The sequence below is a fragment of the Hypanus sabinus genome, chromosome 9, assembly GCF_030144855.1.
Source record: "Hypanus sabinus isolate sHypSab1 chromosome 9, sHypSab1.hap1, whole genome shotgun sequence".
In the NCBI taxonomy this organism is placed as follows: domain Eukaryota; kingdom Metazoa; phylum Chordata; class Chondrichthyes; order Myliobatiformes; family Dasyatidae; genus Hypanus; species Hypanus sabinus.
This window is the reverse complement of record NC_082714.1, coordinates 6,532,155-6,663,097: the sequence shown is the minus strand read 5'-3', so window position 1 is coordinate 6,663,097 and position 130,943 is coordinate 6,532,155. Positions and strand designations below refer to the sequence as shown.

General features: G+C 48.1%; 5 protein-coding genes across 17 annotated transcripts in view; 2 read left to right on the top strand and 3 right to left on the bottom strand.

Moving 5' to 3' along the window:
* The first annotated feature begins 22,832 nt into the window (after window positions 1-22,832).
* LOC132399052 (immunoglobulin superfamily member 6-like) lies at window positions 22,833-51,941 on the top strand. 3 transcript variants are annotated; one of them, XR_009513862.1, is made up of 8 exons: window positions 22,833-23,994; window positions 25,789-25,922; window positions 37,439-37,798; window positions 40,663-40,748; window positions 43,586-43,642; window positions 44,391-44,480; window positions 45,682-45,922; window positions 51,309-51,941. XR_009513862.1 is itself a non-coding variant. In XM_059978978.1 (8 exons), exons 3-8 carry the CDS (start codon window positions 25,829-25,831, stop codon window positions 45,739-45,741), a joined length of 747 nt encoding a protein of 248 aa, XP_059834961.1. In that variant the 5' UTR covers window positions 22,833-23,327; window positions 23,784-23,994; window positions 25,789-25,828; the 3' UTR covers window positions 45,742-46,682. The 3 variants fall into 3 exon arrangements, 2 of the variants coding, with proteins under 2 accessions (XP_059834961.1, XP_059834962.1); XM_059978978.1 differs by lacking the exon at window positions 51,309-51,941 and having other exon boundaries at window positions 22,833-23,327; window positions 23,784-23,994; window positions 45,682-46,682; XM_059978979.1 differs by lacking the exons at window positions 22,833-23,994; window positions 25,789-25,922; window positions 51,309-51,941 and adding an exon at window positions 31,423-32,644 and having other exon boundaries at window positions 45,682-46,681.
* Window positions 27,468-59,144, bottom strand: mettl9 (methyltransferase 9, His-X-His N1-histidine). Its single transcript, XM_059978977.1, has 5 exons — window positions 58,861-59,144; window positions 53,608-53,798; window positions 49,250-49,459; window positions 47,713-47,897; window positions 27,468-28,146 (listed from the first exon to the last, which is right to left on the bottom strand). Exons 1-5 carry the CDS (start codon window positions 58,951-58,953, stop codon window positions 27,941-27,943), a joined length of 885 nt encoding a protein of 294 aa, XP_059834960.1. The 5' UTR covers window positions 58,954-59,144; the 3' UTR covers window positions 27,468-27,940.
* A 4,112-nt stretch (window positions 59,145-63,256) lies between these two features.
* On the bottom strand, window positions 63,257-81,539 carry mfsd13al (major facilitator superfamily domain containing 13a-like). Of its 4 annotated transcripts, XM_059978974.1 has the most exons (8): window positions 81,413-81,539; window positions 74,935-75,186; window positions 71,768-72,496; window positions 69,529-69,683; window positions 67,660-67,743; window positions 66,867-67,010; window positions 64,838-64,886; window positions 63,374-63,512 (listed from the first exon to the last, which is right to left on the bottom strand). In XM_059978974.1, the coding sequence occupies exons 1-8, from the start codon at window positions 81,518-81,520 to the stop codon at window positions 63,510-63,512; spliced, it is 1,524 nt and encodes a 507-aa protein (XP_059834957.1). In that variant the 5' UTR covers window positions 81,521-81,539; the 3' UTR covers window positions 63,374-63,509. The 4 variants fall into 4 exon arrangements, with proteins under 4 accessions (XP_059834956.1, XP_059834959.1, XP_059834957.1 ...); XM_059978973.1 differs by lacking the exon at window positions 64,838-64,886 and having other exon boundaries at window positions 63,257-63,512; XM_059978976.1 differs by lacking the exon at window positions 64,838-64,886 and having other exon boundaries at window positions 63,257-63,512; window positions 74,935-75,182; window positions 81,413-81,517.
* Window positions 81,540-105,513: 23,974 nt separating this feature from the next.
* On the top strand, window positions 105,514-125,978 carry cdr2b (cerebellar degeneration-related protein 2b). 4 transcript variants are annotated; one of them, XM_059978968.1, is made up of 6 exons: window positions 108,067-108,287; window positions 109,604-109,678; window positions 116,798-116,910; window positions 118,540-118,688; window positions 120,863-121,012; window positions 121,789-125,978. In XM_059978968.1, the coding sequence occupies exons 1-6, from the start codon at window positions 108,209-108,211 to the stop codon at window positions 122,531-122,533; spliced, it is 1,311 nt and encodes a 436-aa protein (XP_059834951.1). In that variant the 5' UTR covers window positions 108,067-108,208; the 3' UTR covers window positions 122,534-125,978. The 4 variants fall into 4 exon arrangements, with proteins under 4 accessions (XP_059834955.1, XP_059834951.1, XP_059834952.1 ...); XM_059978970.1 differs by having other exon boundaries at window positions 108,152-108,287; window positions 109,604-109,728; XM_059978972.1 differs by lacking the exons at window positions 108,067-108,287; window positions 109,604-109,678 and adding an exon at window positions 105,514-105,633.
* Window positions 125,979-127,510: 1,532 nt separating this feature from the next.
* The window catches only part of polr3e (polymerase (RNA) III (DNA directed) polypeptide E), a 65,615-nt gene continuing 62,182 nt past the window's right edge, over window positions 127,511-130,943 (bottom strand). For all 5 annotated transcript variants that reach the window (XM_059978964.1, XM_059978963.1, XM_059978966.1 and 2 more), the window contains one exon: window positions 127,511-128,352. In XM_059978964.1, the coding sequence (XP_059834947.1) occupies window positions 128,296-128,352 (57 nt within the window). In that variant the 3' untranslated portion in view covers window positions 127,511-128,295. The remainder of the gene's footprint in view (window positions 128,353-130,943) is intronic.

Below are 130,943 nucleotides of genomic sequence, written 5' to 3'. Positions count from 1 at the left end.
TCACCACCGCCACCATCCCTCCACTGCTCCTTGGGTCCAGCCCTACAGCAAAGAATTCTCCACCTCAGATTCTCGCTGGTCCTTCCAGGGAGGTCAGCCCATGTGACCTAGTGGCAATGGATGGACCTCCCAACTGTGTATCCAGACCCCTCCGACTGCCATCCCCAGCCAGACCCGCACACTTCCAGCACCCCCTCCCCCATGACCCATCTCACCGCCCACAGGGAGGCTGTTCCTCTCCCACCTGGAGGGTCTGCAGACTGACATGCTTGGAATGGAGATACCTCAGCATCTCTCTGTAGTGGTCATCAAAGGACTGATTCCTGTAACAGATAGAGCACACGCTGTTGTCTGGGGGGTGGGGGGGGGGCAACTTAAACTCTTTGTTTTCGGGTGGGTTAATGGCCAATGCGACAGGGCTTGGACACTTGTGCTCAGTTCCGGTTGCCTCATTAAGGGAAGGATGTGGAAGGTTTAGAGTGGGTGCAGAGGAGAGTTACCAGGATGCTGCCTCAGTGTGCTGGGGCTTTTTTCTTTGGAGTGAAGGAGGATGAGGGGTGACTTGATAGAGGGGTATAAGATAATAAGAGGCTAAGGCAGAGTGGACAGCCAGAGATATCTTCTTAGAGCAGAAATGGCTATTACAAGGGGCCATAATTTTAAGGTGATTGGAGGAAGATACGGTGTGGGGGGAAGTTAGAGGTAGGTTTTTTACACGCAGAGTGGTGGGTGCGTGGAACCTCCTACCAGGGGTGGTGGTAGAGTCAGATACATTAGGTACATTTGGATGAAAGAAAAATGGGCTATGTGGGAGGGAAGGTTAGATTGAATTTAGAGTATAGAAACATAGAAAACCCACAGCACAATACGGGCCCTTCAGCCCACAAAGTTGTGCCGAACATGTCCTTACCTTAGAAATTACTAGGCTTACCCATAGCCCTCTATTTTTCTAAGCTCCATGTACCTGTCCAAAAGTCTCTTAAAAGACCCCGTCGTATTCGCCTTCACCACCATTGCCGGCAGACCATTCCACGCACTCACCACTCTCTGCGTCAAAAATTACCCCTGACATCTCTTCTGCACCAACTCCCCAACACCTTAAACCTCTGTCCTCTTGTGGCAACCATCGCAGCCCTGGGAAAAAGCCTCTGACTATCCACACGATCAATGCCTCTCATCATCTTATACACCTCTATCAGGTCACTTCTCATTCTCCGTCACTCCAAGGAGAAAAGGACGAGATTTCTCAACATATTCTCATAAGGCATGCTCCCCAATCCAGGCAACATCCTTGTGAATCTCCTCTGCACTTCTGTGTGTTCAGAGATCAGTACAACATCAACTTTGTACAGGGGCAGCCCCTAAGTGTCACCACACTTCTGATGGAAGCATATCACTCACTAATCCTGACTCGTATGTCTTTGGATTTGGAGGAAACTGGAGCACCCAGAGGAAACTCATGTCATCATGGGGAGAATGTACAAACTCCTTACAGACAGCGGTGGAAGTGAACCTGGTACTTGATGCTGTAAAGTGTGACACCACCCGCTACGCTTCCACGTCACCCTTAAGATATTGGGAGTAAGTTCATAGGAGATGTATGGGCCAACTGTTTTTGCATGGAGAGTGGTGAGTGCCTGGAATGCATAGTCAGGGGTGACATTGGAGGCAAGAACAATCATCATCATAATATGTTGTGTATGACATCATCATTATCTGCTGTGCTGACATCATCATTATGTGCTGTGCTGACATCATCATCATGTGGTCTTACTAGGACCATGATTGTCCTTGGCAATTTTTTCTACAGAAGTGGTTTGCCATTGCCTTCTTCTGGGCACAAGACGGGTGACCCCAGCCACGATCAATACTGTTCAGAGATTGTCTGCCTGGTATCAGGACTGGGGATCTGCACCGGCTGCTCATACGACCACCCACCACCTGCTCCCATGGCTTCACATGACCCTGATCGAGGGGCTAAGCAGGTGCCACACCTTGCCCAATGGTGACCTACAGGCTAGCGGAGGGAAGGAGTGCCTTACACCTCTTTTGGTAGAGACGTATCTCCACCCCACCAACGAATCTATTATCTTAGGATTGCAGTTGATTATGGTCATCCCACGATGGGAAGGGTGTTCTGTATTATTATAATGGGGGGGAGGGTTGTCTCCAGAGATATTGCCCCCACTTATCCCTCAGTCTGTTCAGTAAGAAGCAGTTTCATGCTGATTGTGGGAGCTTTATGTACAGTTTTATGGAAAGGTGCAATTTCACCCACAGGATGTCAACGTCATCTGGAGAGGATTCTGAGATGTCAAGAGGCAGAGAAAGGCACTAAGTCAACGCAGGTTGGCATCGGGTGAAGAACCTACCTGAGATATTCAATAGCTTCAACGGTTCCTGAGGGAAAGAGAGAGAGAGAGATTCATTAAGATGGAGGCAGGCAGTCTGGCAGGGGCTCAGGTCACATAAACACACATGGCAGACTCTTACCTTCGATGTATTTCTCCTCCAACAATTTGTCCTGAAGTGTAAGAGACAGGATTAAAATGCTGACCATGACAAATGGGGGAGGAAGTTGTGAGTTAAACAAAATTCTGTCACTAACCAGAATTTCACGCACTTTGGCTGGAAGGTCTGTAAGAGGAACAGAGAGTTACAACAGGAACCGGTACTGGACATTTCTCAGTAAGTTCACAGTGAGAGGGAGTTTAGGATGAGATGTCCCACTCTGATGGGCTATGAGTCTACTTTGAATTAGACTGTATAATTGTAAGTATCTTTGCAGTTTAACAAATAATTGCCTGCTTATATTTTATATGTATGTAACTGTTTAGTACAGGGGTGGGCAAATTTTTTGACTTGTGGGTCACAAAGGGTTCTAAAATTTGACAGGGGGGCCGGACCAGGAGCAGATGGACGGAGTGTTTTGGTAATACACCTCATAAGAGAAAATAAAATATCATGGGATATGTAGAAAACATGTGCTTTAATTTCAATTGAAAATGAACAAATGCATTACAACAAAATATCTGTCTTTGAAGTCCCATGGTATTTAGCTATTTATTGAAATGACTTTTAAAACACTGAAAATTAAATGAATAAAATACAGCTTTTTTTAATAGTAACAGTTATTATTTTAAAGCACTGAAAATTCTGTTATCCTTCAAGATATTATCATCATCACTCACCTCCTGACTGTCTTTATTTCAAAAACGGTAGGAGATGCAGGTCTACTTGTCCTGCTCCTTCTTATTCAATTGTCCCCTGTGCCAAAACTCAACAACGACCAGCACAAAGACAGAACAGTGACAGCGCGCCAGTATGCGGAGCGCGTTATTTGATCTGGAGTGCATTTTTAATTTTGAGAATGTACGTGCACCTGCGCACTACTCATGTCTATCACTTAACAGAAATGACATGTAACATGTAAGGCTTATTGAAAAAAATATTTTCAAATGCATTTTTTACATAACACAACGAAGAAACTTATTTTTAATTTCAGTGGGAACAGTGTTGTTTGTCTCCCTTTTTAGCCAGCGCATCAAAGTCTGGATTTAGTTTTGTTGTGGCGATTCTCAGGATGGATCTGAGGTGTTGGTCAGTTAACTTGGATCTGTGGCTGGCTTTGTTGATGTTCATGACGCTGAACGTCTGTTCACACAAATAGGTCGAGCCGAACAAAGAGTAAAGCGCAAATGTGGAGTAATACGCTGCATCTCAACAAAGGTCAATGTATATAGAGTGCGTCATCTATTGGGAAAATGCCAGAATTGTGGGGAAAAAACTTTAACAAGGTTTATTATTATAATTTCATCAAGTTCTGCGGGCCGGATTAAAAAGCTTAACGGGCCGCATATGGCCCCCGGGCCGTAGTTTGCCCGTGCCTGGTTTAGTATGTTGCCTAGTGGTCACAATATGTATGTTCCTTTCTCTCCAGCCCTTTATCTTTCCAATCCATTTGGCTTGGCTTCACCTATCACCTTCTAGCTATCCTCCTTCCATTTCCCCCAGTTTTATTCTGGCATCTTCCCTCTCCTTTCCATTCCTGATTAAGAGTCTCAGCCCAAAATGCCGACTGTTTATTCCTCTCCATAGATGCTGCCTGACCTGCTGAGTTCCTCCACCATTTTGTGTGTGTTACTCTGGATTTCCAGCATCAGCAGACTTTCTTGTATTTATGCATATGCAATTGTTCAGCGTGTTCCCTCGTGGTTGTGGTTCTTTGCATGATTCTGGAATCTTCTCATGGTATTTCACTATTTGAATAGGAGCTATCTGATTGGTGAACCCTTATCTACATATTTGAATGGAATGTCTCTTACCCAAGGGTTATGGAAGGATTGACAATATTCCCTCAACACCTTTATTCATTCTCTTTCTTTCCTCTTTGTCTTGGACCCTCACTATTCCCCTTTTCTGACTCCCGTTGGTCTATTAGCCCTGAATAAAACAATCACAAAGCAACAAGCTTTAAGCCTCTTTCCTGACCTCTGGAAGTATTTTGGATCAAACATATCAGAATCCAGCAGTACACAGAATTCCCCAGGGAGGTGTGCTGGGTTTGGAGGCTCGGCTTGCGTCCCCACTTGCCAAAAAACCTTAACATCTTCAAATAATCTGCCCTCCTCAACCCGCTGGAGTAGAAAATTCCAAGAAGTCACCACACCCTCTGGGAAGAGATTCCCACACATGTCAAATTAAGTAGCTGCCCCAAAAGATGTGATTGTCCATCTCCTGGCTTCACCTGTCACTTTCTAGCCTGTCCTCCATCCCCTCCCCTCCACTTTATTCTGGAGTCTTCCCCCTTCCTGAAACAGTCCTGATGAAGGGTCTGGACCCAAAACCGCAACTGTTTTTTCCCTTTCCGTTGATGCTGCCTGTCCTGCTGCGTTCCTCCAGCATTTTGTGCGTGAGAGACATTACATAGTGCTTATGGTAAACAGTATTTAAATAGCATCAGCTGCGTTTCTTTCTGATTTGTGTCACTGATGGCTGGTGAGAAGTAAGCAGGAAGACAATTCAGAACTGTTTTACTCTGTGGCTTCAAGTATTCAGACTTGGAGATGCCAGAAATGGCCAGGAATGAAAATGAAGCAATTTCACTACTTCAACAAGTTAGGCACTATGAAGAATTTGAAGGTCTCAACAACGATCTTGATTAATACAAATGGAAATGAAGGTTTGGAGGATGTAATTGTGAATAGCATTGCATTAAATCACAGTTGCTTGCTCCAATAGTTTGCTTGATTTGAGTTTATTTTTCCTCTTTTTCTTGAGCAATGGGTGTTGGTCTTTTTTTTAAATTGGATTGTTTCAGGTTTCTTGCTTTGTGGCTACCTACCAGTAAGCAAACAAATCTCAAGGTTGTATGATTTATACATTCCTTGATAATAAATGTACTTCGAAACTTTGAAGGCAGTCTGTAACTTCCCTTTGGACTTGAAGGCGATCTGACGAGGCAGAGCTGAGGCGAGGTGAGGCACCTGATGCTCCTGTCCCTCCTTCCTGAGGGCAGTGGGTTTGAGGGATTGTGAGACAGGTGGTGGGGATCCTCAACAATGCTTTGGGCCATTCCTATAAAACACTCGTTGTTAATGTCACAAATAGTGTAGGAAGATCCCAGTGATCCTCTCGGTGGTTTTTCTATCCTCTCTAGGGTCTTGCAACTTCCTATCACACAATGATGCCGCCAAGCAGGACACACTCAATGGTGCTCCTGTAGAAAGTTGTTAGAAATGGGGGCCTTGCACATCTCAGAAATGCTGCTGTGCCTTCTTGATGAATGTGGTGATCCAGATTAAATGATCCAAGGAACTTGGTGCTCTTCATTCTCCACACGGTAGATTCATTGATGTGCAATGGAGGGTGGTCAACCTGTGTTTTCCCGAACCTGGGCCCTCTAGTTTCACCTGCTCTGAGGAAGGCTTTCCGACTATCTCCCAATATGAGAAAAGATCACACACTGCTTGGAATTGTTAATTAAATTAAATCCCCTTTCTCCACCTGAATCCCTCTCTCCCTCCCTGCTCCCACAGCTCCTTATCTGGCCTCTCAGCCCCCGGCAGAAAGAATTGTGAAAACATTTTACTTACCTTCTCCTGGGTCTTCACCCAAGGGAAAGTCCACGTGCCAGACACACAGGGTAATCAACCAGCTTCGCAGGCTTGGCCACATCCTCTCTCCAGATCCAAGTCACTGAGAACACAGCAATGAACACAGGACATAGCACATTGCAACACAGTACAGGCCCTTTGGCCCACAATGTTGTGTCGACCCTATAACCCACTCTAAGATCAAACTAACCCTTCCCTCTTACATCATCATCATTATGTGCCATGTTGCATGACATCATCATGTGTCATTCGTATGACAGTAGGTTGAGTGAACTCGGCCTTTTCTCCTTGGAGTGACAGATAGAGGTGTACATGTTAATGAGAGACATTGATTGTGTAGATGGTCAGAGGCTTTTTCTCAGGGTTGAAATGGCTAGCATGCCAGGACATGGCTTTAAGGTGCTTGGAAGCAAGTACAGAGGAGATGTCAAGGATAAGTTTTTTACTCAGAGAGTTGTGAGTGTGTGGAATGGGCTGCCGGCAATGGTGGTGGAGGCGGAAACGATAGGGTCTTTTAAAAGAGTCCTGGATGGCTACATGGAGCTTAGAGAAATAGAGGGCTATGGGTTACCCTGGGTAGTTCTAAGGTAAGGACATGTTCGGCACAACTTGGTGGGCCGAAGGCCTTGTATTGTGCTGTAGGTTTTCCATGTCTCTATCATTATGTGCTGTGTCGTATGACATGGATGATCACGCTCTTTTTATGACCTCAAGAGTTCTTGGCAAATTTTTCTACAGAAGTGGTTTGCCATTGCCTTCTTCTGAGCAGTGTCTTTACCAGATGGGTGACTGAGTCATTATCAATACTCTTCAAAGATTGCCTGGCATCAGTACTTGTGATCTGCACCACCTGCTCCCATGGCTCATGTGACCCTGATCGGGGGCTAAGCAGGGGCTACACCTTGCCCAAGGGTGACCTGCAGGCTAGCAGGGGGAAGGACACCTTACACCCCCTTTGGCGAAGATGTTCCTCCACCCTGCCACCTACATAATTTTCCATTTTTCTTTCATCCATGTGCCTATCTTAGAGTCACTTAAACATCCCTAATGTGTCTGTCTCTACCACCAACCACCACTCACTGTGTAAATACATACTCCCCACCATACTTTACTCTAATCACCCTAAAATCGCCCCCTCACATTAGCTGTTTCCACCCTGGGAAAACGTCTCCGGCTGTCCACACGATCTATTTCTCTTTCCATCTTGTACAGTCTATCAAGTCGCCTCTCATCCTCTTTCACTCCAAAGAGCCCCAGCTCGCTCAGCCTCTCCTCCCAAGACATGTACTTGTGCATATGGCAGTAATCTCAACTCTGACTTTGACAGCCTTTGGTTTTACCATCACGAGGACAAGCAGACATTCTCATTCGGCTGTTGCAGGGGCCAACCAAAACTGTACACAGTTAAAACCCCATGAATTTACTTTAAATCTATAAATGGATTTTAAATAATGAAGTGCTAATATTAAGTAACAGAGCAACAGTACTTGCTATGAAAGATGCCAGATTCCCTAAAGGTTAATTTGCAGGTTAAGTCTGTGGTGAGGAAGGCAAATGCAATGTTAGCATTCATCTCGAGAGGACTAGAATATAAAATCAAGGATGCATTGAGTACACACTTTGAGTACCATGAGCAGTTTTGGGCCCCTTATCTAAGAAAAGATGTGCTGACATCGGAGGGGATCCAGCAGAGGTTCACGAGAATGATTCCAGGAATGAAAGGGTTAATCAATGAGGAGCATTTGATGGCTCTAGGCCTGTACTTGCTGGAGTTTAGGAGAATGAGGGGGGGTGGAATTTGAAACATACTGAGTATTGAAAGGCCTGAATAAAGCGGGTGTGGAGAGGATGTTTCCTATAGTAGGGGAGTCTAGGACCAGAGGACACAACCTCAGAATAGAGGGACATCCAGTTTGAATGGAGATGAGGAGGAATTTCTTTAGTCAGAGGGTGGGGAGTCTGTTGAATTCATTGCCACAGATGGCCATGGAGACCAAGTCATTTGGTATATTTAAAATAGAGTAGATAGTTTCTTGATTATTCAGGGCATCAAAGGTTATGGGGAGAAGGCAGGAGAATGGGGTGGAGAGGGAAAATAAATCAGCCATGATGAAATGGGAGAGCAGACTCAATGGGCCGAATGGCCCAATTCTGCTCCTATGCCTTATGGTCTTATGATATGGATACTGGAGAGGCTGGACTTGGCACCACAGAGTCTTAAAACACTAAAGCACAGAAATGGGCACCCTGTGTATCCAGTCTGTCTGAACCATTTAAAGTGGCTAGTCCTAGCCATCGACCTGCACCCCAGACTGTACCCAGCCACAGAACATAAAACAGCACAATACAGTACAGACCCCTCAGCCCACAACGTTGTTCCAACCATGTACTCAACCTTGTCTAGTGAAGGCCAGCACTCCACCAACGTTGAGAGATCTATGGACGTGGACCCCCAGATACCGCCATTGCTCCATATGCGAAGAATCTGCCATTAACCCTGTATCCTGCCTTCAAGTTTGACCTTCTGAAGTGAATCACTTCACATTTTTGCAGGCAGAGGCTCCATCTGCCACTTCTCAGCCCAGCTCTACGCCCTGTCAATGTCCTGTTGTAAGGTATGGCAATCTTCCACACTATCCACACCTTCACCAACCTTCACGCCACCTGCAAACTTATTAACCCACTGTTCCACTCCCTCATCCAGGACATTTATAAAACCCACAAGGAGGAGGGGTCCCAGAACCGGAACACCACTGGTCACCGACCTCCAGGCAGAATACATTCCATCTACCATCACCCTCTCTTCAGTGGGCAAGCCAGTGTTTGATTTTGGTCCCCCTTCTGTAAGAGAGGTGCCATTCAGCTGGAAGGAGTACATGCATGGGGATGTTGAGAAGCCGAGTTATGTAGAGGGGTTGAGCAGTGTGGGACTGTGCTCATTGGAGCAATGCAGACTGAGAGGTGATCTTATAAAATCATGAGGGATATAATGGGGTTAAGATCAGGGAATTGAGAAATGGAGGCATCAGTTGAAGGTGAAAGGGTTAATTGGAACCTGAGGAGCCACTTTATCAGCCAGAGTGTGTGGCCCATGTATGGAATGAGCTGCCAGACGAAGTGGTTAAGGCAGGTACAGTAACAACATTGAAAACAGCATCACAGATAGGAAAGGATTAGAGGGTACAGGTTAACCAAGGGCAAATGGGGTTGCCTTAGATGGGAATTCTGCTTGACATGGTCTTTTCTCAGAGCTGCGGAATCAAAAACCAGACGGAATGATTTAATGGAGCAACCGAGGGTCAGCATAGGGAGTGAACTGCCAGACGGAAGTACATTAGTAGTCGAGTCACTGGAGTCAAGTGAGATGGTCTCCTCAGGGGTTGTCTATCTATTGGTGGGTCCTCAGGAAGGTTCCCTTCATGGTGAGTGCCTGTGCAAGACTTTGTGCAATGTGGGGAGGCTGATACTCAGGCAGCCACTACACGGTCCTTGGCAGATCGGGGTCAGGGTCCAGTGGCACGGAGTGGGGAACTTTCACTGCTGCAGCCCTCCTCGTTCTTCCCTGCCCTTGTGCCATCATGTTCCACCGCTGGGTCGCTCTGTTCCCATGTCGCATGGCTCTATGACTAAGATATTAACATCAATGTTTACATTCTTGGGAGTTTTTTAATGAATAAATCACATTTTATAATTTAAAAAGCCATTTCTGCCAATCCCAGTTGTTCTTGTGAGTGTGGTGGATGGGTGTTTTTCGGAAGGGAGTTCTGAGTATAAACCTAGAGACGGTAAAGACACCCTGCCAAAAATTGTAGACTCCACATTCAAGGATAAACTTCCTACCAGTTAGACTAAAACACCTTCTGTTATACTTGTGAAACCAAAGACACATAGAGATCAGAATCTTGATCTTGGAACAGCGTTGCCTCAGAAACTGGGGTGGAGAGAAAGGTCTAATTTCTTCTCTCCTCTCAGTGATCCTTTGCCAAATAGTTAAGAACAGAAGTAATCCAAAAACTGTCCAAACAAAATAAAACAATAATCGGTTTTAAAATACATTTCTTTCAGCTATTAGAAGTTTAGGCAATGTTCTCAAACTGGTCAAACAATTGTGAAGCTAACAACTTTTTTCCCGAGTTTTAGTGTTTTCAGAGAATCTGAGCTACGAGGATTGAGAATCAAGTACAGCAGGTCAGGAGGTGTTTGACAGGATGAGCACATCAATCCAATATACCTGTTCAGGTGAGGAGAGCTCTGTCCGTAAGTTCCAGCTGTGGATTTCACTGATGCACCTGTTCAGGGAATGAGCGAAAACAGGAGAGGATTGATGACTTTGTCCTGGATTTTCCAGCCTCTTCCTTTAACCTGAGGGAAACGTAGCAGGTGAATTGTTCCTCAAGTGGAGAGTGCAAGGACCAGTTACCCCCTTCAGATGCTGTTGGGATGCTCCCCTCATCGGAGGTGAGGGAGCAGCTCAGGCAAAGCCTCGGGACCTGTCTCGTCTGGGGGACCCGATTCACACGCAGGCGAAGGGACAAGGAACTTCTGTCTCAATTCCCTCCTGCGGACGTCAGCAGGTGTAAGATTAAACCTGCTCTTTTGGCGATTTGCATTTGTATGGCACCGTTACCTTGGAAAGACAGATCCCGAGGTTTTTCACAAAAGCAGTCATTGAATAAAGAGGAGATGGCGGTGGGAGGGGAAGATCAGAGAGGGGCGGGGGGGGGGGGGTTAATTCTGTTTTTAATGCAATGAGGGATGGGAAACCTACAGCAATAGGCCCGTCGGCCACTTGGGTTCATCAGGTATTGGAGATGGTTTATTATTGACACATCCTGAGATACAGGGAAAAGCCTGGCTTACAAATTCTTCATACAGGTCAGATCATTTCACAGTGCATTGAGGTGCAACAAGCCACAACAATAAGTTCAAAAAGTGATGCCTCAGAAAGGGGCATCAATCATTCAGGCCCCTCACCACCCAGGCCATGCCCCCTTCTCATTACCACCATCAGGGAGGAGGGACAGGAGCCTAAAGACCCACACTCAACGTTTCAGGAACAGATTCTTCCCCTCCATCAGGTTTCTGAATGGACAATGAACCTATGAACACTACCTCAGTATTTTTGTTCTCTTTTTGTGTTGCTTATTTAATTTTATATATATATTTCTTATTGTAATTTTATCATCTCATACATACTGTCCTGCTGCCACAAAACAAATTTCACTGTGTATTAAACCTGGTTCTGATCCTGATGCTGAGTTCCTCCAACAGTGTGTGTGCATTGTGCTGGATTTCCAGCATCTGCAGAATCTCCTGAGTGGACAAGAGTCAGGAGTTTTCTATTTAAAATCTGGCTGGCAGATGCCTGTGTGGTGTAGAGCTGACAATGAGGGCTGTGTCATCGGGCAGAGGAAAGTAGAACAGAGATATTTTATGTAGAGATCAGAATTGGGTTTATTTATTATCACTGACTCTGATTCCGGTACCCCCGCACCTAATAAAGTGGCCACTGAGTGTATGTTCATGGTCTTCTACTGCTATAGTCCATCCTCTTCAAAGTTCAACATGTTGTGCATTCAGAGATGCTCTTCTGCACACCACTGTTGTAATGAGTGATTATTTGAGTTACTGTTGACCTCCTGAAAGCTTGAACCAGTCTGGCCATTCTCTTCTGACCTCTCATTAACAAGGCATTTTCGCCCTCGGACCTGCCGTTCACTGGATGTTTTTTGTTTTTCACACCATTCTCTGTGAACTCTGGAGACTGTTGTGTGTGAAATTCCCCACAGATCAGCAGTTTCTGAGATGTACAAACCACATCGTCTGGCACCAACAATCATTCCACAGTCAAAGTCACTTTGATCACATTTCTTCCCCTTTCTGATGTTTGGTCTGAACAACAATTGGAATCAGGTTTATTATCACCAGCATGTGACATGAAATTTGTTAAATTAGCAGCAGCAGTTCAATCAATGCGATACATAATCTAGCACAGAGAGAGAAAAAAATAATAAATAAAATAAAACCTAATAATAAACAAACAAGTAAATGAATTACATATATTGAATAGATTTTTTAAAATGTGCAAAAACAGAAATACTGTATATTTTAAAAATGTAAGGTAGTGTCCAAAGCTGCAAAGTCCATTTAGGAATCGGATGGCAGATGGAAAGAAGCTATTCCTGAATCGCTGAGCGTGTGCCTTCAGGCTTCTGTACCTCCTACCTGATGGTAACAGTGAGAAACGGGCATGTCCTGGGTGCTGGAGGTCCTTAATAAAGGACACTGCCTTTCTGAGACACCGCTCCCTAAAGATATTCTGTGTACTTTGTAGGCTAGTGCCCATGATGGAGCTGACTAGATTTACAACCTTCTGCTGCTTCTTTCGCTCCTGTGCAGTAGCCCCCCCACACATACACACACACACACCAGACAGTGATGCAGCCTGTCAGAATGCTCTCCACAGTACAACTTTAGAAGTTTTTGAGTGTATTTGTTGACATGCCAAATCTCTTCAAACTCCTAATAAAGTATTGCCACTGTCTTGCCTTCTTTATGACTGCATTGATAACCAGGTTTAGATCCTCAGAGATCTTAACACCGAGAAACTTGAAGCTGCTCATTCTCTTCATTTCTGATCCCTCTATGAGGATTGGTATGTGTTCCTTCGTCTTACCCTTCCTGAAGTCCACAATCAGCTCTTTCTTCTTATTGGCGTTGAGTACCAGGTTGTTGCTGTGGCATCATTCCACTCGTTGGCATATCTCACTCCTGTACGCCCTCTCGTCACCACCTGAAATTCTACCAACAATGATTGTATCGTCAGCAAATTTATAGATGGTAGTTGAGCTATGCCTAGCCACACAGTCATGTGTATGTACAGAGTAGAGCAGTGGGCTAAGCACACACCCCTGAGGTGCACCTGGTTGATTGTCAGTGAGGAGGATATGTTATCACCAATCTGAACAGATTGTAGTCTTCCAGTTGGGAAGTCAAGGATCCAATTGCAGAGGGAAGTACAGAGGCCCAGGTTCTCCAACTTCTCAATCAGGATTGTGGGAATGATGGTATTAAATGCTGAGCTATAGTCGATGAACAGCATCCTGACCTAGGTGTTGGTGTTGTCCAGGTGGTCTAAAGCTGTGTGAAGAGCCATTGAGATTGTGTTGGCTGTTGGCCTATTGTGGCGACAAGCAAGTTGCAATGGGTCCAGGTCCTTGATGAGGCAGTTCAGTTTAGCCAGAACCAACCTCTCAAAGCATTTCATCACTGTCGATGTGAGTGCTACCGGGCGATAGTCATTAAGGCAGCTCACATTATTCTTCTTAGGCACTGGTATAATTGTTGCCTTTTTGAAGCAAGTAGGAACTTCCGCCACAGAGGTGAGAGGTTGAAAATGCCCTTGAATACTCCCGCTAGAGCCTTACCATGTACTCCACCAGGACCTTCTGCCTTGCAAGGGTTCACTCTCTTTAAAGACAGTCTAACAATCAGCCTCTGAGACAGAGATCACAGGGTCATCAGGTGCAGCAGGGATCTTCACAGCTGGAGTTGTATTCTCCCTTTCAAAGCGTGCATAGAAGGTGTTGAATACATCCGGTAGTGAGGCATTGCTCCCATTCATACTATTCGGCTTCGCTTTGTAGGAAGTAATGTCTTCCAGACCCTGCCAGAGTCGCTGTGCATCTGAAATCACCTCAGCCTCATTCAAAATTGTCTCTTCACTCTTGAAGTAGCCCTCCGCAAATCATACCTGGTTTTCTGGTACAGGCCTGGGTTGCCCGCCTTGAATACCACAGATCTAGCCTTCAGAAGATGACATACCTCCTGGTTCATCCACGGCTTTTGGTTTGGGAATGTACAGTAAGTATTTGTAAGCAAACACTCATCCACACAGGTTTTAATGAAGTCGGCAAGAACTGCAGCATACTCATCCAGATTCAAAGATGAATCCCTGAATACAGTCCAGTCCACCGACTCTGTGCTTCCCTTGTCCAAACCTTCTTGGCCCTCACTGCTGGTGCTGCAGTCTTCAGTCTCTGCCTATACTCAGGGAGTAGAAGTACAGCCAGGTGATCAGACTTCCCGAAGTGAGGATGTGGAATAGCGTGGTAAGCATTCTTGATGGTGGTGTCGCAATAGTGCAGTGTATTGTTTCCTCTGGTATTGTAAGTGATCTGTTGATGGTAATTGCTTAGCGATTTTTTCAGACTGGCCTTGTTAAAATCTCCCAAAACGATGGTGAAGGCGTTAGGGTGTGCTGTTTCATGTATGTTGATCCCATTGCTCAGATCATCTAAAGCCTACTTGACATTGGCCTCTTGACCATGTCTGCATGCTTTTATACATTGAGTTTCTGCCCCATGGTTGGCTGATGAGATATTTGCATTAACAAGCTGGTGTACTTAATAAACTGGCCACTGAGTACATGTTGATATTTTGTTGTTTGAAAACAGTAGCACAGTGGAATACAGTAAGTGATTATGTTACCATAAATAGTGTAAACGACATGACACACAATTCAACCCAATAATGTGAAGAGAATGAAGGGATATGGAGAATACATAGCGTACAGATGAGGAAATTTAGTATAAATTGGTCCTTTCCCATCCTTCGCCTATTCCTCACTCTGGCCTCTAACCTCTTCTCCTCACCTGCCTGTCATCTACTCTGAGGTGTCTCCTCCTTCCCTTTCTCCCACAGTCCACTCTCCTTCCCAATCAGATTCCACCAATCACCTCCTAGCTTCTCACTTCATACCCCTCCCTCACCCACCTGGCTTCACCTACAGTATCAGCAGAACCTCTTGTATTGAATCTGTGGAATTTACTAGTTCACTTGCTGTATCCCTCGGCATCTCAGAGCTCTGTAATCTCTCAGCGTTTAAATATTATTGCTCCCCCTCCCATCTTCTTTTTCTGGCTTCTGCCCCCTTCCAGTCCTGATAAAGGGTCTCGGCTTAAAACATTGATGGTTTCATGAGTGAATCTGCAGATGCTGGAAATAAATAAAAACTCAAAATGCTGGCAGAACTCAGCAGGCCAGACAGCATCTATGGGGGGAGGTAGTGACAACGCTTTGGGCCGAAACCCTTCATCAGGAACGAAAAGTCGTCACTACCTCTCCCCATAGATGCTGTCTGGACTGCTGAGTTCTACCAGCATTTTGTGTTTTTAACATTGATGGTTTATTCATTTCCACTAATTTCCTGCTTGATCTGCTGAGTTCCTCCAACATTTTGATAGGATGCAAAACTGGGTTGAGAAGTGGCAGATGGAGGTCAACCCAGAAACTGTGAGGTGGTTTATTTTGGTACGTCAAATGTGATGGCAGAATATAGTATTAATGGTAAGACTCTTGCAAGTGTGGAGGATCAGAGGGATCTTGGAATCTGAGTCCATAGGACACTCAAAGCTGCTACACGGTTTGACTCTGGGGTTCAGAAGGCATACGGTGCATCGGCCTTCATCAATCGTGGGATTGAGTTTAGGAGCCGAGAGGTAATGTTGCAGCTATATAGGACCCTGGTCAGACCCCACTTGGAGTACTGTGCTCAATTCTGGTCGCCTCACTACAGAAAGGATGTGGAAGCCATAGAAAGGGTGCAGAGCAGATTTATAAGGATGTTGCCTGGATTGGGGAGCATAGCTTATGAGAATAAGTTGAGTGAACTTGGCCTTTTCTCCTTGGAGCGACAGAGGATGAGAGGTGACCTGATAGAAGTGTATGAGATCTTGAGAGGCATTGATTGTGTGGATAGTCAGAGGCTTTTTCCCAAAGCTAAAATGGCTAGCATGAGAGGGCACAGTTTTAAGGTGCTTGCAAGTAGGTACAGAGGAGACGTCAGAGGTAAGTTTTTTACTCAGAGCGTGGTGAGTGCATGGAATGGGCCGCTGGCGACGGTGGTGGAGGCTGATACAATAGGGTCTTTTAAGAGATTCCTGGACAGGTACATGGAGCTTAGAAAAATAGATGGCTATGGGTAAAGCCTAAGGAGTTCTAAGGTAAGGACATGTTTAGCACAGCTTTGTGGGCCTAAAGGCCTGTACTGTGCTGTATGTTTTCTATGTTTCTATGTGTCATTTTAGATTTCCGTGAGTGGTGGGATGGAGATATGTCTCCATCAAAGGAGGTGTTAGGTGCTCTTTACCTCCACTAGCCTGCAGGTCACCATTGGACAAGGTGTCGCACCTGCTTAACCGCCCGATCAAAGTCATGTGAAGCTAATGGAGCAGTGATCGTCCATGTCATATGACACAGCAAATTAATGATGATGTCATATGACACAGCGCATGATGATGTCATACGACATGGTACACGATGATGATAGATGCTGCCTGATCTGCTGAGTTCCTCCAGCATTTTGTGCACATTGTTTTAAGTTGAATTGGCTGTTGATGTGAACAATTCTGTATGTTGCAATGTACAGAGCATATGATAAATAATGACTAAGATATAGGAACAGAATTAGGTCATTTGGCCCATTAAGCCTGCTCTGTCACTTCATCACGGCTGATCCAATTTTCCACTCAGCCCCAATCTCCTGTCTTCCCCCCATATCCCTTCATGCCCTGACCAGTCAATAATCGATCAACCTCTGCCTTAAATATACATAAAGACTTGGCTTCCACAGCTACCTGTGGCAAAGAATTCTGCAGATTCACCACTCTCTGGCTAAATAAATTCCTCCTCATCTCTGTTCTAAAATGGTGATCCTCTATTCTGAGGCTGTCCTCAGTTCTGAGACTCTCCCACCATAGGAAACATCTTCTCCACATCCACTCTATCAACGCCTTTCACCATTCGATATGTTTCAATCAGGTCACTCCTCATTCTTCTGAAGTCTAGTGAATGAATACAGGCCCAGAGCCATCAAACGCTCTTCATGTGACAAGGCATTCAATCCTGGAATCACTTTCATCAATCTCCTTTGAACCCTCTCCAGTTTCAGCACATCATTTCTATAAGGGGCCCAAAACTGCACACAATACTCCAAGTGAGGCCTGAACAGTGCTTTATAAAGTCTCAACATTACATCCTTGCTTTTATATTCTAGTCCTCTTGAAATGAATGCCAACATTGTAGTTGCCTTCCTCACCACAGACTCAACCTGCAAATCAACTTTTAGGGGATCCTTCACAAGGACTCCCAAATCCCTTTGCATCTCAGTTTTTTTGCATTTTCTCTCCATTTAGAAAACAGTCAACCCTTTCATTTCTTCTACCAAGGTGCATGACCATACACTTCACAACAGTGTTCCATCTGCCATTTCTTTGCCCATTCTCCTAATCTGTCTGAGTCCTTCTGTGGCCTCTCAACTTCCTCAGAACTACCTGCCCCTCCATCTACCTTTGTATTGTCTGCAAAGTTTGCAACAAAGACATCAATTCCATTCTCCAAATCACTGACATATCAACGTAAAAAGAATCAGTCCCAGCAGAGACCCTCGGTGGAACACCTCTAGTCACTGGCAGCCAGTTATTTGCCTCCTGCCAATCAGCCACTGCTTTATCCGTGCTAAAATCTTCCCTGTAATAACATTGGGCTCGTAGCTTGTTAAGCAGCCTCAATTGTGGCTCCTTGTCAAAGGTCTTCTGAAAAAACAAAGCATCAACCGATTCTCCTTTGTCTATCCTGCTTGTTATTTCTTCTAAGAATTCCAACAGATTTGTCAGGCAAGATTTTCCCTTGAGGAAACCATGCTGACTGCAGCCTATTTTATCATGTGCCTCCAAGTACCCTGAGACCTCATCCTTAATAATCAGCTCCAACATCTTCCCAACCACTGAGGTCAGACTAACTGGCCAGTTTCCCCCCCTTCTGCCTCTCTCCCTTCTTGAAGAGTGGAGTGACATTTGCTACTTTCCAGTCTTCTCAGTTCAGGACCTAGTGATGTTTGAAAGGTCATTACCAATGCCTCCATGATCTCTTCAGCCACCTCTTTTAGAACTCTGGAGTGTACACCGTCTGGTTCAGTGACTTATCTACTTTCAGACCTTTCAGTTTCCCAAGAATGGTAACTTCACACACTTCATGCCTCCTGACACCTGGAACTTCCATCATACTGCTAGTGTCTTCCACAGTGAAGACTGTAGCAAAATATTTATTCAGTCTGTCTGCTATTTCATGGTCTCCCATTACTACCTCTCCAGCAGTCTGCTATCCACTCTCACCTCTCTTTTATACTTTATGTATCTGAAGAAACTTTTATATAACCATATAACAATCACAGCACGGAAACAGGCCATCTCGGCCCTCCTAGTCCGTGCCGAACTCTTAATCTCACCTGGACCCACCTACCCGCACTCAGCCCATAACCCTCCACTCCTTTCCTGTCCATATACCTATCCAATTTTACCTTAAATGACACAACTGAACTGGCCTCTACTACTTCTACAGGAAGCTCATTCCACACAGCTATCACTCTCTGAGTAAAGAAATACCCCCTCGTGTTTCCCTTAAATTTCTGACCCCTAACTCTCAAATCATGTCCTCTCATTTGAATCTCCCCTACTCTCAATGGAAACAGCCTATTCACGTCAACTCTATCTATCCCTCTCAAAATTTTAAATACCTCGATCAAATCCCCCCTCAACCTTCTACGCTCCAATGAATAGAGACCTAACTTGTTCAACCTTTCTCTGTAACTTAAGTGCTGAAACCCAGGTAACATCCTAGTAAATCGTCTCTGCACTCTCTCTAATTTATTGATATCTTTCCTATAATTCGGTGACCAGAACTGCACACAATATTCTAAATTTGGCCTTACCAATGCCTTGTACAATTTTAACATTACATCCCAACTTCTGTACTCAATGCTTTGATTTATAAAGGCCAGCGTTCCAAAAGCCTTTTTCACCACCCTATCTACATGAGACTCCACCTTCAGAGAACTATGCACTGTTATTCCTAGATCTCTCTGTTCCTCTGCATTCCTCAATGCCCTACCATTTACCCTGTATGTTCTATTTGGATTATTCCTGCCAAAATGTAGAACCTCACACTTCTCAGCATTAAACTCCATCTGCCAACATTCAGCCCATTCTTCTAACCGGCATAAATCTCCCTACAAGCTTTGAAAACCCACCTCATTATCCACAACTCCTCCTACCTTAGTATCATCTGCATACTTACTAATCCAATTTACCACCCCATCATCCAGATCATTTATGTATATTACAAACAACATTGGGCCCAAAACAGATCCCTGAGGCACCCTGCTAGTCACCGGCCTCCATCCCGATAAACAATTATCCACCACTACTCTCTGGCATCTCCCATCTAGCCACTGTTGAATCCATTTGGTATCCTCTTTATTAGTATTGGCTAGCTTACTTTTGTATTCCATCTTTACCTTCTTAATGACTTTTTTAGTTACCTTCTGTTGGTTTTTAAAAGCTTCCCAATCCTCTAACTTCCCACAAATTTGTTCTCTTTTCCACATTGCTTTGTTTGCCAGCCTTTGCTGTGTATAGTATTCTCATAAATTCTGCTGTATTTCTTTATTTTCCTGTAAATACCTGCAAGAAAATTAATCTCAGGGTTGTATATGGTGATATATATTTACTTTGATAAAAACTTGACTTGAGCGTAGCCAAGGCCAGCTACCAGACAGAAAGACAGTGACAACAGTCTGCAGGGAGAGCAAGCCTGTTCTGGGCTAGGATTTACACAATGAAGAGAGGGAGAGAAAGAGTGGGTGATTTCCAATATCTAGAGAGCAACTAAAACCGTGCCAAAAAAAAAAACACTGCTGGAGGAACTCAGCAAACTGGGCAGCATCTGTGGAGGCAGAGAGGTGGTTGACATTGAGGGTTAAGGTGCTGTGTCATGGCTGAAAGAATGAAGGGGAGAGGACTGATTTAAAGAGGTGGGGGGGGGGGTGATAGGTGGAACCCAGTGAGGAGGGAGATGATATGCAGATGGACTAAGATGTGGGAGTGTGGAAATGTGCAGGCAAGGTTAAATTTATGATAATATGCAGTAGACAAAAGGAACCGAAGCCACCTAACATCCAGGGACAAGGTAAGGATGCATACAATCGAAGAAAGTAAAACACGCATTAACTAGGGAATACTTTCCCACAGCCTTTCCCAACCCTTTTGCCCTGGAGGAGCCCTTGAAATAATGTTTGGGACTCAGGGAATCCCTGTGTAAAAAATATCACGTCTACAGCTCACAGTACCTTAGTATGATCAGTAAATTGTAGATATAATCCAAAAGTAATTGCCAATGCTCTTTTGAGTAGAGAATAAATTCTTTCTTGAAAATAAAAGGTAATTAAGCTTAGCTCTCTTGAAATTAATCTCCTTCTTCCCCTTTCATAAATTTTAAAAACTCACAAGGCAAACATAATATATTTCTGTTAAATAACCAGCTGAAGCCAAAATCAGATTTAATTTTTCCAAATGTAGGCTCAGTAGATTTAAGGCTATAAATTGATTTTAATTAATCCTACTTACAGCATGAAAATTTATTGAGAACGTTGAATAGTAAAGTTACTAAAAACCATAAGCTAAAGCAATATGAATAAAAATATAGCATAGATACATTTTTATACAAGAATTTGAAAAAAACATTTTCTTACTAAGTGACATGAACAGGGTCAAATATAGACCCAGCATGTGAGACCTGGGCTTGTTATTTTGCTGCACAAATACTCAATTCTGGGTCGAATTCGAGATAAGCGCACAGATTTCGGCTTCAGCTGAAATGAGGTTTTTTCATCCTTGCTCTTGATGCTTGTCAAACAAGAAGAAACTTGCTCACACATGTAAGAAGTTGAAAACTGCAGCAAAATGTTCATTGTTTTCCTATGAATGGCAGGATACTCTTCTTTCACAGAAATCTAGAATTTATCCAGGGACAGGTCGGTAAATCTCATCCTGAGTGCACGATCAGACTGCAGCTCACCAAGTTCTTCCTTTTCTCTCAAAGTCAAGTTCTCAGGCTGAGCAGAAGATTCAGAGAAAGGTTCCCTCACCCAGACTTACACTTGTGTTGAAAGGGAGGAAAAATACTGTTCAATTTTGTTTTGCAGTTCTTTCGGGTGGTTTTCAATAAGACTCGAGACTTTCCGAATCCTTCCTCATTCTCAAGCCCAACAAGCAGTGGAAACATTTCAAGATTTCCTTTTGCAATGTGATTTTTTCCAAAGATTCAGTTTCCTTTTAAATCCAAGAATCTTGTCACTTCAAGTCAAAGCATTTTCTCCAAGACCTTGCGGAGACTTGTACAACTGGTTCATGTGACGAAAAATATTTCTGCAGCCATTCTTCATCGTCAAAGCGCTCAGCAAAATCTGGCTTACTATTTTCTTGAAAGTATTCTTCCTTTAGAATGAAAATTACCCTCCAATTTTCTGCTACACCTGCACAGTTTGTTCACTCCCGTAAGTCAGTAAGGGGAAGTCTGGGGAAGTAATTCAGGAGGGAGAGGACGAAGTCACAACCCAAGTGGGGCGAGTCCATTCAATGCTTGGAAGATGCACTTCACCCTCCTCATCAGCTGACTGTCCTCCCCTCCGTGCAATACAGCACTCAATATCAGCCGACTGTCCTCCCCTCCGTGCAATACAGCACTCAATATCAGCCGACTGTCCTCCCCTCCGTGCAATACAGCACTCAATATCAGCTGACTGTCCTCCCCTCCGTGCAATACAGCACTCAATATCAGCCGACTGTCCTCCCCTCCGTGCAATACAGCACTCAATATCAGCCGACTGTCCTCCCCTCCGTGCAATACAGCACTCAATATCAGCCGACTGTCCTCCCCTCCATGCAATACAGTGCTTACCAGTTATCAAAAGAATCCCTGGTGATCTCTCACAGAACACTGGTTGAGAAACTGACTTCAAAGCAGCATCAGAATCAGGTTTAATATCACCAGCAATGTCGTGAAATTTGTCTTTGCGGCAGAAGTACAATGTAATATATAATAAGAAAAGCCTTGAATTACAGTAAATACGTACATATATATTAATTTAATTAAATAACCAGCACAAAAACAGAAATTAAAAGTCGTGAGGTAGTGTTCATGGGGTCAATATCCATTCAGAAATTGGATACAGAGGGGATGAAGGTGTTTCTGAATCATTGAGTGTGTGCCCTCGGACTTCTGTACCTCCTCCCTGAAGTGGGCAATGAGAATCAGTTGTTAGCTTGTAATTTCTATTGATTTTTAACACCTGTATTGTGAATGGTGATTGATTGTGCCAACAAGGTATTTGAACACAGTTTAGCAAATGGTCAATATCTGTAATTGCTGGTCAATTCTGGCTCTGTAAGGTTGTATGCACTCCCTGTGACCATGTTGGTCTCCTCCCACAGTCCAAAGACTTCTGTGTTAATAGGTTAGTTGGTCACACAGGTGTAAATAGACACATAGGCTCATTGGGCCAGAAGAACCTGTTAGTGTGCTGTGTAGCACTGTGTAACTAAGGCACATAGCAACCAGGGTCAATTACTTCACTAACATTGAAGTATTATTGGCTGTTAGCTTGTAGTTTTTATTGGTTATGAACACCGGTATTATTGTTGTGCAATTGGCAATTGATCATGCAGATAAGATTAGGGCAACATGGTAGCGTAGTGGTTAGCACAATGCTTTACAGTACCAGCGACCAGGGTTCAACTCCTACCATTGCCTGCAAGGAGTTTGTATGTTCTCCCTATGACCGTGTGGGTTTCCGCTGGGTGCTCTGGTTTCCTCCCACAGTACAAGGACCTGCTGGTTGATGGGTTAGTCATTTTAAATTGTCCCATGATTAGGGTACTACCAAATCGGGGGATTGCTGGGCTGAAATGGCCTATTGTGTGCTGTATCTCAATAATTCAAAATGTATTTGTCACATGTATATCAAAGACAGTGAAATGTGTTGTTTGCATTCAAATAGCCACGAGATTGGTCTATATCTGTGGTGTCTGTATGAAAATAGCACTTCTATTCAGATTCAGAGCGAAGTAATGATGGTGCTGAACGACGACTCCTTTGCTTGCATCTTCGAAAACAGCTCTATTTCCATCTTTAATATCTTTATTTTTACTTTTTCAAGGTTCTTTTGAAGACCCTTACCTGGAGTTACACGCTGACTTCGGTTCTTTGCGGGAATGGGACCCTTTCTCGGGGCCGTTGTTCGACGCGCCAAGGGCTCGGCCTAAGAGTCCGGCTCGGATTTGGAAGCCTAGGATCTCGGGGCACTGGCGATCGAAGGTCGGTGTCACAGCAGAAGAGCCGTGTGCCCGGAGATCCCAGATCTTTGATATCTTCTGGCACAGAGCTTGAACAAAGCGAAGTAACGGACTATTAGCATCGTAAACCAGCGAGTTGTTTGTTATGTCTCCCCGCTCGCTGTGAAAATGGAGTCACCGCCTTCTCCCTTGTCAGAGAGAGAGAGAGCCTGCGGTGTGCCATATAGCGGGTTAAATGTTAAGTCTTTGCTCACGTTTGAGGGCTTGGTGGGGGCTGCCGATGCTTTTATTGCCGGTGTGGGGGGGTTGTTGCTTGCTGCCACTTATTCGCGGGAGGGAGGGGCACTTCGGGGTTCCGAAATCTAACTGTCGTTCATTTTTGGGGCACTCCTCTGTTTTCATGGATGTTTGCGAAGAGAAAGCTTTTCAGGGTGTATATTGTATACATTTCTCCGACATTAATTCGGACCTTTGACAGGAGCCACGTTCTTTTCCTGGTGCACGAGTGCATAAGGCGTGATTGAGGAAAATGTGGGTGTGTTTAGAGTCCGGTTAACTAGCAATACTTGACACCAACGCTGGCAGCTGATCAATGGGAACAGAAAGTTGCAGATCCTGGAATCTGATAAGGTCCAGTCAGCGAATGGACATTAGGCAGGATGATCGGCCGATGGAACCAGAAAGTAGAGGTAAATAAAATCAAAGGTGTGGGTGTGACTGTGGGGTTTTAAAACTTACTGCTCATTACACCACTGGCTTTGAGGGCAGCAATGAAGGTCCTTCACCTGTCAGTAGCCTCCTCTCGGTTTTCACTACTGGGCGTCACACAAGTCCCGGTTGGAGACTCAGGAATACTGCCACACTCAGAAGTAGGATTCTTCATTGCTGTTTCCGTAACGATTTTGCATTACTTGTTTCATTCTTCCATTGAGTTGCAGATCATTCATAGCCATTCATTGATGGAATTTTTTTTTTAATCCTTTTTTCAGCTGTCTTTTCTCTTGTTTGAGAAGTATTCTGCATATGAATCGTCCATGCATTTTCCTCCCAACTGGAAACAAATTCCATTTTTTCCTGTGTTGGCTACAGCCAATGAACTTGTGTTATTGCAGGAATTTGTCAATGTGGACTGGAGAGTGGGTTTGTAAATCCAGTGGGAGAAAACCATGTTGGGAATGGCAAGAGTGGAGTGCAACAGGAGGGGCCTAGGCCAGGTGGCAAAGGCTGGCACAGGTACAAACACATCCAGCCTGAGACACCTGACAAGGTCATTAGATTCCAAACATCTGGTTTATTGAGCATTAAAGAATGTTTCTCTGGTGCTTCCTGCTCCCTCCCCTCTCTCCCACTCTGTCCACCATAGAGATCTATATCAGAGGAGGTTGACCATTACCCATGTTTCTGTGGCAGCAGGACAATGCAATACATAAAATTATTACAGTACTGCGCATATCTTTGGCACCCTAGATATTTTTCCTCAAGATTTTTGTCAAGTACTGTAGTGGAATGGTATGTTTTGATTATAACTCAGTTGCCCTGCAGATTTGTCTGAATGGTCTTAAGAGGCCCTTAGGTAGGTACAGAGAGCTTGGAAAAATAGAGGGCTACGTGGTAGGGAAATTCTAGGCAGCTTCTAGAATAGGTTACATGGTCAACACACACTCTTCAGACTTGTAAAAACACAAAATGCTGGCAGAACTCAGCAGGCCAGCATTTTGTTTTTGTTTATTTCCAGCATCTGCAGATTCTCATGTTGCTCTTCAGACTTGTGTTTTATTTTGTTCTTTCTTGGAAAAAGATGTGTATAATTGATGTATTTTTTGTGAACACTGCTTGCCAAACACTCCAAAGTAGTTGTGGGCATACTATGTTGGCACCAGAAGCATGGTGACACTTGAGCGCCAACATAGAAGTGTGCCCCAGCACATCCTTGGACCATGTTGGTTATTGATGCAAAAGGCACATTTCACTGTATGTTTTGTTGTACATGTGAGAAATAAAGCTGATCTGTAATCTCTTTAAAACTAGTTAACACCGTGGGTCACATTGCCCAATTCATCACGGCACATCCCTCTCCATCGGTCATACCTGCAGGAGACACTGCCTGTAGAGGCAATGTCCGCCATCAAGGCCATGCCATCTTCTCGCAGTTATCATTGGTCAGGAGGTTCAGAAGCCTCAAGCCCCACATTACCACATTCAGGAACTGCTACTTCCCTTCAAACATTCCAACCTCGAACTAACAAAATCCTAACCACTATAGTTGAGCAACCCCATGATCGCTGTCTACTTAAGTAGACTTATGTTTTATTTTGTTCTTTCTTGTTAAAAAATGTGTATAATTGATTTTTTTTTGTGAACACTGCTTGTCTGTGAAGCTGTTACAAGCAAGTTTTCCATTCTATCTGTGAGTACTTGGACTTTCACACAGGACAATAAACTTGACTTTGAATTTGAACATTCTCTAATTTCTTCTTCCACAGATGCTGCTTTTGCCTGGTTGAGTTCTTCCAGCATTTGACAATGGATCGAGGATTTAGGCAGCTGAAACTGCCCAGAGCTTGGAGATCAAATCTGGGGAAGAACAAATGGACCAGAACCTCAGGAAGGGGAGAAGGTCTGGGAAGTTTTAAGTATGGAGACAAGAGCACAGGCAGGAAATCTGAAATAAGGTCATATTTTTAAATTGACAAGAGATTAACACAGGTCAATGTTGACTTCAAAAAAAAGTAATGCTTATCAGTAACTAAGGCCCGTAATCATTTAACCCTTTCTCATCTTAAAACGAATGCCTCCAAATTTAACACCTTTCATGTCAGGAATGTAAGTTACTAAACATTTAATGTATCAGTATTAATGATACAATACTTGTGTAGATTCTGCATGTCATCTGAAACCTTGACAAATTTCTCTGGATGTGTAGAGTATCCTGACTAGTTGCATCACGGCCTGATATAGAAACACCGATTCCCAAGAATGGAGAAGCTTACAAAAATGGTCGATACAGCCCAGTCCATCACAGGAAAATCCCTCCCCACCAACAGGCTCCTGAACCAGTGTGGATAACCACACTCACCTGAACTGATTCCACAACCTATGGACTCACTTTCAGGGACTCTACAACTCATGTTCAAAGTATTATTTAGTTACCTCATTAATTATTTGTATGAATTTTCTTCTTTTGCACATGTCTTTCTTTATGTATGGTTTTTCATAAATTCTATTGTCTGGATTTTCCTGTAAACACCTGCAAGTCAGGAACAGCTTCTTCTCCTCTGCCATCTGATTTCTGGATGAACTTTGAACCCATGAACACTTCCCTATTTTTCCCTCTCTTTTTGCACTATTTGCTTGATTTAACTTTTAATATGTTACATTTTTTCTCGCCCCTTATGGGTGGCGTGTATGTGTATTTTTCCCATCAGAGGCCCGGGAGCTTGAGGGTTTGGCACAGTATCCTTGCTGGTCCCAGTGGTGTGATCTTCTGGAGCAAGATCTCAGATGTTGGTCCCGGGATTTGTTGGAGCCTCTCTCCCAGTCCACCACCATTGATATATATACACTTACTGTAAATTAGTTTCTGTTCTTCTATACTGCGGCTGCAAAGCAACAAATTCCACAGCATATCCCAGTGATATTAAACCCGATTCTGATTCTGAAAATGAATCTCAGAGAGACACAGACCACGTTGATAATACGTGTCCAGGAATCGTCACCTTGTTCTGGCGGAGAGGCTCGTGAGTTGCAGAGATCCGAAGCGGAATGATCTCAGGAGTTTGGCGTCTAGGGTCACCCATGGCAGTGAGGTCGAGGGGGAGATTCTGGACAAAGATTGATCCAACCAGGAATTCAACTGCGGAGATGCTGGGAGGAAGGCAGCATGCCACCGAACCCTGACCCTGATCTGTCAAGGGCCATGTGGTGGCTGCCCATGGAGCAGGTTAAACAAAGTCACACACAGGCACTCCCCATTGAGGGAATCCACCCTGTCATCCCGGGAGCCACAGCAACCTAAGGACAATGCCTCAGGAGAACATCATACTCGACAAGTGATCTCACTCTGACTGTGGTAATAAATACAGCTCGACTTTAACCTCCCATCTTGTGGTTAAATTCGATGTTGAGTTGCGCAGTTTGCAGTGACACAGTTTCAAGAACGACATACAGGTCAACACGAAACATTTTTATAGTCGAAACAGTTTGTAAAAACTCTCCAAACAGCACAATGTGGGCGAGTCTGAAAGATACCCACTGACAGTGCCAGATTAAGGCAGAGGTTTGTGACTGTACTGAGACATGGGGTTCGAGCCCACCCCAACCCCCAAGGCTCCTCCTTGTCAGCTGATTGTCCGTCCCCACTGTGGCTCCATTCGCGACCTCCCTGGGGCAGGGTAATATCGTCTCCGCTGCACATACGCCAGCAACGAGAGGGCGTAGGGGTCAGTGTGTACCCAATACGCGTGCTTTTGGGAGGGCCTGGTGACACACCGTCTATGACGGGGGGTGGGGGGCAGTGCAAAGGGGGCAAAGTGGGGGTGGAGAGCAAGGACAGGTGAGGTGTAGGTGGGGAAGGAAGAGGATGGGAAAGGGGTGAGTTGGACATGAGGGAGGAGGTGGAGAGAGGAGAAGAGCACCCTACACAGGGGTCAGCACGAAGACCGCATCATCCAGCACATAGTGCTCGTTGTAGAGATCACCCTCGCAGAGGTAGGGCAGGCGGGTGAAAGTCTCGATGGCAAAGCCCGCCTGGTCCAGCACGTCACGACTGAAGCTGGACACCTGCTCCTCCCACGTGTCCCCCGACACCTCCAGTCGCTCTGAGGGTCTCTCCCACTTCCCACCTGTGGGGGGAGGGGTAGGGGAGTGGTAGAGGGAAAATACCATTAGCAAACAGACTGTCACCTGCTCTTACCCCACCGGCCTCTCCTTACTGCTACTGTCTGGCCAGAAGTACAGAAGACTGGGATCCCACGAGTTACAGCTACTTCCCTTCCAACATTCGGATCTTGACCCTACTCACTGCCTCAGCAAAGGAACTTTCCGGACCAGCAGTTGGACTGCCTTGTCCCTGCCTGCAGTTTCCTTTGCACTGAAACCTGGTTTTGCACGGGATTTTATTTCTCCTCTTCACAGACTGACTTGTAAAGTTTGTGTGCGTGTTTGGTTTCCATTCGGAAATGGCGTTCCCGTCTGGAACCATAGCGCAGCGGTTAGCACGACTCTCTTACAGCTCGGGGCGTACCGGAGTTCGGAGTTCAATTCCGGCACTGTCGGTACATTCTGTCCAGTGAACGCCTGGGTTTCCTCCGGGTGCTCCGGTTTCCACCCACATTCCAAAGACAAACCGGTCAGTAGGTCACAGTAAATTGTCCTGTAATTAGGCTGGGGTTACGTCAGGGTCGTTGGGCCCGTCTCCGTGACCACAAGAGACTGCAGAGAGTTGTGGACACAGCTCACCACATCACAGGGACCAGGATCCTCTTCATAGGATCTATCCAAGCGTCCCACAGCCAGCAGAATCAGACACCCCTCCCAAAGATACAGAGCACCAAAAGCACGTACCACCAGGCTCAAGGACAACTTCTTCCCCATTGTTCTAAGACAGTGGTTGCCTAGTACGATAAAACTGACCCTTGACCTCACAATCTAAATCATTATGATTTTGGCCATTCCATCATGGCTCATTTACTATTCCTTAACCCCATTCTCCTGCCTTCTCTCCGTAACCTTTGACGCCCTGACTAACCATGAATGTATCAACTTCCGCTTTAAATATACCCAATGACTCAGCCTCCACAGCCAGCAGTGGTAATGATTTCCACACATTCACCACTCTCTGGCTAAAGAAATTCTCCATCATTTCTGTTCTAAACGGACATCCATCTGTTCTGAGGTTGTGCCTTCTGGTCATAGACTCCCCAGCCATAGGAAACATCCTCTCTACACCCACTCTATCTGTGTCCTCTGGTCCTAGACTCCCCCACTATAGGAAACATCCTCTCCACATCCACTCTATCTGTGTCCTCTGGTCCTAGACTCCCCCACTATAGGAAACATCCTCTCCACATCCACTCTATCTGTGTCCTCTGGTCCTAGACTCCCCCACTATAGGAAACATCCTCTCCACATCCACTCTATCTGTGTCCTCTGGTCCTAGACTCCCCCACTATAGGAAACATCCTCTCCACATCCACTCTATCTGTGTCCTCTGGTCCTAGACTCCCCCACTATAGGAAACATCCTCTCCACATCCACTCTATCTGTGTCCTCTGGTCCTAGACTCCCCCACCATAGGAAACATCCTCTCCACATCCACTCTATCTGTGTCCTCTGGTCCTAGACTCCCCCACTATAGGAAACATCCTCTCCACATCCACTCTATCTGTGTCCTCTGGTCCTAGACTCCCCAGCCATAGGAAACATCCTCTCCACATCCACTCTATCTGTGTCCTCTGGTCATAGACTCCCCAGCCATAGGAAACATCCTCTCCACACCCACTCTATCTGTGTCCTCTGGTCCTAGACTCCCCCACTATAGGAAACATCCTCTCCACATCCACTCTATCTGTGTCCTCTGGTCCTAGACTCCCCCACCATAGGAAACATCCTCTCCACATCCACTCTATCTGTGTCCTCTAGTCCTAGACTCCCCCACTATAGGAAACATCCTCTCCACATCCACTCTATCTGTGTCCTCTGGTCATAGACTCCCCAGCCATAGGAAACATCCTCTCCACATCCACTCATTTCAATGGATGCTGCCCGACCTGCTGAGTTCATCCAGCTGGTTTGTACGTCTTGAACTGACCACAGCATCTACAGCAGATACCCTCCAAACCCAACGTGACTCACTCACTGTGCTCACTGTACACACAAGCAGTGAGACGTACACCTCCTCTGTATGTCTGTAATGACATCCTACAGAGAGGTCATTACACAGAGGGTACCAGAAGAGAGAAGGGGGCAACGATGAGGAAGGAAAGGATGCTTGAAGTACAGGAGACCCCAGGGGATGTACCTCTCGTAAATAGGTTCACCCTCTTGGAAGCTGTCAGGACAGAAGATACTGCCAGTCTGAGAGGCAGACAGATCTGCGAGCCGAAAATTGGTGCAGAAGCAGAGCCGAGGAGTCAGACATCAGGAAAAGCCGTGGTAGTGGGGGACTCCATAGTAAGAGGTATGGAAAGGGGTTTTTGCGGCAACAGCGAGATTTAAGGATGGTGTGTTGCCTCCCTGGTGCTAGGATCCAGGGCATCACGGACCGATTGCAGGAAATCCTCAAGGGTGGTGAACGGCCGGAAGTGGTAGTGCACGACGGCACAAATGACATCGGGAAGAAGAGGAAGGACATTCTGCAGCGAGACTTCAGAGAACTTGGAAGAAGGCTGAAAAGTAGGACTTCCAGGGTGGTTATCTCCGGTTTGCTTCCAGTTCCTCTTGCTGGAGAGGGCAGGAACAGGGAGATAATGGATCTGAATGTGTGGCTGAGGAACTGGTGCAGGAAGCAAGGATTTACATTCTTGGACCACTGGGATCTGTTTTGGGGTAGGGATGAATTGTACAAAAGGGACGGGTTGCACCTTAATAGGCGAGGGACCAGCATTCTGGCAGACAGGTTTGCCACTGCAACACGGATGTGTTTAAACTAAGTAGTGGGGGGAGGGGATGAACTGGAAATATAAGGATGGAGTTAAAGGGAAAGTGAAAATAAGAAAAGTTAAAAAGGACAACAGAATCAATGGAGTAGAAAGCTCAAGAAGAAATCATACAGCATGACCAAGTGAAATAGGAATTAATATGAAAGGAGAGGGGAGTACTGAATTAAAAGTATTATATATGAATGCACGAAGTATAAGGAATAAAGTAGATGAGCTTGAGGCTCAGTTGGAAATTGGCAAGTACGATGTTGTGGGAATAACAGACATTTCTTCAGTCAATGAAAGCAAGCATGCAGGTACAGCAGGCAGTGAAGAAAGCTAATGGCATGCTGGCCTTTATAACAAGAGGAGTTGAGTATAGGAGTAAAGAGGTCCTTCTACAGCTGTACAGGGCCCTGGTGAGACCCCACCTGGAGTATTGTGTGCAGTTTTAGTCTCCAAATTTGAGGAAGGACATTCTTGCTATTGAGGGAGTGCAGCGTAGGTTCACAAGGTTAATTCCCGGAATGGCGGGACTGTCATATGTTGAAAGATTGGAGTGACTGGGCTTGTATACACTGGAATTTAGGATGAGAGGGGATCTGATTGAAACATATAAGATTATTAAGGGATTGGACACGCTGGAGGCAGGAAGCATGTTCCTGCTGATGGGTGAGTCCAGAACTAGAGGCCACAGTTTAAGAATAAGGGGTAGGCCATTTAGAACAGAGATGCTGAAAAACTTTTTCACCCAGAGAGTGGTGGATATGTGGAATGCTCTGCCCCAGAAGGCAGTGGAGGCCAAGTCTCTGGATGCATTCAAGAGCGAGTTAGATAGAGCTCTTATAGATAGCGGGGTCAAGGGATATGGGGAGAGGGCAGGAACGGGGTACTGATTGTGTATGATCAGCCATGATCACAGTGAATGGTGGTGCTGACTAGAAAGGCCGAATGGCCTACTCCTGCACCTATTGTCTGTATACACACACACACACACACACGGAGGGACGTTGCTGGCACTTGAGGACCTGAGTCATAGGGAAGGGTTGAATAGGTTAGGACTTTATTCCTGGAGTGTATGAGAATGAGGGGAGATCTGATACACAATTATGAGGGGTATAGATAGGGTAAATACAAGCAGACTTTTTCCACTGAGGTTGGGTGAGACTAGAACCAGAAGTCATGGGTTAAGGGTGAAAGGTGAACTATTAAGGGGAATTCCTTCACTCAGAGGGTGGTGAGAGTGTGGAACGAGCTGCCAGTGGATGTGGGTTCGATTGCAACTTTGAGAAGTTTGGGTAAGTATGTGGATGGGAGGAGTACAGTCCGGATATAGGCCGATGGGACAGGACAGAATGAGGTTGACATGGACTAGATGGGCTGAAGGGCCAGTGCCCATGCTGCGGTCTCTGTGACTCAGTACAGGATCGGGGTGTGTGCTGCTACAGTTCCATCTACTGATCCACATTGAAAGAGGAACCACACACTGACTCAAGACATTGTGGGTAAGTGACACAACACTTGTGCACCAAATCTCCGCAGTTTCAACAACTTCGGCACCCTGCAGTTCTCACAGAGAAGGAAGTCATTTCATAACCAGGAACTGTTGTGCAGATCTACACTGCTGGAACCATGGTGCCCAGAGAGCGGCTCCCTCGTCTGCTCGTCTTGTTACTGCAGGCAATGCAACTCCACACAGCAGGTGAGGACACCCCTCGTTCACTCCACACCAACCCCACTCCCTACTCCCTCGTGGTAGGTCAGAAGAGTCTGTCCCTCCTGGACACAAGCCCAAGCTGGAGATGCAAATGACGTCAGCTTGGGGAGGACAGAGCCAAGAGCAGCAAAACGTCAGTGTGTGAGACCTATAACGGGATGCTGGTAACCTGCAGAGTGACCAACCGTAGCATCAACATGGATTCACTTTGTGCCTTATCTCTGATTCCAGTGTGTGTGTGATGGGACAGTGTGGAGGGAGTTTCATCTATGTCTGACCACGGGAGTGTGTGATGGGACAGTGTGGAGGGAGTTTCACTCTGTGTCTGACCCCGGGAGTGTGTGGTGGGACGGTGTGGAGGGAGTTTCACTCTGTGTCTGACCCCGGGAGTGTGTGATGGGACAGTGTGGAGGGAGCTTCACTCTGTGTCTGACCCCGGGAGTGTGTGATGGGACAGTGTGGAGGGAGCTTCACTCTGTGTCTGACCCCGGGAGTGTGTGATGGGACAGTGTGGAGGGAGCTTCACTCTGTGTCTGACCCCGGGAGTGTGTGATGGGACAGTGTGGAGGGAGTTTCACTCTGTGTCTGACCCCGGGGGTGTGTGATGGGACGGTGTGGAGGGAGTTTCATCTATGTCTGACCACAGGAGTGTGTGATGGGACGGTGTGGAGGGAGTTTCACTCTGTGTCTGACCCCGGGAGTGTGTGATGGGACAGTGTGGAGGGAGCTTCACTCTGTGTCTGACCCCGGGAGTGTGTGATGGGACAGTGTGGAGGGAGCTTCACTCTGTGTCTGACCCTGGGAGTGTGTGGTGGGACGGTGTGGAGGGAGTTTCACTCTGTGTCTGACCCCGGGAGTGTGTGATGGGACGGTGTGGAGGGAGTTTCACTCTGTCTGACCCCGGGAGTGTGTGGTGGGACGGTGTGGAGGGAGTTTCACTCTGTCTGACCCTGGGAGTGTGTGGTGGGACGGTGTGGAGGGAGTTTCACTCTGTGTCTGACCCCGGGAGTGTGTGGTGGGACGGTGTGGAGGGAGTTTCTGTGTCTGACCCCGGGAGTGTGTGATGGGACGGTGTGGAGGGAGATTCACTCTGTGTCTGACCCCGGGAGTGTGTGGTGGGACGGTGTGGAGGGAGCTTCACTCTGTGTCTGACCCCGGGAGTGTGTGATGGGATGGTGTGGAGGGAGCTTCACTCTGTCTGACCCTGGGAGTGTGTGGTGGGATGGTGTGGAGTGAGTTTCATCTGCATCTGACCCCAGGAGTGTGTGGTGGGACGGTGTGGAGGGAGTTTCTGTGTCTGACCCCGGGAGTGTGTGATGGGATGATGTGGAGGGAGCTTCACTCTGTCTGACCCTGGGAGTGTGTGGTGGGACAGTGTGGAGGGAGTTTCATCTGCATCTGACCCCAGGAGTGAGTGATGGGACGGTGTGGAGGGAGCGTCACTCTGTCTGACCCTGGGAGTGTGTGGTGGGACAGTGTGGAGGGAGTTTCATCTGCATCTGACCCCAGGAGTGTGTGATGGGACGGTGTGGAGGGAGCTTCACTCTGTATCTGACGTGGCGGATGGGGGAAGTCGGGGACGTGTCAGACGGGGAAGTCAAGGACAGCATAAAGGCAAAAGAGAAGGCGCATAATATGGCAAAAATTTGTGAGAAGGTAGAGGACTAGGCAGCTTTTTAAAAAGTAACAGAAGGCATTTTACATCAGTCTTCACTGTGGAAGACACTTACAAAATGCCAGACATGCGAGAGTGCCGGGGGCAGGAGTGAGTGTCGTTGCTATTACTCTGGAGAAGGTGCTTGGGCAACTGAAAGGTCTGAAGGTAGATAAGTCACCCTGGACCAGATGGTCTACACCCTGGGGTTCTGAAAGAGGTGGCCGAAGAGATTGTGGAGGCATTAGTAATGATATTTCAAGAATCTGTAGATTCTGGCATGGGTTTGACAACCGGAAAAGGAAGAAAGGAATTAAAGGCCAGTTAGCCTGATTTCAGTGGTTGGAAAGATGTTGAAATCTATTACTAAGGATGAGGTCTCAGGGTACTTGGAGGCCCATGATAAAATAGGCCAGTCAACATGGTTTCCTCAAGGGTCAATTTTGCCTGAAAATCTGTTAGTATTCTTTGAGGAAATAACAGGCAAGATAGACAAAGGAGAGTTAGTTTTTTGGATTTTCAGAAGGCCTTTGACAGGGTGCCACACATGAGGCTGCTTAATGAGGTAAGAACTCACGGTATTACAAGAAAAATAGATAGAAGATTGGCTGACTGGCAGGAGGCAAAGAGCAGGAATAAAGGGGATGTTTTCTGGCAGGCTGCCAGTGACGGGTCGGTATTGGGACAGCATCTTTTCCTGTTGTATGTCCAAAGATTTGGATGAAGGAATTAATGGCTTTGTGACCAAGTTTGTAAGACAATATGAAGATGGGTGGAGGGGCAGGTAGTGTTGAGGAAACAGGGTGCCTGCAGAAGGGCTCAGACAGATTGGGAGAAATGGGCAAAAAAGTGGCAGATGGAATACAGTGTAGGAAAATGTATGGTCATCCTCTTAGTAGAAGGAATAAAGGCATGGACTATTTTTTCAAAAGGGAGAAAATTCAAAATTAGAGGAGCAAGGGGACTTGGGAGTCCTGGTACAGGATTCCACAAAGGTTAACTTGCAGTTCGAGTCAGTGCTGAGGAAGGCGATGCAGTACTAGCGTTCATTTCACGAGGACAAGTAGACAAGAACGTGATGTAATGCCGAGGCTTCATAAGGTGTTGGTCAGACAGCACTTTGAATCCTGTGAGCACTTTTGGGCCCCTTATTCAAGAAAAGATATGCTGTTATTGAAGAGGTCCAGAGGAGAGCGGGAATCTCATTGAAAGCTACTGAATATTGAATGGAGTGGGAGAGGCTCATAGAGGGATGTCCCTTTAAAATGGAGACGAGGAAACATGCCTTTAGCCAGAGGGTGGTGACTCTGTGCAGACCAAGTCATTGGGTATACTTAAGGAGGAGGTTGAGAGGTTTTTGATTGGGTGGCGGGGCTGGGCCAGAAAGTGGGGTTGGGAGGGATAATGAGTTGGCCAAGATGGAACGGCAGAGCAGACCATTCTGCTCCCATGTCACACAGTCTTGCAGAACTGGCCTCTGATTGGATGAGGATAAAATAGGTAGTTTGCTGGGCAGAATGGCTCCTTGGCTAATAGGGCTTGTTCTGCACTGTATTTTGATATACAAGGGGTGTTTGATAAGTTCGAGGCCTAGGGTAGAAGGAGATGAGTTATACAGCTCTCATTACATGCACATGCAGTTCAACTCTTTGAGTGATTATGCAGAAAGTTTAAAGTTAATAACTCATCTCCTTCTACCTTAGCCCACAAACTTATCAATCACCTCGATGAGTTATTCAAACTTTTTGCATAATCACTCAGAGTTGACCTGCATGTGTATGCAACAAAAGCTGTATAACTCATCCCCTTCCACCTTAGCCCACAAACTTATCAACCACCCCTCATAAATATATCTGCAGAATCTTTTATGATTAAGTAAAATCCTTAGTTCTGCAGATAAATCGTTCTTCCTCAATTACCCAAACCAGTATTGCTCACTGCCAGGAACCATGCAGAGAATTTCAGAAATCTCCTCCTCACATAAAGCTGCTGGCTTCCTGAAAATATAAAGCATTGTTAAGCAAACAAAATTGCTGGGAGCCATGTGATACGGTCTGGTCACAAACTACAACATCTGTCACAGAAACTCATCCAAAGTGCTGTCTTGACATTGCCAGTGATCCCTCCCATCCATCCAACAACACAACGCAGAGCAGGACAGGACCAGGCCCTTTGGCCCACAATGTTGTGCTGACCCACTTAAATCAGTCATCAAATGGACAACCTAAGTAATCCCTACTGCCTACACAATCTCCATAGCCTTCCACTTTCCTCACATGCATTTGCCCTTCTAAACGTCTCCTAAAAGTCCCTGAAGTTTCTGCCCCTACCAGCACCCCAGGCAGCGTATTCCGGAAACCCACCACTCTGAGTAAAAAAAAACTTGCCCCGCACATCTCCTTTGGAATTACCCTCTCACCTTAAATGCATACCCTGTGGTATCAGGCATTTCAACCCTGGGGGAAAAGATACTGTCTGTCTATTCTATCCAAGCCTCTCGTAATCTTATAAATCTCTGTCGGGACCCCCTCAGTCTCCATGGTTCCGGAGAAGACAACCCGTCTGTCTCACCTCTTGTGCCCTCTATTCAGGCAGTGTCCTGGTAAACGTCATCGGAGATACCGTAGGAGTACAAGGACTGTTAGGATGGGAAACAGCTTCCTCCCCCAGGCAGTGAGACTGCTGAACTCCCTGCCACCACCCAGGTCTCATCACATCTGAAGCCCCAGTAGCATTAAACTATTTACATTTAATCTTGTGTGGCAAATGTGCCTAAGTAGTTGTTAATTTATTTGTGGTACTATTACTTTGTTGACTCTCCCAGTATCCTCTCCACGTCCAGTCTAGGCTGTGTTGTGTGCGTTATGTGTGCACCCTGGTCCAGAGGAACGTTGTTTCCTTTGGTGGTTTACATGTGAATGGTTGAATAACAATGAACTGAACTTGCACTCATGAGCTCAGACTATGAGGGTCACCAGCTGTTCTGGAGGCCCTTTTATTCCTCATTCCCTCAATGGAGGGGAACCAATGAAGACCAATACCCTTAATCTCTTTTAGCCATGGACATGGAGGTCTATCAGTGATGTGTTTAAGGAAGTATTGAGGACAATATTTCTTCCCAACAGGTGTGGCCGCAGAGGTATGCACTGTAACAGTTGACCAGGCTCCTCACATTGTTCATCAGCTGGACAACAACCTGACCATCTCCTGTAATTTCACCACCCATCACTGCATTGGGTCTCCCGTGGTCACCTGGTTCAGTATCCACGGCAGCAAGTCCACAAACCAGTGCTTGGATCACTGCACGTTTGAGGAGGAAAAAGACAAGCCCCACTCGGACAGCTCAACCCAGAGCTGGGTCGCAAACCTGAGTATCTCGAGGGTCAGCTGGAAGGACAGCGGTGTTTACTACTGTGGTATGGCATACCCCAACATCTCTGGGCAGCCCAGGCTGATGGGAAATGGTACAACACTGAGGATTGGAGGTGAGATGCAGACACTGCATTCACATGGGCATTTGGAACCCCTGAACACAATACCAGCACAACGGTTTACAGTACCGGGGCCCCAGGTTCAATTCCCATCACTGCCTGTAAGGAGTTTGTACCTTCTTCCCGTGACCTCGTGGGTTTCCTCCGGGTGATCTGGCTTCCTCCCACAGTCCAAAGACGTACTGGTTAGTAAGTTAATAGGCCATTGTAAACTGTCCTGCAATTAGGCTAGGGTTAAACTGTGATTAGACTGTGATGTCCTGTGATTGGACCGCTGGGAGCTAAGGACCTACTCCACACTGTAAATAAATATGACAGTGGAACACTTTACAGCACCAGCAACCTGGGTTCAACCGTTGCCACTGTCTGTATGGAGTTTGAACATTCTTCCCGTGACCGCGTGGGTTTCCTCCGGGTGCTCAGGTTTCCTCCCACAGTCCAAACATGTACCGGTTAGTAAACACAAAGTACACTGCAGATGCTGTCGCCAAATCAACACGAACAAACAAGCTCCAGCTATTGTACGTACTGGTTAGTAAGTTGTGGGCATGCAATGTTGCATGACACCAGAAGATGGCGACATTTGCAGACTGTCGCCAGTACATCCTTGGTCTGTGGTAATTAATGCAAATATATTTCACTGTGTATTTTGAGGTGCATGTGACAAATACAGCTAATCTTAAACATGAGATAGCGGAGGAACTCAGCAGGTCAGGCAACAGATAAACCGTCGATGAAGTTTTGGCTGAGACCCTTCAACAGTACTGATCCCATCTTTATTTCACCTTTCGAGAGGTCCAGGGTTTGGGAGTAGGAGGAGGGACAGGGATCCCAGGAACAAAACCAGCCATCCTACAACTATCGGATGGATTGAGACTGGTCTGACAATTCCTGCAAGAAGGCACCTGAGATTCGGACTTTCATAAAGCAATTCACATTCAAAGTTCAAAGTAAATTTTATTATCGAACTACAAACGTGTCACCACATGCAACCCTGAAATTAATTTTCCTGCGGGCACACTCAGCAAATCTATAAAATAGTAACTATACAGGATCAATGAAAGATCAACCAGAGCGCAGAAGACAACAAACTGCAAATGCAAATAAAGGGTATTAAATAGGACATGAGACATTGAGATAAATAATCCTTAAAGTGAGACCATTGGTTGTGGGAACACCCTGACGTTAGGGTGCGAATCCTGAGACACATGTACCTTCTACTTGAGAGAAAGAGCATGGTCTGGGTGGAGGGGATTTCTTTATCGCGTGTACACTGAAACATGCAGTGAAATGCATCGTTCGTGTTAACAACCAACATAACCAAGGACTGTGCTGGGGACAGCCCACAAGCCCGACGTGGCATGCCCACTATGTTCAATACAACACAGAACCCAACGCAACAGAACACACCAGGCAGAACAACGCACCCATCGGTGCACACACACAGCCCTCTCACTCCACACAGACTGGCTGCACATGTATCAGAGGTGCTGGAGCAGACACAGGATCCACGGTGATCTCACAACAGAAAAGAGCAGTACGAGAGGGATTTTACTTTTGTCTGCAGTTGATGGAAGGCACTGCGTTCAGGAGTGTGGTTTGAATAGGACAGAGGACTTGTGGTTGAACTAAGATCATAAAGACATACAGTACTGTGCAAAAATCTTAGACACATGCATATATAGTCAGGGTGCCAAAGACTTTTGCACAGTACTGTAGTAATTTTATGTATTGCACTGTACTGCTGACACAAAAAAATTCATGACATATGTGAGTGATGAAACCTGATTCTGATTCGGGTCTCTGTTGTGGTCTGAGAGTGGGAAGGGGGCAGGGAGAAGGGAATCATGGTTGGGAAAAGGGGAAGGGAGAGGTAAGAGAGTGGGAAGCACCAGAGAGACCTTCTGTAATGATCAATAAACTAATTGTTCAGGATCCAATGATCTTGGCTGGTGTCTCAGGTTTGTACCCATGCCCCCCCCACCCCTGGCACTCCCCTTTCTGCCACCTGTCACAACCCCCCCCCCCCCCAGGGCACTCCACCCTTGCCATTCTCAACATCCTTTGCTCTCCACTCCATATTGACAAATACAGTACTGTGTAAATATCTTAGGCACCATAGATAGATATGCCTAAGGCTTTTGCAGAGTACTGTAGGAGTAGAATGAGGCCATTCAGCCCATCCAGTCTGCTCTACCATTCCACCATGGCTGATTTATTCTCCCTCTCAACCCGATCCTCCTGCTTCTCCCTATAACCCTTGACACCTGACTAATCAATCTCCACTTTAAATACACCAAATGCCTTGGCCTCCACAGCCACCCATGGCAATGAATTCCACAGATTCAACATTCTCTGGCTGAAGAAATTCCTCCTCTATCTCCATTCTAATGGGACGCCCCTCTATTCCGAGGCTGTACCTTCTGGTCCTAGACCTCTTGCCATAAGAGGCGTCCTCTCCAGGTCCACTCTATCTACGCCTCTCAATATTCAGTAGGTTTCAATGAGATCCCCCCCCCCACCTCATTCTTCTAAACTCCAGAGCCATCAAACACTCCTAATACATTAACCCTTTCACTCCCAGAATAATTCTTCTGCATCTAATCCGGACCCTCTCCATCATCTCATCATCAGTCAGGGATGAAAGGCTCCAGAGCGGGCTGGAGGCCGTGGAAGAGTATGGAAGGTTGGAGACGGGACAAGGGGTCATTGCTGGGGGGTGGGAGATGCTGTTGAAGATTTTTCGGGCCGAAACATTCACTATTTATTCCCCTCCGTAGATGCTACCTGGCCTGCTGAGTTCCTGCAGCATTTTGTGTGCGTGTGTTGTTCAGCAGTGGGGTATCTTTTCATTACAGGTCAGGAGAGATCGATTCTGTGGCTCCAGTCACTAATGGTCGGCATCCTGTCCCTCTACGCCATCTGTATCACCGTTTACCTCGTGGTGAGTAGCTCCCAGCTCGAGTGAGGGGTGTTCACAATGAGGGAGCTTGGGAAGTTCCTGTTCGGGGTTCCAGGATGACTCCGACCCATTTCCAAATGCCAGCCTGTTTCTTGTGCCCCCTTAATTTACCGATTCAGCATCATCATTATGCGCCGAGTCATATGACATCATCATTGTGTCATATCATGTGGGCGATCATGATCTTTGACCCTGATTGTTCTTGGCAAATTTCTCTACAGAGCTGGTTTGCCATTGCCTTCTGGGCAGTGTCTTTACAAGATGGGTGACCCCAGCCATTATCAATACTCCTCAGAGATTGTCTGCCTGGTGTCAGTAGTCACATAACCAGGACTTGTGATATGAACCAGCTGCTCATTTGACCATCCACTACCTGCTCCCATGGTTTCACGTGACCCTGATTGGGGGCTAAGCAGCTCGACCTTGCCCATGCGTGAGCTGCAGGCTAGTGGAAAGAAGGAGCTCCTTACACCTCCTTTGACACATCTCCATCCCACCACCCAAGATTAAAGATACTGGAAACATAACGCATTTTCCTTGGGACGTGACCATCATATCCATGGTAGAGGGTTTGCACTTTTGGGAGGATAAATCAGGATAGGACAGAGTATGTAGTCTGGTTGCATCACAGCCTGGTATGGAAACACCAATGCCCTTAAACAGAAAATCCTACAGAAGGTAGTGGATACAGCCCAGTCCATCTCGAGTAAAGCCCTCCCCACCTTTGAGCACACCTACACAGAATGGAGTGTTATTTCAGGAAAGCAGGTAGTCTACTCTGACATTTCATCATGGCCCACTCATCTCCCTCAACCCCATTCTCCTTCCCATACCTTTCACGCCCTGACTAGGTCACCCACCTACAGGAATGTTGTCAGTATGATTGAAAGAGCAGAGAAAATTTACAAGGATGTTGCTGGGACTTGAGGACCTGAGTTATAGGGAAAGGTTGAATAGGTTAATTAGGACTTTATTCCCTGGAGCGTAGGAGAACGAGGAGGGATTTGACAGTAAATAAATTTGACAATACTAAATTGAGGTAAATTGGGGTAAATGCAAGCAGCCTTATTCCACTCAGGTTAAGTCAAATGAGAACTAGTGATGATGGGTTAAGGGTGAAAGGTGAAATATTTAAGGAGAACCTTAAGGGGGACTTTTCATTGAGGGCTGAGAGTGCAGAAGTGGAAGGGGTGGGGATTGAGCCAAAGGGCCACAAGGTAACGCCGCAGAACTACAAAACCCTGTTTGGACCACAGAGTGTTCAGTTTTGGTCACTTCATTACAGGAAAGATGGAAACTTGAGAGAGCGTGCAGAGGAGATTTACCAGGATAACAAGAGCATTAGAGAATATATCTTACAAGAATGGGCTGAGCAAACTATGATTTCCTCTTTGGGAGTGACAGAGGACAAGGTGTACAAGATGATAAAAGGCAAAGATTGAATGGACAGCCAGAGACTTCTCCAACAGGGGAGGAATAATAAATATGAGGGGGCAACATTAGAGGGTGCTGGGATGAAAATATAGTGAGGGATATCAGAGGCAGGTTTTTAAAAACACAGACTGCCAAGGAGTGGTGGTCGAGGCAGACACATGAGGGACATTTAAGAAACTTGGATAAACACATGGATGACAGAAAAATTGTGGGCAATGTATGAGAGAAGGGTCAGATTGGTCTTGAAGTGGGTTAAAAGGTCAGCACAAGATCAGGGGCTGAAGGGCCTGTACTGGGCTGTGATGTTCAGTTTTGTATTCCCATTCTCCTCACCTCTGCAAGTCTTTCTGCCGACTCCCTGCTCCTTGAGCAAAGCCTGCCTCGCTCTCTGCACTGTTCGCAAACTATTCTCACCACTCAACAGAAACCTGCTGCCCCACAGGTTATTGGGAATAAACTTCACAGCACATCCTGTACTGTTGCCTTGGTGAGAGGCCAGATCTACACTGGGTGTAGAGTCAGTAGGCATCTGTAGGCAGAGTGAGACGTCTCTCCTTTTGGACTTGGGCTCTCCTACGTTAGAGGGCAATGTACCAACAGCTACACTTTAACTTGTAGCGACTCATGTACAAGAACATGCAGTCTCTCCCAACTCCACCCACTGCGCTGTCATTACAATGGTACAAGAAAAAGAAAGTTCATCGTGTCATCTGAAGTCTTGACAAACTAATATAGACGTGCAGTGGAGAGTGTACTGACTGGCTGTACCACAGCCTGGTATGGAAACACCAATGTCTGTCAACAGACAAACGTAGTGGATACAGCCCAGCCCATCGTGGTAAAGCCCTCCCCACCACTGAGTACACCTACAAGGAGCATTACTGCTGGAAAGCAGCATCCATCATCAGGGACACCCACCCTTCACGTCATGCTCTCTACTGCTGCCATCGGGAAAGAGGCAGAGGACCCACACCACCAGGTTCAGGAACAGTTATTTCCCCTCAACCATCAGGCTCCTGAACCAGAGGGATAACTTCACTCACCCCATCACTGAACTGATTCCAGAACTTATGGATTCATTTTCAAGGCCTCTAAAATTCTCGTTCTCAATATTTATTGTTCATATTGTTGTTATTTTGCTTTATTTTTCTTTTGCATTTGTTGTTTGCCTGTCTTGTATTGTGCGGTCTTTCAGTTATTCTAGGGTGTTTCTTTGTATTCACCTTGAATGCCCACAAGGAAATGAATCACAGGATTGTATATGGTGACGTATATGTACTTTGACAATGAACTTACTTGAACTTTGAGCACAGGAGTTGAGTTCAAGGACGCGGAGGGTGAATTTTACAGCCACCACATCATCCTGGTTTTTTATTTCTCTGCAGCAAACCCTCCAGTTGCTGAAGAGTGTCGATCTCGTGCGTAGAAACCCCAGCGAAGTTGTAAGTGAGACCGCCATGCCAGCTCTATACACTGGTCCTCCTGTTAACCTCCTCAATCGCCACTCACTGTGTCCGCTCCCGCTCTTCTCCTCTCCCTCTGCCCCGACCTGGCAGTTCCACCCCCGCCCCGGACACCATGCAGTGTGGGAGACGAGACAGTTTGTTAATTGTCCTCCCACCTCCCAGGCAGGAGGATGGAAGACGCAGCTTTCCGAGAACACAACAGCCCTGGGAAGACACTAATGCTGCAGCAAGGGTTAGTTTGACACCCTGTCAGTGGCCTTGCTGTTTGTGGGATCTTGTTGTGCTGGAGTCAGGTGGGGGGGGGGGGGTCAACAGTGACCACTGACTCAGGGGGTCAGTACTCACTGAGATGTGCTGAGTTTCTATAGAAACACAACTCCCCTTGTCCCAAAGTCTCCTCCCTTCTAGATGTTTCTTCACCCTTCTCCTATTGACTGTCTTCCCTCTGCACAGCCATTGACACTCTCCCTCCTCCTCCTCCCAACTTTTCTCTCTCCCTGCCTGTTCCCCTCTCCCCCCACCTGTATCCTTCTCTGCTCCCCCTTGTGTCTAAAAACCCTTTTCCTCCCCCACCCTGCTCTTTCTTCCCAACCTTTCCCCCACCCCATCACTCCGACTCTCTGTCCCCTGCTCCTCTGACTCTCTCCTCATCCCCACCCCTGCTGACTATCTCCAACCCGCACCCCCCCCCATTGACCAATTCTCTCTCCGCCCCCACCCACAGCTGGACAAGGCACACACGAGTCGTGCGGTAAAAGCCCTCACCAATGAGCTCAACTACAAGTTCCGCAAGGGGAGTGATGAACCCCCTTCTGTAAGTACGCCACAAATGTGAAACAGCCCATCCCAGCGCAGGGCCAGCTGCTGGATGGTGGGTGGGGGGGGGGGGGTCGATACTTCTTCACAGAGTGGTGAGAGTGTGGAAATGAGCCAGCAGTGGAAGGGTTTCAACATTTAAATGAAGATAGGTAGATGGATGGGAGGGGTAGGGAGGGCTATGGTCTGGGTCAATGAGAATAAGCAGTTTAAATGGATCAGCACGGACTAGATGGCCAAAGGGCCTTTTCCTGCTCTGTAGTACTCTATGACAAGTTGGCACCCATTAGATGGGCTGAATGGCATCTTCCAGTGGCGTTCTACGTTCTGACAAGCAGCTTTGATTATCATAGTCCAGGTTCTGCCCGGCCTCGACAGCCCCACTGACCCTCGTGAGTGGAGGGACTCTCGGGACACGGACCTGAAAAGGGTGCAGTTCCAAGATGGGATGGACTGTGATGCAGAGGGGGAACCTACTTGTGGTGGTGCTCCTGCCAGTCTCAAGCCAGCGTCCTCCCTACCGTGGTGATCTCGGGGTTGGGAGGGAGCAGGTTTGAGCCCCTTTTCTAAGAAAGGTGCTGCTGTCATTGGAGAGGGTCCAGTGAAAGGGTTAATGATGAGGAGCATTTGACAGCTCTGGGCCTGTACTCCAGATCTGGAGAATGGGGGGGGGGGGGGGGGGGGGGTGGAATATCACTGAAGCCTATCGAATATTGAAAGGTTGAGATAGAGTGGACGTGGGGAGGATGTTTCCTAAAGTGGGAGCCTGGGATCAGAAGGTGAGGCACATCCATTTAGAACAGAGGTGAGGAGAAATGTCTCCAGCCAGAGGGTGCTGAATCTGTGGAATTCATTGGCACAGCTGGGATCGAGTATATCTAAAGCAAAGTGTGATAGTTTCTTGACTAGGGTTATGGGGAGAAGGCAGGAGAATGGGGTCGACAAGGATAATAAATCAGCCATGCTGGAATGGCGGGGCAGACTCAATGGGCTGAATGGCCTGGTTCAGCTCCTGTGTCTTACAGAATGTCACGGGAGCCTGGCAAGGGACTGCGGCACGTTTAGTGGATGGTGCTGTGGTGGTGGGGGGGGGGGGGGGGCGCTGTGGCAAAGGAAGGGGGTGCCTGGGCAGTGGTGAGCCAAAGGGGTTCTTCGTGTCCTGTTTAATGTTCTGACATCTCTTGTGCTTCCCCCATTAGCAGCCACAGCTGCAGAGCCACAGTGCTGCCCCTGACGATTCCATCTATCAGAACATGTGACACCCAGAAGACAGAGCATCCAGCCAAGAATCGGTTAAAGTTTAACTGGCTCCAGGCCAAGCAAGCTTCCCCTCGTCCCCTCTGCCGAGGTGCCAGGGAAGGTCACGGCTTTGCCTCGGACAATCCCATCTGGACGCAGCGGCTGAACCTGGACCAGGACCTGACAGCTCCCTCCCCTGAGGTACAGGCACCCTGATGCCCTGCTCCTGTGAATACCAACCCCACTTCTTTGCCCACTCTCCGAATCGTTCCCCAGATACACTGCCTGCACCTCCACCCATCATCTGCAAAATTGGCCACAAAGACATCTACATCAGCTCCCACCCAAAGCCTCATCGACCCAACGACCACAAGAGCCCACCCACGCACTCCCTCCCCCTACAAAATGCACCGCTGTCCCTCAGCCAGGCTACTGCAACAAACCCTCACAGGCCCAGGAATACCGCCTCCGGCACAGACACTGGCTCCCTGTCACACACAGTCCCCACTTGGAACTGCTCCCTCTCCAAGTTCAGATCAAGGGCCCCCCCCCCCCCATCAGAGGGGAACTGCACCCAGGCAGACTCCAGAGGACAGTAATCCATGCTCTGGAATACACCTCCTGCCCTCACCACAGGCAGAGGGCTTTGCACCCACCTCCCCATTATCAGATAACTGGGACCGGTCTTCGCTCGGACACTAATCCACAGGCCAGGCTCGATTCCCGCACCAACAGCACTCGGAATACCAACACGTTGGAACCAGCCTTCTGGATTGTGTTTTCAATACAGCTCCATCAACTGGCGAGACCTCATCCGAGTCTCATCAGCTGCCAAAGTGTAACGCTCAATAAATGTCTGTCAGTCTTAGACAATATAAAAACTGTTGTACAAAAGCTCATTAAAATATTTAAGATTAGAACTTTTGAACTGACTGAATCAAATCAAGCAGGTTCATGCAACTTGCTCCCCGGTGTCTTTGTGGCCAAGTTTGGAGATAGAAGACTGGCTGGTTGGCTGGAGGCCAAGAGCGGGAATAAAGGGGCCTTTTCTGATTGGCTGCCGGTGACTAGTGGTGTCCTGGGGGTGGGGGGGGTCAGTGTTGGGACCATGGGACCACTACTCTTTATGTTATATGTCAATGATTTAGATGATGGAATTGATGGCTTTGTGGCCAAGTTTGGAGATGATGTCAGGTGGAGGGGCAGGTAGTGTTGAGGAAGCAGAGACCTGCTGGAAGTACTCAGATAGATTAGGAGAATGGGCAAAGAAGCAGCAGATGAGATAGTGTGTCGGGAAGTGTACAGTCATGCACTTTAGCAAAAGGAGTAAAGGCACAAACTATTTTCTAAATGGAGAGCAAAGTCAGAAATCAGAGTTGCAAGGGGACTTGGGAGTCACTGGGCAGGATTCCCTAAAGGTCAACTTGTAGGTTGAGTTGGTGCTGAGGAAGGCAAATTCAATGTTAGCATTCATTTCAAAAGGACTGGAATATAAAAGCATGGGTGTAATGCTGAAAATTTATAAGGCATTGGTCAGACCACACAGAGTACTGTGAGCACTTGGGCCCCCTTCTAAGAACAGATCAGCTGACTTTGGAGAGGGCCCAGGAGATTCACGAGAATGACCCCAGGAATGAAAGGGTTAATGTACGAGGAGCATTTGATGTCTCTGGGCCCGTACTCGCTGGAGTTTAGAAGAATGTGGGGGATCGCATTGAAACCTACCAAATATTGAAAGGCCTGGATAGAGAGCCGTGGGGAGGGGGGAGTCCAGAACCAGAGGGCCCAACCTTAGAACATATCAACGTCCCTGAGGAGGAATCTTTGAGGGCAGGTTAGTCTAGCCAATGAGGAGGAAGCTGACTGTCTAACCCGGACAAACGAGGGACGCGCTCATGCCTTGCTCTGGCCTCAGTCAGTGAGTGGCTCCATTGCCTTCCGTTCCACAACCCCCTCCCCGCCTCCCCGGTCACAGACCACACATTACTCACCATTCTCAACGTAGGGTTGGAAGGGCAAGACCACGGCCAGCAGCAAGCGGCCCTTGCGGGGTTCCAGCACCCTCCGGATATCCCGCAGCAAGGTGAGGGGCCTGTCGCACCGGTCCAGCAGGTTCAGGCAGCTGACCACGTCGTACTGAAAGCCGGTATTTTGCCACTCATCGATCTCCAGCACTCTACAGTTCCGAGGGGAACAAGAGCTCAGATTAAAAAAGCTGAATGCCCTCAAGACCGTGGAGATGTTTTTCAACCTCAGGAGAGATGTGACTCCCCTCCACCCACAAGTCTACAGTCTCTCTGCGAAGGTTCCTGGGTATCATGTCAGAGAGCCATGTCAGCGGAGGCTGTATTTTCTGTGACTGTTGGTAAAATTCCTCCTTCTTCAGATCATATTTATTTAGAGATATGCCACAGGAACAGTCCTTCCTGTCCTTCCGTCTTTGGAATGTAGGCGGAAACCATACGGTTACAAGGAGGACAGAAACTCCTTACGGGCAGCAGCCCGGAGGCTGCGGGCGCTGTAACGGTGTTGTGCTCACCACTATGTTATCGTGCCGCCCCGTTCCATACTGTTTCAATTCTTCACAGAGAGCACCTTCACATCGGCCATTCCTGTCTGGCTTGGTGCAGTGTCCTCTCCCCATGTACCAAAACCATAGTGAACTGTCCAGTCAGCAGGAAAGGCCATTGACTCCAGTCTACCATCACTTCAGGACTTACATGTGTCCAGGACAAAGAAGTGGACAGGAAAATCATGGTGAACACTACCCACCGGAAAACTGCCTTTTCCAAAAACCCCTCTGGAAAGCATTTCACTCCATCTTAAAAGTTTCTTCCCCAATTAACCTGATCAATCATTCTAGTTAGTACCCGCCTCCACCCCCACCCCTCCCCCTCTATCACTTCAGTCACTGCACTGTGAACACTTTAAACCGCTGTTTATAATGCTGTTTACATTGTAAATACATGCTGGTGTTTATGCATTTATTCACATTTTATTCATATTCTCAATTCAATCTCCAACTTTATTTTTATGTCATTCTTTATAATTGCCTAATTCATGTAAATGTACAGGAATTCTCTTCCCATATTACACAGTTAAGATACAGCCCCTTGCCTGTGATCCTCCCACCTGTTATTGCCACACGGACTGAGATACAGTGAGAAGCTTCTGTTTAAAGATCAGCTTTGCTTGTCGCATGTACATCGTAACGTCGTCACATTTGCTTAAATGAGGATGTACTGGGGTCAGCAAACAAATGTCAGCACTCTTCCGGCACCAGCACAGCCTGTCCACTACCTACTAACCCTTACATATACTGTGGGAGGAAACCGGAGCACCCCGAGGAAACCCATGAGGTCACAGGGAAAACGTACAAACTCCTTACAGACAGCAATAGTAAGTGAACCCCAAGCTTATTGCTAGCGCTGTAAAGTGTTACACTGACCACTAACGTCTGACATCCGTACCACCACCCCGGCCATTCCCGTCGTCCACAGTCCTGGGTGACACGCCCGTGCTCGTTACCTGAACTGTTTCTTCTTCAGCTGCCACTTCATGATAGGGGACACCTCTGTGACGTAGACCTCCTCCACATGAGGGCGCATAATGCTGGTGACCTTGCCATCGCCGGCTCCGAGATCCAGCATCCTGCCGGTCCTCCAGTCAGGACCCTCCTGCAGCAGACGGAGTAACTGTGCCTCTGAGAACACGAACATCGAGCCTCTTCCCAGTAGACTGCGCAGAAAGAGGGGCGAGTCAGACTGGAGGAATCCACCCTTCCCGAAGATCAAATCTTTTCCCCTGCGTGTAACCGAAGGGTTAACGTGCAGCTCGAGTCGGTGGTGAGGAAGGCAAATGCGAGGTTTGCATTCATTTTGAGGGGACTAGAATATAAAAGCAGGGATGTAATGCCGAGGCTTCATAAGGCACTGGTCAGACAGCAGTTGGAGCATTGGTGATAGGGGACTGTTGGGGCAACGGACAGGAGGTTCTGTGGGTGAGAACGAGATTCCCGGGTGGTACGTTGCCTCGAGGCTGCCAGGGTCCAAGTTAATTCAGATGGAGTCGTCAGCATTCTGAAGTGAGGGTGGGGGCAGTGAACACCCAAACTCGTGGTCCACGTAGGTACCAATGACATGGGTAGGACAAGTGGTGAGGTTCTGGGTTCTGCACAGGGAGTTAGGCACTACATTAAAAGGCAGATCTCTGGGGTTGTGACCTCAGGATTGCTACCCATGTTATGGGCTAGAGAGGCCAGAAGACTTCTGGATCATTAGGCTCTCTTGCAGGGAAGGTGGGATCTGCACCTGAACTGGAGAGGACTAAGGAAATGCAAGGGTAAAAGGACCCTGATGGGAGTTGTAAATGTAAGGATGTGGCCTACAAATTACAATGGGAGATAGAAACGCATGCCAAAAGGGCAATGTTACAATAGTCATTGGGTACTTCAATATGCAGGTAGATTGGGAAAATCAGGTTGGTGCTGGATTCCAGGAGAGGGAATTTCTAGAGTGCCTATGAGATGCTTTTTAGAGCAGCTTGGGGTTGAGCCCACTGGGGGATCAGCCATTCTGGCCTGGGCGTTGTGCAATGAACTGAATCGATTAGGGAGCTTACGGTAAAAGAACCCTAAGAGAAAGTGATAATAACACGATCAAACTCACACTGAAAGTTGAGGAGAAGCTAAAGTCAGATGTATCGGTGGGGTAAATGGAATTACAGAGGCATGAGAGAGGAGTTGGCCAGAATTGATTGGGAGAGAGCTCTGCAGGGATGATGGCAGAGCAGCAATGGCTGGAATTTCTGGAAGCAATTCGGAAGACACAATGATATTTACATCCCAAAGAGAAAGAAGTATTCTAAAGCAAAGATGACACAACCGTGGCTAACAAGAGAAGTCAAAGCCAACATAAAAGCCAAAAAGAGTGGGATAAAGGGAGCCTTTTCTGGTTGGCTGCCCATGACTAGCAGTGTTCCACCGGGGTGTGTTGGGACCAATTCTTTTAACATTACATGTGAACGTTGTCGATGATGGAATTGATGGCACTGTTGCAAAGTTTGAGGATCATATGAAGGTAGGTGGAGGACAGATAGTTTTGAAGAAGTAGAGATGCTACAGGAAGACAGACAGATTAAGAGAATGGGCAAAGAAATGGCAGATGGAATACGGTGTTGGGACTTGCACTTTAGTAGAAGAACTGAAAGGGTCGGCTATTTTCTACACGGAGAGAAAATACACAAAACTGAGGTGCAAAGGGACTTTGGAGTCCCGGTGCAGAATTCCCCAAGGGTTGATTTGCAGTTTGAGTTTCTGGTGAGGAAGGCAAATGCATTGTTAGCATTAATTTCAAGAGGACTAGATTACAAAAGCAAGGATATAACGTTGAGACTTTATAAAGCACTGGTGAGGCCTCACTTGGAGTACTCTGAGCAGGTTTGCCCCCCCCCCCCCCCCACATCTTAGAAAGGATGTGCTGAAACTGGAGAGGGTTTAAAGGAGGTTCACGAAAATGATTCCAGGATTGAATGGCTTGTCAAATGAAGAGTGTTTGATGGTCCTGGGCCTGTATTTGCTTGATTTCAGAAGAACGAGGGGTGACCTCAGTGAAACCTATCAAATGGTGAAAGGCCTCGATAGAGTGGATGTGGAGAGGATGTATCATATGGTGGGACAGTCTACGACCAGTGGACATCGCTTCAGAATAGAGGGGCGTCCTTTTAGAATGAAGATGAGGAGAAATTTCTATAGCCAGAGGGTGGTGCCACAGGTATTTGCAACTTCAGGTAAAAGATTCCTGCTTCCATATCAGCTGTCCATCTATGATAGGTTTCGGCCCAAAACTTTGTCATTACCTCCTCCCATAGATGCTGTCTGGCCTGCTGAGTTCTGCCAGCATTTTGTCTTTTTATCATATCGGTCCAGCTTGTTTTTTTACCTCACATTCCCAGAGGAGGAAAGAATTGTAAGACAACTCCTGACCTGCTGGGTGCGGCTTTCAGCTCGGTACTTCGCAACTCCAACATTCCTCCATCCATATTCTCACTCCCCAACATTCACTCAGCGGCTAGGTAACCTTGGTGCCACCTCATCCCCACTTTTAGCCGGTTTCACCCAATCAGAGGTGCCCTGTGCTTACAGATGGTTTCCAACCTGAGGTTGTGTGTTCCTCTGGATTTCCAGCATCTGTAGAATCAGTTGTGTTGACCCTATTTCTCTCCATACAGGTACTGTCCGAACTACTGAGTATTTCCAACATTTGCTGCTTCTCTCACACAAAACCGGAGGTGCCAGAATTCCAAGACAAAAGCCAAGTGTGCTAGAAACTCGGGAGGTCAGGCAGCTTCAATGGATGCAAGAACGGAGTTAATATTAGGTTTACTCAGCTCCCCATCCCACGCAGGCTTGGAGTATCAGGTACCCAGTCTGCTCGAGGATGGTGATAGATTTTCCGAAGGAAGGAGTTGGGGTTTGGAATGGTAGAGCAGGCACAAAAGCTGCTTCACGATTCCCCTCCTTCGAATGATCAGAATGGAGATCTCAGACTGCGAGCTCAGGCCTTGGGGTGGGAGGTAAACATATCCTCACAACTGGTCACCCAACGGGTGCAGGACAATTGTCAACAAGTGCTGAAGTGGTACAAGATGTTGCTAAGGCCTGGTCACTGACCTCCAGAAAAGATGTGAATAAGATTGGAAGAGCGTAGAAGAATGAGGGGAGATTTGATAGAGGTATACAAAATTACGAGGGGTATAGATAGGGTAAATAGAAACAGGCTTTTTCCACTGAGGTTGGGTGAGATCACAACTGGAGGTCAGGGGTTAAGGGTGAAAGGTGAACTGTAGAAGGGGAACATCTTTACTCAGAGGGTGATGAGAGTGTGAAATGAGCTGCCTGCGGAAGCGGTGGATTCAAGTTCATTCTCAACGTTTAGAGAAGTTTGGACAGGTCAGTGAATGGGAGGGGTACGGAGGGTTATGGTCACTGTGCAGCTCAGTGGGAGTCAGCGGTTTAACGGTTCAGCACAGCCTAGATGGGCCAAATTACCTGTTTCTGTGTTGCAGTGTTCTACATCTATGTTTAAAGGCTAGCATGGACTCAATGGGCTGAACGGCCTGTTTCTGTGCTGCAGTATGAAATGGCCTCCATGTCGTCATGGGGATAGTTTATTAGCAGCACCCTTGGTGTGTTGCCATGGCTCGAGGAATTTGAGATCCTCACACACCTCTACATTTCCTTCACTTAGTGAAATTAGGGTGAGATCAGGACAGACAACACAAGAAGGATTTTCCATATTGCCTCCATTTGCAATGGAAGCCGACCAGGCATTCGTGTGATACAGAAGCTGCAAAGCGTCAAACCGCCAGACCCTACAGAGGATAATAAAAATCACCGAGAGGATCACCGGGGTCTCCCCCCAACTCCCCCATTTGTGACACTTACCAGGAGAGTTGTAGACGAAGGGCTCGAAGCATCGTTGAGGATCCCTACCACCCATCCCACAATCTCTTTGACCCACTACCATCAGGAAGGAGGGACAGGAGTATTAGGACTAGGACTGTCAGACTGGGTGACAGCTTCTTCCCTCAGGCTGTGAGATTAATGAATACCCTGCCATCACCGAGGTCTCGTCACTAGGACAGCGAGCTGTTTGCTGTACTGTGCTGTGCACTAAATTCACTTCGAATTATATTTTATTAACTTATTTCTGGTGAAGTTTGGTTTGATGTGCCTTGTGTGATTTATGTTTTGTGGGTCTGGAGGAACGTTGTTTCATTTGGTTGTATACATCTACAGTCAGATGACAATAAACTTGAACCTGAGCTAACCAGTACAATAGTTTGCATGTTCATCAGAAACACAGACATCATTTACCCCTCCTTACCCGTTAATGGAGGTTTTGGACATGAAGAAGCCAAAGACCGAGGTGACGAGGGAGTAGTAAATCTGGACGAAGAGCCAGCTGGACTTTTCCGAGCACTGCCTCAGGAACGCCTGGGTCCCAGCATCCAGGTGACTCTGAATGAACAGCGGCCGCAGGTGCGCAGGGAGAGACTCCGTGTCACACATATACCACTGGAAGAGGAGCAAAAGTCCACCATGTCATTCCCCGGCACTTCAACTCTCTGCTGTACTTCCATCCTCTCCAGTCAGTCACTGAGCCCGAGTCTGACCAAATGCCCCAACAGCCAGTCCCATTTGCCCACATCCCTATGAACCAGGAGTTTCCGAAGGGGTCTGTGGACCCCTGCTCTAAACCCTTCCTATCCATGTACCTGTCTGAATGTCAATATCATAATGACTTCTAATGCAGCATGCAATTCTGAGGCTTTATCAGGTATTGGTCAGATCGCAATTGGAGTTTCTTAGGCTCCTTATCCAAGAAAGGGTGTGCTGGCATTGGAGAGGGTCCAGAGGAGATTTGCAAGAATGATCCTGGGAACGAAAGGGTTAACGTAAGAGGCGTGTTTGATGGCTCTAGAAGCACGAGGAGGGGAATCTCATTGAAGCCTTCCAGTTACTGAAAAGCCTGGAAAGAGTGGATGTGGATAAGATAGATGTTTCCTACAGTGGAGGAGCCCAGGACTAGAGAGCACAACCTCACAATAGAGAGATGTCCCTTTAGAACTGGGATGGGGAGGAATTTCTTTAGCCAATCTGTGGAATTCATTGTCACAGATGGCTGTGGAGGCAGCCATTGGGTATATTTAAAGTGGAGTTGACAGGTTCTTGATTAGTCGGGGTGTTGAGGGTTACGAGGAGAAGACAGGAGAATGGGTTTGGGAGGGAAAATAAATCAGCCGTGATGGAATGGCAGAGCAGACTCAATGGGCCACTTCCATATACCCCCACAGATGGTTCCATATACCCCCACACCTTCGGTCACTGACCTCCCCCTTCCCATTGGGCCAAAGATGCAAAAGCCTGAAAGCATGTACCGTCAGGCCCAAGGACAGCTTCTACCCCATGATAAGATGGATTCTTGACCTCACAATCTACCTTGTTATGATCTTGCACTTTATTGGCTGTAGTGGACTTTCTCTGTAAATATAAAACTAAATCCTGTAGTTTTTTTTCTGCACTACCTTGATGTGCTTAAAATTTGAAATGATCTATCTGGATGACTTGCAAACAAACGCTGTTCACTGTTTCTCCATACATGACATCGTAAACTTTCCTCACTGCCTTGTCCGGTATCATCTCCAATTAATCCATGCCTTACACATCATCTCTTCCATCCACCAACCCTCTCCCTTCTGCTTTTAAGAATCTTAACCCAAATCTATAAAACCCTGGTTAGACCACACTTGAGTTCTGGTCGCCTCATTATAGGAAGGATGTGGAAGCTTTAGGGAGGCTGCAGAGGAGGCTCACCAGGATGCTGTCTGGATTTCTTAAGAGGACACTGGACAACAGGATTTTGCTTCCTGAATGCTGATCATGAAAATCACCATGAAATTTCCCTATCACACCCCATTCTTTTGAAATTGCCTACATTTGTTACTTCAATTCATAATTCAATTCAGAATAACTGACGCCAAGATTAAATAAGGCAATTTTGTTGGTCCACAAATCAAACAGATCATCATTACAGGCAATTCGAAGAACTTCTAGAGGGACCAGAGAAAATCGCATAGAAAGCATTCAAAGCTGCTGTTGAAAATTTTATTGGCAAGTACAGAGTACCGAACTACATGCAGCTAGGAGACAACATGCAAATCTTGGTGCTGTCAGAGACGAGCACGGTGAAAGGTTTCACCAGGAAATTGCAATCATGGAGAAACGGTATCAGGGCAACTGGAATCCATCAATGCTGCCTGATTATTGTTGTGAGAAGCCTCAGACACAAAACAAGACAGAGCACAAACAAAGATCAACAAAACATTTTTAGCTCAGTTGAACTATTGCAAAGCGTCAGTACCATTATGCAATTAAACACATCATACGACATAACAGCAAAATTAGACTATTTGGCTCATCGAGTCTGCTCGTCATTTTATCATGATTGATCCAATTTTCCTCTCAGCACCAATCTCCTGCCTTCTCCCTGAATCCCTTCATGCCCTGACCAATAAAGAATCTAACAACCTCTGCCTTAAATACACATAAAGACTTGGACTCCACTGCTGTTTGTGGCAAAGAATTCCACAGATTCACCACTCTCTGGATAAAGAAACTCCTCCTCATCTCTGTTCTAAAAGGACACCCCTCTATTCTGAGGCTGTGTCCTATGGTCTCACCTTCCAACCTTAGGAAACATCCTCTCCACATCCACTCTATCAAGGTCTTTCACCATTCGATAGGTTTCAATGAGGTCACCCCTCGTTCTTCTGAATTCCAGTGAGTACTGAGCCATCAAGCACTTTTCACATGACAGGGCAGTCAACCCTAAAACCATTTCTGTGAACTTCCTTTGAACCCTCTCCAGTGTCAGTGTATTCTTTCTAAGGGGCCCCAAAACTGCTCACAGTACTCCAAGTGAGACCTCACCAGTGCTTTCTAGAGTCTCAACTTTACAACCTTGCTTTTATATTCTAGTCCTCTTGAAATTAAAGTTAACATTCCATTTGCCTTCCTCACCACAGACTCAACCTGTAAATTAACCCTCAAGGATTCCTGCACATGGATTCCCAAGTCCCTTTATGCCTCAAGTTTTTCATATTTTCTCTCCATTTAGGAAATAGTCAAACCTTCCATTTCTTCTACCAAAATACACGATCATACTTTCTGACGCTGTATTCCATCTGCCATTTCTTTGCCCATTCTCCTAATCTGTCTGAGTCCTTCTGTAGCCTCTCTAGTTCCTCAAAACTACCTGCCACTCCACCTATTTTCATCTCACCTGCAAACTTTGCAACAAAGCCATCAATTCCATCATCCAAATCACTGATGGATAACATAAAAAGAATCGGTCCCAACACAGACACCTATAGAACACCACTAGCCACTGGCAGCCAGCCAAAAAAAAGGCTCCCTTTATTCCTACTCTTTGCCTTCTGCCAATCAGCCACTGCTTTATCCATGCTAGAATCTTTCCTGTAATACACTGGGCTCGTAGCTTGTTAAGTAGCCCCAGTGTGGCACCTTGTCAAAGGCCCGTCTGAAAATCCAAGTACACAAACTCAACCAATTCTCCTTTGTCTATCCTGCTTGTTATTTCTTTAAAGAATTCCAACAGATTTGTCAGCTAAGATTTTCCCTTGAAGAAACCATGCTGACTGCAGCCTAGTTTATCATGCATCTCCAAGTACCCTGAGACCTCAATCTTTATAATTGACATCTTCCCAACCACTGAGGTCAGACTAACTGGCCTATGGTTTCCTTTCTTCTGCCTCTCTCCCTTCTTGAAGAGTGGAGTGACATTTGCAATTGTCCAGTCTTCCAGAACCAGACAGAATCCAGTGATTTTTGAAAGATCGTTACTAATGCCTCCACCAACTCTTCAGCTACCTCTTTCAGAACCCTGGGTGGTAGAGAATCTGGTCCAGGTGACTGATCTATCTTCTGACCTTCCAGTTTCCCAAGAAACTTCTTTCTAGTTATGACTTCACACACTTCATGCACCCAGACATCTGGAAGTTCCATCATACTGCTAATGTCTTCCACAATGAAGACTGATACAAAATAATAATTCAATTTGTCCACCATTGTCCCCCATTACTACCTCTCCAGCAGTCCGATATCTACTCTCACCTCTCCTTTACACTTCATGTAGCTGCAGAAACTTTAGGTGTGCTCTTCAATATTATTGGCTAGCTTACTTTTTTTTATTCCATATTTACCTTCTTAATGATTGTTTCAGTTGCATTCTGTTGGTTTTTAAAAGCTTCCCAATCTTCTCTCTAATTTTTGCTCTATCTTATACCCTCTCTTTGATTTTTATGTTGGCTTTGATTTCTCTTGTTACCATGGTTGTGTCATCTTGCTTTAGAATACCTCTTCCTCTTTGGGATGTATATACCCTTGTGCCGTCCAATTTGCTTCCAGAAATTCCAGCCATTGCTGCTCTGCCATCATCCCTACCAGGGTTCTTTCCCAATCAATCCTGGCCTACTCCTCTCTCATGCCTCTGTAATTCTCTTTACTCCACTGATACATCTGACTTCAGCTTCTCCTCAAATTGCAGGGTGAATTCGATCACATTATAATCATTTTCCCCTTACAGGCTCTTTTACCTTAAGCTCTAATCAATTCGAGTTCATTGCACAACACCCAATTCCAAATAGCTGATCCTCTTGTGTACTCAACCATGAGCTGCTCTAAAAAAGCCATTTCATAGGCATTCCAGAAATCCTCCCTCTTGGAATGCAGCACCAACCTGATTGTCCCTGAATACTGAAGTCCCCCATGACTATCATAACATTGCCTTTTGGCATGCGTTTTCTATCCCCCATTATAATTTGTAGGCCACATCCTTACTGCCGTTTGGGGGTTCTGTATACAACTCCCACCAGGGTCTTTTTACCCTTGCAGATCCTGAGCTCGATCCATGATTCAACATCTTCTAATGTCACCTCTTTCTAATTCTATGCAATGAAAGTTGATTTCTTGTTTCTCCTAATCCCTACACGATAGAAGTCTGAAATTATATTTGTGTTCTTCAAGCAATCTATCATAAACCAAAATAAAAAATTCTGAGGAAGCAACATTTCTGAAAAATGTGTTGTCCAGTGGGATAGGTTGAGGGAGCCAGGGCTTTTCTCTTTGGAGCAAAGGTTGATGAGGTAACCTGATAGAGGTGTACAAGATGATAAGAGGCTTACAGCGAGTAGACAACCAGAGACTTTCTCCCAGGATTGAAATGGCTAATACAAAATTATAAGGTGATTGGAGTGATGTATGGGGGGGGGGGGGGGAGAGAGTCAGAGGTAGTGTTAAATACCCTGCCAGGATGGTGATAGAGGCAGATACATTAATAGACTCTTAGGGACATAGATGATAGAAAAAAAGAGGGCTTGCAGGAGATGTAGTAGGACAAACAGTCGACACATCGTGGGCCGAAGGGCCTGTACTGCGTTGTACTGGTCTATGTTCTAACCCATTCTCCTCTCCCCCTCAACTCCCGAGCAAGATTCTCCGTCCACAGACGCCGACCGACTAGACCCAGGTCTTGCAACGCTGCCGCCCCCCGGCGTACCTGCATCCTGTCGGGGTCGTCGTTGTGCCGGCTCCGCGCGTTGAGGAGCAGGGCGCGGGTCAGGGGGCTCCTCAGGTACTTGCTGCTCCACATCCTCCGCAGCTGCAAGAGGGCCGCGAAGTAACAGAGCAGCAGCGCCGCGCACCTCAGCGCCGTGCTGGGAACCCCGGGGGAAGCCCCCCGCGCGGGACGGGGATTCCGGGGGAAGCCCTCGCCCCGAGTTCACGCACTGACCGGGGAGGGATTCTCTCGCCACCTCGACAACCCCTCCCCCCCCACACCCACCCCGTCTCAGCCGAGGGTATCCGTGCACGCACGTAAAAACCGCACAGAAATACAATCAACTCCACAGCACACGCTGCAAACCCAAGCCGGACTTCCGTTCCCCGGCCGGCTCCCCCGGCTTAAATGCAACTTCCTTTTCCTCCCGTTCCTGATAGGTGCCGGCGCGCCTCCCACCGGCAGAAGGAAATCTCTAACCACCTCTCCGGGTAACGTGGCCGCTCACTTCCCTTCGATATGTTTGCACCTCGGCGGCCTCCAGCTGGCCGATGTTGCAGACTCTGACCATGTATATCATACCGACGCGGATTACCGCCAGCCAGGACAGTACGAGGTTGGAAATCCGAGCAACACACACAAAATGTTAGGTGAACTCCGCAGGCCAGGCGGCAGCTGTGTTTTGGGCCGAAACATCGACTGTCCACTCTTTTCCAAAGATGCTGTTGTGTGTGTTGTCCATGTAGCCCACTCCCCCTCTCCGCACATCAGGTGAGCCCAGAGGAACGGCAGAGACCGAGACAGTTCGACACCAGCAATGTTACGGGAGTTGCCAGTAGCGCTGAACTCTTCTCCCATTCCCCACTCATACCTTCCCCCCCCCCCGTGTTCCCCCTTCCCTCTCTCCTCTTAACTTCCTTTCTCCAGCGCCTTAACCTTTTCAATCCACCTGACTCTTTCCCCTCCCCTCCTTTTTATGTTGCCATCTTCCCCTTTCCTTCAATCGGGAAGGAGGGTCTTGGCCCCAAACCTTGACTTTGGTGCCTGAGGTTTTGTGCATTTCCAGCACCTGCAGAATCTCCTGTTGTTGGTAGAGGCCATCACTGGGTTAACTCCCCTCCCCACACCACCCTGGCTACAGCAACCTTAAGGAACCGTGTGTCTTACACAGATTCACATTCATTTTCCCTCACTCACAGGAACAAACAGAATTCATGAAAACCCTTCCCTGTCAGAGTAGTATAGGGACACCTGCCTGGGCCATTAATGAACCTTTGAACAAAGGCAGGGTGCCTGAAAAACAGGCTACAAGCTGTGTATTTTTTTTCTCATTTTCCCGTCCTGAGGAAGGGTCTTGACCCAAAATGTCGACTGTGCTCTTCTCCATAGATGCTGCCTGGTCTGCTGAGTTCCTCCAGCGTTTTGTGTGTGTTGCTTGGATTTCCCCAAGGTGAGTGAAGTTGTCCGTGTCAATTCAGCAGCCTGCTGGTTGTAGGGTAACAACTGTTCCTGAACCTGGTGGCCTGTTGGGAGCCAAGACTCTACACCTTCTGCCCAATGGTAGTTGTGGGAAGAGAGGGAGACACTTCAAATGCAGACAGGCAGGGCGGGCAAGGAGTATTAGACCTGCTGTTATCCCAATGTCTACAGTCTCTGTGCGTACAATTTCAATTGGCTTTTTATTTACAGGTTTCTGTCTACAGATTAGCTTTATCCATCACAAGTACATAGAAACGTACAGTGAAATCATCATTTGCGTCAATAACCAACAGTCTGAGGACGTGCTGGGGGCAGCCCGCAAGTGTGGCCACACTGCCAGTGCCAATGTAGTAGTGTGTACTGCGGTCACTCGAGTACGATGTTCTCTTCAGCAGGGGCTGTCTAGTGATGCTGTACAGACACCAGCACGGCACCCTAGCCCTAACCCTACCTCTGAGTGTGGCAGGAAACCCAAGTGGTCATGGGGAGAATGAAGTTTTAGCAAATAAAGTCATCCAGATACCAATAATGTAACCTAAAAATCTTTTATTTTTAAAGACACGGGTGTGCTTAATCCCAGACATTCTGTCTGAAATACCGGAGAAGGCATTATTCCAGAGTTGGGTGTCTGCCCCAAAGGCACCAACCAAAAGCACTGTCATCGGGATGGCGAACACTTGCTGTGCGGAGGCTGGCGTATCCTTGCTGTGCAGAGGCTGGCGTATCTGATGGTGGCAGGAAACCTGTTCGGGAGTTTTGTTGTCAGATGGAAAACCCACTGCACTGGGGCAGTTCGGAAGCCCAGCTCCAGTGGTGCAGGTAGTCATCACAAACTGGGCTTCTCCTCAGTGACATCTCCTGTGCCTCGTTGGGCCATTCGCTCTCCATGAACCGACTCCCTGGCCGTTTGGTCTCATCCGCCCAGTCCGCTGGATCTGACTCACACCAGTGTACGAGGCCCGCTGGCTCCCCCCACCTGCCCGGGCTGTGGCCACTGTCGCAAGCAAACGGTTGCTCAGAGTCACAGGCAAGAGCTGAGTGTGGAACCAAAGTTGAGTGAGCTGCCCCAGGATGGTCACAACCAGCCCCTTCACCAAAGGTGCTACCCCTCCCTGGACCTCTCATACATGGAAAAGTTACTGATCTTTCTAAATTAAGGTTGCTGCAGAAAGGATTTCATTGTGAGAAACTTCATAAAAGTTATGTCCCTATGTTGGAAGGTTAAAACTTTTATAACATTGAAGATACCCAATTTCAATATTTGTTGTGGATGTTGTATTAGGACCCGCAGTCCGTTTAGTTCAGTTTAGAGCTAGATCGCATCCTGGAGCTCAGAATGGAAGTCTACAAATGAAATTAAAAGCAGACCTGACCCAAAGAAAAGCAACCCATTCGGATCCATAGATTGTCAGGAGGGCAGGTGCTCCCCCCAGAACTGACAATTCGTAAGACAGGGGAGCAGAATTAGGCCATTCAACCCATCGAGTCTGCTCTGCCATTCAGTAATGGCTGATTTATTATCCCTCTCAACCCCATTCTCCTGCCTTCTCCCTGTACCCTTTGACATCCTGACTGATCAAGAATTTATCAATCTTCACTTTAAATATACCCAATCACTTGGCCCACACAGCCCTCTGTGGCAATGAATTCCCCAGATTCACCTCTCTCCAGCTAAAGAAATTCCTTCTTGGATGTCCCTTGATTCTGAGGTTTTGCCCTCTGTCCTAGACCCCCCCCCCCCCAATTATAGAAAACACCCCTCCATGTCCACTCTGTCTAGGCCTTTCAATATTCGGTAGGTTTCAATGAGATCCCCCTCATTCTAATAAACTCCAGTGAGCACAGGCCCAGATCCAGGAAACTCTTCTCATATGTTAACCCTTTCATTCCTGGGATCATTCTTGTGAAACTCATCCGGTCCCTCAAAAACTCAAACAGTCTGTTTCCACTACTGCCCTGGTAGCCCTTTTCACACACACATTTCTACCCTGGTGAACACATTCTGCCTCCCTCCATCAGACACCACCCCCCCCCCCCCCCATCAGTCTCTGACACTCCAGAGAGTACATCCACCCTCTCATTCCCCGTACATTTCTAGAAGAGTCTTGGTATCTTCCCTCCCTTTTATTCCCTTAGGAATCCAGCTCCACAACTTACTGAGGCAGAAAATTCGCCAGACTCACCACCCTCCGCAAAGTAGTTCCTACGCACTTCAGTTACAAATGACCAGCCTCCTGCTTTGTAACTCTATCTGCTCAATCAAGATCCATCCATCTGCCGTCTTAGGGTTTTACCTGGCCTCCATGGCATGAGTACCAGCTCTTAAGTAAGGTCAGGGACAGGTTGAGGAGCTTGGGGCAGTGGGATGAAGGTTACTGGGCCCTGCAGCCCTGGTCTTTAGACTCGTTGGGAAGGGTTGGGCCCATGGGGTAGCTGTGGATAGCATGACGACATGTTGTTCAGCTTGTGGCTTGTGCAGGAGCAGACCCCACACCTCACAGTTCCGTTCCCTTCTACTGGACTGCACTCTTTCGGAGCTGGTCAGAATGGATGGAAGGGAAATGAACTTCCCGTACACAGAGTCCTCCCCAGGGAAAAGCAGCCCGCATTGAATCTACGCATCTCCAACCCCCACCATTCTTCATTGATCGGCCTAGTCAGAATCAACATCTCCCAAACCTGCTCTAAAGGACAAGGCAGCAGAGCCCCAGTCACCTCCTGACTTTACTCCACCCCAACTGGGCCATTTATCACTCCTCCATCATTACCACTGGGTCCCATCCCCGGACCTTCCCACCAAACATGTGAAGTGATTTCAAACCATCAAAGGCGATGGTTCACAAAGGTAACAGGTGGCATTAATGAGATCCCCAACAGTGATGCCCAAGTCTGAAGAACGAGCAAAGAGACAACCAGATTAAAATTAACACCACCTCATCTGTTCTAGCACAACTACAATTACGGTCCCCAACGGCAAAGCTCAGTCCAGAGATGCAAGATCTTCCTTCCTCATATTAAGCGTTGCCAGCCTTTAGGATTCGATGTACTTTGAAATGTCGGTGTGGCTGTTCCGGATGGAAAAGGGGGTCCACGCCAGGATCTGCAGAAACGCAATGCACATGGGAACCAGGCAGATGAGCCAAAACATGGCTCCATGAAGGTCCTTCAAATCACTGCAGGGAAAAAACAGGACAGAAGTGGCTTCTCATCGTTAAACACAGAACACTACAGGCCCTTCGGCCATGATACCCTTTCACCTACTCCACGATCAATCTAAACCTTCCCTCCCACATTGCCCTCCATCTTTCTATCATCCTTGTGCCTATCCAAGAGTTTCTTAAATACCCCTGATGTATGTGTCTTTACCACCATCTCTGCAGTGTTTTCCACGCAGCCACTACTCTCTGTGGAAAATATCTATCTCTGACATCCCCCCCCCCATACTTTCCTCCAATCACTTGTAAATTATGCCCATCATATTGGCTATTTCTGCCCTGGGAAAAGGTTTCTGGCTATGCCTCTTATCATTTTATCCACCTCTGTTAAGTCACTTCTCATCCTCCTTCGCTCCAAAGAGGAAAGCTCTAGCTCACTCAACCTATCCTCATAAGACACGTTCTCTAATCCAGGCAGCATCCTAGTAAACCTCCTCTTCACCCTCTCTAAAGCTTCCACATCGTTCCTGTAATGAGGCAACCAGAACTGAACACAACACCACAAGTGTGGTCTGATCCTTAACTTCTGGTTATATAGCAATTCTGACAGAGTAACATATTCCAGGGAGCAAAGTACCAGAAGACTGTTAAGAAAGAGGTAAATTTGATTCCTCTTTGGTATAACGTGCAACCCAAAATGGAAGTCTGTATGACAAAATGGAGCCAGTTGGAAAGTGGTGATAATGCATATGGACACACATCCTTGAGATTAGATATTGGTGAAGAGTGTTTAAACGGCCCAAGCCCGGCTGCGGAAGGAGGAGGGTTGGGCGTGGGGCTAGCAACCCCTTCCTGTAAAAACCCAGAGCCACTGAAACTCCAACAGAAGCTCATCCTGGGAGAGCAAGGATCTTCACCCAGAGGAGAAATGAAGTCGTGTGGTGGGAGCCGCTGAACCAATCAGCCTTTTGTCATCCAGGAGACAGAGGACGGTAGGGTGTAAGTGATGGGCTTAAGTAGGAAGAATGTTTATCTCCTTACAGGCCCACAGTTTCTACGCTAAAGGCAACGAGAGATAAAAAGCTACAGACTGGTACCATTAGGCGTGGGAAAGTTTTAGAAGAGAGGGTATAAAAAAAGGGTAAAGGGTAATCTCTTTGCTTGAGGGGGGAACATTCTCTTATTCTGGTTCGTGATTAAGAGCTGGAGATAAAGACAAGGAGAGCTAGATGTGGTTAGGGGTTGAGGAGGGGTAGAAGATCTATCATAATCTTCCCACCATCAAGGACATCTTCAAAAGGTGATACGGCGAGAAGGTGGCAGCCGACATGAAAGGGACTCACCGTCTGGACATGCCCCTTCTCATTGCTACCATCAAGGAGGTACAGGAGCCTGAAAAAGCACAACGTTTCAGTAACAGCTTCTTCCCTCCACCAACAGATTCCTGAATGGACAATGAATCAGTGAACACTACCTCACTGTTTTTGCACTACTTATTTAATTTTTATATATGTATATTTTATGACACAAAACAACAAATTTTATGACATACATCAATAATAATAAACATGATTCTGAATCTCTGCAAATAAAATCAAGCCCATTCTAACAACTTCCTACAGAAGCGAGGAAGTTCAACTTCCACCGCGAGTGTCCTGTCTGGCAGCATCATCGTGGGGTATGGAAGCGCCAAGGCATCGCATCACAAGACCTACAGATGACAGTAAAAGCTGCTGAGAGGATCACCTGTACAGGTGTAGCACAACCTCCCTGCTCTTAAATTCAATCCCTCCAGCAATGAAGGCCAGTATTCCTGATAGCCTGCTGCACCTGCAAACCAACCTTTAGCGATTTTTGTACAAGCACTCCCAGTCCTTCTGAAAAGCAGCAAGCTGCAATGTTTTTATCATCCATTTTTCCTTCCAAAGTGGATGACCTCACATTTACCAACATCGTACTCTACTGCCAGTCCCTTGCCCACTCACCTTACCTATCTATATCTCTCTGCAGACTCTCCGTACCCTATGCACAATTTACTTTTCCACTCAATTTAGTGTCATCAGCAAACTTAGATACACAAAACTCGGTCCCCTCTTCCAGATCGTCAGTGTAAAAAGTGAACAGTCGCAGGCCCAGCACCGACCCCTGTGGCACACCGTTCACCAATCGCCAAGCAGAGAAACAACCAACTGTATACGTCCATATCTTAAAGACAAGTCTTTTATGTGGCACCTTAATCGAACATCTGCTGGAAATTTACCAGGAACATTGTTTACGAAGGGCCCAAAGCATTGTTGAGAGTTCTTACCACAATCTCTTTGACCCACTGTCATCAGGAAGGAGGTACAAGAGCACCAGGTCTAGGATCACCAAACTGGGCATCAGTTCTTCCCCTCGGGCTGTGAGACTAATGAATACCCTGCCACCACCGAGGTCTCGTCACTGGGACAGTGAGCTGTTTACTGTTCACTACATGTTCTTTGAATCACATTTTATTAATTTATTTATAATAATAAGTTTTTTTTGCGTGACTTTTTTTTTGCTTGCTATTTTGTTTTGCACCTTGACCCCAGAGGAAAGCTGTTTCACTTGGCTGTGTTCGTGTGTGGTTGAATGTTAATTAAACTGGAATTGATTGATTTAATATTCTGTTTGATGTGCTGTGTGAGATTTGTGCATTTTGGTCCAGAGAAACGTTGTTTCATTTGGTTGTTTATATTACCGTCAGATGACAATAAACATTCATTTTTCAAGTCTCTGAAAAATTTAGAAAAAATCATTCTCAATTTTTTAAAGTTCTGTGAATGGAGGTCTGATAACCCGAAACGTTAACTGTTCCTTCTCCGCACATGCTGATAGTTTCTGTTCAGTGTTTGCGGAAGGAGAACAGCAGCAGGGTAGTACTTTACTGATGCTACTTGCTGGGGAACTTTACAGTGCGGGAACGACGAGCCGGTCCCACTGAGATGCACACTCAAAAGCCCCACAAAGAGAGAGCCACCTTCTGCACATAGGAGGATCAATCATTCCGTCACCCGCACGGGCACCCAGAGATTCTCACAACCGATCTGATACAGTTCAGTTTACAGTATTCTCTGGTTTTGGTAATAATAGTCGATCCATATTGTATCGATTCTGAGAACTACCAAGTGCACTTGTGGCTGATTGTGCAGTAACTCGATCGGGTCTGCTACTCGCAGGAAACGCTCTCTTTTGCTGCGAGGTTTCGAGTGAGTACATTTTGGTCTCGGTGGGCCTGGTTCGTCGCTCCGGTGCTCTAAATTACACAGTGTGTCTCATTACTAACATAACTCATAAACACATTTAATCCCGCTGCTCCGTGCAGTATTGGCAAACGGTTCTGGCTTTTACCTTTGGTCTGATCGCGTAAACTCATCCTTCAGCTTCTCGTAGTCAAACTGGTTAAGTAGAGCCACAACCAGCATTGGGGCTAGAGACTGAGATGGCTTCGTAAACAGGGCATTGGTCCCAAACACCATGGACGACAGGGGGAAGCTGAAAGAGGGGGAACTCTTAAACTGCACAAAGTGTATTTACACAGAAACAAGCCAAGTCCCACTGATCTGCACCCAGACCAAAACCCCCCACACCACTCCCATAAAAATACTTATCCAAACCTCCCTTAAACAAACCCACATCCACCACTTCCTCCGACAGCTCTTTCCACACTCACACCACCCTCCAAGTGAAGTTCTCCTTCTTGTTCCCCTTAAAATTTCACCTTTGACATTTAACCTATGGCCTCTCGTTCTAGTCTCACCCAACTATCAAGTTTCCCGATTCTTCTATGTGGAATTTGTGGAAAATGGAGTTTAATAGGTTAATTGATTAGCCAGGGTGTTAAAGGTTATGAGGAGAAGGCAGAAGAATAGGATTGAGAGGGATAATAAATCAGCCATGATGAAATGACAGAGCAGTCTTGATGGGCTGAATGGCCTTATTCTGCTCCTATGTCTTATGGGCTGACTGTTTCTCCCAAGTCCCAACAAGATGTGGTGAAGTCTGAAATCCCAGCTCTCCAGGACATTACAGCGTGACAACGGAGTCACTGGCGTTACTCAGAAACATCGGTGTACACCCCCGTCAGCGAAGCACTGGACACTCGCGAACGTCTGCAAAGCCAGTGAGCCGAGACTAGCCTCACCTGCGCTTGTGCTTCTGAAGGTCGGCATCGATAAGGTCAGCCAGAGGCAAGTTAAAGAGACTGAACATTGCTGATACCATCACCCTGGCAGAGACATGTGGAGATGGAGATCTGATTAGAATTTTCACATCGAGAGAAAACATTCAGGACTGTTTAGCATCATTTCCAAAACACAAGTGTAAAGAAGAATTAAATCATCATTACTCTGGGTCGGATGCAGCACCAAAAAACGTTAATTAAAAAAAAAACAATAAATACAAATGTGGAAGATAGCTGATATACAACGACTGGTTGTATGTTCATAACCTGATAAAGTAGAGGTGCTGGGGGTAGAGTAAACAGCCAGAGTAAATATGACGGCACAGACTAGATGGGCCAAAGGGCCTGATTCTGCACTCTAATAGGCAGACTCTCAGAGGATGCAGATGACAAATATCAGTTCTCCGAGCAATGTGGCTCCTAAAAGACGAGAAGCCCTGTACTCAGACCCCAAATGACATTGATAATCCCTTCAGCCCAGTACAGAACACCCCACTCCAGCCATAACTGGATGGAAATTCTTTCAGGAGAATTGTTTCTTCCGTAGAAGCAGGTATGCTCAGGGGAGAGGACACTGACGTAACCAGAGATCATCAACATGGTCACGTCGGGGCAGCAAGGAAGATTTTCATTCATCTCTGGCTATCTAGTTATCCATCTATTTAGCAAAGGGGACACTTCCAGCTGCAATGGACCACCAGCAGCACCCAATTCAACACTAGCCAGTTACAATGACCAATTAACCTACTGACCAGTACTTCTTTAGACTGCGGGAGGAAACCAGAACACTCGGAGGAAACCCCTGCATTGCACAGGGAGAAACCAAACAGAGGACTAACTCTGAACTCTGATACTCAGCTGTAATACTGTCGTGCTAACCGCCAAGCTACCCTGGTGTATCTGTACTAGCCACAGGTGAGGTGCTAGAAAGATGGAAGATGTCTTATGTTGAGCTTGGAGGAATAGGAATAAGCCAGGGAGCTACAGGCTGGTATGGGTTACTGTGATGGTGGGAAAGGGATTAGGACAGACATGATTTGGAAAATGCAATAAAAGATCAGGGATAGTCAGCATGGCTGTGTGCACAGAAAATCATGGGGATTCTACAGAGGACCCTCGTCAGAGGGTGGAACAAGCTGCCAACGGCAGATGCAAAGTTTGGCTAACTACATGGATGGGAGGGGTATGGTCCAGGCTATGATGTAGATCGATGGGACTAAACAGAATGATGGTTCAGCACAGAATAGTTAGGCCAAAAGGCTCATACTGCAGTACTCGATGACTCTATAAATCTGATCGAGTCTTTTTGACAAGATGACCACGAGGACTGATGAGGGCAGGCATGAAGACATCGTCCAGACTCTGTATGGACCTTAGCAAGGTCCCCTATCACGGTCTGGTCTGGAAGGCTGGGCGGTGTCATGGCGGGCAGCGTGACACCATTACAACTCGGGGCATTCCAGAGTTCATTCTGACACTCTATGAAGAGTCACTGTACGTCCTCTCTGTGGGATGTGTGGGTTTCCCCGGGTCTCCAGTCTCCTCCCACAGTCTAAATAAACCAGGTAGGTTAAACAACAATTGCGAATTGTCCCATGATTAAGTGAGGGTTAAATTGGGGATGTTGATGCTGGGGCAGCATGGCTTGAAGGGCCAAAAGAGCCTATTCTGTGGATGGAGGGAGGGTGGGAAAGAGAGAGAGAGAGAGGGGGAAGAGAATAAATGAATGAACGAGAATTAATGAATAAATACTCAGGATCCAGGCTGACATTTGTACTGCCCTGCTGTGACAGAACGTGGCAAAAGGAGATCATGAGGCTTGTCACTTACATGTTTCCCACAAGGAAGACTGACAACAGATAGTGATGACTTGGGCCCAGAAGCAGCATGATACCAGCACTCAGCAGCTCCAGGTAGAAGGTAGTGAGGATGATTTTGTAGTAACCAACCCTCTTCAGCAGTGACTGGCTACTGAGAATCAGGAGCTGAGGAGAGAAAAGAGATGATATTTGATGCTGGGCACCAGTCAGAAACCCCTCAAGTCCTAGCTTTTGAAAGATATATTGCCAGATGGTGCACAAGCTCGAGGATTCAAAATCTGTTGCAACACAAACCACTGTACGTACCCAGCAGGTCAGTGAGGGAAATGGACAGTCAGCATTTCGGCTGGAGACCGTTCTCTCGGACTGCATTATCAATCCATTTACAAAAGTAGTTTCCTGTCTGCACTTCTCGCTGCCTCAATAAACCAGCAGGCACAATCAAAGACCAGGGGCATTCTCTCTACCCCCCTTTCCATCGAGCTGAAGATACAAAATCCTGAAAGCACGTACCACCAGGCTCAAGGGCAGCTTCTACCCCCACTGTTGTCAGACTACTAAATGGTTTTCTCGTACAGTAAGATGGACTCCTGACCTCACAATCTACTTTATAATATCGTATCATTTACCTGTGCTGCACTTTCTCGGTAACTGTGACACTTTATTCTGCAGTGCTCTTGTTTTACCTTGTTCTACCCCAATGAACTGTGTAATCATCTGATTATTAATGATAGCCATAGAACACCACAGCACAGAAACAGGCCCTTCAGCCCATCTAGTCCGTGCTGAGCTGTTACTCAACCTGAATCCGAGCCACAACCCTCCCATCCAAGTACCTATCTAAACTTCACTTAAATGTTGAAATGGAAATCACATTCACCGCTGGCAGGCACTTGCAGCTCATTCCACTCTCACCACCCTTTGTGTGAAGAAATTCCCCCTCATGTTCCCCTTAAACATCTCACCTTTCACCCTTAACCCATGACCTCTACTTCCAGTCTCACTCAACCTCGGTGGAAAAAGCATCACACACATGCACAAAATGCGGGAGGAACTCAGCAGGCCAGACAGCATCTATTGAGAAAAAGTACAGTCGACGTTTTGGGCTAAGACCCTTTGGCAGGACTGGAGATAAAAAAGATGAGTAGATTTAAAAGGTGGGGGGAGGGGAGAGAGAAACACAGTGGATAAAGCCTGCTTGCTTTTACCCCATCTATACCCCTCATAAATTTTGTATACCTCTATCAAAAGGAACACCTGATTTGTGTGAACAGTATGTGAGTCGAGCTTTTCACTCTATCTCAGTACGTGACAATAATAAACCAATTCCAATGTGCACCTTAATCATACACTGTCTTGTCATAGACAACCTCCACATTGAAATAAAAATTCTTGCTACCTGCTCTCTCTATCTCCCACGTCACAATGACCAAATTCTCTCGATGTGTACTGACAGGCTGCATCACAGCCGGGAGCAGTCACACCAGCGTCCCTGAATGGTAAACCCTACAAAGAGTAGAGTGGGTACGGCCTCGTCGGTCATAGGCATAGACCTCACAACCACTGAGCACATCTTCATGAAACACTGTCGCAGGAAAGCAGCCTCCATCACACAGGTCATGCTCTCTTCTCACTGCTGCCATCAGGAAGAAGGTACAGGAGCCTCAGGACTCACACCACCAGGTTCAGGAACAGTTATTACCCCTCAGCTATCAGGCTCTTGAACCAGAGGGGATAACTTCACTCGCCCCATCACTGAACTGTTCCCACAAAACCTATGAACTCACTTTCAAGGACTCTTCATCTCACGTTCTCAATATTTAATGTTTGTTTGTTTATTTATTTATTATTTCTTTTTTATCTGTAGCTTGCTGCTGTCTGCACCCTGGTTGAACGTCCAAGTTATGCAGCCTTTCACTGATTCTGTTATAGTTACTAGTCCACAGATTTGCTGAGTATGGTCAAAGGAAAATGAATCGCAGGCTTGTATATGGCGGCATAAATGTACTCTTATAATAACTTTACTTTGAGCTTTGATAAATCAACTCCAATTCTCACCTCGCTCTCTTGTCATTGACAGCTCCACCATGGATAAAGATGCTTGTTCTCTACCATTTCTATCTCGATGTCTAAGCTATCTTAGGTATACTTATTGTGGGGCTTTTGTGTTGCATTAAATCTGGAGGAACAATTATTTGTGTAGTGGAAAGGACATCAAACAAACAGTTGGCAGCATTAGGGTGGGTTACCTGCGGACAGATAAATCCAGCTCCGTACATGATGCTCTTTGCAAAGCCCGAGAGCACTTGCTGAGGGATGAGGTGGTCGGCGAAGATCAGCATGAAGTTGTTCATGAAGGCCAGGTGGAAGACCTGGAAGAAGTTCATGATAATGAAGAACAGGAAATCCTTCTCCGTGATGATCTGCTTGGTCAGGTGGAAGACGGAGGTCCAGGAGAGGTCATCCACATTGTCCGCTCTGCACTTTCCCAATCTTTCGCCTTGCTCGTACTGGCTGACGCTGTGCTGGCCGGTATAGTACATGCAAGCGAAGGCCAGCCCCGCGATGCACAGCATGAAGAGCTGGAAGTTAAAGATGTTCTCCATGTTGCTGGAGACAAGGCCGCAGAACAGGACACCGGAGGAGCCAACCAGCGAAGCCACTTGGTTGTATTTGATGAGCATCAAACGGCTCTCGTGCTTGGTCGAGATCTCGGCAAAGAGCGCGCACTGCGCCAGCAGGACAAAGGTCAGCATCCCATCAAAGGCGCACAGGGCGATGACCAGGTGGACCCCGCAGAGCCAGTCGCCCTCTGAGTAGTCCCGCCAGGGGAACCAGGGCAGCAGGAAGGCAATGGCGTAGAACGGAGCACCGAACAGGATGGAGAGCCTACGCTGGGTGCAGCACCGGAGACTGGAGTTGTCCTGCAAGTAGCCAAACAGGGGGTCGTTGAAGGCATTCCACACCATGAAGACCACCTGAAGGGAAAAGCACAATACATTCACCAAAATGAGTCATACAGGCCCTTCGGCCCAACCAATCCATACTGACCACATTGGTCAATTTGAAATTGATTAATAATGTAGATTATCATTAATCATTATTATGTTGATCAATATATTAATATGATCAATAATCCCAATTTCCTGCTTTCTGCCCACATCCCTCTCAGTCCTGCCCCTATGTGTACTGGTACCCCCCCCCCTTTACAAAGGTAGAGTGTTCCTATGAAACCTTTCTTAAGCTGAAATGGCGTAAAGCGAAGAACTGTTAATTTATATGGGAAAAATGTTTGTAAAAGCGAAAATCCTCTTTGTAATGTGAAAGCAGGTTACTAATGTCAGGCTTTTGTAAAAGCGAAGTGGCGTAAAGCGAACATTCGTAAAGTGGGGGACGCCTACCTAACCATGTGATTCTCAACTGTACCTGCATCCAGCCACTGTCTCCAGTTGGCAAGACGTCCCATACACTCACCACCCTCTGCGTGATACAGACGCCCCCTCATCTCCGTTTCAAATCTTTCCCCTCTCATTCTAACTCTATGCCCCTAGTTTTGGATTCCCCTACCCTGGAGAAAAGATCGTTACTATCCACATTAAACATTTCTCAGGTCACCTCCTCATTCTCCTTCTTTCCAAGAAATGAACGCCTGGGCTATCCAAACTCTCCCTGTAACTTGGGCCCTTGGATCCCAGCAGCTCCCTTGTTGGGTTGTCACCACCTGCGGAAAGATTTCCTGATAAGAAATTTGGATTTAAGAAGGCCATTTTCGGAAGAAAGGAGAAAGTGGTGGAAACACATCTCAAAGAGCTAACACAGGCACAGTAGCTGAATGGAGACTATGTTCTAAGATTCTTCATAGAACCGTAGAACACTACAGCACAGAAACAGGTCCATTGGCCCACCTAGTCCACCCCAAACCCGTCTGCTCCCTCCATACCCCTCCCATCCATGTACTATCCAAATTCTTAAGTGCCGAAATCAATCCCACATCCACCACTTCTGCTCTGAAGTGAAGACGTCCCCTTAAACATTTCCCCTTTCACCCTTAACCCATGACCTCTAGCTCTAGTAATCAATGGGACTCATCAGCAAATTTGAAGGCCCTTTACATTCCCTTTAAAAACAAACACCTGCTGTTATGAGGCTCCTGAATGGACCTCTTGTATGCTGTCCTGTAGATTTCCAAACCTACCCGAGGGTAGTAACCCTTGCACTTTATGTCTCCCCGCCCTTTCTCTATAACGCCTTATTCTGTGTTCTGTTATGTATAATGTATCGCCCCCAAAGGAAATTACAGTCACAGTAGCATTCCAAGAGCACAGATACACAAATATTAGAAGAGAAGTAAGAAGGATAAAAAATAAGTTACCTTATAAAAATAAGATTTACGGGATTTCCAAGTCAAAGATGGCAGGATTTACAAGATTTCCAGGTTCACACTGATAAGATGGTAGTAATATTATACAGTATGAGGTGCACATTCACAAACTCGAAGAAAGGATTTTTCTGGATGAAGGTAAAGCAAAGCACTTCGCTGTACCTTGGAACATATACCAATGATAAACCTCTCTACGCAGCAACAAAGCAAAACCCCCACCCGTCGCTGACATTCTCTCGTCCCATAAGACAAGGGAACAGAATCAGGCCATTAGACCCATCGAGCCTGCTCCACCATTTCATCATGGCCGATCCATTTTCCTCTCTGGGTCTCCTGCCTTCTCCCCGTATCTCATCACGTCCTGACCATCAATCCCTGCCTTGACTACTCCCAATGACTTGCTGGGCTGTCTGGCTCACTGGGGCAGAAGGGTGTGGTCCGGCTGAATCTCGATATAAACAAACATGACATTCCAACATCCTGTCATCTCCTTTATAGGGAATTTGGGAGTCATGTTAAAATCACAGATTAACAAGGCACAAGTATTCAATGCTATCTTTCGATCTCTTCCCGTCTCAACCTCCCTCCCCCGGGAGCCACATTCTGAGCTAGGGATGGGCTACAACAGTGGGAGAACACACTGGGTTCCACTCCTCTAGCTAATAAAGTGGCCACTGAGCGCACGTGGTATGAAATGTGTTGTTTTGTGGAGCAGTACAACGAAAATCAGTACAAATTCCAAACACAAGTAGTGAAAAAGATTGTGAGGTAACTCACACAAAATGCTGGAGAAACTCAGCAGGTCAGGCAGCATCTATGGAGAGGAATAAAGGGGTGGTGCTTGTGAATGATTCAGACATCTGACGGCAGAGATGAACCAACTGTTCCTGAATTGTTGACTGTGAAGACTGTGTCTTCAGGCTCTCATCTCTCCTCTCAGTCCTGATGCAGGGTTTTGGCCCCAAACATCCCCCCAGCAGATGCTCCCTGACCCGCTGAGTTCTTCCAGCAGACTGTTTAATGGTTCAAACTCACCTGTGCTTGCTGAAAGTCCCTTTCAGATATTCTGTACCGATTTAAAAAGAGGTTCACGTAGTAGAAGCTATAGAGGTTGTTCATTAGTGCAGCCCCCAGTGTTGTGAAGGAGTAGGCGAGCGCATTTTGATGAATCCCCAGCAAGCTCAACTTCATCTTCATTAACGAAGGACGTCCCAGCTGGAGGTGAAAATATTTCCTGCCCTTATATCCACATCCACCACGTGAACGGCAACAAAATCCTAAATCTACCTTGGGGGAGAGAAGAAGGAGAGTTTCAAATGATCCTCAAAAATAAAACCCATCTTCAAACATACTGAACAACTCCCAAACTAGAAAACCCCACAACACTCTATCGAGCTCCTTCGCTCCATCCACAACCGTGAGGGTTTCCCTGTGCCCAACCCATTCTGACATGTTGGTTCACGGCCTCCTCTACGAAAAGGAATGAGGTTTTCCTTCCCAGAACATCGAAGATGTCCTCCTCCTTCGAAGAACAGTGTTTCCCTTCCTCACCTGTTCGTGCTGCCCTCAGCTGCATCTCCCCCATTGTCTGGGCATCTGCTGCCACCCCATCTTTCCATTACCATGTAGGGATAAAGTTCCTCATCTCCTTACCTACCACCCCATGAGCTTCTGTGTCTAGCACATCACTCTCCACGACTTCCGCCATCTTCAACGGGATCCTGCTGCCAAACATATCGGTCCCTCACCTGCTTTCTGCAGTGATTGCGCTCTCCACTAATCTCCCTCCAAGTGGGACGAGTGTTACATCTGCCTATTCAACTCCTCCCTCACCTCCATTCAGGGCCTTCCAGGTGAGGCATTTACTGTGTCTAGTGCTCCTACCTTAGCCTCCTCTACCTTAGTGAGACCTGGCGTAGACTGGGGAACCATTTTGTCGAGCACCTCCACTCCATCTGCCACAACAGACAGGATTCCCCGGTTAATTCCGACACGCCAGTCCACAGCCTCCTCTACTGCCATGACGGATAGACGAGGGAGGTAGTGAGGGAGGAGGTGGAGGGGCAGGATAACTGCCAGCAGGGAGATCAGTCAGGAGGGATGATACCCCAGTTGGAGATGGTGGAAGTTACAGTGAACTATGTGCTGGACGTGGAGGCTGGTGGGGTGCCAGGTGAGGACAAGAGGAATCCTCTCCCACACCTGGTGGGTGGCAGGAGGATGAGGTGAGGGCAAACGTGCGTGAAATTTACAAGCAGAAATACCCTTGAAAGTGCTACACTTCCTCCCTCGCTACCATCCAGGTCCCCAAACAGTCCTTCCAGGTGAGGTGACACTCCACTTGTGAGTCTGTTGGGGTCATGTGCTGTATCTGGTGCTCCCGGAGTGTGAGACGCAACATGGATTGGGAGACTGCTTCGCGGAGACCCTACACTCTGTCTGCCAAAAAAAGGAGAATCTCCCAGTGGCCATCCATTTTAATTCCACTTCCCATTCCGATATATCAATCCATGGCCTCCTCTACCGTCGTGATGAGGCCACACCCAGGTTGGAGGAACAACATGGACCCTCCCGCATGAAGGCACGAACATCGATTTCTTGAACTTCTGGTAACGTGCTCCCCCCCTCACCATTCCCTTCTCTCAATTTGTCACCTCCCCCTTTTCCTTCTCACTTCCATGGCCTCTGTCCTCTCCTACCAGGTTCCCCCTTCTCCAGCCCTGTATCTCTTTCACCAATCAGCTTCCCAGCTCTTTACTCACCCCGTACCCCCCATTTCACCCCTCGCCTGGTGTTTCTTCACCCCCTCCCCCCTCTGACTCCCCACCTTCGTCCTCCACTCCTGCTGACGGTTTCCACCCGGAACCCCGAATGTTTAATCTTTCCCATAGATGCTGCCAGGCCTGCTCAGTCCTCCAGCATTTTCTCTGTGCTTGGAGTTCCAGTGCCTGCGGATTTTCTCGTCTGTAGATCTGGACTTGTAATTAAAACCAGGATGAAGGCGCATACAACTCCTGTCCCAGCTCTCTGCATTGCCTTCCTGTGCCTTTTTAGAATTGATTCTCCTACCTGTTTTTAAAGCTCTCGGGACCAGAGCACATCACAGAACGTTTTTTGTTTTACAATCCTGCACGAGCTCTCAGGTCTTCTGCCGGTCTCTTCAATTTAAACAATCTGCCTCAAAAAAGATCTGGCAGGTCAGCTATTCTGCACTCCGCCCCTAAACTGTGGAATTCAATACCTAAAACTATAAGGGATGCAGATTCAGTTGACACTTTTAAACATCAGCTCTAAACCTGTTTATTTAAGCTTGCTGCTAACTAACAATTTTTTATCTTCACCGTAGCAGTGAGAGGTTGAAAATGTCGTTGAAAACTTCGGCCAGTTGGTTGGCACAGGTTTCCAGGCACTCGATCGGGGCCATAAACGTGATGGCACTTACAGACTGCCCTCACCTCAGTCCTCGCAGGCCTGACCTGACACATTTCACTGCATATATGAAGATACAGAAATAAAGCTACAAGCCTATCTTTAAAAGCTGAGGATATTATGCCTCTATCAAATCACCTCTCATCCTCCTTCACTCCGAAGAGAAATGCCCTCACTCACTTTTCCTTCTAAGACAAGCAGCATCCTGGTAAATATCCACTGCACCCTCTCTAAAGCTTCCTCATCCTCCCTAAAACAAGTGACCAGACCTAAACACAATACTCCATGTGGTCTAACCAGAGTTTTATTGAGCTGCAACATTACCTCATGGCTCTTGAACTCAATCCCTGACTAGTCAAGACAAGCACTCCAGTCATCTTATTAACCACCCTATCAAGATGTGTGGCAATTTTGAGGGATCTATGGGTGACACCTCTGTTCCTCCACATTGCTGAGAATCCCGTCATTAACCCTGTCCTCCGCCTTCACATTCCACCTTCCAAAGTGAATCACTTCACACTTTCCCGGATTAAACTCCATCTTCCATTTCTCAGCCCTATTCTGCATCCTGTCAATGTCTAATTGTAGCCTACGACAACCTCTATTCACAATTCCACTTCCATGTCATCTACAAACTTACTAACAACTCTTCCACTTCCTCATTTATAAAAATCACAAAGATCAGAGGTCCCAGAACAAATTCCCATGGAACACTCACTGGCAGAATGTGTCCCATCTGCAACCACCATCTGCCAATTCTGAATCCACACCGGGCACTCTTACCTGGATCCTCCACCTCCCGTCTTTCTGAATGAGCCTATCATGGGGAACCTCAACAAACCCCTTACTGAAATCCATATCCACCTCATCCACTGCTCTACATTCTCAAAGAATTCATCGTGGCTCATGAGGCATAACCTGCCCCTCACAGAGCCGTGTGTTACGGTGTAATTAGTGGGTGTGTGTCTGTTGCAGTGTAACTGGAGTACGTGTGTGTTACAGTGTAAATGGCGTATGTGTATTACGGCGTAACTGGTGCACATGTGTAATGGTGTAATTGGTGCACGTGTTAGAATGTAACAGGCATGTTTGTTACGCTGTAATGAGTGTATGTGTGTGTTATGGAGTAACTGGTGTACATGTTTTACGGTGTAACTGGCTCGTGCGTGTGTGTGTTACGGTGTAACTGGCTCGTGCGTGTGTGTGTTACGGTGTAACTGGCTCATGCGTGTGAGGGACAGGAGTCAACAGTATGGAAGAGCACTTAATGGGGGGTGGGGAATCTCGGCAGCATCAGCGGGGAACAGATGGACTTACGGGAATGCACACGAGGAATATGGAGATTGCTCGGGGAGCACTTGCTGGGTGGTTTGCCCCCATTGAGGCAAGGTCGTGTGATGGAACTGTGTTCGACAGGAGATGTGGAGCATCTCGTCAAGAGGAAGAAAGAAGGTTCAGGAAGCAAGGATCAGACTGGGCTCTTGAGAGACAAGGCAGCAAGAAGGAATGGAATTCGGAGAGCAAGAAGGGACATGAACGGGCCTTGGCGAGTAAAATTGAAAAAACTCCAGATGTGTGAAGAACAGGAGAATGACTAAGAGTGAAAGTAGGAATGATCAGGAACAGACGAGGAAACATGCCTGATGTCAGAGGTCATTAATAAATACCTTGCCCCCAGCATTCCCTCTGTGGCATGCATACACATCTTTTCCAAGGGAATCTAAACTGCGCACAAGAGGTTGTTGCCCTCTACCTCGCTGGCATGTTGAGTATATTTCATGATGCATTTCCTTTTCCAGTTTCTGATGTGGATGTTGTTGGCAGCGTGGAGTTCGCCATGATTTGTCTGCAGATTTTAGATCTGGTTTACTATACGGTTTTTATTGAAGAAGTTGTTAATTCACCATGTCAAATTCCAAAGAGCAAAGGCTGTGAAGCGTGAAAGAACTGCTCGTTCATTTAAAACAGAATCGCTTCATGACCATTTCAAACACCTTTAATAACGTGAAAAGATTGATATTATTCCATGCTGTCGTATAGTCTATGAAAAATAAAACTCAATGATGTGTTTTGTTTTATGTCTTTTACACAATGAATAACAAACTGGACTGGGTAGTTTATCATCTTCAGAAATGCTTCAGGTTTACTTCCACAAACTCAGTGCAGACATTGTTGTCACTGGGCAAAAAAACTGCACAGCACAAGATTTTTTTGCACAAAGTGCGAGGGAATGTTGCTTGTATCACTGAAAGGGACCCTGATGTCGGTGAGGACAGTGTACAACAGGCTGATATGCTGGAACATGTCAATGGAACTTCTGAAATACATTAGGATGTACAAGTCACCAGGGTAGACCCAGGTTACTAAGGGAACGAGGGAAGTGATTACTGTGCCTTTGTCTATGACCTTAGCATCCCCACTGGCCACTGGAGTGGTACCAGGTGATTGAAGGGAGGCAAATACTATTCTTCTGTTCAGGAAGGAGAGTAGGGATAAACTTGGGAATTATACACCAGTGAGTCTTACTTCAGTGGGGGGCAAATTATTGGAGAGGATTCTTACACTGTAACACACCAGTTACACTGTCCCCCACCACACTGTAACACGTGCACTAGTTGCACTGTAATTCACACACCGCAGTTACATTGTAACAGACACCATCACCAGTTACGCTCCCCCACCACACTGTAACACGTGCGCACATGCAGGTTACACCATAACACACTCCGTGCCAGTTACACTGTAACATACACATCCCACCAGTTACATTGTTAACCCCCCTCCTGTTACACTGTGACACGCACACTGCTGCCAGTTGCACTGTACCCCCCCCCACCCGCACACACAGGTTACACTGTATCCCCCCACCGGGGCAGGTTACACTGTAACCCCCCCCCCCCACACACACACACCAGTTACTCTATACCCCTCCCCCGGGGCCGGTTATACTGTACCCCCCACCCACACACACACCAGTTACTCTATACCCCTCCCCCGGGGCCGGTTACACTGTACACCCCCACACACACATACAGTGTTTACCCTGTACCCCCCCACGCACACATACAGAGTTTACCCTGTACCCCCCCCACACACATTCAGAGTTTACCCTGTACCCCCCCCACACACATTCAGAGTTTACCCTGTAACTCCCCCACACATACAGAGTTTACCCTGTACCCCCCCCACACACATACAGAGTTTACCCTGTACCCCCCCACACATAGAGTTTACCCTGTACCCCCCCCACACATACAGAGTTTACCCTGTACCTCCCCCACACATACAGAGTTTACCCTGTACCCCCCCCACACATACAGAGTTTACCCTGTACCCCCCCCACACACACAGAGTTTACCCTGTACCCCCCACACACACATACAGAGTTTACCCTGTACCCCCCCCACACATTCAGAGTTTACCCTGTACCTCCCCACACATACAGAGTTTACCCTGTACCCCCCCACACATACAGAGTTTACCCTATACCCCCCCCACACAAATACAGAGTTTACCCTGTAACCCCCCCCCCCGGGGCCGGTTACCCTGTACCCCCCCACACATACAGAGTTTACCCTGTACCCCCCCACACAAATACAGAGTTTACCCTGTACCCCCCCACACATACAGAGTTTACCCTGTACCCCCCACGCACACATACAGAGTTTACCCTGTACCCCCCCCACACACATTCAGAGTTTACCCTGTACCCCCCCACACACATTCAGAGTTTACCCTGTACCTCCCCCACACATACAGAGTTTACCCTGTACCCCCCCCACACACATACAGAGTTTACCCTGTACCCCCCCCACACAAATACAGAGTTTACCCTGTAACCCCCCCGGGGCCGGTTACCCTGCACCCCCCCACACATACAGAGTTTACCCTGTACCCCACCACACATAGAGTTTACCCTGTACCCCCCCACACATACAGAGTTTACCCTGTACCTCCCCCACACATACAGAGTTTACCCTGTACCCCCCCACACACATACAGAGTTTACCCTGTACCCCCCCCCCACACACATTCAGAGTTTACCCTGTACCCCCCCGGGGCCGGTTACCCCGCCTCCACTGACCGGTTGCACCGTGTCTATGATCTCCAGCCCAGTGGCGCCTCCACCTCGGGTGTTAGTCGCTGGCCCCGCCCCCTTCCGCTTCGTAGCAGCTGTCGCCCGGGAGATCATCACGTGTCCCGATCTCGGAGCGCGGATTGGCGGAGGGAGATGGGCGGGGCCGGACGCGTCCGGGAGCTCGCGCCGCGCCCTCTCTGCGAACACTACCTACCCCCATCAAACCCCCCACAATCTCACCGTCTGCCCTCACTTCACTGTGAGTCACTCAGTCTCTCCTGTGTGTTATACTCTACCCCCATCAAACCCCTCACAATCTCACCGTCTGCCCGCACTTCACTGTGAGTCACTGAGAGTCTCTCCTGTGTGTTATACTCTACCCCTATCAAACCCCCCACAATCTCACCGTCTGCCCGCACTTCACTGTGAGTCACTCAGAGTCTCTCCTGTGTGTTATACTCTACCCCATCAAACCCCCCACAATCTCACCGTCTGCCCTCACTTCACTGTGAGTCACTCAGTCTCTCCTGTGTGTTATACTCTACCCCCATCAAACCCCTCACAATCTCACCGTCTGCCCGCACTTCACTGTGAGTCACTGAGAGTCTCTCCTGTGTGTTATACTCTACCCCTATCAAACCCCCCACAATCTCACCGTCTGCCCGCACTTCACTGAGAGTCTCTCCTGTGTGTTATACTCTACCCCCATCAAACCCCCCACAATCTCACCGTCTGCCCTCACTTCACTGTGAGTCACTCAGTCTCTCCTGTGTGTTATACTCTACCCCCATCAAACCCCTCACAATCTCACCGTCTGCCCTCACTTCACTGTGAGTCACTCAGAGTCTCTCCTGTGTGTTATACTCTACCCCTATCAAACCCCCCACAATCTCACCGTCTGCCCTCACTTCACTGTGAGTCACTCAGAGTCTCTCCTGTGTGTTATACTCTACCCCTATCAAACCCCCCACAATCTCACCGTCTGCCCTCACTTCACTGTGAGTCACTCAGAGTCTCTCCTGTGTGTTATACTCTACCCCATCAAACCCCTCACAATCTCACCGTCTGCCCGCACTTCACTGTGAGTCACTCAGTCTCTCCTGTGTGTTATACTCTACCCCCATCAAACCCCCCACAATCTCACCGTCTGCCCTCACTTCACTGTGAGTCACTCAGAGTCTCTCCTGTGTGTTATACTCTACCCCCATCAAACCCCCCACAATCTCACCGTCTGCCCTCACTTCACTGTGAGTCACTCAGTCTCTCCTGTGTGTTATACTCTACCCCCATCAAACCCCCCACAATCTCACCGTCTGCCCGCACTTCACTGTGAGTCACTCAGTCTCTCCTGTGTGTTATACTCTACCCCCATCAAACCCCTCACAATCTCACCGTCTGCCCTCACTTCACTGTGAGTCACTCAGAGTCTCTCCTGTGTTATACTCTACCCCCATCAAACCCCCCACAATCTCACCGTCTGCCCGCACTTCACTGTGAGTCACTCAGTCTCTCCTGTGTGTTATACTCTACCCCATCAAACCCCTCACAATCTCACCGTCTGCCCGCACTTCACTGTGAGTCACTCAGAGTCTCTCCTGTGTGTTATACTCTACCCCTATCAAACCCCCCACAATCTCACCGTCTGCCCTCACTTCACTGTGAGTCACTCAGTCTCTCCTGTGTGTTATACTCTACCCCCATCAAACCCCCCACAATCTCACCGTCTGCCCGCACTTCACTGTGAGTCACTCAGTCTCTCCTGTGTGTTATACTCTACCCCCATCAAACCCCCCACAATCTCACCGTCTGCCCTCACTTCACTGTGAGTCACTCAGTCTCTCCTGTGTGTTATACTCTACCCCCATCAAACCCCCCACAATCTCACCGTCTGCCCTCACTTCACTGTGAGTCACTCAGTCTCTCCTGTGTGTTATACTCTACCCCCATCAAACCCCCCACAATCTCACCGTCTGCCCTCACTTCACTGTGAGTCACTCAGTCTCTCCTGTGTGTTATACTCTACCCCTATCAAACCCCCCACAATCTCACCGTCTGCCCTCACTTCACTGTGAGTCACTCAGAGTCTCTCCTGTGTGTTATACTCTACCCCTATCAAACCCCTCACAATCTCACCGTCTGCCCTCACTTCACTGTGAGTCACTCAGAGTCTCTCCTGTGTGTTATACTCTACCCCTATCAAACCCCTCACAATCTCACCATCTGCCCTCACTTCACTGTGAGTCACTCAGTCTCTCCTGTGTGTTATACTCTACCCCTATCAAACCCCTCACAATCTCACCGTCTGCCCTCACTTCACTGAGAGTCACTCAGAGTCTCTCCTGTGTGTTATACTCTACCCCTATCAAACCCCTCACAATCTCACCGTCTGCCCGCACTTCACTGTGAGTCACTCAGAGTCTCTCCTGTGTGTTATACTCTACCCCTATCAAACCCCTCACAATCTCACCGTCTGCCACTCTATCCTGTGAGTCACTCAGAGTCTCTCCTGTGTGTTATACTTGATGCACCATCAATAACTCACACTGAGACGTAGGCGAGATATCGGCTTTTATTGACTGGAAGAAGGAACCAGGAGTGAGTGTCTATCATACAAGGTCCTGGAGACTGAGGCCGATCTTCAGGCCGCAGGTCTCCTTTATACAGGGGCCTGTGGGAGGAGCCACAGGAGCAGTCAGCAGGGGCGTGTCCCGACAGGCACATAGTTCACCACAATACTCTACCCCTATCAAACCCCTCACAATCTCACCGTCTGCCCGCACTTCACTGTGAGTCACTCAGTCTCTCCTGTGTGTTATACTCTACCCCCATCAAACCCCTCACAATCTCACCGTCTGCCACTCTATCCTGTGAGTCACTCAGAGTCTCTCCTGTGTGTTATACTCTATCCCTATCAAACCCCCCACAATCTCACCGTCTGCCCTCACTTCACAGTGAGTCACTCAGAGTCTCTCCTGTGTGTTATACTCTACCCCCATCAAACCCCCCACAATCTCACCGTCTGCCCGCACTTCACTGTGAGTCACTCAGAGTCTCTCCTGTGTGTTATACTCTACCCCTATCAAACCCCTCACAATCTCACCGTCTGCCCTCACTTCACTGTGAGTCACTCAGAGTCTCTCCTGTGTGTTATACTCTACCCCTATCAAACCCCCCACAATCTCACCGTCTGCCCGCACTTCACTGTGAGTCACTCAGAGTCTCTCCTGTGTGTTATACTCTACCCCATCAAACCCCTCACAATCTCACCGTCTGCCACTCTATCCTGTGAGTCACTCAGTCTCTCCTGTGTGTTATACTCTACCCCATCAAACCCCTCACAATCTCACCGTCTGCCCGCACTTCACTGTGTCACTCAGAGTCTCTCCTGTGTGTTATACTCTACCCCATCAAACCCCCACAATCTCACCGTCTGCCACTCTATCCTGTGAGTCACTCAGAGTCTCTCCTGTGTGTTATACTCTACCCCTATCAAACCCCTCACAATCTCACCGTCTGCCCTCACTTCACTGAGAGTCTCTCCTGTGTGTTATACTCTACCCCTATCAAACCCCTCACAATCTCACCGTCTGCCCACACTTCACTGTGAGTCACTCAGTCTCTCCTGTGTGTTATACTCTACCCCCATCAAACCCCTCACAATCTCACCGTCTGCCCTCACTTCACTGTGAGTCACTCAGAGTCTCTCCTGTGTGTTATACTCTACCCCCATCAAACCCCCCACAATCTCACCGTCTGCCCACACTTCACTGTGAGTCACTCAGTCTCTCCTGTGTGTTATACTCTACCCCCATCAAACCCCTCACAATCTCACCGTCTGCCACTCTATCCTGTGAGTCACTCAGAGTCTCTCCTGTGTGTTATACTCTACCCCATCAAACCCCCCACAATCTCACCGTCTGCCCGCACTTCACTGTGAGTCACTCAGAGTCTCTCCTGTGTGTTATACTCTACCCCCATCAAACCCCCCACAATCTCACCGTCTGCCCGCACTTCACTGTGAGTCACTCAGAGTCTCTCCTGTGTGTTATACTCTACCCCATCAAACCCCTCACAATCTCACCGTCTGCCCTCACTTCACTGTGAGTCACTCAGAGTCTCTCCTGTGTGTTATACTCTACCCCATCAAACCCCTCACAATCTCACCGTCTGCCCGCACTTCACTGTGTCACTCAGAGTCTCTCCTGTGTGTTATACTCTACCCCATCAAACCCCCCACAATCTCACCGTCTGCCACTCTATCCTGTGAGTCACTCAGAGTCTCTCCTGTGTGTTATACTCTACCCCATCAAACCCCCCACAATCTCACCGTCTGCCACTCTATCCTGTGAGTCACTCAGAGTCTCTCCTGTGTGTTATACTCTACCCCTATCAAACCCCCCACAATCTCACCGTCTGCCCGCACTTCACTGTGAGTCACTCAGAGTCTCTCCTGTGTGTTATATTCTACCCCTATCAAACCCCCCACAATCTCACCGTCTGCCCGCACTTCACTGTGAGTCACTCAGAGTCTCTCCTGTGTGTTATACTCTACCCCTATCAAACCCCCCACAATCTCACCGTCTGCCCGCACTTCACTGTGAGTCACTCAGAGTCTCTCCTGTGTGTTATACTCTACCCCCATCAAACCCCTCACAATCTCACCGTCTGCCCGCACTTCACTGTGAGTCATTCAGAGTCTCTCCTGTGTGTTATACTCTACCCGCATCAAACCCCCCACAATCTCACCGTCTGCCCGCACATCACTGTGAGTCACTCAGAGTCTCTCCTGTGTGTTATACTCTACCCGCATCAAACCCCACACAATCTCACCGTCTGCCCGCACTTCACTGTGAGTCACTCAGAGTCTCTCCTGTGTGTTATACTCTACCCGCATCAAACCCCCCACAATCTCACCGTCTGCCCGCACTTCACAGTGAGTCACTCAGAGTCTCTCCTGTGTGTTATACTCTACCCCCATCAAACCCTCCACAATCTCACCGTCTGCCCGCACTTCACTGTGAGTCACTCAGAGTCTCTCCTGTGTGTTATACTCTACCCCTATCAAACCCCCCACAATCTCACCGTCTGCCCGCACTTCACAGTGAGTCACTCAGAGTCTCACCTGTGTGTTATACTCTACCCCCATCAAACCCCCCACAATCTCACCGTCTGCCCGCACTTCACTGTGAGTCACTCAGTCTCTCCTGTGTGTTATACTCTACCCCCATCAAACCCCCCACAATCTCACCGTCTGCCACTCTATCCTGTGAGTCACTCAGAGTCTCTCCTGTGTGTTATACTCTACCCGCATCAAACCCCCCACAATCTCACCGTCTGCCCGCACTTCACTGTGAGTCACTCAGAGTCTCTCCTGTGTTATACTCTACCCGCATCAAACCCCCCACAATCTCACCGTCTGCCCGCACTTCACTGTGAGTCACTCAGAGTCTCTCCTGTGTGTTATATTCTACCCCTATCAAACCCCCCACAATCTCACCGTCTGCCCGCACTTCACTGTGAGTCACTCAGAGTCTCTCCTGTGTGTTATACTCTACCCCTATCAAACCCCCCACAATCTCACCGTCTGCCCGCACTTCACTGTGAGTCACTCAGAGTCTCTCCTGTGTGTTATACTCTACCCCTATCAAACCCCCCACAATCTCACCGTCTGCCCGCACTTCACTGTGAGTCACTCAGAGTCTCTCCTGTGTGTTATACTCTACCCCCATCAAACCCCTCACAATCTCACCGTCTGCCCGCACATCACTGTGAGTCACTCAGAGTCTCTCCTGTTTGTTATACTCTACCCGCATCAAACCCCCCACAATCTCACCGTCTGCCCGCACATCACTGTGATTCACTCAGAGTCTCTCCTGTGTGTTATACTCTACCCGCATCAAACCCCCCACAATCTCACCGTCTGCCCGCACTTCACTGTGAGTCACTCAGAGTCTCTCCTGTGTGTTATACTCTACCCGCATCAAACCCCCCACAATCTCACTGTCTGCCCGCACTTCACAGTGAGTCACTCAGAGTCTCTCCTGTGTGTTATACTCTACCCCCATCAAACCCTCCACAATCTCACCGTCTGCCCGCACTTCACTGTGAGTCACTCAGAGTCTCTCCTGTGTGTTATACTCTACCCCTATCAAACCCCCCACAATCTCACCGTCTGCCCGCACTTCACAGTGAGTCACTCAGAGTCTCTCCTGTGTGTTATACTCTACCCCCATCAAACCCCCCACAATCTCACCGTCTGCCCGCACTTCACTGTGAGTCATTCAGAGTCTCTCCTGTGTGTTATACTCTACCCGCATCAAACCCCCCACAATCTCACCGTCTGCCCGCACATCACTGTGAGTCACTCAGAGTCTCTCCTGTGTGTTATACTCTACCCGCATCAAACCCCACACAATCTCACCGTCTGCCCGCACTTCACTGTGAGTCACTCAGAGTCTCTCCTGTGTGTTATACTCTACCCGCATCAAACCCCCCACAATCTCACCGTCTGCCCGCACTTCACAGTGAGTCACTCAGAGTCTCTCCTGTGTGTTATACTCTACCCCCATCAAACCCTCCACAATCTCACCGTCTGCCCGCACTTCACTGTGAGTCACTCAGAGTCTCTCCTGTGTGTTATACTCTACCCCTATCAAACCCCCCACAATCTCACCGTCTGCCCGCACTTCACAGTGAGTCACTCAGAGTCTCACCTGTGTGTTATACTCTACCCCCATCAAACCCCCCACAATCTCACCGTCTGCCCGCACTTCACTGTGAGTCACTCAGTCTCTCCTGTGTGTTATACTCTACCCCCATCAAACCCCCCACAATCTCACCGTCTGCCACTCTATCCTGTGAGTCACTCAGAGTCTCTCCTGTGTGTTATACTCTACCCGCATCAAACCCCCCACAATCTCACCGTCTGCCCGCACTTCACTGTGAGTCACTCAGAGTCTCTCCTGTGTTATACTCTACCCGCATCAAACCCCCCACAATCTCACCGTCTGCCCGCACTTCACTGTGAGTCACTCAGAGTCTCTCCTGTGTGTTATATTCTACCCCTATCAAACCCCCCACAATCTCACCGTCTGCCCGCACTTCACTGTGAGTCACTCAGAGTCTCTCCTGTGTGTTATACTCTACCCCTATCAAACCCCCCACAATCTCACCGTCTGCCCGCACTTCACAGTGAGTCACTCAGAGTCTCTCCTGTGTGTTATACTCTACCCCCATCAAACCCTCCACAATCTCACCGTCTGCCCGCACTTCACTGTGAGTCACTCAGAGTCTCTCCTGTGTGTTATACTCTACCCCTATCAAACCCCCCACAATCTCACCGTCTGCCCGCACTTCACAGTGAGTCACTCAGAGTCTCACCTGTGTGTTATACTCTACCCCCATCAAACCCCCCACAATCTCACCGTCTGCCCGCACTTCACTGTGAGTCACTCAGTCTCTCCTGTGTGTTATACTCTACCCCCATCAAACCCCCCACAATCTCACCGTCTGCCACTCTATCCTGTGAGTCACTCAGAGTCTCTCCTGTGTGTTATACTCTACCCGCATCAAACCCCCCACAATCTCACCGTCTGCCCGCACTTCACTGTGAGTCACTCAGAGTCTCTCCTGTGTTATACTCTACCCGCATCAAACCCCCCACAATCTCACCGTCTGCCCGCACTTCACTGTGAGTCACTCAGAGTCTCTCCTGTGTGTTATATTCTACCCCTATCAAACCCCCCACAATCTCACCGTCTGCCCGCACTTCACTGTGAGTCACTCAGAGTCTCTCCTGTGTGTTATACTCTACCCCTATCAAACCCCCCACAATCTCACCGTCTGCCCGCACTTCACTGTGAGTCACTCAGAGTCTCTCCTGTGTGTTATACTCTACCCCTATCAAACCCCCCACAATCTCACCGTCTGCCCGCACTTCACTGTGAGTCACTCAGAGTCTCTCCTGTGTGTTATACTCTACCCCCATCAAACCCCTCACAATCTCACCGTCTGCCCGCACATCACTGTGAGTCACTCAGAGTCTCTCCTGTTTGTTATACTCTACCCGCATCAAACCCCCCACAATCTCACCGTCTGCCCGCACATCACTGTGAGTCACTCAGAGTCTCTCCTGTGTGTTATACTCTACCCGCATCAAACCCCCCACAATCTCACCGTCTGCCCGCACTTCACTGTGAGTCACTCAGAGTCTCTCCTGTGTGTTATACTCTACCCGCATCAAACCCCCCACAATCTCACTGTCTGCCCGCACTTCACAGTGAGTCACTCAGAGTCTCTCCTGTGTGTTATACTCTACCCCCATCAAACCCTCCACAATCTCACCGTCTGCCCGCACTTCACTGTGAGTCACTCAGAGTCTCTCCTGTGTGTTATACTCTACCCCTATCAAACCCCCCACAATCTCACCGTCTGCCCGCACTTCACAGTGAGTCACTCAGAGTCTCTCCTGTGTGTTATACTCTACCCCCATCAAACCCCCCACAATCTCACCGTCTGCCCGCACTTCACTGTGAGTCACTCAGTCTCTCCTGTGTGTTATACTCTACCCCCATCAAACCCCCCACAATCTCACCGTCTGCCACTCTATCCTGTGAGTCACTCAGAGTCTCTCCTGTGTGTTATACTCTACCCGCATCAAACCCCCCACAATCTCACCGTCTGCCCGCACTTCACTGTGAGTCACTCAGAGTCTCTCCTGTGTTATACTCTACCCGCATCAAACCCCCCACAATCTCACCGTCTGCCCGCACTTCACTGTGAGTCACTCAGAGTCTCTCCTGTGTTATACTCTACCCGCATCAAACCCCCCACAATCTCACCGTCTGCCCGCACTTCACTGTGAGTCACTCAGAGTCTCTCCTGTGTGTTATACTCTACCCGCATCAAACCCCCCACAATCTCACCGTCTGCCCGCACTTCACTGTGAGTCACTCAGAGTCTCTCCTGTGTGTTATACTCGACCCCTATCAAACCCCTCACAATCTCACCGTCTGCCCGCACTTCACTGTGAGTCACTCAGAGTCTCTCCTGTGTGTTATACTCTACCCCTATCAAACCCCCCACAATCTCACCGTCTGCCACTCTATCCTGTGAGTCACTCAGAGTCTCTCCTGTGTGTTATACTCTACCCGCATCAAACCCCCCACAATCTCACCGTCTGACCGCACTTCACTGTGAGTCACTCAGAGTCTCTCCTGTGTTATACTCTACCCGCATCAAACACCCCACAATCTCACCGTCTGCCCGCACTTCACTGTGAGTCACTCAGAGTCTCTCCTGTGTGTTATACTCTACCCGCATCAAACCCCCCACAATCTCACCGTCTGCCTGCACTTCACTGTGAGTCACTCAGAGTCTCTCCTGTGTGTTATACTCTACCCCCATCAAACCCTCCACAATCTCACCGTCTGCCCGCACATCACTGTGAGTCACTCAGAGTCTCTCCTGTGTGTTATACTCTACCCCTATCAAACCCCTCACAATCTCACCGTCTGCCACTCTATCCTGTGAGTCACTCAGAGTCTCTCCTGTGTGTTATACTCTACCCCCATCAAACCCCTCACAATCTCACCGTCTGCCCGCACTTCACTGTGAGTCACTCAGAGTCTCTCCTGTGTGTTATACTCTACCCCCATCAAACCCTCCACAATCTCACCGTCTGCCTGCACTTCACTGTGAGTCACTCAGAGTCTCTCCTGTGTGTTATACTCTACCCCCATCAAACCCTCCACAATCTCACCGTCTGCCCGCACATCACTGTGAGTCACTCAGAGTCTCTCCTGTGTGTTATACTCTACCCCTATCAAACCCCCCACAATCTCACCGTCTGCCCGCACTTCACTGTGAGTCACTCAGAGTCTCTCCTGTGTGTTATACTCTACCCCCATCAAACCCCCCACAATCTCACCGTCTGCCCGCACTTCACTGTGAGTCACTCAGAGTCTCTCCTGTGTGTTATACTCTACCCCCATCAAACCCCTCACAATCTCACCATCTGCCACTCTATCCTGTGAGTCACTCAGAGTCTCTCCTGTGTGTTATATTCTACCCCCATCAAACCCCCCACAATCTCACCGTCTGCCACTCTATCCTGTGAGTCACTCAGAGTCTCTCCTGTGTGTTATACTCTACACGCATCAAACCCCCCACAATCTCACCGTCTGCCCGCACTTCACAGTGAGTCACTCAGAGTCTCTCCTGTGTGTTATACTCTACCCCCATCAAACCCCCCACAATCTCACCGTCTGCCACTCTATCCTGTGAGTCACTCAGAGTCTCTCCTGTGTGTTATACTCTACCCGCATCAAACCCCCCACAATCTCACCGTCTGCCCGCACTTCACTGTGAGTCACTCAGAGTTTCTCCTGTTATACTCTACCTGCATCAAACCCCCCACAATCTCACCGTCTGCCCGCACTTCACTGTGAGTCACTCAGAGTCTCTCCTGTGTTATACTCTACCCGCATCAAACCCCCCACAATCTCACCGTCTGCCCGCACTTCACTGTGAGTCACTCAGAGTCTCTCCTGTGTGTTATACTCTACCCGCATCAAACCCCCCACAATCTCACCGTCTGCCCGCACTTCACTGTGAGTCACTCAGAGTCTCTCCTGTGTGTTATACTCGACCCCTATCAAACCCCTCACAATCTCACCGTCTGCCCGCACTTCACTGTGAGTCACTCAGAGTCTCTCCTGTGTGTTATACTCTACCCCTATCAAACCCCTCACAATCTCACCGTCTGCCACTCTATCCTGTGAGTCACTCAGAGTCTCTCCTGTGTGTTATACTCTACCCCCATCAAACCCCTCACAATCTCACCGTCTGCCCGCACTTCACTGTGAGTCACTCAGTCTCTCCTGTGTGTTATACTCTACCCCTATCAAACGCCTCACAATCTCACCGTCTGCCACTCTATCCTGTGAGTCACTCAGTCTCTCCTGTGTGTTATACTCTACCCCATCAAACCCCTCACAATCTCACCGTCTGCCCGCACTTCACTGTGAGTCACTCAGAGTCTCTGCTGTGTGTTATACTCTACCCCTATCAAACCCCTCACAATCTCACCGTCTGCCTGCACTTCACTGTGAGTCACTCAGAGTCTCTCCTGTGTGTTATACTCTACCCCCATCAAACCCCTCACAATCTCACCGTCTGCCACTCTATCCTGTGAGTCACTCAGTGTCTCTCCTGTGTGTTATACTCTACCCCTATCAAACCCCTCACAATCTCACCGTCTGCCTGCACTTCACTGTGAGTCACTCAGAGTCTCTCCTGTGTGTTATACTCTACCCCCATCAAACCCCTCACAATCTCACCGTCTGCCACTCTATCCTGTGAGTCACTCAGTGTCTCTCCTGTGTGTTATACTCTACCCCTATCAAACCCCTCACAATCTCACCATCTGCCACTCTATCCTGTTACTGTGTTCGCTTGTTCTCTCTCCATGCTCTGCAACGGTTTCCGTGTGAACAAGACAACCTTTTAACACCTCGGTTCCAGAGGCAGCTCCTCCGCCAGTAATCTGATTTTCTTACTGACCCTCAATACGTATCACAGTACTACGATTACCCATTCGACCCTTCAAGTCTGTCCTGACAGCTGATTTATTATCCTGCTCCGCCCCATTTTCCTGCCTTCTCCCTGTAACCTTTGAAACCCTGACTAACATAGAAAATAAAATTCCAAAGCACCAAAATTGTAGCCTTCTCCCTAGTTCTCCCAGACCCTATGGAGCATTCTGATCCCCCTCCCCAGCTCATTCCCAAACCGGCCTAGCACACACAATATGCTGGAGGAACTCAACAGGTCAGGCAGCATCTGTGGAATCCAGTTCCACTCCCTGTCAGGCATGAGGATATCAAAACAATTTCCTATCGGTCACGGTGACCGGACAGTGCAAATAGACTCCCCGATCAGCCCGTCTGACGGGCTGCAGGGTCAGACATCTGGAGTGTGAAGGAGCACATCCATCCATCCCACTAGGAGTCCTGTCACCTCCCCCCATTATGTCTAAAACAATGAAATGCCACTCTCACCTCCCACGACCCAAGTGGTTAAGGCTTTGGGCTGGTGATCTGAAGGTCATTGGTTCGAGCCTCAGCCGAGGCAGTGTGTGTGTCCCTGAGCAAGGCACTGAACCACAGTCTGCTCCTGCACGTTTGTAGCCCAGTGGCGGTGCTTGGTGCAGTATGGACAAGGCAAGACTCTATCCTCATAATTCCACAGCCTGTTCCAGGCTCTCAGGAGGCAAGATGGAGATAAGTCTCTACCAAAGGAGGTGGTAGGTGCTCCTTCTCTCTGCTAGCCTGCACCTGTTTAGCCCCTGATCAGGGTCACATGAAGCCATGGGAGCAGCTGATGGATGGTCATATGAGCAGCCGGTCCTGGTTGTGTGACCACTGACGCCAGGCAGACAATCTCTGAGGAGTATTGATAATGGCTGTGGTCACCCGTCTCGTAAAGACACCGCCCAGAAGAAGGCAATGGCAAAATTAGCAAGCTCAATCATGGTCACGGAAAGACGATGAATACCCACGTCACACAGTACATAGTGATGATGTCACATGACAGCACATAACAAATGAATGACTCCATGCTCTAAGTTCATCAACCTGACCTGTAATTCTCCTTACACAACTCAGAACTCCTGATGAAATACTGGCCTCGTGGGCTTGGCAATGTGGACTTCAGTACGATACCCACACTCAAAGGGTTAAACTGCAAATTGTGCCCCCGAAGGCAAGGGACAATGAACCCCAGGTCAGGGTCAGAGCTCCTCGCGAGACCAGCGAGTCCTGAGGGCAATACCGGAGGCCGAAGCCCCTGGGGCAGTATGTCCAGAAGCTGGAGGCTCAGTGGCTGTGAATCTGTGTCCAGGCCAGGACCTGAGTTTGGAGCTCCAGTGCTGCCCTCTCTTTCTGTGGGTGGGGTGGGGGGGTGGCCAGGAAAGGGGCTTGTTCTGCTGAACATGGTGGGCCTGCAATGCTGCACCAGAATGTGTGGTGACACTTGCGGGCTGCCCCCAGCGCACTGATAGGCTGTATTGGTAGCTAACACAAACAACGTATTTCACTGTCTGTTTCAATGTACTCGTGATAAATAAACTGTTACGAATGTGCCACAACCCTGAGGGGCCGAAGGGTACAAAGTAGCCCCCTCCTTTTCGAGAATCGCACAATCACTATTAAGTCAGTTCAGGAGACCCGGAAATGAGAGAAAGACATGCAGAATCCACAAAGAGTTTGGAATGTGTCCTGGCCTCCGAAAGGTGGGACCATTGATAACGGCTATTGTCTCTTGGAGATGGAATTGTGTATTGAATACTGTACGATTCATTGAAGCCCCCAGGCAATGAACCGAGGGGGGGTTGGTGGAGGGATTGCATCATCCCAACCTGATTGACATCTGAGACCCTGTGAGTCAGGATAAAAGAGGGTCTGGGGAACAGCCCCTCAGACGCACCAGAAGAAACGCTAGAACTCCTGTAACAGCGTAATAGCGAAAGCCGGTGGAAAAGCCCACGTGCGTCCTTTTCCAGTTGTCTCAGAATTGGTGGGTCTTTACCTCGGAAGCACGACTTTAGCTAACCACAAAGGGGAAATCAGTCCCCTATGACTCTCGAAGAATCGACATCATAAGAGGAATGGGCAAGTTAAACCTCCGTCTTTCTCTCTAACCAAAAAGCTGCAGCTTGAATGACTTTTATATTTCCATCGGACAATACATTATCCCCTAGACAACGATAGAGCTATTTCTTATTGTTTATTATTATACCCGTGCTTTTAGATTTAGTATTGACAACGTATATTATCTGTATGTTTGCATTGATATTATTTTTGTGTATTATTATCAATAAATACTGTTAAAAATAGTACCATCAGACTTCAACGGACCTCTCTATCTTTGCTGGTAAGTGACCCAGTTACGGGGTACATAATAAAACTAACCAGAGATAACACAAACTGAGGTTACGATGAGATGTGATCAAAATCTTTAATATATTACGGGACCGATGAGGTAAGTTCAGAACAAACAATTTCTGCTGATACAGTATAGAGATAAGAAAATCTGCAGATGCTGGAAATCCAGATCAACACACAAAATGCTGGAGGAACTCAGCAGGTCGGGCAGCGTCTATGGAGAGGAATAAACAATCAACGTTTCAGGCTGAGACCCTTCCTCAGGACTGGAAAGGAAGGTGGAAGAAGACTGAATAGGAGGGTGCGGGGAGGGAAGGAGCACAATGTGGGACCAGGTGAGTGGGTGGGGAGGAGGGGATAGGTGGAAAGGTAAAGGACTGAAGAAGGAGAGGAGAGTGGACCATGGGAGAAAGGGAAGGGGATGGACTAGAGCTAAGTGATGGGCAGCTGAGGTGAAGAGAAGGGATGAGGAGGGGAGCTGGAACGGGAAATGGGAAAACAGGAAGGAGGGGAGGGAGATGACTTCCACTGCTCAGGATCCTGGGAACAAGTAATTCTGGCCTGAAATTGGAAAGCACTTCTATACTCTGATGGTGGGAGGTTTTGGATTCTCCTATCTCAGGATCATAAAACAGAGGAGTGGGATTAGGCCATTTGGCCCATCGAGTCTGCTCCACCATTCCGTCATGGCTGATTCATTATCCCTCTCAATCTCATTCTCCTGTCTTCTCCCCATAACCTTTGACCCCTGACTAATCTAAAACCTATCAACCATTTTAAGTGCACCCAATGACTTGGCTTCGACAGCCATCTCTGGCAGTGAATTTCACATTTTCACCTCCTGGCTGAAGAAATTCCTCCTCATCTCTGTTCTAAAGGGACGTCCTTGTATTCTGAGGCTGTGCCCTCTGCTCCTAGACTCCCCCACTATTGGAAACATCCTCTGCACGTCCACACTGTCTAGCCTTTCAATGTTTGCTAGAGTTCCATGGGATCCCCTTAGTCTTTTAAACTCCACTGGTTTATTGTTGGGGTTGGTAGATTTTGGTAAATTGGTTATTATTGTCTCACGTGTCAAGTAAAAGATTAACGAGATTTGCTTTGTATAGCACACCGCACTTCAAAAAATACAGCAGAATGCACATTTCCCAACAATTCAAATCAATGGGTATCTTGTATGCCATCCAAACATAGCACTGAGGGAATAATAATAACAGAACACAGAGTCCAAACGTTACTGGATGGGGGAATACAATCTCACTGGCGTGTGGGACAGGTTTCAATGGGCTGAATTCTGGGTGTGGTACACCACACAGCCAGTAGGTGGCAGTCTCACACTGGAGATTTGGATGGTTCTGTTGTTCATTTCGCTGCTGAAAATTCCTTCAGCAAATGACGAATTGGGAAATAAACACACCCGCAAATAGAACCATGTAGTCATACAGCAGGAAAACAGGCCCTTTGGCCCAACTTGTCGATTCTGAGCAGGATTCCCATCTAAACTAACGTTCATAGGTCAAAGTAAATTTATTATTAAAGTACGTATGTGTTACCTTGAGATTCATTTTCATGCAAGTATTTGCAGGAAAATAAAGAAAAACAATATAATTTATGAAATAAAAAATGTTGAGTGTGTGTCGTCAGGCTCCTGATGGTAGAAGCATGTCCTGGATGGTGAGGGTCATGCATGATGGATGGAGCTTTCTGAAGGTGTATTGATGGAGCAGAGGCTTGTATTGTGAGTTTACAACCCTCTGCAGCTTTTTCCAATTTCCTTACGTTCCATGACTTCCTTAAATTTACGGTGGATTCTGTTGCCTGGTTGGTGACCAATTTCCCCAAAGCCAACATGTCAGTTCTCCCTGAGTCTTCCAACACAGAATCAGGCCCTTCAGCCCATCAATTCCTTGCTGGCTAGCAACCACCATCCTTTTACATTGCCAACAGTTCCCCCAGAGTTACACCTCACCCACACACTAGGAGCAATTGCCTACCGACCTGCATGTCACTTCGAGCATGGGATGGTAGCAGATAACTCTGCTGCTGCACCAGGAAGGGGTGTGAAAGGCTTCTCAAAGCAGTGGGGAAGAACCTGTCCTTAAACACAGGAGGCTCTTCAGATGCTGGAAAACCAGAGCAACACACACCAAATGCTGGAGGAACTCAGCAGGCCAGGCAGCGTCTATGGAGAGGATAGTTGATGTTTCAGGCCAAGACCCTTCATTGGGACTGGAAAGGGTGGGGCTAAACCCAGAATCAGAAGGTGGGGTAAAGGAATACAAGCTGGCAGGTGGGTGGGAAGATCACCCGGTTTTCTAGCTCCTGTATCTTCTCTCAGAAGGTGGAAGAGAGATAAGAGACCGGCTAGGGTGTGAAGATGGGCTGAATGGAAGAAGTGATGAGGTTGTGATGGACTGGCCTGTGCCTACCGCCCCCTGCAGGCGGTCCAGGCCAGAGCAGTTGTCAGGCCCGGCTGAGATGCAACTTGAGGTTCAGGATTGTTCAGCGTCATTCCCAGTACACAAAAGCAAAGGAGAACAAAATAATTGTTACTTCACATCTGATGCAACACAATAAGACAAAGAATACAGTAATAATAAAACACCATGACTATAAACACTTTAGGTCGCTTGTACACACAGATTAATTCTCTGTCCATAAAGTGACGCTGGGCACAGGAGTGTCTGTACGTGACGGAAAATGATAAAGTGCCGGTGTAGGTCCTGGGGCTCCCGTACCTCCTTCCTGATGGTTGAGGGGTGATATCTGTGAGTGAACCTGGTGGTGCGGGTCCTGGGGCTCCCGTACCTCCTTCCTGATGGTTGAGGGGTGATATCTGTGAGTGAACCTGGTGGTGTGGGTCCTGGGGCTCCCGTACCTCCTTCCTGATAGTTGAGGGGTGATATCTGTGAGGGAACCTGGTGGTGTGGGTCCTGGGGCTCCCGTACCTCCTTCCTGATGGTTGAGGTGTGATATCTGTGAGGGAACCTGGTGGTGCGGGTCCTGGGGCTCCCGTACCTCCTTCCTGATGGTTGAGGGGTGATATCTGTGAGGGAACCTGGTGGTGCGGGTCCTGGGGCTCCCGTACCTCCTTCCTGATGGTTGAGGGGTGATATCTGTGAGGGAACCTGGTGGTGTGAGTCCTGGGGCTCCCGTACCTCCTTCCTGATGGTTGAGGGGTGATATCTGTGAGGGAACCTGGTGGTGTGGGTCCTGGGGCTCCCGTACCTCCTTCCTGATGGTTGAGGGGTGATATCTGTGAGTGAACCTGGTGGTGCGGGTCCTGGGGCTCCCGTACCTCCTTCCTGATGGTTGAGGGGTGATATCTGTGAGGGAACCTGGTGGTGTGGGTCCTGGGGCTCCCGTACCTCCTTCCTGATGGTTGAGGGGTGATATCTGTGAGGGAACCTGGTGGTGTGGGTCCTGGGGCTCCCGTACCTCCTTCCTGATGGTTGAGGGGTGATATCTGTGAGGGATCCTGGTGGTGTGGGTCCTGGGGCTCCCGTACCTCTTACCTGATGGTTGAGGGGTGATATCTGTGAGGGAACCTGGTGGTGCGGGTCCTGGGACTCCTGTACCTCCTTCCTGATGGTTGAGGGGTGATATCTGTGAGGGAACCTGGTGGTGCAGGTCCTGGGGCTCCCGTACCTCCTTCCTGATGGTTGAGGGGTGATATTTGAGGGAACCTGGTGGTGCGGGTCCTGGGGCTCCCGTACCTCCTACCTGATGGTTGAGGGGCGATATTTGTGGGAACCTGGTGGTGCGGGTCCTGGGGCTCCCGTACCTCCTTCCTGATGGTTGAGGGGTGATATCTGTGAGTGAACCTGGTGGTGCGGGTCCTGGGGCTCCCATACCTCTTTCCTGATGGTTGAGGGGTGATATCTGTGAGGGAACCTGGTGGTGTGGGTCCTGGGGCTCCCGTACCTCCTTCCTGATGGTTGAGGGGTGATATTTGAGGGAACCTGGTGGTGTGGGTCCTGGGGCTCCCGTACCTCCTTCCTGATGGTTGAGGGGTGATATTTGAGGGAACCTGGTGGTGTGGGTCCTGGGGCTCCCGTACCTCTTACCTGATGGTTGAGGAGTGATATCTGTGAGGGAACCTGGTGGTGCGGGTCCTGGGACTCCTGTACCTCCTTCCTGATGGTTGAGGGGTGATATCTGTGAGTGAACCTGGTGGTGCGGGTCCTGGGGCTCCCATACCTCTTTCCTGATGGTTGAGGGGTGATATCTGTGAGGGAACCTGGTGGTGTGGGTCCTGGGGCTCCCGTACCTCCTTCCTGATGGTTGAGGGGTGATATTTGAGGGAACCTGGTGGTGTGGGTCCTGGGGCTCCCGTACCTCCTTCCTGATGGTTGAGGGGTGATATTTGAGGGAACCTGGTGGTGTGGGTCCTGGGGCTCCCGTACCTCTTACCTGATGGTTGAGGGGTGATATCTGTGAGGGAACCTGGTGGTGCAGGTCCTGGGGCTCCCGTACCTCCTTCCTGATGGTAGAGGGGTGATATTTGAGGGAACCTGGTGGTGTGGGTCCTGGGGCTCCCGTACCTCCTTCCTGATGGTTGAGGGGTGATATCTGTGAGGGAACCTGGTGGTGTGGGTCCTGGGGCTCCCGTACCTCCTTCCTGATGGTTGAGGGGTGATATCTGTGAGTGAACCTGGTGGTGCGGGTCCTGGGGCTCCCGTACCTCCTTCCTGATGGTTGAGGGGTGATATCTGTGAGGGAACCTGGTGGTGCGGGTCCTGGGGCTCCCGTACCTCCTTCCTGATGGTTGAGGGGTGATATTTGAGGGAACCTGGTGGTGCGGGTCCTGGGGCTCCCGTACCTCCTTCCTGATGGTTGAGGGGTGATATTTGAGGGAACCTGGTGGTGCGGGTCCTGGGGCTCCCGTACCTCCTTCCTGATGGTTGAGGGTTGATATCTGTGAGTGAACCTGGTGGTGCGGGTCCTGGGGCTCCCGTACCTCCTTCCTGATGGTTGAGGGGTGATATTTGAGGGAACCTGGTGGTGTGGGTCCTGGGGCTCCCGTACCTCCTTCCTAATGGTTGAGGGGTGATATCTGTGAGGGAACCTGGTGGTGTGGGTCCTGGGGCTCCCGTATCTCCTTCCTGATGGTTGAGGGGTGATATCTGTGAGGGATCCTGGTGGTGTGGGTCCTGGGGCTCCTTCCTGATGGTGGCAGCAGGGAGAAGAGAGCACGGCTCACTGAGTCAGATCGGCCTGTTACCTTTCTATATCCCTAAATAAAATAAATTAAAAATCAATAAACTCCTCATTAAATCTGTGCTTCACTCCGGGTGGGACAAATGTAATCAGCTGGTTCTGTTTCGATTCCTTGCACGTGCTCGTTATAAAAGCTCCCTATTTATAAATAGGAACCTGTTATTGAGGAAGGTTTTCTCCCGAGATTTAGTTAATATTTCCAAACCTGGTGAGATCATCTGGCTACAGAAACCTACTCCCCCTGAATTGTTCCAAAAACTTTGACAAATTTCTGCAGATGCACAGTGGAGAGCATCATGGCCTGGAGCAGAAACGTCTACAGAAAGGTTTGACATGTCTCAGTCTGCCACAGGTAAAGTCCTCCCCACCACTGAGCACATTTACAGGGAGCGCTGTTGTAGGAAAGGACCCCACCCACCAGGCAGCCTCGGGACCCACAACGCCAGGTTCAGGAACAGTTATCACCCCTCAGCCATCAGCTCTTGAACTTCACTGAGCAGGTTCCACGACGTTCAGAGTCACTTTCAAGGACTCCACAACTCATGTTCTCAGTGTTACTGATTTTTTTATTTTCACATTTTGTCTTGTTGTGCCCTAATCCCAACATCATCCAGGCTGTCAGGCATTACCTGGAGAGACAGCCAAAGTCTGGGGGAGAACGATGGCAAATTCTCCAAGATGCTTGGAACAATCTACCAGGCAATTTTCTTATAAAACTGCACAATCCTGTACCTAAGAGAATTGATGCAGTTTTAAAGACAAAGGGTGGCCACACTAAATACTGATTTTAATTTTTTTTAACTGTTTACTGCTCTTCATAGTATTGTTTATATTTAGAAACTTTATCTTCCATTAATTTTGTAAGCATCTTCACTTTACAGATTTTTTTACATGTGCCTAAGACTTCTGCACAGTACTGTACATACTTTGATAATAAATTTACTTTGAACATTGAGACAGTGACGTGGCCAAGAAAGCCTGTGCTCAAGAATAAGCAGCCAAAGTGGAATTTATTGCCGTCTGCACAAGTCCACATGTGCACGGGTAATGAAAAACTTACTGCAGCAACACAGGCTCATCACAACCGAAAAGCAGCTCACAAGAAAATCATAAATAAACATTAAGTACACGTAACTTCTGCAAGAAAGGAAACTATTAGAACTTTGACCTTTGACTGACTGACTTCATATATCCCGAGGAAACAGAAGGAGATCCCTTTGGTCCATTGAGTCAATGTAAGCCAACCGAGCAATTCCATTCCCCGTGATCTATTCTGCTCGCATTCCCATCAACTTCCCTCTTCCTCCTCACCCATGTTGTGGGCAATTTACAGCTGCCAATGAACCTGCCTGCCTGTCCGGCTTTTGGGACAGGGGATGGGTGCGGAGAAGTTAGAGGAAGCATCTCCGATCCCTCCTCCCTCCAACTGAGAGACAGCTGGTGGGATATTCCATCTGAAGGGGCCGATCGGCACACTTTGTGAAATCTGGCATTCTGCAGCAGCAGTACGTTGCAACGCAGAATGCAGAACCTGAACATTACTGTGAGAAATAAAAAGTATAAAAAGTGCAAACGAGGAAAAACTATTAGTGGCAGAGAGTAAGCGGCTTCTTTGTCCATTTGGAAATCTGATGGCGGGCTTGTTCCTGTAACACTGAGCGTGTGTCTTCCGGCTCCTGTACCTCCCCGCTGGTGGTAGCAATGAGAAGAGGACACGGCCCGGTTAAGGAGGGACCTTAATAATGGATGCCACCTTTTTGAGGCATGGCCTTTTGAGGACGTCCTGGGTGTTGGGAAGGGTAGTGCCCATAATGCAGCCGGCTGAGTTTACAACTTTCTGCAGCTTGTTCCGATCCTGTGGCCCCTTTGTACCAGACAGTGATGCAACCAATTAGAATGTTTCTCCGCTGTACATCTGTGAGCGTCCTTGGTGACTCAGCAAGTCCGAATGAAATGCACCTGCCAATATGCAATTTTGCAATTGCATCAATATGGTGTCGAAGATGATGAGGGGCATTGATTGTGTGGATAGTCAAAGGCTTTTTCCCGGGGCTGAAATGGCTAACACAAGAGGACACAGTTTTAAGGTGCTGGGGAGTAGGTACAGAGGGAATGTCAGGGGTAAGTTTTTTACGCAGAGAGTGGTGAGTGCATGGAATGGGCTGCTGGCAATGGTGGTGGAGGTGGATACAATAGGGTCTTTTAAGAGATTCCTGGACAGGTACATGGAGCTCAGAAAAATAGAGGGTGGTGGGTAACCCTGGGTAATTTCTAAGGTAGGGCACAGCTTTGTGGGCCGAAGGGCCTGTGTTGTGCTGTAGGTTTTCTATGTTGCGCCAAGGACAGATTGAGACTGATCAGCTGCTTTCCCCTTTGCCCAGCTGGCTGCTGTGATTTCCAGACTCCTCCTGGTTGAGTTTTTGGCAGCATGTCTTCAGTCAGACAATATCTCAGTGCGAAGGAGCAGTGGCAATAACCCAGAGGAGATAAAGGCTGTGGACTTCTCACTGTACACGTCATCTGATCTGCCGTGCGCTGCTGAATCAAACAGAAAGGGTGATCGGCTTCATTTTAGCAGTGTCAGCACCTCCGGGCCCAGCTTACTGATGCAATCACAGGGAAGGTATACCAGCAGCTATACTTCATTAGGAGTGTAAGGAGATTCTGCAGAGTTCTGGAGGTTTATGGAGGAAAGCCTGGAATGAAGGGGTCAATGTACAGGAGAGCGAGAAGCTGCCCAGTCAGCTCCATCGTGGACACCATCGAAGACATCGTCAAGAGGTGGCAAACGTAACTAAGGAACCTCACCATGCAGGTCGTGCCCCCTGCTCGTTAGGAGGTACAGGAGCCTGAAGACCCACACACAATGATTCAGGAAAAGCCTCTTCCCCTGCCATCCGATTTCGGAACGGTCCAGGAACCCGCGAACACTGTTTATTTATTTACACAGCATAGCATCAGGGCCATTCAGCCCATCTCATTCATGCTGACTACAATTCGCATCTAAGCTGGTCCCAGTTGCCTGTCTATGGCCCACATCCCTCAAAGCTTTTCCTGTCCGAGCAGCTGTTAAATGTTGTTATCGTACTTGCCTTGACCGCTTCCTCTGGCAGCTCACTCCGTTTGAAAGATAGGGGGCTGTGGACAAGGGAGGGATGAGATTGATCACAGAGTAGGTTAAAAGTTCAGCACAACACTGTGGGCCGAAGGGCAAGTGCTGTGCTGTAACCTTCTGTGTTCTGTACACTGACCACCGTCACCACAGAAGGCATCACAGTTTGGTACAACAGCTTCTCTGTCCGCGACCTGGAGTCCAGAGAGCTGTGGACACAGCTTAGCTTCCTCTGTCTACACCTCTCACTGCCTCAGTAAAGCAGCCGACATAATCAAAGATCCCCCCCACCCCCCACACACACACCAGACATTCTCACTTACCCCCCTCCCATCCGGCAGATGACACAAAAGCCTGAAAGCTCATCCCACCAGGCTCAAGCACAGCTTCTACCCCACTGGTATCAGACTCTTGAGCAGTCCTTTAGTATGATAAAAATGGCCTCTTGACCCGCCATCTCGCACCTTATTGTCTGTCTGCACTGCCTTTTGGGTGGTGTGGTGGAGATACGTCTCCACCAAAGGGGCATAAGGCGCTCCTTCACTCCGCTAGCCTGCGATGATGTCATATAACACAGCACGTAATGATGATGTCATATAACACAGCACGTAATGATGTTCTGCACTCTCTGTAACTGTGACACTTTATTCTGCATTCTGTTATTGTTTTACCTTGTTCTGCCTCAGTGCACAGTTGTAATGATCTGATCTGTGTGAACAGTGTGCAAGACAAGCCTTTCACTGTATCTCCATATATGTGACAACAATAAACTAATTCCAATGCTCTTTGTATTTAGAAGATGCTTTTCAAATTCCGGTTAACTATCTCCTCCATCAATTTAAACTGCTGCCCTCTGGATCTTGATTCCCCATCTGGGGTAAAAACTGAGTAAATTCACCTTCTGAGTTTCTACACCTCAGCAGGCCTCCTACCATGCTAGCCTTGCCCAGCTTCTCCCTGTGACCATTGCCCTGGAGCCCTGGCAATATTGTCTGTAACCCAAACACCTATCCATCTTGGATGAATATCATTGACTGCAAAGGGCTTCTGCCATCCAGAGCTGTGAATGTTGCTATAGAAACGTGGTTATTTCCCACGGAATGTAGCACCTAATGGCTTTATTAGCCACATGAAGAAAATGAGGGGGATCTCACCGAGGCCTATGGAATATTGAAAAGCCTAGATAGAGAGGATGTGGAGACGATGTTTCCTATAACGGGGGAAATCCAGGACCAGAGGGCAGAGCCTCAGAGTAGAGGGCAACCCTGAAGAACAGAGATGAGGAGGAATTTCTCTAGACAGAGGGAGGTGAATCTGTGGAATTCATTGTCACAGATGGCTGAGGAGGCCAAGTCATTGGGTGTATTTAAAGCAGAGGATGATAGATTCATGATTAGTCAAGGGAAAAGGCAGGAGAATGGGGTTGAGAAGGATAATAAGTCAGCCATGATGGAATGACAGAGCAGTCTCGATGGGAAAGGGGCCTAATTCTGCTCCTATGTCCCATGGTGTTAAGGAAACATGCAGCGAAATGCATCACTTGTGTGAATGTTCAGCATAGGTTAAGGAGGTGCTTGGGGCAGCTCACAAATACCAATGCAACATGCCCACAGCTTACTAACCCTAACCCCTAGAGGGTCACGAGGAGAATGTACACACTCCTTACAGACAATGGCTGGAATTGAACCACAATTGGTGCTGCTGGGGCAACACTCCAACCGATATGTCGCTGGCTGGTGAAATCACTGGGTGCATTCAACCCTGCTACACTGTACTTTGACACAAGGGTGGTGTTGTTAATTGCAGGATTGGATTGGACACGTGCTCTTATTATAACAGTAAACACAGAAAGATTTCAGTTGTACTTTACACCTCGTGTAACCTTCAAACCAGCACTTGCCAACACTGAACAGCGAGAGACTGTCGGCATCATTATCTCTACTTCATCGAAGGTGTGGTTCGAGTTTGACCCCTCACTTTCTCTCTCACAAACCCAAACAATTCCACTCTCCCTCTTCCCCTCTCTATCTCTCTCCCCATCTCTCCCTTTCTTCCTTTCTCCCTCCCCTCTCTCTCTCCCTCTCTTTTTCTCTTTCTGTCCCTCCCTCTCTCTCTGTGTCCCCCCCAACCCTCCTTTTCTCTCTCTCCCCCCCTTCTCCCTCCCTCTCTTTCTGCACCTTGCTCTTTTGTTCCAGTGCCTCGGGGTTGAGGGGACTGTTTTGGGCTTTTTTGTGTTCACATAATTTATGTTTTTCCTGTGAATGCTGCTTGTCTGATGCTCTGTCCCTGTCATGCTGCTACAAGTAAGTTTTTCATTGCATCTGTGCACACACGGACTTGTGCAGATGACAATAAACCTGAGCTTGGATTTTAACTTGTGTGTAACTTGTGTCTGTGTGTTGTTTGAAGCTGCTGAGAGCAAGTTTCCCACTGTATCTGTAGCTCACTTACAGCATAGTAAACTCCACTTAACCTGATAAGTAGACAGGCAGACAGATACAGACAGATGGGGCAGACAGGCACAGACACAGACAGATACACAGACACAAGCACAGATAAATATGACATGGATACCACCATAGACAGATACAGATAGATAGACCAGACAGACAGACGGGGCAGACAGGCACAGATAGATAGACCAGACAGACAGCCACAGACAGGTACAGATAGATAGACAGACGGGGCAGACAGGCACAGATAGATAGACCAGACAGACAGCCACAGACAGGTACATGAGCTCATACCTCTCCTTCTCCTGTTCATTACCCCAGTTCCCCCACATGTCACTTACCCCACCCTCCAGACTGCCCCGCTCCCACTGAATGCAACACTGCACTCGAATTCACACCCATGGCTGCCCGGCTGAGTTTTTTTGCAAGTCTCCAGATCTGGGAAGATTGTGAAAATCTGATCTTTGGACCGTGACCCTTGGGTAACAACCTGAGGTTGGCCTCTGGCTCCCAGATTTGGAATTGAGGGTTGGGGAGCTCCGGGGTCTGTGTGACCGTGTGGGTGTCTCTGGCTTACAATCTGCTTATTTTACGATTGTTACTTCCATCATCTTCTTATGGCGCCATTTCAGATATGCACTGCAATCAGAAAGTCGTGGGTGTGGCCCAGTCCGTCACGGGTAATACCCTCCCCACCTCTGAGCACATCTACAAGGAAAGCAGCATCCATCATCAGGGACCCCCACCAACCAGGTCACGCTCCCTTCTCACTGCTGCCACCAGGAAGAAGATACAGGAGCCTGAGGAACAGTCATTACCCTTCAACCATCAGGCTCCTGAACAAGACAGTTCAGCCCAAAACATCGACTGTTTACTCTTTTCCTGGCCTGCTGAGTTCCTCTGGCATTTAGTGTGTGTTGCTCAGATTTCCAGCATCTGCAGATTTTCTCATTTGTAGATATAGATACTTTATTGATCCCAAAGGAAATTACAGTACCACAGCAGCAATACAACTGCAAATATAAAAATGAGAAGTAGAAAGAATAGTTACCACAAACGGTCTAACAGGAGGGGTCATCACTTACTGGCTATAGGTTGGATCATTATAGTGCCTAATGGCCTGGGGTAAGAACAGCCTCATTTTGTGCTCTGCCTAAAAGTCTCCTCTGTTCAGCCAAGGGAGGGGAATGACTTCACCCAACTGATTCCACAACCAATGGAATTTCAAGGAGTCTACAGTATGTTCTCAGTAGTTAATTATTTAACTATTATTTATTTCAATTGGCAGTGTCTTTCAATTTTTATAATTTTGAGATACAGTGCAGACAGAATGAGCAGCACCACCCAGCCTAATCTCAGGACAGTTTACAATGACCAATTAACCTACTAACCAGCAAACACGAGGAAATCTGCAGATGCTGGAAATTCTAACAACACACACAACATGCTGGTGGAACACAGCAGGCCAGGCAGCATCTATAGGGAGAAGCGCTGTCGACGTTTCGGGCCGGGACCCCGCGAAATGTTGACGGTGTTCTCTCCCTATAGGTGCTGCCTGGCCTGCTGTGTCCCACCAGCATTCTGTGTGTCTTTCCCGTGCAAACTTCGACTCCGACATTCCGGGCTGCTTGTGTGTTGGGGTTTCGCTGTTAGTGCCCACAAGAACATCGGGGTAGTGTATGGGGACGGGAGACGGCAGGGCCGGCCGCTCCATTGTCCCAACCACAAGTTTCAATGAGCCGCGCCCTCTCGGGGGGGCGGGACGCTGCCGTTCAGGTGACGTCGCGGACGCGGCGGATTGGCTGGGATTCGGACCGTACTCCGAGCGGGCGGCTGTCGATCAGGTGACGTCACGGGCGCGGTTGATTGGCTGCGATGCGATTTGTTACACTGGGAGCGGGAGGGGGCGGGGCCTCCGGCGGGATTCCCGCCCCCGGCCGGCCGGCCGGCGGTCCCAGTCTGGGCTGCTGCCCTCCGCCGCCGCTCGCTGCCACGTCGCTGCCATGGAGTGAGTCCCGCGGCGGCTGGGGGGGTAGCGGGAGCCGGCGCTCGCTGAGCACCACGCGGAGGGAGGATGCTGACGGACAGAATAATGGAGGAGTTTGAGCTCCGGGAGGATTCCTGGTTCCAGCAGCAGCGCGATATGGAGCATGGTGAGTTTAAACCTCGTGTATTTTTCAGTGAGCAGGGGCGGTGCCTTATTCGAGTCCCGGTCACCTGTACCGGCCTTTAGACGAGGAGACGGTCTCTGTTTAAGATAAAAATCCTCTGATAGAACAGGTCGGTGCAATCTAGTTACTTTGTTCCTCACTGCCCACCGCCTAAAGAAAACTTGAAGAAGCCTTTCGGCTCAATTGGTTCTTTAAAACAGTTGTCCCTGCTCGGGACTAAGCGACCTCTGTTCCCATCCCATCATCGATGATCTCTATCCCGCTCCGTTTCTCAAGCGCCTTGTGTCTCCAGCACCTTCAGTTCCTTCCGCTCTGCTGGGGTCGGTGTTGAGTTTTACACAAAGATTGACCGGGAGTTGTCTTTAACAACGCGGTGAGGGGTAAGAATTATCCGGGGTGCTCGAAGTCCTTGCATATTCTGCAGTGTAAGGAGATTCGGCAGGCGCTGGAAATCCAGAGCAACGCACATAACACGCTGGAGGAGCACAGCAGGTCAGGCAGCATCCGCGGAGGGGAAGAGACGGTCGGCGTTTGGTCCAAGACCCTTCCTCACTGGAAATGAAGGGGCAATAAGTCAGAGAAGGTGGAGAGAGGGGCAGGAATACAGGGTGGGTGGGGGGGGGGTTGAAGTGAGAAGCTGGGGCGTCATAGGTGGAAGAAAGAGGAATCTGAGAGGACCATGGGGAAAGGGGTGGGGCACCCGGGGGGGGGGTGATGGACACGTGAGGATAGGGGATTCAGAGTGGGGAATATAAAAAAGGGGGGAGGGGAGAAATTACCAGAAGTTAGAGAAATTGATCAGGTTGGAGGCTGCCCAGATGGAATATGAGGTGTTGCTCCTCCGACCGGAGAGTGGGACTGGGGAGTAGAGTTGAAATGGTGGCCTGTGTTGTAGCAGATGGAATGAGGGTGCTGGACTGTGTAAGCTCAGGGACTGGGGTTGGGTGGTCAAGGAAAGACCCACCCAGTCCCTGTTTGTGCTTGGAATGTGTGGCTCTCACATATGTCCCAGGGCAGAAGCTGGTTGGCTCTTATTGTGGAGGGAGATATTGCTTTTTGGATCCAGTGACATTGAGGGGTGATGGTTGGGCTTGACCTCACTGGGGGCAATTTTCTCTGGGAAAGGGTGGGGGAACCAGCTGATCTTAGATTTAAAAACTGGGATGTGCAATTACTACTGAAGGGCTCGTAGGAAGATGGGCTGAATGGACTGTGTGATCACTGCTTCCCATGTATTTGGGCTCCCCGAAGGTGGGGGCTTGTTACTGTGAACCATGCAAATCTGCCTCTCTCTACAGTCAAAGCTCCCTGTGGTATCGTGCCTGGGAAAAAGGCCATTCAATCCATCAAGACTGTGCCCATCCTGTGTTCCAGTGAGTCCCACTCTTGCACCCGCTGTGTCGCTATGGCAATGCTGTTCTGAGTGAGTGCTCCAGTTGAATTGGGCCTCAATAGGCGTGAATTCCCTTTCAAACTCTGAATCTGTGTCCCCTGACCTTTCAAGGAGGGTGTTCAGATCACAAAGGATTAACCCCACCACCACCCCCTGCCCTTCCCAATTCTGCCCCTCTCCCTCCCGCTGTTCCTGATAATTATTTCAACTCGGTTTCCCTTGGTTCAACCTCCTTTTCCCCCCTCCTCCCCATCCACATTTAGTGGCAGAATAAATCCCAACAATGGCTGTTCTTCTGTTCCTCTCGTACCTCTGCAGAGAGAGATCTGGCCTTGTGCAGAAATGTTTGTAAGGAGTTCAGAGGTCACAGACGATGGAATCCCCCATTTCTAATGGGCTCCAGTCATAGAACAGTACAGCACTGAAACATCTAATTCATTCCAAACTGTTGTTCTACCTGGTCCCATCGACCTGCACCTGGACCATAACCCTCCCGTCCAAACATCCCTCGTGTTGCAATCAAACCTGCATGCACCACTGCCTTGTCCCACACACTGTCACCTTCCGAGTGAAGACGTTCCCCCTTAAATATTTCATCTTTCACCTTTAACCTGTGACCTCTCGTTCTGGACTCTCCCAACTTTACTAGAAAAAGCCTGTTTGGATTTGCCCTATCTAAACCCCTCATAATTTTGTATACTTGTATCAAATGTCCTCTCATTCTCCTTCACTCCAGGGAAAAATAGTCCTGATCCATTCAATCTTTCCCTTTAACTCAGGTTCTCAAGTCCTGGCAACTTTCTTGTAAATTTTCTCTGCACATTTGTCATCCACCAGGGGTTGTGTTTTCTGCTGTAGGTGACAGTCTAACTCTCTAAGGAATGCTCTGTATTTCTGTGGTGAAACTCAGTCATTGACATGCTCTCTGCTGTTCCTAAAGTGAGTGGCTAACTGGTCAGAATCAAGTTTATTGTCACTGACATACACCTGTAGATCTTGTTAATGCAATTATCTAATCAGCCAATCATGTGACAGCAGCTCAATATATGAGCATGCAAACATGGTCAAGAGATTCAATTGTTGTTCAGACCAAACTTCAGAATGGGAAAGAGATGTGATCTGAGTGGCTTTGATCATGGAATGATTGTTGGTGCCAGATGGGGTGGTTTGAGTATCTCAGAAACAGCTGATCTGGGATTTTCACACAGAACAGTCTCTAGAGTTTATAGAGAATGGTGCAACAAAAAAAAAAATCCAGTGAATAGCACTCCTGTAACTAATAAAGTCCTGAGTAGGTGTATGCTGTTTTGCATCAGTGTGATACATTAAAAAAGTAACCACAAGTTGCAGTAAGAAAAGTGTGACAAGTGTCACCTCATTTCAGGAAAGATGTGGAAGCTCTGAAGGGTCAGAGGAGATTTAACATGGTGCCTCCTGATTTAGAGAGAATGTCCAGGGCTTTTCTCTTTGGAGCAAGGGAGGATGAGAGGTGTACAAGAGGATGTACAAGAGGTGTACAAGAGGATGGCTTGGCAGTGGAATGGTTAGCACAACTCCTCACGGTACCAGTGACCCGGGTTCAATTCCTGTCTCTGCCTGTAAGGAGTTGGTACATTCCCGCTGTGGTTGCATGGGCCTCTCCGGGTGTTCCGGTTTCCGTCCACAGCCCAGAGCTGTACCAGCTGGACATTGTGGATCAGGTGAAGGTTAAATAGAGTTGTGGGGCAGCACTGCTCAAAGGGCTGGCAGAGCCTGTATCTCAGTCAATGAGCATAGATTAGAATGGAAACGGTCGAATCGAACGACATACGAACAAAATAGTCATTGAATCAAACGACTACAACCAGGGAGCTTATTTGAAGGCATTTGGAGTGAAGTGTGGGGGATGTCAGAGCTCGGATTTTAAGAATGTGGAACGTGGGGGTAGAGGCAGATACATTTAGGACATTTAAGAGACTCTTGGGTACACGTGGATGAAAGAAAATTAGAGGGCTTTGTGAGAGGGAAGGGTTGGGCTAGGTTAAGAGGTCAGCCCAACACAGTGGGCTGATTGACCTGTGCTGTAATGTTCTGTTTTCGATGTTCTACAATAAGCAGTGGGGGAAAAAAGGAAAAATAGTGACAAGATGACAGCGCTAAGGAGGAGACCCCTATTGTGATTCTGGTTCTAGCTGAGACTGTACCGAGCTCCCAGATGCGAAGTTCAAAGTAAATTTATTGTTAAAGTACACGTATGTTGCCATTCACAACCCGGAGATTCATTTTCTTGCAGGCATTCTCAATAAATACAAAGAGACACAGTTTAAAAAAAACACTTACAAGACCAATTAAACAACCAAAGGGCAGCAAATACTGCAAAAACAAGAAAAATAATAATAAGTAAATATTGAACGTGAGATGGAGTCCTTGCGAGTGTGTCCATAGGTTGTGGGGACAGCTCGGTGTTGGTAATCGGGTCGGTTGTAGGGTCGTAGCAGAATAAATGTCTCGGTGTCGATTCACTGTCTTTGTTACCCTTTCTTGCATCATACAGTGCAGCAGACTGAACGCGGGGAGGGAGCTCCTGGCTGTCTGTCTTGGCAACCAGGCAAGGCAATTAAAGTACTTAGCCAAAGCCTTCTCAGTGTGCAGGCAGAACAAATCCTTACACACCGGGCTGTACAAAACACCTCTCCCTCCCTCCCCTTTGTGACTAGTCTCCGATAAGCTGATGTAGGTTTTAATCGTCTGTATGCCCGCCAAATCTTCCTCCTCGCTGAGGGACTGACTGAGACACAAGCAAAGTGAGGAGCAGTTTTGGGAAGTGACTGAGAGCTCTCTTCCGTGTTGTCCACAGCTGAATCTGTTGCTAATTGTCAGACTATACAGATTAGCTCGTCGCTGGTTGTTTCACCATCCGGTACGGAGAGGCCAATGCACAGGATCAGATAAAACTCAGCACAAATCTACAGCACGTTACCGGTCCACAATGTAACCTCTCCTTTCCTAAGCTCCACGTACCCATCTGGGAAAAACCCCTATTGTATCTGCTTCCACCACTGTCGCTGGCAGTGCATTCCACACACCCACCATCAGCCAGCTCCGTCGCAGGCACCAGCCTCCCCTCCATCGAGGATATCTTCAAATGGCGATGCCTCAAAAAGGTGGCATCCGTTGTTGAGGACCCTCCTCACCCAGGTCTCTCATTACCACCCTCAAAGAGGAGGGATGGGAGACTGAAAACACACACTCATAGTTTTTTCCTCTCCGTCATCACATTTCTGTACACTCTCACTATTTTGCTCTTAGTACATTATTTTTCTTTTGGCTTGTAGTAATTATTAACACTGTTACTCCTGTGCAGAACAATAAATTTCACAGCCTGTGTCAGTGGTAATAAGCCAATTCTCATTCTCTTCAATGAGATACGGTGAAATGCATCGTTTGCGTCAACAACCAGCGCAGTCCAAGGGTGTGCTGGGGGCAGCTTGCAGTGTTGCCCCACTTCAGGCAAGCCCAGCGTGTCCACAACTTACTAACCCTAACCCGTGTGTGTTTGGACTGCGGGAGGGAACTGGATCACCGGTCATGGAGAGAACATACAAACTCCTTACAGGCGGTGGTGGGAATTGGAAACTGTTCGTGGAGCTGGCACTGTGAAGCACTGCGCCAATCACTACACTGCTGTTTTGGGTGTGAAAGTGTGGGTTAGGTTATCAGTCTGGGGAATGGACATTGATCTGAAACAGAAACATCCCACAAACCAGGTTCAGGAACAGTTATCACCCCTCAACCATCAGGAAGGAGGTACAGGAGCCTCAGGACCCACAAACCAGGTTCAGGAACAGTTATCACCCCTCAACCATCAGAAAGGAGGTACAGGAGCCTCAGGACCCACAAACCAGGTTCAGGAACAGTTATCACCCCTCAACCATCAGGAAGGAGGTACAGGAGCCTCAGGACCCACAATCACCAGGTTCAGGAACAGTTATCACCCCTCAACCATCAGAAAGGAGGTACAGGAGCCTCAGGACCCACAATCACCAGGTTCAGGAACAGTTATCGCCCCTCAACCATCAGGAAGGAGGTACAGGAGCCTCAGGACCCACAATCACCAGGTTCAGGAACAGTTATCACCCCTCAACCATCAGGAAGGAGGTACAGGAGCCTCAGGACCCACAAACCAGGTTCAGGAACAGTTATCACCCCTTAACCATCAGAAAGGAGGTACTGGAGCCTCAGGACCCACAAACCAGGTTCAGGAACAGTTATCACCCCTTAACCATCAGAAAGGAGGTACAGGAGCCTCAGGACCCACAAACCAGGTTCAGGAACGGTTATCACCCCTCAACCATCAGGCTCCTGAACCAGAGGGGATAACTTCACTCACCCGTGGCCTCACTTTCAAGAATTATTTATCTCGTGTTCTCATTTGCCTATTTATTATTTTTTTGTATTTGCACAATTGGTTGCCTTTTGCACATTGACTGTTTCTGTCTTGTCTGTTCTATTATGAGAGTTCCTGCAGGAAAATGAATCTCTGGGTTGTATTGGTGAAATGTAGGTCCTTTGATAATAAAAATACTTTGAACTTTGTTCTCCACAGGCACTGTTCCATCTCATTAGCATTTCTGGTGTGTGTGTGTCAGCACTCTTAACACTTTTCCGTGTTGATCTGCCGACGCTGCTCCCCTGTTCCCGACTCTCTCGGCAGAGTGAGAGAACATCTTCTCACACGCTCGGGTGTGATCGCACCTCATCTGCCGTCCGCTCCCAGTCGCAGCGGGAGGGGTGGGCTTCACAGCTCTGCGCTGCTTTTCCCTCAGCTCGCTCTGTTTGTCGGTAAAGAGCAGGCTTATCGTTGATCTGAGCCACTGGATGTTTGTCAGAATCGGGTTTAATACCACCAGCATACATGAAATGTTTTGTGGCAGCAGTACATTGTAATACATAAATAAAAAATCTAAATTGCTGCAGGCGTATTCATTACTGTCCAAAATCTTCGGCGCACACATGCAAATCTGGTTGGGAATGGTGAGGGTGGAGTGCTGGGTGGGGTATGATGTGCCTGCAGACGCACCCAGCTCTGAGACAGCAGGTGAGGTCGTTTGATTACAAACAATTGGTTTGGTGTTTCATATCGAATGTCTCCCTGGTGCTTCCCGCTCCCTCCCCTGTGTGATAGTGTTCGTGGATTCATTGTCCATTCAGAAATCTGACGGCAGAGGGAAGAAGCTGTTCCTAAAACATTGAGTGTGTGTCTTCGGGTTCCTGTATCTCCTTCCTGATGGTGGCAATGAGAAGAGGACATGTCCTGGGTGGTGGACATCAGCTTCTTGAGGCACTACCTGTTGAAGTTGTTCCTGTTGAGGCTACAGCAGCAGAGGATCACGAACATCCACTCAGTGGCCACTTCATTAGATTCAGATTATCTAATAGATTGGCCACTGTATGTGTTGTCTGGACCTGCCCGTACCGCACTCGTGCACAGGACAATAAACTCGGCCTGTCTTTGTTCGGGGCGCAGCTGAAACTGGGGCCCACCAGGGTTGTGGTCCTCAGGGGTTGGTGTCGGGGCCACTGTCAACGTTGGCAAAGTTGGCATATGATTCAAAGATAGGTGATGGGTCAGGTAGTGTTGGAGTAGTGAGGCTGCAGAAGGATGTGGACAGACTGGGGGGAGTGGGCAAAGGTGCCATGGGAGTGTTGGGAAGTGTACGGTTATGCGCTTTGATAGAAGGAATTGAAAACACTTTTTTCTGAATGGGGAAGTGAATTCAGAAATCAGGTGCAAAAGAGCAGGATTGCTAACTTGCCAGTTCAGTCAGTGGTGAGGAAGGCAAATGGTATGTTGGCGTTCATAGCAAGAGGATTTGAGTACAGGAGCAGGGAGGTTCTACTGCAGTTGTACAAGGCCTTGGTGAGACCGCACCTAGAGTATTGTGTGCAGTTTTGGTCCCCTAATCTGAGGAAAGACATTCTTGGCATAGAGGGAGTACAGAGAAGGTTCACCAGATTGATTCCTGGGACGGCAGGACTTTCATATGAAGAAAGACTGGATCGACTAGGCTTATACTCACTGGAATTTAGAAGATTGAGGGGGGATCTTATTGAAACGTATAAAATTCTAAAGGGATTGGACAGGCTAGATGCAGGAAGATTGTTTCCGATGTTGGGGAAGTCCAGAACCAGGGGTCACAATTTAAGGATAAAAGGGAAGCCTTTTAGGACTGAGATGAGGAAAAACTTCTTCACACAGAGAGTGGTGAATCTGTGGAATTCTCTGCCACAGGAAACAGTTGAGGCCGGTTCATTGGCTATATTTAAGAGGAAGTTAGATATGGCCCTTGTGGCTAAAGGGATCGGGGGGGGGGGGGGTATGGAGAGAAAGCTGGTACAGGGTTCTGAGTTGGATGATCAGCCATGATCATACTGAATGGCGGTGCAGGCTCAAAGGGCCGAATGGCCTACTCCTGCACCTATTTTCTATGTTTCTAATGTTAGTATTGATTCTGAGAGGACTAGAGTATAGAAGCAAGGATGTAATGCTGAGGTTAATGCTGGTTACACAGCACCTGGAGTACTGAGAGCAGTTCTGGACCCCTTTAAGTAGAGACGTGCTGACATTGGAGAGGGTCCAGAGGGATTCCCAAGAATGATTCCAGGAATGGAAGTGTTCACGTAAGGAGTGTTTGGCTCTGGGCCTGTGCTCGCTGGAGTTTAGAAGTGAGGGGAGATCTCACTGAAACCTGCTGAAAGGCCTCGATAGTGGATGTGGAGAGGACGTCTCCAATAATGAGAGAGTCTAGGACCAGAGGAGACAGAATAAAAGGACATTCCTTTACAACAGAGTTGAGGTATTTCTTTAGCCAAAGGTGGTGAATCTGTGGAATTCATTGCCATGGAGGCCAGGTCATTGGGTGTATTTAAAGTGGAGATTCATAGGTTCTTGATTAGTCAGGGTGTCAAAGGTTACAGGGAGATGGCAGGAGATTGGGGTTGAGTGGGATTATATATCAGCCATGGTGGAGTGGCAGACCTTTCTTAATGGGCTGAATGGCCTAATTCTGCTGCTAGGTCTTGTGGTTTAATGGTCGTTGTGTCTTATCTCCTGTCCTAGACCTGTACCTGGCAGCAGAACTGGGCAAGGCCCTGCTGGATCGCAACACGGAGCTGGAGGAGGGGCTACAGCAGATGTACAGCACCAACCAGGAGCAGCTGCAGGAGATCGAGGTGAGTGTAACACCATGCCCTCGCTGCGGGGTGAGGCCCCTCACTTACATGCCGGCCAACCATACAGAGGCCAGTGCTTACACCGAGATTTATTGGGTAGGGGCAGGAAGAGGCCATTCCTCCCCTCTGCATTGCTCAACTGGATCAAACCTGTTCAGTATCTGGTCGGACCTGGATACACAGCAGGTCAGGTGAGGACCAAACAGTTGATGTTTGGGCTGAGAATCTTCATCAGGACTGGAATGAGGGGGAGGGAGGAGGAGTACAAGGAGGTAGGTGAGGGGGATAAAGTGAGGAGCTGGGAGGGATTAAAGGACTGAAGGAGGAGGAGTCAGATGGAGGAGAGTAGACCATGGGAGAGAGGGGAGGAGGGTGGGGTAAAGGCACAAGAGGGCATAGGGTTCGATGTTGGTTCGGTCAGGCTGGAGGCTACCCAAATGGAACGTGAAGTGTTTCTCCTCCAACCTGTGTCTGGTGTCAGTGTGGCAGAAGAGGAGGCCGTGGCCAGACGTGTTGTTGGGGAAGTGGAATTGGGCGGCCACTGGGTGATCTTGGCTGGTAGACAGTGGGCAGAACAAAGTTCCTGTTGTTCATCTAGATTGGGTTTATTATCACTCTCATATTGTGAAACTTGTTTTGTGGAAGCAGTACAGTGCAAGTCAAAAATTACCATAAATTGCAATAGGAATATTAAAAAATGCAAAGATTAAACTAGTGAGGTGTTCATGAACCATGGAGAAATCTGGCAGAGGGGAAGAAGCTGTTCCTTAAATCGTTAGACCAAATAGTTCAGCCATTGTGCTTCAGATAACACGACTGGCTGTGGATTGCTTTGGGATGTAGGAGGGACAGTCCATCTTCTCCCTACCCCAGTAAAGAAGCTTGTCGTAATCGTAGACCCCACCTCCTACAGACATTCTCTCCTCTTCCTCCCGAAAACACCAGACCTGTTATCAGACATTTGATCAGATTTCCAGTACGATAAGATGAACTCTTGTCCTCACAGTCTACCTCGTTGGGAGCCTGCATCTTATTGACTGCACTGCCCTTTCTGTTTATTGTTCGAGTTGATCAGGATGGATAGTATACAGGTTACACTGATGAAGGGTCTCAGCTCCCCTCTTCCTGCCCCCACCACCTTCTCTTCCTGGCATCTGCCCCCTTCCTTTCCAGTCCTGATGAAGGGTCTCACCCCAAAACATCAACTGGTTCTGTGATCACTGACACCAGGCAGACAATCTCTGAAGAGTATTGATAATGGCTGGGGTCACCCATCTTGTAAAGACACTGCCCAGAAGAAGGCAATGGTAAACCACTTCCGTAGAAAAACTTGCCATGAACAATCGGGGTCATGGATGGATCAAGATCGCCTACGAAATAAGACAGGGCAGATGATATGAAGGAAATTCCAGGTGTGAGGTAACCTAGGCACTGTGGGTGGGAGAATTTCAGAGAGTGCACAGCCATGCAGCTGTGCTCAGGAAATGAAAGGCAGTGACACAGATGGGGAGGTGGTTCTTTTCTCTGTGATGCTGTTGTGCAGCTCCCGTGGTGGGGGGAGGGGGGGGGTTATTGCCGGACAGGCCTGTCCCCTTCCTGCAGTCTCACTGTCTCTGTTCTGTCTCTCAGTACCTCACCAAGCAGGTGGAGTTCCTCCGGCAGACAAATGAGCAACACGCCAAGGTCTACGAGCAACTCGACGTGACTGCCCGCGAGCTGGAAGTGACCAATCAGAAACTAGTTATGGAAAGCAAGGCGTCAGAGAACAAGATAACGAGGTAATGCAGTGCTCTACCGTGACAGACGTGTGCGGGGCAGGTCTCACTCCTTGACTGTTTTAAGCAACACTGAAGATTTTAAATTGCCTCTTCTGCTTTCTGGCACCTTCCATGGTCTGCTATCTTCTGCTATTGAATTATTTCTTCAGCCCTTTTACCTTATCCCCCTATCCGCTCCCAGATTCCTACTTCATCCCCCCTCCCCTCCTCACCCACCTGGTCTCACTTACCACCTGCAGCTAGTACTCTTCCCTTCCTCCTACCTTATTCTGCCTTCCGCTTCCCCTTTCCTTTCCAGTCCTGATGGGGCATCTCTGCTGATGGTTTATTCCTCTCCTGAGATGTTGCCTGACCCGCTGAGATCCTCCGGCATTTTGTGTGAGCGTTGCTCTGGATTTCCAGCATCAGCAGAATCTCTTGTGCCTGTTTCCCATTCAGTTTTGCTATGTCAACAGTCACACTGGAATTGCATGCTCTGGCCAGTAGGGGGATTTGAACATGTTTGTTCACCCCTGCCCTCAGCAAATGCAAGTTGTACTGTTTGTGTTAATGACGCAGTCACTCAGTGGTGACCTGTAGACACTTGGATCGGCCAAGATTCCCCACAGCACCGTGTCTCAATGGATGCCCGTTGGTTCCTATCTGTGAGATGAGGTTCACTTTGTGACAGAGGCTTATAGCAGATCATAGAAACCTAGAGAACCTACAGCACAATACAGGCCCTTCAGCCCATAAAGCTGTGCCAAACATGTCCTTACCTTAGAACTACCCAGGCTTTACCCGTAGCCCTCTGTTTTCTGAACTCCATGTACCTATCCAGGAGCCTGTTAAAAGATGCTATCATATCTGCCTCCATCACTGTTGCCGGCAGCCCAGTCCACACACTCACCACTCTCTGTGTAATAAAAAAAATCTTACCCCGACATCTCCTCTGTATCTACTTCCAAGCACCTTAAACCTGTGCCCTCTCATGTTAGCCATTCCAGCCCTGGGGAAAAGCCTCTGACTATCCACATGATCAATGCCTCTTATTAACTTGTACACCTCTCACCCTCCGTTGCTCCAAGGAGAAAAGGCCGAGTTCATTCAACCTATTCTCATAAGGCATGCTCCCCATTCCAGGCAACGTCCTTGTAAATCTCCTCTGCACCCTTTCTATGGCTTCCAGATCCTTCCTGTAGTGAGGCGACCAGAACTGAGCACAGTACTCCAAGTGGGGTCTGACCAGGGTCCTATATAGTTGCAACATTATCCCTCAGCTCCTGCCCCTGTGCCATCCTAGTCTCTGTAATGGCCACATCATAGCTCCAAGTGCTGATCCACGTTCTAAGCTCATCCGCTTTATTCATAATACTCCTCACGTTAAAATAGACACATCTCAAACCATCGGTCTGGGTGTGCCCCTTCTTTATCACCGGCCTATCCTCCCTCTCGCACTGTCTCCAGGCTTTCTCTGTTTGTGAGCCAGCCGCCTCTTCCCCAGTCTCTTCAGTTCGGTTCCCAGCCCCAACAATTCCAGTTTAAACTCTCCCCAGTAGCCTGAGCAAACCTTCCCACCAGGATATTGGGCCCCCTCGGATTCAAGTGCAACCCGTCCTTTTTGTTCAGGTCACACCTGCCCCAATGATCCAGAAATATGAATCCCTGCCCCCTGCACACGTTGCCCCCTCCCATCTCTGAGCCACAGAAACAGGCCCTTCAGCCCATCCAGTCTGTACTGAACTGTTCTGCCCAGTTCCATTGACCTGCACTCAGATCACAGCCCTCCATTACTCTCCCATCCATGTCCCTATCCAAAACTCCCTTAAATGTTGTAATCAAACCAGCATTTCTAATTTTTCCTTCCCAAGCATCCAAATGTTCCCCAAATCTCCAGAGGACGGTGGGAAGCTGGAGATGCCGAGCCTTTAGTAACTTTTCTCCCCGACCCCAGCCAGTGGAATGACAGCTGGTGGTGGCTCTGACCCTCTGACAGAGCGTAGTGTTGCTGTACACCTCGGCGTGTTGGTTTCGGGGTTCATTTCCAGATGCTCTCCCCGTGGCCGTGTGGGTTTCCTCCCACAGGCCGGTTAATTGGTCGTTGTAAATTGCCCTGGGGTTGAATCGGGGGGTAGCTGGGTGGTACCTTTACACCAGTAACGATGATAAGCGGTGGTACCTGTCCTTCCCTGCAGCCTGACGGAGATGGTGGAGAGCCTGCAGTCTCATGTGGACGACCTGCAGAGGCAGATCGAGGACCTGAAGAGCAGGTCCCGGCAGGAGTTGGAGCAGCGCAGAGCGGTGCAGAGCTCCCCCTGTCTCAAGGAGCTGTGCGATTTCCAAGGGTGAGAGCTCCTTTACCACCTCTTGCTTTAGATCCCGACACCACAACAGTGGACACAAAACCTGGAGGGTGTCTGTCAGATTTGTGTCCCGTGGGGGAGAAACACTGTTCACCATATCTCTGACCAGATGTTACTGGGACTGGATAAGATTTTCCTGCGGTGACAATGGTGGCAGAGAGACCTGGTATGAACTGGCAAGGCAAATAGGGGCCTGGAGGCCCATTCCCAGAACCCCAGCAGATGTTGGCAGGACTGCAAGGCTTGAGTTACAGGGAGAGTCTGGATAGGCTGGGAATGTTTTCCCCAGAGTGAAGCTGAGGGCTGACTTTTTATGGAGGTTGAAAGTCATGAGGAGCATAAAAGTGAACGGTCTGCTTTCCCCTGGGAAGGAAACCCATCACGAGAGGGCAGAGGTTAAAGGTGAGAGGAGAAATTTAAAAGGGAACTGAGGGGCAACTTTTTCTCCCTGTGGAGGGGGGTGTGGTAGGGATATGGAGTGAACTGGTAGAGGGGGACACCATTAGTGTTTAGACAGGCAGAAGAAAGCTCTAGTTATGAGCCAAATGCAGACACATAGATTAGCTTAAGAAGACCCTTGATCAGCACGGGCAAGTGGTCTGTTCCCCAGGGAATGATTCTTCATGCATCTCCTGATTATAGTTGGAATGTTGACAGAGGCTGCATTGGCCTGTTTAGGACTGTCTGAGCTAATGGGATGGGCTAGGACATGAGTGGCCTTTCTCTGATGGTCTCCCTTGCTGTGTGTCGACCCCCAGGTCTCTGGAGCAGGACCAGGCGCTGGCCGAGGAGCGGGAGCAGCTGCGGCGGACGGTGTCGTCCCTGCGGAGCCAGCTGGTGGCTGAGCGCCGGCGCACCGAGGAGCTGGAGGAGGAGCGGCGTCTGGTGCTGAGCGAGAGCGGAGGCCTGGAGCGCGGCCTGGCGGCTCTGCACGACTACACGCAGCGCCTGGCCGAGCTGGAGGGCAGCGTGGCCGAGCTGCGGCGCCGGAGCGCCGAGCCCCGCGACCTGGCCGGCCTGCTGGACAGGCTGTTGCTCTACCCGGAACCGGTGAGCGAGGGCCGGCCCGACAGCCCGGAGCCCGGCCCCGCCGACGACCCCGTCCGTGGACACGAGCTGACGTGCATCCGGCGGGCGGAGGCGGTGCGGCGCCGCGGTGTCTCGCTGCTCAACGAGGTGGACGAGCAGTACAGCGCGCTCCAGCTCAAGTACGAGGAGCTGTTGAGACGCTGCCAGCACCCGGCCGCTGGATTCTCCTCCCCCGGCAGCAGCCACAAGGCCGTGCAAACCCTGGGCCGGCTGGGCCCAGAGCCGGTCGCCCGCTGCAGCCCGCCCAGAACGCTGCTGGGGATCGAACCCGCCTCTGCCGACAGCCAGCCTGAATACAAGGCCCTTTTCCGGGAGATCTTCAACTGCATCCAGAGGACGAAAGAGGAGATCGAGCAGAGCCGTGCCAAGTACAGGAGGGGCCGAGGGGCCGAGCGGCTCCCGTTGGAGGAGTGAGCAGGAGGGGACTGAAAACTACCGGTACTGTGGCAATAAATCTCACAGACTGGAAGCAAACCTCATCTAATTTATTCAACAAAGACAATTTATTGCTTTGTTTACTTTTCATTGTGGGGTGGGTTTGGGGGGGGGGGATGAAGCCATTTTGACGAGCCAGGTGACACACTTGGATGTAAATGTCTTTGTAAATCCCTCTGGAGTGTGACTGGGAATAGACTTTTCCTCAGAGAAAATGAATCTGGTATTTTGTTTTAAATTACAAGGTAATTCCAAAACCCAAGAATGAAAGCAGAAATTGCTGTGAATACTCGTCGTGCCGGCCAGCATGGGTAGATGGGGAAGTGGGGTGAGTGTTTCAGGTGACAGATCCTCCAGGCTTGGGGACAGAGAAAAGTTTTATAATGCAGCGAGGGTGGGGCTGGATGGGGAGGATCGAGGAAAATTCTGTTGGGGCGACACCTCGACTGTCCGATGGAGAAGTCATCGTCAATCCAGTTAGTGGAGAGGGGCAGATCAGGGCCAACAAAAGGGTTAGAGCTGTGGATTGCAGGGTGGTGGGGCAGGAGGTGCCAGTGCAGAGGGGCACAGTGGGTAGTTCATGGGCAGTGAGCAAAGGACAGGTAGCTTGTGTTGACATTCTCCTTGTGAGGTATCCGCCTGGACAACGGACCGTTTGTCAGAGTCTGTGCTCTGAGGGGCAGGTTGAAGAACACGGTTTTGAGGGTGTTTACATGCTTGCCCACACCACTTTCAAGCTCCTGGTGAGATTAGTCAGAGGTGCAGCCAGAGTGGTGAGTTGGAAACAAACCCGCAGTGCCCCCCCGACCAGACCCGGGAGGACTCGGTTTGGGGTCAATGACTTGCACTTCCACGTGCTCGAACCTCTCCGTGTTTCCCTTTTTGTACAGCGGGGGGTGAGAGCAGCAGTATGAATATTCCCCAGGCCGTTGCACAGGTAGTCCAGGTGCTCTGACCACGTCTGGCTGTAGATGACAATGACATCTAGGTAGTCCATCAGCTGCTGGTAAACCATGAAGACCAATGGCCATCACTATGAACTGAAACAGTTCAGGAATCTGCACCCTCCGCTGTACAGCAACATCAGCTCCTGTCTGACCGTCCGATGACTCACTTCCCTCCCTCATCACCTACTGGGCGATGAGTGAACTGTCACTTCACATCTTCTGTGTTCTGCCCCAGCCACTCCTCCACCTCTAGAATTGATCCTCTACATCAGTCCTGCCCTCTTGGAAACTTTGTATTCTTTCCCACTGCTGACCAAGGATCTCCCACCAGAAACACGAACTCTCTCCACATGCTGCTCGGCCTGCTCTGAGTAATGCAAGCATCCTGATTTTTGTTCTGGTCACCTTTTGTGTGATTGAGTTACCTTGGTGCCAGAGGGTAGGGAGGGGGTGAAGGGGGTCTCCTGTCGCATTTCCCTACACATCTCCTTTCAGATGGTGTAGGGTGTAGTGAGGGTGAAGAGTTCCTAAGACACTCACAAGTGTGTTTGTGTAGGCACACGGGGAAATCATGGCCCCACAACCTCTGCATTATAGTCTGTGACCTCTTTCTTCCTAAGCTCAGCACACCTACTGCTGACAGCAGCTCAACAGTCCTCTGTCCTGGTCCAGTCTTCCAAATTGCCCATCCTAGTCTTGGTGAAGATCCTTCCTCTCCCAGGGATGAGGTCTTCAGAGCTTCTGTGGCTGTTCCTGTCGCTCTGGATTTTAATCGACTGGAGTTGCTAACCCCATATCCAACCCCCCCACAGGCTGGCTCAGGACTGGCCAAGTAATGTTGGAGCCTTGCTCACGGGTGAAATTACCACCCGTGTGCGTGCACACAACAATCGGGCCTCGGTTTTGTGCAGGACAGCGTGCCCACAAGGAGATGCTCTGCTATGCGAGTAAAACTCCAGTCATGGTGGTGCAGTCTTCTGTTTAAGCTGGTGGTTACCCCTTCATCCTGCAAGTGGTGAGGGGAAAAATGCCCCTGGCTCTGTTCTGAGTGTTGGAGTTAGACTGATCACTTGTCGAGTATGATGATCTCCTAATGTGTTGGCTGTTGGCGGGTCCTCCAGTGGCTGATCCAGGACCCGAGTGGGCAAGAGGGAGTGGTGGTCGGGACTCTTGATGGTTCAGTCTCTTCTTTCACAGCTGCTGCTTGTTCTCTGTGGTGCGGTGTTGCTCTCCCCCAAACAGATTTCCTCCGGCTGCATTTGTTGAGCGTTGTTCTGAATGTTCAGCACATTGACCTTCCCTGCGGTCATGAAACCGCGTAATTAGACTGACCAACGTACGCGCACGCTGCAGGAACTCAGCAGGTCGGGCAGCATCTATTAAGGTGAATAAACAGTCGCTGTTTCAGGCCAATATTGGTCATTAGGACTAGAAAAGAAGGGGGAATCTGCCAGAATAGGGAAGGGGGGGGGGGGTGGTAATTGGTGGAAGAGGTAAAGTGCTGAAATAGGTGGCTATTAGAGGAGAATGGACTGTGGGAGAAAGGGAAGGAGATGGGAAAGGAGGAGTGGGATGGAGAAGAAAAGTTAGGGAAACTGATGATGTTGTCAGGTTGAAGGCTGCCCATACTGATTGAGGTAATAAGAGGGGGATGTGGTGCCGATTTGCAGATGGTATGCTGGGGAAAGGAGTGGCACAGTCCAGGGCTTTGAGAAGTGAGGGGTGTGTGCAGTGTAGTCTGCGGGTAGCTGAAGGGATAATCAGCCCTTTTGAAAGTGGAGAGTTCCTACCTCACTGGACCAGAAAGACTCTCGGTTCAATCCCAACCTCTGGTGCGGTCTGTGTGGAGTTTGCATGTTCTGGTGCACCTGCCCCAGTTACTCTGGTTTGTACCTACATCTCAAAGACAGGATGGTTGATGGATGTTTGAAGATCCTTCCTCTGGAGGATGTTCTTCAGAGCTTCTATTGGTGTAGCTCTGGATGTTTATGGGGTGGGGCTGTTGGCCCCCTGTGCATAGCGAGGTTTGGCAGAGTTTGAGTGGGGATTAATAGGTTTTTTGGGGGGGGGGGGTGTAAAGGGTTCTGATCGACTATGTCTTGTGGCTACTCTCTCCTGGAGTGGGGAGAGGGTGTGATGTGTAACCGTTTCTGTTAAAGAGGGAGGGGTATTAGCAGCAGGTACTTGCCCCTGGGTTTGATCAAACTAGCGCTTTGGCCCTGTTTGGGCAAGTGGGAGAGTCCCTTGTGAAGATGAGGTGGGACTGGTCCACAGGCTTTAGTCTCAGAATTGCCCCTCCTCCTGCTCAGTGACGGTGGGCCATTGGTCTGAGCTGGAGGGAGCTGATGGTGTCCTTTAGTGAGGGGAATTCACAATTGACGTGCTAAATTCTCTTCACAATGACAAAGGAAAATTGTGTTCCTGCTGTTTTCTCCTCGATGTTCTCCAGTTTGAATAAACTGTTGCTCTGGTTTGTACACTTCGGTGTTTTCACTGTTATAAACTATCTATCTTCCCCAACCCTACCTTTGATTAATGCAATCTTACTGCACACTACCACTGCAATCTAGTGAATGACCTAGATCTTATTACTGAGGTGGTTTGTGCATGGGATGTTTCAGAATTTATCAACAATCCATGCGCCAGGAAAATTAAAATGTTCATCATTGCCTGTAAGCTATCTGGTCTCAAGCAGTGGTAGATCAAGGTGACTGGACTAGCTGTGTTGCCTCGATTCAGCAGTGATGTTCGTTCTCCTTGTGAACACTCCCATCTATTATTCTGGAAATCTTGAGCCACCCACACCAAATGATGGAATTCAAGTCAGGGGCCATTGTGGAAAGTCCCAGACACAAATGGATGATAGAAAATGGAGGAAAATGTGGGAGGGACGGGTCAGCTTACCAACCAGAGCCTGTACTGCTTTAAAGTCAAGCAGCAATGGTAGAGAATATATAGCTGCTGTTTCAGGCCAAAACCCTTTGTCAGGACTAGGAAAGGATATATTTGTCAGGAGTTTTAGTGTGCACTTTGAACTCATTGTAGATTAGTTTGGGAGAAGCACTCAGTTCAACCATATCTCAGTCAGTGAAAACACCTCACCTTGTTAGAAATGTTAGAAAAGAGGCAGATTCTTACCCTAAGGGTGCAAGCAGCAAAGAAGAGTGAAATCTGTGGATTTCTGTATGCCAGAGGAAACTGCTGTGGAGGTAGAAGATTGGTAGACTGTTCTCAGGTCTATTTCTGTTAGGACCAGGTGAGGGGATACTACAGCAAAGAAACAGGCCTTTGGGTACACCAAGTCTATGCTGAGCGGTTATTCTGCTTAGCCCTGGACCAACCCCCCCCCCCCCCCCATCCAAATCTATTCAAACTTATCTCACATTGCAATCCACATCTATCACTTCTGCTGCAGCCTGTTCCCCACTTTCACCACCCGCTGAGCGAAGTTCTCCCTAAATGTTTCAACTTTCCCCCATGACCTCCAGCTGCAGCCTCATCCGACCTGGGTGGGAAAAGCCTGCTTGCGTTTATCCTATCCATACTACTCATTCTGTGTTCCAGAGCCCTCCCATCCTGACAAACAACCTTGCCAACTTTCTCTGCCCTTTTCACCACACAAATATGAAATGTTTATACTTTAATCTGTGACGTTCAGAAGTATTATTGTGAGACTGGCATCCATCAGCCTGCTGTGGGAGCATGAACACTAACATGTCAGATAGCGAAGGAGACAAGACGAAAGCAGGTCAGGTAGAATCTATGGAAGGGAATAAACAGTTCAGGTCAAGACCCCTGATACAACAGTAAAACACTACAGCAGAGAAACAGGCCTTTATGGCCCATCTAGACTCATTCAATCTCATTTGTGGACTCAACCTCCCAAAGCCCTGACTCCCAACAACACTTTGATCCCAACCAGTTGTCCCTGCTAATTTTCTGAAATGGGTAACACACACAAAATGCTGGAGGAACTCAGCAGTCAGCACTTAAGGAGAGGAATAAACAGTCAATGTTTCAATGTTTTATTTACAGTTCAGCTCAAGACGATTTGCAGCAGCCATACCCACTGCCCATGTTCCCTCTTTCGTGAATTGACAACTTCACGTTAAGATGCAATCTAAAAAATTCAATCGTTACATGGGGGGAAAATCTATCAAAGAACAATGTGGATTTGGTTACAACTCATCAGTATTAAAATCGTAAAATTAGACTTTCAACAGATTGGGTGAACTTTTGGTCACTTAGATTGTTCAAGATCACAGGCCAACAGCTCTCAACAGTGGAAAATCATTAGACTATGAATTTCTATTGAATGAACTAGAATCCTAGCCTTTTGACTAGGTGATGTGTTACTGATCTAGACCTTATCCACAATGTATGGAGATTAAAGATGACTGCAAAGACTTTAAATGATATTTCATGATTCCTCACAGATAGATCCATTTTCCTTCTATACAAAACTGTAGTTTGAATACAGGGTGAGAGTAGGTCCAAGTCTGCTAACACTGACTTGTGAAGGTGAACGGAATCTCTATTTGCTTTCCCCGAGGTTGTTCTACACAAAACTACAGTTTGAACAGAGGGTGAGAGTCAATAGGTCCGAGTCTGTTAACACTGAGTTGTGAAGGTGAACCGAATCTTTATTCGCTTTCGTTGTTCCATCGGTTCTGCCCACCATTACAATCAAGTGTCCACGTCAACCAATAGTGGCACACAGGCGTTAACCCACCACCATCGCTTGTTAACTTCATTCGCCATTGTTTTAATGCCCAGTGGGGCACTGTGCAGCTGTCAGGAAGGCAGGGTCCCTTTCAGATACCACATCCCACCGTGGCTTGCACAGCAGTCCTGTAAAAAGAGAGTTGAGACGGATGAGTACAGGACTCCTTGCAGCAGAGAAACCACTTGTACAGGCAAGTGGCCCCAACCAACACCACACGGATATGCAGAGTTGCAGACACAGCTCAGTCTCCCCTCCACGGACCCAGTCTATACTTTTCGCTGCCTTGGTAGAGCAGCTGGTACAATCAAAAACTCCACCCAGCCCATTCTCCCTCCTCTTTTGGCTAGACCCTCCCACAGGGCAGGAGGTACCCAAAAACAAGAACCGCTCTGTAAGACCAATGCATGCACCCTATTGTTTAGCTGTCACTGTTTGATTTGATCAGTATGGAGAACAACCAATGTGCAAAAGATGAATATGGTAAATGAAACTTTAAAAATAATACTGAGAACTGGGCAAGGTAGCACAATCACTTTACAGCATCAGCGATCACCACGCAGAGTTCGATTCCTGCTACTGTCTGAAAGGAGCTTGTACATTCTCCCCACAGCTGCATGGGTTTCGTCTGGGTGCTCTGGTTTCCTCCCATAGTCCAAATGACATACGGCTCAATCATGGGCTGATCCAATTCTTCCAGTCATCCCCTTTGATGCCCTGGCTAATCAAGAACCTATCTCTCTGCCTTAAGTACACCCAATGACTTGGCCTCCACAGCCTCTTGTGGCAACAAATTCCACAGATTTACTACCCTCTGACTAAAGTAATTTCTCTACATCTCTGTTCTAAATGGAGGTCCTTCAATCCTGAAGTCGTGCCCTCTTGTCCTAAACTCCCCTGCCATGGGAAATAACTTTGCCATATCTGATCTGTTTAGGCCTTATAACATTCGGAATGTTTCTATGAGATTCCCCTTAATTCTCCTGAACTCCAGGGAATACAGCCCAAGAGCTGCCAGACATTCCTCATACGGTAACCCTTTCAATACTGGAATCATTCTTGTGAATCTTCTCTGAAACCTCTCCAATGTCAGTGCATCCTTTCTAAAATAAGGAGCCCAAAACTACACAATACTCAAGTGTGGTCTCACGAGTGCCTTATAGAGCCTCAACATCACATCCCTGCTCTTACATTCTATACCTCTAGAAATGAATGCCAACACTGCATTCCCCTTTTACACCACTGACTCAACCTAGAGGTTAACCTTTAGGGTATCTCTGCAATTTGAATTATCTACCCATCTAAATAATAGTTTACCCGTTTCTTTCTCCCACCAAAGTGCATGACCATACACTTTCCAACATTGTATTTCATTTGCCACTTTGTCTATTCCCCTACACTAAGTCTCTCTGCTTCCTCAACACTACCTACTCCTCTACCTGTCTTTGTATCATCAGCAAATCCATTAATCCTGCAGTCCAAATCATTGACATACATCGTAAAAAGCAGTGGTCCCAACACCGACCCGTGGAACACCACTGGTAACCAGCAGCCAGCCAGAATAGGATCCCTTTATTCCCACTCTGTTTTCTTCCCTGTAATTCCATGGGCCCTTATCTTACTAAGCAGCCTCATGTGTGACACCTTGTCAAAGGCCTTCTGAAAATCCAAGTACACCACATCTACTGCATCTCCTTTGTCTACCGTGCTTGTAATTTCCTCAAAAAATTGCAGTATGTTTGTCAGACAGGATTTCCTTTTAGGAAACCATGCTGGCTTTGGCATTTGCAATTTTCCAGACATCCGTTACAATGCCAGAATCTATCGATTCTTGAAAGATCACCGCTAACATCTCCGCAATCTCTCCAGATACTTCCTTCAGAACCCGAGGGTGCATTCCATCAGGTCCAGGAGATTTATCCACCCTCAGACCATTAAGCTTCCTGAGCACCTTCTCAGTTGTAATTTTCACTTCACTTCCCTGACACTCTTGAATGTCCAGTGTACTGCAGATGTCTTCCACTGTCAAGATTGATGCAAAATATGCATTCAGTTCTGCTGCCATCTCTGCATCTCTCATTACAATATCTTCAGCATCATTTTCTATTGGTCCTATATCTACCCTCAACACTCTTTTACCCTTTATATACTTAAACAAAGATTTTAGTATCTTCTTTGACATTAGTTGCCAACTTCCTTTCATAATTCATCTTTCCCTTCCTAAAGATCTTCTTAAGTTTCTTTCTGCAAGTTTTTAAAAGCTCCCCAATCCTCTATCTTCCCACTAGCTCTGGCTTCCTTGTATGCCCTCTCTTTGGCTCTGACTTCACTTGTCAGCCACTGTGGTGTCCTTGTTCCATTCGAAAATTTCTTCTCATTTGAAATATATTTCATTTTTCACAGAAACTCCAGCCATTGCTGCTCTGCTGTCCTTCCAGCTAGTGTCCCTTTCCAGTCAACCTTGGCCAGTTCCCCTCTCGTGCCATTTATTCCACTGAAATACCGACACATTGGAACTTAGTTTCTCCCTCTTGAATTTCAATGTGAACTCGATCATATTGTGATCACTTTTCCCTAAGGGTTCCTTAACCTTAAGCTCTCTTAATCACCTCTGGATCATTGCACAACACCCAATCTAGCACAGCCAATCCCATAGTTGGCTCAACAACAAGCTGTTCTAAAAAGCCATCCCTTAGATATTCTACAAATACTCTCTTTT

Excerpts from the sequence above, each read along its gene's own strand:
- LOC132399052 (XM_059978978.1), top strand. The coding sequence starts at position 25,829 with ATGGATCGAGGATTTAGGCAGCTGAAACTGCCCAGAGCTTGGAGATCA. Across the intron at positions 37,799-40,662 it reads TACAACACTGAGGATTGGAG|GTCAGGAGAGATCGATTCTG; the intron begins GTGAGATGCAGA and ends TTTTCATTACAG. Across the intron at positions 43,643-44,390 it reads GTAGAAACCCCAGCGAAGTT|CTGGACAAGGCACACACGAG; the intron begins GTAAGTGAGACC and ends CCCCACCCACAG.
- mettl9 (XM_059978977.1), bottom strand. The coding sequence starts at position 58,953 with ATGTGGAGCAGCAAGTACCTGAGGAGCCCCCTGACCCGCGCCCTGCTC. Across the intron at positions 49,460-53,607 it reads TCCAAAACCTCCATTAACGG|TCTACTGGGAAGAGGCTCGA; the intron begins GTAAGGAGGGGT and ends CTTTCTGCGCAG. Across the intron at positions 28,147-47,712 it reads CCAACCCTACGTTGAGAATG|GTGGGAAGTGGGAGAGACCC; the intron begins GTGAGTAATGTG and ends CTCCCCCCACAG.
- mfsd13al (XM_059978973.1), bottom strand. The coding sequence starts at position 81,520 with ATGATCTCCCGGGCGACAGCTGCTACGAAGCGGAAGGGGGCGGGGCCA. Across the intron at positions 75,187-81,412 it reads TCATAGACACGGTGCAACCG|GTAGATTTAGGATTTTGTTG; the intron begins GTCAGTGGAGGC and ends CTCTCCCCCAAG. Across the intron at positions 67,744-69,528 it reads GTCTTCCTTGTGGGAAACAT|GGTGATGGTATCAGCAATGT; the intron begins GTAAGTGACAAG and ends TGTCTCTGCCAG.
- cdr2b (XM_059978968.1), top strand. The coding sequence starts at position 108,209 with ATGCTGACGGACAGAATAATGGAGGAGTTTGAGCTCCGGGAGGATTCC. Across the intron at positions 108,288-109,603 it reads GCAGCGCGATATGGAGCATG|TCAAAGCTCCCTGTGGTATC; the intron begins GTGAGTTTAAAC and ends CTCTCTCTACAG. Across the intron at positions 121,013-121,788 it reads GAGCTGTGCGATTTCCAAGG|GTCTCTGGAGCAGGACCAGG; the intron begins GTGAGAGCTCCT and ends GTCGACCCCCAG.